The 134,980-nt window shown below is 40.1% G+C and overlaps 7 protein-coding genes across 8 annotated transcripts; 6 read left to right on the forward strand and 1 right to left on the reverse strand.

Annotated features, from left to right (window-relative positions):
* The first annotated feature begins 3,323 nt into the window (after positions 1-3,323).
* On the forward strand, positions 3,324-5,490 carry LOC131690901 (serine protease 33-like). 2 transcript variants are annotated; one of them, XM_058976976.1, is made up of 5 exons: positions 3,324-3,880; positions 4,132-4,335; positions 4,388-4,549; positions 4,605-4,719; positions 4,776-5,490. In XM_058976976.1, the coding sequence occupies exons 1-5, from the start codon at positions 3,331-3,333 to the stop codon at positions 5,149-5,151; spliced, it is 1,407 nt and encodes a 468-aa protein (XP_058832959.1). In that variant the 5' UTR covers positions 3,324-3,330; the 3' UTR covers positions 5,152-5,490. The 2 variants fall into 2 exon arrangements, with proteins under 2 accessions (XP_058832959.1, XP_058832960.1); XM_058976977.1 differs by having other exon boundaries at positions 4,605-4,714.
* Positions 5,491-16,023: 10,533 nt separating this feature from the next.
* LOC131689301 (cytochrome b5) lies at positions 16,024-40,204 on the reverse strand. Its single transcript, XM_058974286.1, has 3 exons — positions 39,931-40,204; positions 32,802-32,995; positions 16,024-16,684 (listed from the first exon to the last, which is right to left on the reverse strand). Exons 1-3 carry the CDS (start codon positions 40,042-40,044, stop codon positions 16,606-16,608), a joined length of 387 nt encoding a protein of 128 aa, XP_058830269.1. The 5' UTR covers positions 40,045-40,204; the 3' UTR covers positions 16,024-16,605.
* On the forward strand, positions 23,426-25,184 carry LOC131689298 (uncharacterized). The gene is made up of 2 exons (XM_058974284.1): positions 23,426-24,899; positions 24,955-25,184. The coding sequence occupies exon 1, from the start codon at positions 23,490-23,492 to the stop codon at positions 24,657-24,659; it is 1,170 nt and encodes a 389-aa protein (XP_058830267.1). The 5' UTR covers positions 23,426-23,489; the 3' UTR covers positions 24,660-24,899; positions 24,955-25,184.
* LOC131689300 (uncharacterized) lies at positions 25,195-27,117 on the forward strand. The gene is made up of 4 exons (XM_058974285.1): positions 25,195-25,358; positions 25,414-25,562; positions 25,922-26,065; positions 26,123-27,117. The coding sequence occupies exons 2-4, from the start codon at positions 25,460-25,462 to the stop codon at positions 26,629-26,631; spliced, it is 756 nt and encodes a 251-aa protein (XP_058830268.1). The 5' UTR covers positions 25,195-25,358; positions 25,414-25,459; the 3' UTR covers positions 26,632-27,117.
* Positions 40,205-45,868: 5,664 nt separating the features above from the next.
* LOC131686705 (small RNA 2'-O-methyltransferase) lies at positions 45,869-99,580 on the forward strand. The gene is made up of 4 exons (XM_058970619.1): positions 45,869-46,139; positions 46,206-46,283; positions 76,542-76,711; positions 98,393-99,580. The coding sequence occupies exons 1-4, from the start codon at positions 45,987-45,989 to the stop codon at positions 99,540-99,542; spliced, it is 1,551 nt and encodes a 516-aa protein (XP_058826602.1). The 5' UTR covers positions 45,869-45,986; the 3' UTR covers positions 99,543-99,580.
* On the forward strand, positions 54,658-76,459 carry LOC131686704 (uncharacterized). The gene is made up of 4 exons (XM_058970618.1): positions 54,658-56,683; positions 56,751-56,924; positions 73,352-74,368; positions 74,574-76,459. Exons 1-4 carry the CDS (start codon positions 55,117-55,119, stop codon positions 76,130-76,132), a joined length of 4,317 nt encoding a protein of 1,438 aa, XP_058826601.1. The 5' UTR covers positions 54,658-55,116; the 3' UTR covers positions 76,133-76,459.
* A 9,651-nt stretch (positions 99,581-109,231) lies between the features above and the next one.
* On the forward strand, positions 109,232-110,594 carry LOC131692041 (farnesol dehydrogenase-like). Its single transcript, XM_058978877.1, has 2 exons — positions 109,232-110,316; positions 110,372-110,594. Exons 1-2 carry the CDS (start codon positions 109,753-109,755, stop codon positions 110,540-110,542), a joined length of 735 nt encoding a protein of 244 aa, XP_058834860.1. The 5' UTR covers positions 109,232-109,752; the 3' UTR covers positions 110,543-110,594.
* Positions 110,595-134,980: the final 24,386 nt, after the last annotated feature.

Here is a 134,980-nt window from a genome sequence, read left to right on the forward strand (position 1 = left end):
CCACATGACTGGAGACAGATGAGTGTCATCGCCATCCAAAAACCAGGAAAACCAGCCTCCGACCATAACTCGTATCGTCCGATTGCAATGCTGTCCTGTATCCGGAAGTTATTCGAAAAAATTATCTTGTGTCGCCTCGACAATTGGGTCGAAACAAATGGCTTACTGTCAGATACACAATTTGGCTTCCGCAAAGGCAAAGGGACGAACGATTGCCTTGCGCTGCTCTCAACAGAAATTCAAATGGCCTATGCTAACAAAAAGCAGATGGAATCAGTATTCTTGGATATAAAGGGGGCTTTCGATTCAGTTTCTATCAACATTCACATTTCACCAATTTTAAGTAACTTTTTGCTAAACCTGTTGTCTGAAAAACAAATGCATTTCTCGCATGGTGATTTATCGACATCACGATTTAGCTACATGGGCCTTCCCCAGGGCTCATGTCAAGCCCTCTTCTCCACAATTTTTACGTGAATGACATTGACGAATGTCTGGTCAATTCCTGCACGCTAAGGCAACTTGCAGATAACGGTGTTGTCCCTATTACAGGTCCCAAGGCCGTCGACTTGCAAGTACCACTGCAAAATACCTTGGACAATTTGTCTGCTTGGGCTCTCCAGCTGGGTATCGAGTTCTCTACGGAGAAAACTGAGCTAGTCGTATTTTCTAGGAAACGTGAACCAGCGAAACTACAGCTTCAGTTAATGGATAAAACTATTGCTCAGGTTTCAACATTCAAATATCTCGGGGTCTGGTTTAACTCTAAAGGTACCTGGGGATGTTTAATTAGGTATCTGAAACAGAAGTGCCAACAAAGGATCAACTTTCTCCGTACAAGAACCGGAACATGGTGGGGTGCCCACCCAGGAGACCTAATCAGGCTGTACCAAACAACTATATTATCAGTGATGGAGTACGGATGTTTCTGCTTTCGCTCCGTTGCGAACATACATTTCATCAAACTAGAGAGAATCCAGTATCGCTGTTTGCGTATTGCCTTGGGTTGCATGCACTCGACCCATACGATGAGTTTAGAAGTGCTGGCGGGCGTCCTTCCACCAAAAATCGATTTTGGGACCTCTCGTATCGATTGCTCATTCGATGCGATATTTTGAACCCATTGGTGATTGCAAACTGCGAAAGGCTTGTCGGGCTTAATTTTCAGACCCGATTCATGTCCTTGTACTTCGATTACATGGCACAGAACATCAATTCATCTTCGTATAACGTTAACCGTGCTCATCTCTTAGATACTTCTGATTCAACTGTAATTTTCGACACATCCATGAAGGAAGAGATTTGTGGAATCCCGGATCACATTCGCCCACAAGTGGTCCCAAATATTTTCTATAATAAATACCATCAAGTCGACTACGGCAAAATGTTCTACACTGACGAATCAATTCTCGACGCGTCCACAGGCTTCGGTATCTTCAACGAAAATCTTGCTGCCTCATTCAAACTCAATGATCCTGCTTCAATTTACGGCGCATAATTAGCTGCCATTCAGTATACTCTCGGGACCATTGACACCCTGCCCGCAGACCATTACTTCATCGTTTCGGACAGTCTCAGATCTATTGAGGCCATCTGTGCGGCGAAGCCTGGAAAGCATTTACCGTATTTCCCGGGAAAAACACGAGAATATCTGAGCGCTTTATCTGAAAAATCTTACCAGATTACCTTGGTTTGGGTCCCGCCACTTTGTTCTATTGCGGGCAATGAGAAGGCGGACTCTTTAGCCAAGGTGGGCACATTAGAAGGTGACACTTACGATAGACCAATTTGCTTCAATGAATTTTTCAGTATCTCTCGTCAGAGGACGCTCGAAAGTTGGCAAACTGCATGGAGCAATGGGCATCTGGGACAGTGGTTACATTCTATTATCCCGAAGGTATCAACAAATGCTTGGTTTAAGGGCTTGGATGTGAACCGGGACTTTATTCGTACGATGTCAAGGCTCATGTCCAACCATTACTCGTTTGATGCGCATCTCCGTCGTATAGGGCTTGCTGACAGTAATCATTGTGTTTGTGAGAACGGCTATCATGACATCGAGCATGTTGTGGCTGTGTGCAGAGTACCGTGTTGCCAGGTCCCAACTAATAGATTCCCTTCGGGCCCGAGGTAGATCACCCTATGTGCCAGTCCGGGACGTCCTGGCAAGCCGTGACCACCCTTATATTTTTCTTATCTATATCTTTTTGAAAACTATTGATGTCCAAGTTTAATACATTTCCCCCTCTCTCATTCACAATAGAACCTCACCGACCTATCCCTGTATCTACAATATGGTATTGCTTCACGAATATTCGATGCATACCCTTCTTGATAACCGTCTATCCAGAACATCATGAATATCTCTTCGGGGGTGTTGTCGTTCTGCTATCTCAATAGTAATGGAGGTTTCGGTAAAGTGCAAACACAGCTACGTTTAAACAACTGTTAAAATCGTATTCCATCAATGATTTTGAATATATATCATTCAATATATGGAAAACTTAGGAAAAATATAAAATATTAGTATTTAAATCATAAACTTTTAAGATTTGGTCCTGCCTTCGGCCACTGTCGGAAGCTATCCAGCAAATAGTACGTAACCAAAAGGGGCCCGATCATCACGGTTTGTTAAGGTTCAAGTTACCTTTTTTAAGCATGTGTTAGAATTGAACGCTTGGTAGTGTGGATAGGAAAATTTGTGTTCAGCTTTGCCTCCGGATTATCCATTTAAACCTTTTTAAAACTCTAAAGGAAGAATATCAGTCGATTTATTAGATCATCACGATTCAATTCATGCAAAATACCTGCTGGAAAAACCATCGGCTTAGCTGGATGGTGCTTTTGAAAAAGTGGCTGTGGTTTTTTCATTGCGCAGTTGTGGTGCGTACCCCAGCTCGGTGTGGTAGTGTGAAAAAAAAATAACAGCCACTTTTTCAAAAGCACCATCCAGCTAAGCCAATGGTTTTTCCAGCAGGTATTTTGCATGAATTGAATCCTGATGATCTAATAAATCGACTGATATTCTTCTTTTAGAGTTTTGAAAAGGTTTAAATGGATAATCTGGTGGCAAAGCTGAACACAATTTTTCTTACGCATACTACCAAGCCTTGAGGTAACTTGAGCCTTAAAGAGCAATAAACAATACCTTTTGCAAATATGTATTGCTAATGACTAGTACACAAGATATGTCGCTTCACAACCACAGTGTACGCCTGAAATTGGATTCGAAAGAATAATCTTTTCTAGAAAGATAGTGTTTACGAGGTTATTCGTGAGTGCGTGCGAATAACACAGTTCAGTCTCAAGTGTCCGGTCTTTTTGATAAGGATGATTCAGTTTCTTTTTTGGGTTTACTCTGTAATAAGCAGTGTTCTTTCAAGTACAGCATCTGCAGAAGATGTTTGTGGCGAACGAAAAGATTCCAGTTGGAGATGGAACGTACGGATAATCGACAGGGTACCAGTCCGTGATTCGATACTCTGCGATGGAACATTATTAAATGAAAGGTTTGTGCTAACTGTAGCGCACTGTTTGTTCGATCTTAATGGTGATCCGCTTGATGTTCGTAAACTATGGATTTTGATTGCGGACGGTGAATCAATGTCCATAGAACGAACCTACTACCCAAAACCGTTCAATGTGGAAGAACTGGATAACGATTTGGTGTTAATCATGATGGATCGGCGAGTGGTGTTCAATGCGCTAGTTGCTCCCGTTTGTATACCTGATCCCACCAGAAAGAAATTGAAAGAGGTTGTTGTTCCTTCGTGGGAGAGTGAAATGTTACCGATAAACGATCCGGTTACATGCCGAACTAACACCGAAAAAATATTCCAAAAGACGTTCGAAGGGGCTCTCTGTCTAGGATTTTTCAAAGGTATTTTTAGGAAAAATAAAGATACACATAGCAACCAAAAGTTGTGAAAATACTTAAAAAGTACACTTTAAAGGCCATGTAAATTTCTCAGCTATTTAAACTCGAATGGAACTTGAAAGCTGCTTAAAACACTAGTAGACCATAATACAAATAAGAAATTTCATTGCTTGAGATAATTAGAAGGATTTTAGGAAATTGAACCAATCGAAATCTTATTAAATGTAGCCCTGGTTTTTTCTTTTATGTTTCAGAAACCCACAAGTTTATTGAAAACGCAGGAAACGGTTTATTCGAATATAAGAACGGTAAATGGTTCCTAGTTGGAGTGCAAATGTACGGTACTGGCCAAACTAAAGCACAAACAAGCTACATTGGAGCCGTTTCACTGCAACCGTATGTCATTTGGCTAAGAGGGATATTAAATTACCATGCAGCGCCTAACCTTAGCGAGAAAAGTTAGATCAGCTCGTTTTTGGAAATGATCTATGTAAATAGTCTTCCTTTCAGAATGCGAAGAGCTCACACTCAATAAGAGCCCACAAGCTATTGACAGAGATGAAGCGGTTAATCTTTTAGAATCTGAGCGAACATCCTCGCGTACTTTATGCCATGGAACACTTATCAGTCCTCGATTTGTGCTGACGACAGCTAAATGTGCTCGAAAAACAAGTAAACATTTTCTAGTAATCTGTACACCATCGAGAAAAAATCTTTGTTTTTACAGAACGCGTGTTTATTTCATATGGCGCCAACAATTCTGAGGGGTTTAACAACTTGAAATTTTATTACGAGGAATGGAACGACAAACTGGCACTTATTGATCTGCAACAGGATGTGAGGTAGCTTAATGTGTATGTACTTCGATACCACATCACAGCATAATTTTATTTTTCAGAAATTCTGAGATTATGCTAAGCTGCTTGGGGATCGGAAGGGATACGGAAAGTTTTGTTTTTGGTACACAAATTATTCACCGAAATTCCTTTACTCATATCGAAGGTCTCCAGGTCCAGTATCGCGCGAACTCTCCGCTTCAGGTGAAGTACTACTGTTCACGGTATCTGTACCCGGGGCAGTTAACCATTGCTGGGGATGCACTGACTATTAAAGAACAAAACGACACTCGTAACCGACTAATTGGTTTCCTAGAGGAAGAGCTGAGCTGTGAATCGTGGGATTATTTCTACGAACGTCCAAAAATGGTAGAAGGCATTAATATTGAGATGTATTTACCTTGGATAGAAGATATCGTATGGCAAAGCAGAAATTAATTATTTGACGGAAATGATCTGCATTACGATGCCTCAAGACTTGGGGTGAATCGCGCAATGAAGCGAGTTTTTTATTTACATGAAAGTGACAATTCGATTCGAGATGAGCATTTTCACCCCTATCGTGACTATCGCCCTTTAAAAATATATCTATACGTTATGCTATTATTCCAAATTTCCTGAATTAAGGGGATGCACCACTGTAGAGCACGAAAAAATAGACATATTTCGGAAATTTTTCTTGACGCAATGAAGGAATGAATCGAGATCCTGTAAGGGATCATTCATAAATTACGTAACGCTTTTAGGGGGGAGGGAGAAGGTATGGCAAGTTGTGACATAGAGGGGAGGGGGTGTTAACTAGATCGTTACGTAACATGTTTTCATCGAAGAAAAAAATTTTTTTCTTGGAATTTGTTACGTAGCAGGGGAGGGGGGGATGGAAAAATTTGTGATAATTTGTTACATAGGGGGAGGGGGAGTTACTTTTGGGCAATTTTTGCGTTACGTAATTTATTAATGGTCCCTAAAATGGGATTTATAATACTAGTTTTGATGTACAAAAAATAAAGTGTTCAAGTAATTTACCCACAAGATTTCGACTGTACTTAATGTAGAAAATCGCCTAACATTTGCACGATTTGGCAAAGAAGATGTGTTAGATGTAACTCTCGGCTCTGACGGTATTACGCAAGATTTGGCGAACCGTTATCTGATCAAAGGTACATCGTCTTTGATAATTTACACGTCTAGATGTATGTATCATCTTGCGGTTCTACTGTGTATTAATTCATTTTTGAATTGTAGTTCAAAATTGAATTTATTTGTGTGAACTTTGCTAGAATGTAAATTCTTACTCTTTTTGCTTAAACCGTTGACGCGTGTAGATCATTCCACTCCTTTTCGGATTTTCGGTAAATCGAAAATTGTGTCACTTCCCCCATACTGACAGTTGCGAGAAGCGTGCTCCTTCTAATTCCCTAAAAATTAGTAAAATTTTGATAAAAATCAAAGAAAAAATCTTCGTCTTCGAAACTCAATACTTATTGAGTGCAAGCATGGTTTGAGAAAGGCCACTTTTCGATTGCGCTGAGGATGATCTGTTAAAAGATCTTCACAGGCGTCTTTTCATTAATCCCTCCTAACTCTATTATCCCCGGAATCAGTGGGTTTGGCTTGAGATATGGTATTATTTGGTTCTCTCCAGATAACGAACAATGCTGTACCTGGATGAAACAGAAATTGAAGGAGTTAAGTGGGGGGGGGGGGGGGGGCAGGGACTTCAGTTTTATTGCCAAACACCTTCACCAAAATAAGAAATGCTGTTACACTTCGTAGAATTCGAAGGAATGTTTGAAAAGCTCTGTTGTTTTGATGATGCTAGATTTTCACAACACTCGTTCGCGGACTGATTGCTGGAAAGTTCTTAGAAAGTGAGAACCAAGTCAATTACAGAGAAAATGCAGCAATATTTGCAGTACCGACGACCAATCCCTGGAGTTTCGTGCGGAAAGGGGTTATAAACTTAACTATGGCCTCCAAAAAGTCACGGCAAAAGTTTATAAACCTAAGTTGGTTTTAAGGGGGTCTTCTACTCGCGAGGCTTAAAATTGAGCACTTTTTTGGGAATAAATTGTAAAGCATCTACGCAAGGAATTTAGAAACTTTTTTTTTATTTTGAAGATATGTACATGTTTTGACTTTTCAATTTCACTTTTGAAGATGAAATGAAAAATCTCACGCGACCTTGAAACTTCATTGATGATATTTACTGAAATCGGACCAGTACTTCTATGAAAAATCTTACTTGACCGCTTAAAAAACACTACTTTCGGGAAAACGTGTTTAAAGATAAAGTACTGTGTATAACTCGATAGTACCAACTTACTACTATATCGGGTCCGCAGAGCTCACCTTCCTCATCACGAAAATGTTCTTGGCTTGGCTCTCTCTGTTGAATTCGGGCCTGTTATACGTTCACTGTCGAGTCGAGTAGCACATCTTTCAGCTTCAGTCCCCAAGGTAATTCCCATCGCCTCTATAGCTTGTAAGAACGATGAAAATCCTTGGTTGAAGATACTGACTGCCAAATAAGTCACAACATTGACCACCTGCCTGCCACAATTTGTGCAAGTGTTTTGGACGCTAAGGCAGAGATTCCACTGTTCAAAGACTCATTGATGTTTTGGGTGTGAGCTCCTAAGAATCTTTCTAAGAAATCATTAGATGATAGACTTTCGTAGATCCTGACATGTTCGAAAGCTTCTAAAGTCTGACCAACTGTCCTCGCCGAGTGAACACTTTGAGTGTTGGGGATTTTCGTTCGAGGGAAGCCCAGATTGCATTTCTCATATGTTCTAAAGAGTTTGAGTCTCTCCGATAAAATTTTGATAGCTCGCCGATTAACTTCTCCGTTAACTTTCCCTTTTCTTTCCCACCGGTACCTCTGTTTTCTTTCTTCAATTTTCGTAATCTCGTTGCCATACGCTTCTCAACATATCCGACACATTCTTTCTTCCGTACGATAATCTCGTCCCAAAAAAACAAGAAGCCATTCACAGACGCTCACATGTGTGTGTGTGTTGTGTGTGTATGTTGTGTGTGTTAACCATCCTATCTCCCACTAGCTGGTAGTGATTTACAGAAAAAAAATGTTTGAATGTATTTAAATATATTCATGCAAATAACTTGGTTCATGGATTTAGGTAGGTGTTAGCTCAATTGACTTTCCGATGACGCATTTCGTGTACAGCGCCAGACATGTTTCGAGGTCATCGTTCCATCAACAAAGCCCGCCTTAATGTAATGTATCAATTGGATGTTAACATTACAGTAAAACTTTCGATTCTTTCCCGGATGAAAGAAATCGACGCGTATTTAGTGTATTTAAATATGTATATATGTAATTTAAAGATAATAAATGAGAAAATTCACTTACCCAAAAGATCTCCAATACTTAACCGTCCGGCGAATGCGCTGTTTTGTATGACATTAATAGTACACATTTGGAAATTTATTTCTCAGCTTTGTTGAATCGAATATTGTGTAGTAACTGTCTCATTCCCTCTTGTAAAACTCGCTTACCGCTTTTCATTTCTTTAGGCATTTCGACGCCCTCGGTCGACCGTCTCATAGAAGAGATTTCTTTCATCGAATCCTCAATTTCCGTCGGAACTCGTATATGAGACGCTCAAGGGATTCTACAAGCTCGAATATAGACTACCTGAAGCAAAAATAATATATATTCTAATTTTATAAAAAAAATCCCTAATTCTATAATCAACTAAGGCTATCTGACGATTCTAATACAGAAGCTAATGATGTGACCATCAAGAATACGCCAGACAACATTAACCCATTATTGCCCAACCTACTATATATTTTTCATACGTTTATTTGACACGGCATTTGCAAAAGCTTTTTACGCCAGTTTCTTTTTTTACATAGCACGTTACAAAAATCCTTAAGACTAATTTTAACTATACTAGTATTTTGTCTAAAACTAACACTGAAATCACTTTATTGTTTGCTTTTTTCCTTACATTGTTGTATTTCATAATGATCTAGTATTTTCGGGTGTATTTATTTACTTTTTTTTCTGTTATTGTCTAAATTTAAAAACTAAATATTCTAGGACACTTTAATTGGTGAATGATTAGCCTTGGATGAGAGTATGAGGAGATGAATTTAATTAAATTTTGACAGACGCTGTTTTTAGAAAATGATAGATAAGTTCCATGTATAGAGGGTCGCGATACGCCAGGATGTCTCTAACAGGAACATGGATTGGTCTTCCTCGGACTTGTAAAGAATCTACTAATTGTGATCTGGCTTCACGATATTCAGTGCAGGACCAAACAACATGCTCAATGTCATGGTAACCTTCTCCACAAGCACAATGATTACCCTCAGCGAGCCCAATACGACGGAGATGCGCATCTAAAGTATAATGATTGGACATGAGCCTAGACATCACACGGATGAAGTCCCGACTTACATCCAATCCTTTGAACCATGCCTTCGTTGATACTTTAGGGATAATTGAGTGTAGCCATCGTCCCATATCTCCGTTGTCCCAAGATGTTTGCCAACTAGCAAGTGTCCTCTGTCGAGAAGCGCTATAAAATTCATTGTAAGCGATGGGTCTTTCATATATTTCACCATCTAGTGCACCAATCTTGGCTAAATTATCAGCTTTCTCATTGCCCGCAATAGAGCAATGGGCGGGGAGCCACACTAGGGTAAATTTATAACATTTTCTTGTTAGGTTACTCAGAGATTCTCGTATCTTCCCCAAAAAGAATGGATCGTGATTATCAATCCTCTTTGAGCGTAGAGCTGCAATTGTGCTGAGACTATCAGTGAGGATAAAGTAATGGTTCGGGGGTAAAGTATTAATTATTTGAAAACTATAGTGAACTGCTGCTAGTTCCGCTATATAAACAGAGGCGGGTTCTGCAAGTTTGAGAGAAATTGAAAAATTATTGTTGAAAATACCGAAACCAGTGGCCTCACTGATTCGTGACCCATCAGTGTAAAACATTTTAAGGCAGTCTATGTGTTGATATTTACTTGTGAATATTTTAGGGATCTCCCGCGAGCGTAGATGATCCGGAATTCCACGAATCTCTGCTTGCATGGACGTGTCGAAGAATAAAGTGGATTCAGGAATATCTAGTATATTGACGTATGTGGGAACATACCTAGCAGGCGTTATTTCTTGTGACATGTGATTGAAATACACTGTCATGAATCTGGTTTGGGGTTGAAGCTCGACAAGTCTTTCAAAATTTTCAATTACCAGTGGGTTCATAACCTCACATCGGATAAGTAAACGAGAAGAGAGATCCCAGAATCGGTCTTTTAAAGGAAGAACTCCCGCTAGTACTTCAAGACTCATCGTATGGGTCGACTGCATGCAACCTAAGGCAATTCGTAAACAACGATACTGTATCCGTTCCAGTTTAATAATGTGAGTGTTCGCAGCTGAACGGAAACAGACGCACCCATATTCCATTACTGAAAGTATTGTTGTTTGATACAATCTTATCATGTCACTTGGATGAGAACCCCACCATGATCCAGTTATTGTTCGCAGAAAATTTATCCTTTGTTGGCATTTCGTTATTAGATACCTAATGTGGCCTCCCCATGTGCCTTTAGAATCGAACCAAATTCCAAGGTATTTAAAAGTCAGGACTTGGGCTATCGTTCTACCAACCAACTGAAGCTGAAGCTGAGCCGAATCACGCTTCCTTGAGAAAACGACCAACTCTGTTTTCTCCGTAGAGAAATCGATGCCCAGTTTTAAAGCCCAAATTGATAAATTATCCAAGCTATCTTGCAATGGTTGTTGTAAATTTATAGCTTTTGGTCCTGTTGCAGAAACCACCCCATCATCTGCAAGTTGTCTTAGAGTGCATGGGCTGACAATACAATTATCAATGTCATTCACGTAAAAATTATAGAGAAGGGGGCTTAGACAAGAGCCTTGTGGGAGGCCCATGTAACTTATTCTGAGTGTCGCCAAATCGCCATATGAAAAATGCATGTGCTTTTCTGACAATAAATTGTATAAATAATTATTTAATATCGGTGAAAGACCACATTGATGTAGCTTCTCCGAGAGAACATCAATGGAGACTGAGTCGAATGCTCCTTTTATGTCTAAGAACACAGACGCCATTTGTTCTTTTTTTGCGTAAGCGAGTTGGATTTCTGACGAAAGTAGCGCCAGACAATCATTCGTTCCCTTTCCCCTCCGAAAACCAAACTGGGTATCTGATAGCAAGCCGTTCGCCTCAACCCAATTGTCGAGACGTCGTAGGATAATTTTTTCCAACAATTTCCTGATGCAGGATAGCATTGCAATCGGTCGATACGAGTTATGATCGGAGGCTGGTTTTCCCGGTTTTGGAATAGCGATAACTCTCACTTGTCTCCAGTCGTGCGGGACAATGTTCTGCTCAAGAAGCTTATTGAATAAATTCAACAAGCGTCTTTTTGCTAGGTCAGGCAGATTCTTCACCAAGTTGAATTTAATTCTGTCTAGTCCCGGAGCATTATTGTTGCATGAGAGGAGTGCAATTGAGAATTCCATCATTGTCAAAGGCGAATCTATGAAATCGTTACTTGTGGGAGCATCGCGAGTGATTTTCTGCGCAGGAGCAGAATCGGGACAAATTTTCTTGGCAAAATTAAATATCCAACGATTCGAAAAATCTTCACTTTCATTAGTCACGTTTCGATTCCTCATTCTTCTGGCTGTGTTCCAAAGAGTACTCATTGATGTTTCTCTTGACAAGCCATTAACGAAGTGTCTCCAATAACTAGATTTTTTGGCACGACGTATACTGTCAAATTTGTTTTGCAAAATGAAATAATTTTCAAAGTTCTCACTTATACCCCCTTTCTGTTTCTTAATTTCTTTGTAGGCAACTTGTTTAGCTTCATATGCATCAGAGCACTCTTTGTCCCACCAAGGATTAGGGGGCCGTCTATTTATTGTCATTCCAGGATTGCATTTCGTTTGGGCTTGTTCTGCTGCTTCAATAATTAAACCCGCTAAGAATTCATATTCTTCGGTAGGGGGTAGCTCTTCTGTCGAAGCAAGAGAAGTGGAAATTAATGTTTCGTATGTTTTCCAATCAATATTTCGTGTTAAGTCATAAGGAGCATTGATTGAATTCCTAAGGCCTAATTCACTGTTAATTGAAACAACGATTGGCAAATGATCGCTACCGTGAGGATCAGGAACAACCTTCCACGTGCAATCTAACCGAAGTGATGTCGAGCACAGAGATAGATCTAATGCACTTGGACGTGCAGGAGGTCTGGGGATGCGTGTTGTTTCGCCAGTATTTAAAACTGTCATATTAAATTCGTCACAAACATTGTATATCAAAGAGGATCGGTTATCATTGTAGAGGGAACCCCACAATACTCCGTGCGAGTTGAAGTCTCCCAGTATCAGACGCGGAGCAGCCATGGATTCCACCACCTCAAAAATTTGACGTTGTCCAATTTGAACTTTGGGAGGTATATATATAGAAGCGATAGACATGTCTTTGCCTTTAATGTTCGTTTGGACAGCTACAGCCTCAATGCTCGCAAACAAGGGGATGTTAATTCTATAGAAAGAATAGCACTTTTTAATTCCTAGAAGCACTCCTCCATACGGGGTGTCTCGGTCTAGGCGAATAATGTTGAAATCATTTAAGTTGAAATTAATGTTTGAGGTAAGCCATGTTTCATATAGAGCAAAAGCATCGCATTTTAAATTATGCAGTAAAATTTTTAAGGAATCAATTTTAGGTATGATACTTCTGCAATTCCACTGTAAAACAGTGATGGAATCTTTCATTGGAGGAGGTGAATTACCCATTGAAAGATACAATCGCTGCAAGGATGGGCCATTGAGCAATCAGCTGCTCTAAAAATGTTCTAATTGTTGGGAGGAAAGCTGAAAGTATACTCTTTAGTGGTTCAGAAATATTGAATGCTTTAAAAATCCAATCAACAATTTCAGAAAATTTCAATAATCCTACCCCCGGCTGAGGCTCATAGGAAGTCGAAATTTTATTATTTCCAGTAATGGTGTTCTGTTTGGATTGTACGTTCCCAAAACCGGGCGGAATTGATTTCGGTTTTGAATCGGAATTTTTCGGTTTTGGGCGCAGTTTATCTATTGGTGCAGAAATTTTAAGGCCCTTTCTTGACAGCTTGGGAAAAGAAGACTGTTTTCTTTTTCTGGAATTTCCGGGTAAAACAAATGATGTACCTTCGCACGCTCCGTCAGAGTCAGACTGTTCCGAAAATAGAGATGTGTAAGTGTTTTCTAAGAAGATGGGTTTGGGGGTAGCATTTTTCAATATTTCTGCATAGGAGCGCTTAGACCTCTCCTTCAAGGATCGTTTAATTTTATCCTCACGCAATTTATAAATGGGGCATGCAGGGAGCTCATGTGAGTTTTCTCCGCACATTAAACATTTTTCTGAATTTTCATTGCATGTATCCTCTTGATGAGAACCCCCACATTTGCCACACCGTGCCTTATTGGAACAGTAAGTGGCTGTGTGGCCAAGCTGTTTGCAATTAAGGCAATTCATTACACGAGGGATAAAAAGGCGAACAGGGAGACGAATCTTATCGATAATGACATAGTTGGGCAGCGCAGACCCAGCGAAAGTCACTCGAAATGAGTCAGACAGTCGATAAACTTTTTTATCTCCTTCGTGTGATACTGAATGCAATTGCTTGCATTCAAGTATTTTTACGTCTTTAAGTATGGTGTCTTTGAAACGACCAACCCCATGCTTAACTAAGTCATCAACAGTCAAACTCGATTCTGTGATGACCCCATCAATTTCAATTTCCTTTGAAGCGTAAAAAGCTCGCAAGAAGCAATTGCATTGGCTTGTTTGAGACTACCAACGACAATGCGTATTTTATCTTTATTAACTTTGACGATCTCTTTTACATCCGAGAATCGCGAAGTCAAATCTTTAGAAATTTGAATGATATTTAGCGCCTTTGCTTTACGCCTAATAAATGCAATCCATGGTCCCATTGACGACTCTGGGTAAATTTTAATTCTAGTCGGATTTACATTTTCAGCATAAGGCTTAGGGGGAGGGTCTGTTACTCGTTCTCCCATCTCTTCATCCATTTTACCTAGCAAGAAAAACTATCACAAAAAGGAATGAAAAATATACCTGTTATACCGGTAGAACACACCTCATGTGTTACGTTGTAAACTCGGTGCCCGTTGTTTGACAATGTGACACTTGCTGTCCTACTTCGTCGCGTTGCTTCTTCAGTAGAGAAATAGTCCTACCTGCAACACTTCAAAACTCTCTCCGATTGAGCTGCTCGTCGGTATCACCACCACAAGCGCGCTCTCTCCGTTTCCACCACCTCGGTAGACAAATGTGGCTACCTGTGGCTTGCTGCGAAAATCCCACTGTCGATGCGGCACTTTTCGGTGCCACTTGTTTTCCTTATTCGTCGTACCACTTCTGCGGTAGACAAATAGAGCAAATGGGTCTACCTGTGACGCTTCCCTCTCGTCGATTAGAATTGCCCGACGACACCAATACACTATATTTTTTTCTGTATGTACAGGCACGATCACTGTCGATTTCTGCCACCGCGGTAGGCAAATTCGTCTACCCGCGTTTTGCTGTCAAAACACCACTTGTCGAGGATGCCGTTGACCACGCCTCCGACGTATCAACTGTCGACTCACACTTAACAAACTCGTCTCTCTCTCTCTCTCTCTCTCTCTCTCTCTCCCACAATAACGCATACAGCGTCTCGCACTCCGTCACTCTCTCGAGAACAAAACCTTCCACCTGGAGGCACAACCGTCTCGGTCGGTTGCAAAAACTGTTATGGACCTACTATATATAGTAGGTGCTAAGAATAACTCCTATTACTTAAGGAATAACGCAGAACAGGCATTATCAATGAGTTAATATTGTTCATATACTCTTACAGAATACATTTAGAAAAGTTAGAGTGGTTAAACCGGTGTTTATGTTTTGTTTTTATTCATTTTTCCCTTAAGGGGTTACACATTTTTGTCATGATAAAAAAATCGAATTTTTGTAAATTAGATATTCTCAAACTACATACGCTGAGGAAAATTTTCTCAAAATTTCATTAAGATCGGAATACTAAAACTTGAGTTACAGCGATTCATAGACCGCTACCCATTGACCACTCGTAGGCGGTGCGTAGTGTTGGATACGCTAGACCGTTGACTCGCGGTAGCGACAGTAAAACTCGATTATCTCGGAATTGTATTTTGTTGAAAAGTTCATTCGCGGCGATCACGATATCTCTGGAATTAATAAATGAAATTTTCACTGGTTGTTCCTTATTATATCAGCTACTCTTAGTAGGAAATTAATTTCACTGGAATGACCACATCATTTTTTCCAATCGGAAAACTCAATTTGTGCTGCGTGTGAAAAATAAGATGGGCAATAATGGGTTAATTGACCCCCCTCGACACCATTTTGGCATAACCAAGCCGTAACATGGGTGGCTTTGTGAGAGTCGAATAGGAGTTGAGAATAGTTTGAAACAACATCTGATGCTGTTTCAAATGTATATAATCAAGACACTATGTCTTAGATCCACTATCGAGCCTAGTTTACATACCGTACATAACTAGACTCACTGTTCTCTGTTCACCCACAACCATTTACAGACGCTCACATATAATTCAACCGTCAAGAATGGACCGTTGAATTCATAAAACAATGATTTTTTTTCCATAGACAAGCGTCATCGTGATGCGCCGCGCTTAGTATCTCAGAAACGGCCGGAGATGGGTTCCATTCGGTTCCCAGAAACATGCCAAGGAATATGATGTTCACCAAATCATATCTGTGGTGTATTCTCAGATACATATAGATTGAAATTAAACAAAAAATCGATTTTTTGAAACCATGAGAATAGAAGACCCCCTTTAGCCGTATTTGTAGACAATATCTCTTCGGAGGTATTGTCATTGTGTCATCTTAACTGTTGATAAATCCGCTCATCGAGAAGTGTTTTTATTCCCTTTGGCGTGAAGAATACTTCCGTATTGTCTATGTTCTCTTTGTCGTTATTTTCCTTATACATAAGCTAGCCACTTCCCCAATCTTTCCCATCAGGAAAACTATGAAAAGACAAATCACGGCAAGGCACAAATCCCCGATCAACATGGGGAACGTGCCATTCAAGCCAGTCACAACTTATTCATTTTTTGACATAACGTATTAGGTCTGTAAAAATCATTAAACACTTTCTAGAAAAAACGAAATCACGCTTCAAAATAACAGTATGTGATATCTAACGTAAAGAACATTTGAACCGAACTACAAATATAGATTGAGTTTATTCCCGAATAAGACGTCCATAGCATGTTGAAGTAAGAAGATAATGCAAAAAAACTAATTTCATTTTAACAAAATAATGCATCGGTGCTAACATAACCCTATCTATACCATCTTTTATCCAACAATCTTAAAGAGTAATTAAAAAAATCTTTCGCGCTCAAATGCTGCTTCCCTGTCTATTACTCATGGAAAAATGTAGTACCTTGAATCTTAAGACAAAACGTGGCGATAGGCTTGAACTGTTCTTTTTCATAGCACTTCCTTGAATTATAAACTATGTTTTAATTTCACATTCAATAGCTTTGTTTTGCTTTTTGAAACTTCCCGACCTCACATATGTTGGCGCTGGTTTTTAATCGTAAGTGTTTTGTGTTTCGTCATAAAATGCTAAAATAGTACCAAGCGCAGTCGTTTTGTTATGCTAACAAAGTATCAGTAGAAGTATTCTTGTGTTGTCTGTAATGTGTTGTAAAGGTTTCACAATTCGTTCGACGCTGCTGTTGCGCATTATGGAATGAAGCGGCACGGTTTGATTTTGTTAACGTCAGAATCAACGAACACGTTACTGACTGAAGTAGAACCGGTAAATGATGGTCGCTAGCAGGCCAAGAATCAGTGGTACGACCCAGGATTTAAGTGAGCTGAAAGAAAAGGAACGCAAAACAAGATTAGTTGAAAAAAGCTCAATTGTAGGAATTGACAAAGCGTGCATAAATTTAATACATATCATAGATATTTAAAAAAAAATTGAATTCTGAATTTGTAAATGCTGAATCAAAAGCACATTGATCTGAAACAATCTATAAATTGGACAAAAAATTTCATTTTTTCACATGCGTCGATGGCGGGTGTCCTTGGATAGTTTTTATATCTTTCAAAACTTTTTTCTGACTTTGTCCAGACTTCCCATAAACATCGACAAGTTTGTACCTGTGCACAAAATTTTGTGCACGCGTTAAACCTCAAACATGCTTCGTCTCAATGTACAAGTTCGCCTCAAACATCGAACCCAAGCGAACGATGTGCAAACTCTAGTTCAAACATCCGTGTACGTACACCGGGTGCGCACACGAAAACGATTCCCACAAGGCAAGAAGAGTCAACGCTAGTGATGGTGAGAGTGAGACAGAAAACTGGTGCCACGAACCTATGTGTACGCACACTGTGTACGTACGTTCGGTTGTGCAGGCGAACATGTGCACGTGTTTTGGTACGAAATAACGTGTTTGAGTTCGTACACGAAGTGTGGGTTTAATATGAGCGCTGAACCAGAGCGAACATTGTGTACGATATTCATTTGGGAAGAATGGTACTCAGCAAGGAAATGGGTGCGAGTTGCACCTGAACCCGAAAAATTTGCACTCGGTTAAACTGAGTGCGGGTTTATGCCAGCACTGTGTATAGGTGCTAAGACGTTCACCTTATCACCGGGGTGTTATTATTTGTCTTTGGTGTTATCATGTTTGCGAGATCGCGGGGTATCTTGGCTGATCGCGAGGGGCTCAAATGTTTCTATGCTGACGTGATTTTGTAACCGTGGGGCGATTCACATATTTGCATGTGTTCTTGAATGGTCTCGGGAACCATGAGTCTGATATATAATTTTCGGTGTGCGGTTTAGATACTATCCGAGAGTGGGCTCCCCCATATCACTAGGGTTTCCGGTCATGTCACCATGAGACGTGTTGTCTAATAGGTAAGAGCGTATTTTCTTAATTGGTCCAGCTGCAGATATGATGCTAGGCTTCTAGGATCGAGGATAGACTTTCGGACGTGAGGGTCCCGCTTGAGACATTCCTGTCAGGCCATGGCTGCTTCCGACAGTACCTCCACAGGTTCGGGCACGCGGAGGTCCCCGCCTGCCCTGACTGCCCAGGTGTAGACGAAACTGCCGAACACATACTGTTAGTATGTCCTCGTTTCAACCTCTAAAGAAGAGCAATGCTCGACGTCTGCGGCTGGGACACAACCCCTGATACCCTTATTCAGCGGATGTGTCAATCGGTGGAGAAGTGGAACGCAGTCTCGACTGCAACCACCTAGATTGCCTGTAGGCTACAGGGAATTTGGCGCATCGAGCAACAGACGACGGGCACGACTAACTAGTGATTGGTTAGTTGGAGCGAAAAAGGCCGAACGCAGAAAAGTGAGTGAATGGTCTGTTCATGCTGAGGCAGGTTTGGTGCAGCGACTGGCAACCGCGTAAGGGTAAACCCAGCCACCCCGAAGCAAGGCAGAAGAGCGAGTGTATAGGCGTATATGTGGACTGCCTCATGCCAAGATGGGAGGGTCGTAGCGAAGTATGTTGGGACTTAGGTATCGATGCCTCGTGGCGTGGCAGAGGAGCGAACGGGTGAGCATGCAAGTCAGTCTCACACGGTATGTTAAGGGTGAGTACAAAAGTCAGCCTCACAAGGTATGAAAATGGTGAGCACCCAAGTAAGCCTCACATGGTATGTCAGAAGTGGGGCCTATGAAAAATGTCCCACATGGGATGCCAGAGGGAGCGACAGGGGTGTAATAGAGTGGTACGATTGAGAGTGAACCAGGTGATAGGGTGATCATTAGAGTGCCCAGAAAAAAAAACAAATTTTTGAAAACTCAATCGGCCCACCCCTGAACCGATTCCTAGTCTTACCAGGAGTGTCTGCTCCAAATTTGAGCCAAATCGAACAAATCTAGTTACCGGACCAACGTGCTTGAAGTTTGTATGGGATTTTTCGACAATTTACATGGAGAAAACCCACTTGTTCACATTTTCGCCGCTAGGTGGCACTGTCTACACCGGATTGTCACCAAAAGTTAAACTTAAGAAGATAATTCTATAATTTGCAACTTTGTTGAAGACTACAAAGCGATCCGACACAAACAGGAAAAGTTATTAAACTTTTAACGAAGTGATGTCTGAGTTAGTTTTACACGGGGCCTAACAGCGTTTGATGAACATAATAGTGGTGATTCAAAAGGCGATATTAACGAACTTATTTGTTTTGCAAAATAATGGTTGGATTTAGCTGGATGGTATGTTCGGAACAATGGTAATATATGAGATGAGCAAAATTTTAGCTGGAAACAGTTAGCTCCACATTTCACCGCATAGAGGGCGCTTGCACTAACGTTTTAATGGAGGCAGATAGAACATGGGTGTCTTCTAGAAAGTTGTAGAATAGGCTTTTTGCAACAATTCTTCCGAATACGACAACTCTCTATCTTGTATTACAATCGGTTTATTCTATAAATAGCCCTCGAAACTCAGCTTCTAGGCAAATTTCAATGTAATCATTTGGATCATGTCAATGTTTGCTCATCGTAACTGTTTTGTGGCATCGCAGTAGGTTGAGATTGGAAATGATAGATTTACAACTTGTCGCACTGTGTTTTCTCTCGGTACTAGTCATTTCATTTTGATTTTTCACATTTTATGAATATTGCGCTGTTCTACGCTATTTATTTTTTTAATTTATTTTTCTATTTAAAATATAACTAAACAAACAATAATATGTTTTAGTGTATTGACGATTCACGATGGCACCTCTAGTACGGGTACCCCATGCGGATATGGTAAGATTGGTTCCACCAATCAAGGAGCTGTTGGGTGCTAAATTGCCCTCTCGAGGTCAAATACTGGGACGCATACAGTACGAAACCAGAACGAAGAAAAAAAATTAATAGCATTTGCAGGTATTTATTACAGTAGTAGAAGCAGTAAAATTTTATAATTAGCACAATATTCCTACAAAATCGCCTAGAGCCATCTGTAATCAGATGCAGAAACTCTATCAAAGGTGGAAAATGATTAAAAAAAACTTGAACCGCCGTGCAAGAACTACAAAAAAGCAGAAGTTTATAACCGAATTGGTCGGCCCCGTGGTGGTGGAGGAACGCTACGTGGGAAGCTGAGCTGCAAGCAACCGGGCGGGTCATAGGTGGTGGATAATGCTTAATCGCGATAGCAACTAGTTGTGATTCGCGACCCGAACCAGCAGCGGGGGCTGACTGCGGGTGTGGTAGGACGAGGTAGTGGGCCCTATACGTTCTAGGCCTAAATACCACATGCCCTAAAGCAGCCCTGACAAGGCGAGCCAGCGCCGCCTTTAAATAAGCGCTTAGCCCAAATCCCTCTCCTCCCGTTATCCTTCCTTCCTTCCTTCCTTCTGCGGCTGTTCGCCCATCTAAATATGGAAGCTGTTCTTCAATGTCAGCTTCTTTCATCGAACAGCCTAGATAAGCCGTGTAGTGTCGGTAGTGGCTGTTTCAACCGGCTAAGAATTACACTACGGACTACCTGTTTCAGTGGTAAAAATCTACCAAACAGGGAACCCCAATTCCACAGTGTCATGCGACCCGTGCTATGGGTAAAATTGTTGAGGGGGTTTAAAACATTCTCAATGGCGAACGGAGCCTGGGAAGAGTCGGGCGAACTCCCCAGTATGCTGCATTACGCAGCGGAACGTTCACTCTACACAACGATTTTTTCACCGATGATCCACTTAATTTTGCCGAATTTTTGTTGGCTGGGGGTTTGCTGAGACTCTCGGCTGATGGTAGTTCGGTGAAGTTTTGTTGAGTATCGATTATCAAATTTCGATGTGTACAGATGAACCTGCCCAGAGGCCGTGTGGTATCCGGCCTAGAATTGAGCCACTGGAGTCCTGCTGCCATGTCGTAAGAGGCGACTGAAAGTAGGAGACCCTAAGTCAAGGTGTAGTTCCGTGCCGAGGACTTAATGACTGGAGGGTCTAAAATATGCCAGTCGCGCACGGAGCATTTTGGGTTTTGCCCTTACTGTTTTATGCGAATCTCTGACACAGTGGACCATTATTTTCTTCGCAAATCGTGGGAATCAAATGATCATGTCCCATTTAAACCTGATATGGCTCGCTAAATGCGTTAACATCCCAACTCGCTTGGTGTTCTCTAGTTGTTGTGCAATTTGTGTTGGAGATGAAATGTACAGTTCTCTAATCAACAATGGTTAGAATAGCACAAGTCAATCTCCAACATAAACGTACAGCAACTATGAATTTATCTCGACTCATGCAGGAAGGTAAAGCTTCCATAGCATTGGTTCAAGAACCGTATTTCCATAAAGGAAACTTCTATTTTGGAAAGTTACTTAACGCTGCCTTCATTGGTTACAACAAGACAGGCATGACTAACCCACGTGAAATGCCTCGTGCTTGCATTCTTGCAAATAAGGCTATTGACGCGTGTCTCATATCGGAGCTCACAACTCGCGATATCTGTGTTGTCACAGTTACACTGACTGTCGGAAACGTAGACAAAAAATATATATATTGTTCAGCATACCTACCGCATAACGAATCATCTCCTTCTGATGATTTCAAAAGCGTTGTATCATATTGTAGCAGAAATGGGCTTCCGCTCATTATCGGCAGTGATGCGAATGCTCATCACATCATTTGGGGCAGCTCAGACATCAATCTGAGAGGCTCTGAACTGATGGAGTACATAAGTAGTACAAATCTTCATATTCTGAATGTGGGAAACCGACCAACTTTTGCGAGGTCTGGGAGGGAGGAGGTGTTAGACATAACACTTTGCTCTGATAGAATTGTGCATGAACTGGGAAATTGGCAGGTTCCAAATGAAACTGAACCGTCTCTATTCGATCATAAATATATATTTTTCGATCATTTTGATGTCATCTTCAATGTGGTGACATATCGTAATCCTAAATCTACAAACTGGGACCTCTTTTTGGAAAACTTGGCGACTAAATTTCATGGATATTTTCCAACAATTAGTCAACTAGACGACTTAGATGACGTCGTGGATACGACAAACTCATTCATATTAGCATCCTACGAAGAAGCTTGTCCACTTCGTACTGTTAAATCGACTAGGGGAACCCCTTGGTGGAGGGCTGAGCTTGAAAGAATGAAGAAAGTTATGAGAAGAGCTTGGAACCGGCGTCAGCGTGATGACTCCAGGGCTTTCAGGTCAGCTCGTAGTGCATATAAGAAATGTCTTAGATCTGCAGAACGGGTTGGCTGGCAAAGCCTATGCACTAATGTCTCTAGTCTGAACGAGGCTAGCAGATTAAATAAAATTCTCTCCAAATCGAATGATTTTCAGATGAACTCCTTGAAAACCAGAGATGGTGTTTATGTGACGGACGAAAAAGATGTTCTTAATTGTCTCTTCGACACACACTTTCCAGGTTGTATCGATCCGGAGTTGAACAATGTTCACAGATCTCATTCTGGTGATTCGGACTCGTGGGCGTTAGCACGCACATTGGTTTCCACTGAATCGGTCAAGTGGGCAGTTGACAGCTTTGCTCCATACAAATCACTCGGAAAAGATGGAATACTTCCCGTGCTACTGCAAAAGGGATTTGATATTCTTAAACATGTCTTGAAAAAGATTTTGCTTTCCAGTCTTGCTACCGGGTATATCCCGAAAGCATGGCGAGAAATAACTGTTAGATTTATTCCCAAAGGGGGGCGCTCAAGCTATGAAGAAGCCAAGAGTTTTAGGCCTATCAGCTTAAGTTCTTTTCTTCTGAAAGCTTTGGAACGGATAATCGATCATCACATCAGGAACGTTAGTTTAGTTGAATATCCACTGCACAAAATGCAACATGCATATCAGTGTGGGAAATCTACGATCACTCTGCTTCACGATGTTGTTTACAACATTGAGAAAGCCTTCTCGCTCAAGCAATCTAGCTTGGGTGTATTCCTAAATATTGAGGGTGCTTTTGACAATGTGTCCTTCCAGTCTATTCTGGAAGCGACGCGCGGTCATGGGATACCTGCATGTATCTCAGGTTGGATAAACGCAATGCTTAGTAACCGCATACTTTGCTCGTCACTGCGACAGGCTGAGATACGGAAGTTGAGTATTTGCGGTTGTCCTCAGGGCGGCGTTCTGTCACCTTTGTTATGGAACTTAGTAGCTGACGGCTTGTTGAAGAAACTCAATGAGCTTGGATTTCCAACCTACGGGTTTGCTGACGATTACCAAATACTAATTACTGGATTTTGCATCGGAACAATCTTTGACTTAATGCAACAGGCATTAAGAGCTGTCGAACAGTGGTGTCGACAAGTTAAATTATCAGTTAACCCAAGCAAAACTTCAATGGTTCTTTTCACGAAGAAGCGAATAACAACCGGGGTTCGTCCCTTGCAGTTCTTTGATTCTGAGCTACTGTGTGCAGATCAAGTCAAATACGTTGGAGTCATATTGGATTCCAAACTGAATTGGTCTGCTCACATTGAGTTCAGAGTCAAGAAAGCGTGCATGGCCTTCGGGCAGTGCAGACGAACTTTTGGAAAGACCTGGGGTCTCAAACCTAAATACATCTATTGGATTTACACGACAATTGTACGTCCAATACTGTCACACGGATGCCTTGTGTGGTGGCAGAGGGGAGAGGTGGTGACAGTCCAGTCAAAGCTAAACCATCTGCAAAGAATGGCGCTCATGGCGTTGACTGGTGCTTTCACCACGACTCCGACTGCTGCTCTTGAGGCACTTCTAAATATCAAACCATTACACATACACTTAAAACAAGAAGCACTATCATGTGCATACAGACTGCAGGTTACTGGGCTTTGGAACAGTAATCATGTTGATCTTGCTACCAGTCATACACGATTGTGGTCACAAATGGTTACATGGGGTGAAGATATTCTTGCTCCCAGCGATATTACACTCACTTGTAGTTTTCCTTACAGGACATTCCATGTGAAGATTCCCTCTCGAGAGGAGTGGTTGTCTGGCTTTATGGAAAGACAACAACAAACGCAAGTGGTTTGTTATACTGACGGTTCTCTGATGGAGGGACGTGCCGGTGCTGGTGTCTACTGTCGTGAAATGAGATTGGAACAATCTCACTCACTAGGTAGATACTGTACTGTATTCCAAGCAGAAATCTTTGCGATTATGTGCGGGGTGCAATCGGCCCTTCAACTGAGTTTGTCCGGCAGAGTTATAAACTTCTGCTCCGATAGTCAGGCTGCAATCAAGGCCCTTAGCTCAGACAAATCCCGGTCCAAGCTAGTGATCGCGTGCCGAACCCAAATCGAAGAACTAAGCATTGTCAATACTATCTACCTTGTCTGGGTGCCCGGACATTGCGGTATTACTGGAAATGAATGGGCTGACGAACTGGCCAGGGCAGGTTCAGCGATTGACTTCGTTGGTCCTGAGCCCGCGCTGCCAATTTCGACAAGTTGGATAAGGGAAAAAATACGGTCCTGGGCTTCGTCCGAGCACCGAAATTATTGGAGAAATCTACAAACGTGTCGCCAAACAAAGGCGTTTCTAGAACAACCATGCCCAGTGGTTTCGAAAAATCTCTTACATTTTTCGAAGCTCCACTGCGGCATGCTGACCAGGGCTTTAACCGGCCACTGCAAACTCAATTATCACATGGCAACTATTCAGCGCGCTGAGCCTTTTTCATGTGATCTTTGTGAATCCGACTACGGAACCTCATATCATCTGATATGCAACTGTCCAGCGGTAGCGCAATTGCGATTTCGAGTCTTCAGCCGTCCTTATATAGACGAAACCATGTTTGGTCGACTGAAACTCAGAGACATACTAAAGTTTCTTATCCAATGTGGTAAAGAGCTTTAGGCTTATTCGCAGGCAAGTTGAACTACTTGTGAGTTTAACTTACCTGTTGTTTATTTTTGTTTTGTGCTGTTATTTTTCCCTCGCTTCCAATTCTACTTCCCCACACCTCCTTGTCCTTTCCTTCCGCTCAGGAAATGATGAAAACACACGGCAAGGCACAAATCCCCGACTACGTCCGGGGAACGTGCCATTTGAGCCAATATATTCTGATTCCTGATTTGTGCGTATCGCGGCAGTATAGTACATAAATAATAAAACATGGTTTATAGAGGAGTTTACAAGAACTTTTTTGCAGCGAAATCGGAGCCGAAGCAGTAAAATTTTATAATTAGCACAATATTCCTACAAAATCGCCTAGAGCCATCTGTAATCAGATGCAGAAACTCTATCAAAGGTGGAAAATGATTAAAAAAAACTTGAACCGCCGTGCAAGAACTACAAAAAAGCAGAAGTTTATAACCGAATTGGTCGATTTATTCGACATTTCTGATGTCTACGCATTAAGGTTAACGCAGAATAAGAGTGATAAACAATTTCTAATTTCGCAACAGCAGCCAGATCGAGAGCCATTTCTTAAAAGCCATAAGCGGAGATCTGCTCAGTCAGCCCAGCTTCACCAATAAACTCGCGAACTTGCTGATACGTTGGCGACTTGTTCAGAGACAAGTCTAGCGTCAACCATGTTATGTTCAGAACAAAGTCAGTAACAATAAGCATTATTTTGAACATTTATTGATCATTATTATCTCCCCAGGCCCATTATCGATTAGCGAAACTGTCGTCTTACAAAAAAGAAGATAATGACGACAAAGCTCGCAGCAACTCTCTATCGCATTGGGTTAAGTGACCGAAATGCTATGCACGTGATCTCCGCGGTGTTGGAAATTGCGGGATTAAATTTGAGTAAGTTTGTAGAGCTTCAACACGAGGAGTTTATACATAATACTAAAATATAATTTCAAACTTTGGTTATACAGAAACACTAAAACCGTAGAAAAAACCATTAAAATATTTTTCGTGGAGTTAAAAATCCGTTAAATGAAAATTAGGTTGAATAAAAACTGCAAAAAAAGGACTGTGGGTAATTGGGTATATATCAAAATAAGTTTGCTTCGTTCAATGTATTTATCTTCAATTACCACCTTATCATTATCACATTACATTGTTACGATTCGTAAAAATAATGTGTTATTTTCATTTTCGAAAACTACTTAGGATCATTATTCTGAAGAAAAAGTGATACTTATTATTATTTGTTTTAGACGATTATGTTTTGAGTCGAGAAAGCATCCGAGTTTCAAGGCAGACGGCTCGTAAATCACACGCAGCTGAGTTGAAGTCAAACTTTGAAACTACTGGCATCATTGTGGGGCATTGGGATGGAAAAATTTTGGAGGATATCGTTGGTAATATCAATCATTTATACGGATTTCTTGCTTCTATTCGATAGTTTTATTCAACAGGAATGGAATATGTCGATCGTTTACCGGTGATGGTATCCACCAAAGAAATTATTCAGCTATTGGGCGTTCCGAAATTTGTGAGTGGAACGAGGGAAAACCAGGCGAACGCGGCATTTCAACAGTTGCAGGAGTGGGGATTGGCCGAAAGGGTATGCGCTATGGGTTTTGACACAACTGCCACTAATACTGGTATGAACAAAGGTGCGTGTATCAGGCTTGAGCGGATGCTTGGTAGAGAACTTCTCTGGCTTGCCTGCAGGCATCATGTTCTAGAACTACTCGTGAGTGCAGCATGGGATACGCTTCTTGCCGCATCATCCAGCCCGAATGTTACAACATTTACAAAATTTCAAAACGCTTGGACTAATTTGGATCACACTTTCAAAAGCCAAATGGTCGATAAAAGGCTAATAGCGCAGCTTGGAAGCGAAAAGCAGGAATTGATTTCAATGATCGAACAACATCTCAATCAAAACCACCATTATGGCATGATTATGGCGAATTACTAGATTTGGCCATGATGTTCCTAGGTGCTGGTAATGGTCATTTTAGACAGCCAGGTGCACACAGCAGGGCGCGTTGGATGGCGAAGGCAATTTATTGTCTTAAGATTTGGTTTTTCCGAAACAGTTTCAAGCTGAGCAAAGAGGAAGAAAATGGAATATCTGTTATGTGTCTATTTATTATAAGAGTATATATAAGGGCCTGGTTTTCCGCTCCATCAGCTATCGAAGCTGCCTGCAACGATCTTAATCTTATAAAAAAATTGTTACGGTATAGTGATGAAAAAAATCAGGCACTACTTATCTAGCTGCTGCCCGTAAGCTACATTCGCATTTGTGGTATCTGGGAGATCACAACATGGGGTTGGCCCCGTACGACCCGAACGTGTCATTTGACGCAAAAAAGCGAATGGTGGCGGCAATTCGGAACAAAGATCCAAGTGATAACTCCCGTATTCGTAATCAGCATTTTGATTTGCAGTCGTTCAGAAACCTCTCACTGTCAGATTTTTTCTCCAAGAGAACAATGGAATTCTTCGGAATAACAGGACTGTCCGATAGTTTCCTCAAGCAAAGTCCAGATGAATGGGATAATTCGGAAAATTATTCGGAAGGTAGAGAAGCAATTAAAAATCTACAAATAGTGAATTATTGTGCTGAGCTAGGCGTTGCTCTTATACAAAATTATACCAAAAAATAACCAAAAACGAAGAACAGTTGCAGTATTTACTGCAAGTTGTCGAACAACATCGAAAATCGTATACCAATGTTAATCGGTGCACTTTAAGAATTTAAACCACATGAGCTGCGTACAAAGTGTTTTCAACGCCCTGTGGTGTTTCTCAAACACAATAATGAATAATGAATTTTCCAAATTAATAAAGCATTATGTATCATAATCCATAAAAACTGTACTTCTCTTAATTATTAATTGAGTTCAAGTTGTACAAATAGAACATTGACATGATCCAAATGATTACATTGAAATTTGCCTAGAAGCTGAGTTTCGAGGGCTATTTATAGAATACACCTTATAAACCGATTGTAATACAAGATAGAGAGTTGTCGTATTCGGAAGAATTGTTGCAAAAAGCCTATTCTACAACTTTCTAGAAGACACCCATGTTCTATCTCCCTCCATTAAAAAGTTAGTGTAGGCGCCCTCTATGCGGTGAAATGTGGAGCTAACTGTTTCCAGCTAAAATTTTGCTCATCTCATATATTACCATTGTTCCGAACATACCATCCAGCTAAATCCAACCATTATTTCGCAAAACAAATAAGTTCGTTTATATCGCCTTTTGAATCACCACTATTATGTTCATCAAACGCTGTTAGGCCCCGTGTAAAACTAACTCAGACATCACTTCGTTAAAAGTTTAATAACTTTTCCTGTTTGTGTCGGATCGCCTTGTAGTCTTCGACAAAGTTGCAAATAATAGAATTATCTTCTTAAGTTTAACTTTTGTTGACAATCCGGTGTAGACAGTGCCACCTAGCGGCGAAAATGTGAACAAGTGGGTTTTCTCCATGTAAATTGTCGAAAAATCCCATACAAACTTCAAGCACGTTAGTCCGGTAGCTGGACTTGTTCGATTTGGCTCAAATTTGGAGCAGACACTCCTGGTGGGACTAGGAATCGGCTCAGGGGTGGGCCGATGGGGGTCATTTTTTTCTGTCACTCTAGTGATCATCTAAGTCAGCCTCACATAGTATGTTAGAGGCTAGCACAAAAGTAAGCCTAGCAAGGAATGAAAAAGGCGAGCACACAAGTCAGCCTCGCAAGGAACGAAAAAGGTGAGCACAAAAGTGAGCCTCATGTGGAGTGTTAGAGAATGAATCAAGGTGTGACAGAGAGAGCACCCAAGTGAGCCTCATACAGGACGTATGAACGCGTGAGCGAGTGTGAATGAGTACATCAAGTACAGCCATCCTTCCAGAAGTAATACCGAGAGGTAATCCCTGGGGAGAACAATGGCGGAGCCCAATGGAGCTTAGTCGGTATTAATGGCTGCGTCACCATTAGAGCCCGACACACCCCCACTACCCCCCGTGTGGTAGCTTGGTATCTACTAATAGCACGTGTAATGGGCTAGTACGTAAACGTATTCTCCATTGTAAAAAAAGACAGGTACAAGGTACAGCTAAAATTACGATCATCACATGACAAATATACACCAGTACTTCAAACACTACTAATACTTGAATCAGCACACAACCAGCACAAACACTACTAATACTTGGACCAGCACACATAGTATATACTTTCGTATTTATCTATTTATTTATTGGTTGATTGTTTGTTGTGAGCTGGTAAAGAGAGGAAAAGTATAGAATAGAAAAACCAAACCAAAATGTTTGTAAATTAATGCTAAAATATAATCAAACGCACGATTGATTGCGCTTTTCAACATTCAATTACTTTTTATACGTCAAAAACAAGACGGAATATTGAGCTTAACATAAATGTGGTTGGCGCTGGGTCAAAAAGGTTAAAATTGGTTAAAAATTTCACTATGAAACTATTGTAAATTTTATTCTTCTCTTTTCGCCAAAATGACGGCATCAGCTTAGAGTGTCAAAACATAAATAAAACGAATTTTGAAAAATTGGCGGTTATACGACTTTGAATATCCACCCTTCAAATAATGTTGAGGATATGGGTTGTGTTGCCTTTCTGAAAGTCGAAAGCACCTGACTAAACTGAAGCCATAATACACAAAGTGATCGGAATGAACTGAAAACAAGTATTGGGACCAGTCAAATGTGTTCAAGAAACGTACTTGATTGCAGAACGACGATCGACCAGATAGACCAGAAGTAACAATCCGTTATTTATCAACAAAGGGACTGATCATCTACATGTGACTCTTGATAATGGAAAATATGATGGATTTCCGGAAGGTGGATGCCGATAGTGCTGTAGATTGTAATAGGAAACTTAAGTGTATTCGGCCTCGAAGAGATCCAGGCCTGTGTTCAGTGCTCGGAAAGCGGTTGAGCCGGTTGATTCTTGTTTTCGTGTTTGGAGGTCTAGACGTGCGATGGAGCGTTGGATGGCCAGAGTGTGTTATTGCGGAGATGGAGCGTGGTGGGAGCATCCGGAAGTGGCTCTTGAATTTTTGACGGTAGGTAGGGAGCATAATTATCTATCTTGGAGCAAAATTTCATCCAAATCAAAAATGGTTTTTTTTGCAAATCGACTTTAAATTTTTAAAATCGATTTTTTTCAGTGTAGGAGTCAATGAAGAATTTTTTCAATATTTTTTTCGAAAATTTGACTAATTTTGTGAAAACCACTCCTACAACATTTTTTGCAGGATTTGTCATATTTAGACTATAGTTACTTGAAAAAAATTGGGAAAAAAGTTTGGCCCTTTTCAAAAGACAGTCTAGACCATTTTTGGAAAAACAAGATATGCAAAGTGGCTTTTTGTGACAAAGTCTTCATGTACAGAAAGTTTCATTAGATTTGACGCGAAATTCGTCATACGCAAGTTATTTAAAGGACGATATGTGGCCAATGTAAAATCAACAAGACGCATAATTTTATACTATTGGTCGCGTTCCATTTATGTGCAGTATATTTAGCATAATTTTACATGAAATTTTTTATCTGTGTATGTGAATTCTTTGTTTTTGTTTTTTGCTAAATTTTCTAAAAGGCGTATTTTGGCATGTTGGTTTGAGTTGCGTTTAGGTATTTTATTTTACATGCGTCGATAGAAGAGGTACTTCAGTTATTTGTGTTTTCCGTCAACGCTCAACGAACGCGGAAGGTTTCTGTGTTCATTATCCTGTACTGCCTATTAGGACATGGAAGTCCTGTATGGATTTTTGTCGAAGGTGAGTTGTCTGTTGGTTTGTATTTTCATGCGTTTTTGTTTATATTACTAGTAATTAACCGATTTCGTCAATTTTCTCTATTGTTTCAGAGAGCGAGTAAGGGCGATATAACCCTAGCTCATTAGCCAGGGCAGGACTAAATACTTCTGTCCCATCCCAGGAACCTAGGACCAAAGGAGTAACATTAAGCCTCTGAGCAAAGTCACTCCCAACGATTTATCAAACCCCCATCAAATTGAAACGGTTGTGTACGGCTGTCCACGTTTCTTCCTTATTCAAGGTTCAAAATAATCCATTGATTAATTTATTCATTGAATGAATAATTTGATTCTCGTATAATTTTGAATCATCTTTATTTTGTACGCTGCACAGTTGGCCTGGTCGCTTTAATGCTTGTATCATATTGAATATGTGCCACAAACATTAATAATGACAAGAAAAATTGTAGACGAACGTCGGCAATTTTCCAGGATCCCTACATGTATTTCCTGTGTATGTGTAGACTAGACTAGACATAGGGACTGATCATCTATATGTGTATTCCAACAACGCGCACGATTCCGTGGAACAACACAAATCACGGTAGATTGCTAGAACAGAAGTATTTATTGTGTATTTCTACAATCGAGCTGTGATGGGGTGCTGTACGTTCATACTGGAAATTAATTCATCGTTCATAGAACTCGAAATGTTGCGGTACCCAGTGGGTCTATTCTTCGCTCAAATACTTCGGGAGATTTCAGTTCATCGGATACAACACGGCTTCCACGTTACCGTCGCCGCCGCTAATGGTAAACAGGGCGTGACGCCGCCCATCAAAATTGACCCCTATGCCACCACTGTTTTTGGTCACGAAGTGTCGATTTTCTTAAGCATACCGCAAGGTACAGCACGTCATTTGGAAAGCTTGACTATTGTGCATAGGGTCGACAGCAGATCGATTACACGACGAATTTGGACGTTAACAAACCGATTCTGGACTTAAGGGGAGGGTGGTATTATGAAAATGCCAGATCTCACTGAACTTATTTTCAATGTGAGATAAGATAACTCAAAAGCGTGTTCCAATAAATGGCATAGAAATCTAAAACGAATACCGCTATTGAAAGAAAATTTCACAATATTTATTCAAGCGTGGTTTCTAAGCTTGATTTTAGAATTTCATAGATATCAAAAATATACATAACTGGCACGCACTTGACCCCCGTACCATGTTGAAATCGTGGGAAAACCAGTGCCGTCCGTTATGAGTATTTTCTCGAAGATATTTCAATATTTTAATGTCTTCATGCAATCGCCCGATGTGCTTGATAACGTGCTTGTATCTATTTATGGGAAGTCTAACCTTGGTGATATGAATCAGCCTATGATATTTATTCTCAAGTCGGTTGATGATAGTAAAATTAGCTGACTAATGCAACATGATTTTATCTCGGATTTGTGCTCTCCGTAATTTCGTACAAGCAAGACGCAGAATGAACGGATTTGCCGCTTATCATGCTATCCAGTACTTTATCAATTCATTAGTTTTTGTGGTTAATGTTGAAGACGAAGCTATGATGTTAAGCACGAATGGTAAACTGCCTGTTATCGGAAGTCAGTCCCGTGTAGATAGGGAATTCCATAGAACGAGGGGCTGACTTACGATTATAGATGATGTGCAAATCTCGCAACATTTGGTATATCAATATGAAGTGTCAAAATGAATAAATATGTTGTAAATTTGATAACAACCTTATAATTCATATTCGTAAAATTCAATGTGCCGAGAATATAAGTGAAAAGGGTTGAATTCAACAATTTTATCAACGACAGTTTTATCTGCTTCGCGAAGCGGTAGCCTATATGCTTCGCAGCTTTTTGTTACCTTTTATTGCGAAGTGACTTAAACCGTCAATACCGTTACATTGTGCACAAAACATTTGAATAATTAAACTAATTCCAAGAAGTGAACCCGGAATATTGCCATATTCACGAGATTCACAAAAAAGTATTAGAGCAGGTCACGGTACAATGAGACACAATACCGTGACCGTCATGCGAGGGACTCGTGTCACCTCACGTGACTTTGTTGATCACGCTACTCAAAGCAAATATGACCCCATAACTGCTTGGAATAATCCTCATCATCTGTTAATTCACGCGAGCAAAACCTACAACATAAATTAAGCAGAAAATACATAATTTTGATTACGACAGTAATTATAACCCATGAACCTAGATGTAACAGAACAGACTGTGATCCGTAAATTCAGAGATTTACTTATTTCTTTTTTCTCTACCGCCCCCTAATCTAAATCGAACCATTCGCCCCCCAAAAATATACCTACTTTTCATCTTTTTGATCCGTATTCCAGTCCGGTTCCTTCTTGACCGGAACCTGCTTCCGCTCGGATTCGATCAATTCGCCGACCTTGAACTTTTTCATCATCTCGCGAGCATCTGTGCTATGACCGACATCTTCGAAAGCTTCCGTAGCTTCCTTGCCGGCCTGCTCCAGCAGTACTTCCTCGCCACCGGGGTGCTACAAATAAAAAAGTAAAGAAAATGTGATAACGATTTTTTTTCGTCTTGTCATTGGTGTGTTGTCAGCATGTGTGCGATTTGCTAAGTAGATCCCATATATGGTGCTGATAATCATTCACGGCGAAAAAAAAATACTTCACCGTGATTTTACAGCTCAGTTATGCAGCGTCATCTATGGAAAAAAAATCTGCGTTGACAAAATAGCATGAGTCGCTGTTTTATAGCATACAAGAGTAATGATGACTCTCGCACAGTTGCTGAATGCTGAATCGCGTTGTAATTATTTGGCGTGATGATTGTAGGAAGACGGGGTAAAATGCTCTTTTGTAAGGAATATTATACAGCTTCAAAATATCAAACGAAAAAAAAACATATTTTTTGCGAAATATACAAAAACATGGAAAATGTGTATTTTTAAACTTGATCCAATTTTCGTTGAAATATAGCTGGGGAAATATGTACCACTATGCAATTTGAATCCATCAACGTAAGGTGTATTCTGCCCCATTACAACAAAAACATATTATTATTGGTACAATGAATATTTCACACATCCATTGAACAAAAGTAAAAGGCACCACGATTACTGTAGTTAAAAAATCCATTTACATCCGACAGAATTACACGAGTCACTACAATTACATAAGCCTGATACTTTATTGATTGTTGTTATAAATGTCGGGGTGTGTTTAAATACAGCTGTCAACCATTTATCACTTTTGCAGTGAAAGCTTACTATAAAAGACCTCCGACAAACATTCTTATTTCAGTAATTTCTATTTTTGAGAAAAAGAGAAGATGCATTTTACCCCGTTGCCCTTACATGATGTTGGATAGTAATAGCTTTGTTCTAGTACTTGCTTATTGTTCCCAGTTTTGACAGAGCAAACAAGAGCAACCGAGCAAAACACTCCAGTTCGCTACCAGAAAAATACAAAGGGAAAGAAACGAATACAGGAATAGTATTCTCCCAAGGGGTGAGTCGCTTAGCACAAATCGAATTATGTTCACAAATAAACAGCGTGGTAACCTGTACCGCAATGTGCCATGGTGTTCAAACAAAAGCAATGGTTGCTATGACTATTTGACTACACTTTGTTGACAGTTTTTTGAGTTGTCAGAAGTGTGCCTCATTGTGCCACACATTGTGGTAACGAGTGAAATGAGCGTGTCTTACTGTGAATCGTAATCTTATATCGTGTTATCGTAGGTGATACACTGTGTATGGCACATTGTTCTAAGCGACTCGCCCCTTGCATTCTTCCCGCTTGCTTCGGAGTACTTCCAGTTTCTTCTGGAACAACTCTAACAATTATTCTGTCTGTCGAAATTGTTAGGACGCTGTTTCGAGTAGCTTCAAGAAACTAAACAAAACAAAACTATACAGAAAGTGAGATTTCATTTTAAAATAACATAGTATAAACTAGAAGAACTTTGTAAAACTGTAGAGCTGTAGAACTCTAGAGTTTTTCTAGTATAAACAAGATGCTTTAAGTACGATTCACACGATACATCAGGCTTCAGTCACCAGTACGGAACGTCAAGGTTAGTTACATGCAGTTAAATGAAGGCATTCATACACATCAACGGCACGGAACGTTTTGACGTACGGCACGTGTGAACGGGTACACGAGAAACGCATTTAACTTAACCGAGTTTGAATAATACATCGGTGATTGTCTTGTTCCAGATCATACCAGCTTGTTTGAGACCATACAAACTCCTCTTAAACTGCATACTTCGTTAGAGTTTCCGCTTTCGTAGCCGGGGGGTTGTGGCATAAAAATAGTTTCACTGAATTCGCCATACAGGTAAGCTGTTTTAATATCAACATGCTTTACCTGTAAGGTCCATCGACCCGCTACTGCCAGAAGTGCTCGAAACGTGGAATGTTTAGCCACTGGTGCGTATACTTCGTCATAATTAGTACCATACTTCTGACTGAAGCCTTGATCCACCAGATGCGCTTTATACCTTGAGATGTTTCCTTGCTCAATGAGTTTCTTCTTGAAAATCCACCGACAGCCCACAGGTTTACAATTTAGTGGTAGATTTACGATATCCCAGGTGTGGTGTTCTTGGACTGAGGCGAATTTTTCGTCCATTGCGCGCTTCTAATGAACACGTTCAGAACCAGCCAGCGCCTCTTCAGCAGTCCATGGTTCGTAGGTTTCCTGATTAACCATCTTGATAGTTTCTGAATATTTAAGCGGTGGTACACCTTTAGTTGTTCGTTTTGAAATTCGCATCGGGGTCACAGATGCTTCAATCGTTGCGTTGCGGGGACATTCATTGTTGTTCTCTTCAGTGAGATTCTCATCATTAGGATCCTCATTCGTTTCAGTGTCGGATTTAATTTCTTCCTCAAACTGGAACGTCCCTTGCAACGAAAGGCAAAATACTATTTTGTGGTTTATCCAAATCATAAGAATCATCCTCGATACTACCATTGCCATCTAGCTTAGCCTTATTGTTTTTTGTTATAAACCGTGCATCTCTGCTGTTTACAATGCGATCAGTCGTTCTATCCAGGACACGGTATGCCTTCTGATGTAGTGAATACCCCACGAAAATCATTTTCTCTGCCGTTGAATCAAGCTTAGATCGTTTTTGCTTCGAGATCCATACGTATGCTTCAGTTCCAAAGATCTGTAGATGACTTACATCAGGTTTTTTTTCATTCCACCAAGCTTCGTACGGTGTGACCATAAGCACTCTGGTAGGTGCTCTGTTTTGAAGGTAATTTGATGTACTAATTGCTTCGGCCTAATACTTTTTTGGAAATCCTGCGTCCAACAGCATGCATTTCGCCATCTCGTTCAAGGAGCGATTTTTTTCGTTCTGCAACGCCGTTCTATTGCGGTGTATATGGGGTTGTGAATTGCTGACGGATGCCTTCCTTTCTGCAAAAATCTGCGTTTTATTTTTGAACTCACCGCCATTATCCGATCGAATAATTTTCGGCGTGGACCAAGTCAAGGGGTTGCGTACTTTTCTTCTTTGCCTGTTTCGGGAATGGAAGTCATGCGAATTTCCCTTCTTGGCAGCATTCGCACACTACTCGTCTTCAATGTTCATCCCGGTTACAAGTTCTTCTTTCAGCAGCTTTTGCATGGTATCATTGTCACGATGACCCATCCTTCTATGCCACTGGTGTTGACAGTTCTCTGTGTGCTGTGTAGCTTCTGCGATATTTAAAGCATTATGAGCATTCTTCACCACATATAATCCTCCGGAAACGACTGCAACTGCTGCAACCTGTTGACCCTTCATGATTCTGCAGACCGCCGAATCGAAGATGACCATTCCTGTTTTCGACACTAATTTTCGCACCGAGATCAGGTTTGTCTCGAGATCCGGTACGTAAAGTGTATCTGAAAGTGTAATAGTGTGTTTTTTATCTTCAAATCGCAACAGAATACGCGGCAGGTTCCTTTCCCTATCGCGGTTGTCATTTTTCCACCAGCGAGGGTAACGTTTTCGATGAAGGCTTCATCCAGTTCCAGAAAGAAATTATTGTCTGCGCACATGTGTGATGTCGCCCGGAATCAATAATCCAGTTTGCCACTTTTTTCGCTTCCGTTGCTATGAAAACGCATTCGTTATTCAAATTTTCACGAATCGTCTTCGCCTTAGGGATCATCCATAAATGACGTAGCATTATATGGGGGAGGGGGGAGTTTTGTATTTTGTGATGATGTGTGACGACAGGGGGGTAGGGGGTCATGTCATGCTACGTAGCTTTTTTAAAGAGGAATAGAATAGATTTTTTTAAAAAAATTACGGGGACAAGGGGGGGCAGAGTTACCGTCAAGCTACGTAATTACCAGGGGGTATTTAGAGGTTTGTGACGAAATGCTACGATGGGGGAGTTGAAAATCACTCGAAAAATGCTACGTCATTTATGGATCATTCCTTAGATACGGTTTTCCGACTTTTTTGTTCAATTTTATTTTCACATTCTCGTTCGTTTGCTAGTTTCCGGCACTCCCTTTGTTTGTGATCTGGCTTCTGGCAGTAATGACAAACAATTATTTTCTTACTAGAGCCAGCTTTCAAAACAGATTCCGGATTGAAGTTTCCTTGTTTCATCACTTCGTCGATTAACATGGTTTTTACAAGTCCCAGTGTTAGCTCGCCGTCGGCCCTGCTTTCCAGTGCCGTGGTGAGTGTATTGAACGATTTCGGTAAGCTGCTTAATACTAGTGCTACCTGCAGTTTCTCGTCCAATTTAAGCCCTGCCACAGAGAGACGCTCGAAGACTTCTCCCATATCGTGTAGGTGTCTCTCCATGTCCTCGCCTTCACTGTACCTCTTCGCTACCAGGTTTCGTAGGTAGGACACTTTGGATGTTAAGGTTGGCTTCTCAAAATGGTCCTTTAGCTTGTCCCACGCTTCACGAGCTGTTTTCGTGTGCTTGATGAGCCCGTGCTGATTAACTTCCATCAAAAGCCCGATTGTGGCTCGTGCCCGCTGGACGCCAGATTCCCAGATTTCAATTGCCGCTGCATTCTTCGTTGCTAGGCTATTTGGTGCATTCCTGGGCCCATAACCACTTGGAATAAAAAGTATTTTCCGACCAACCTAGTCAACGTATAAACTATGAATGTGTTTCTCTACATATATTGCAATCATGGCATACTAAATCGTGCTGGTATAAGGCCAATGACGTACCGCCGCGGAAAGTGATGCGTTTGCGGTAAGCTAAGCGAATGCGACCGAACTGTCTCCATGAAGTGTGCGTGTAGAAAGCGCGATTTTGTCATAGCAAAAGCGAACGCGGCAAATCACAGGGATAGTGCTCTGTCGCCTTCGCAGACGGTTCATGATCCGCGTCAGATTTTCATCGGCCTAAACCGCCTAAACGTTGTGCTCATTAGCACAGTTCATCGCGCATCTTTATACACCTTAGTAGCCATGATCCCAAATTTTCATCGTTCAAGAAATTTTGAAAAACTGCTGGCGATGCAGTCAGTGGTGCAAATTTTCATTTTCAAATGCCAACTTTCAGCTCAATCAAACCCAACCATGATTCAAATTCAAAGCCTCCCTTAATCATTCACTTTCAAGTTGGCGGGATTTTCATACCCAAAGCGTACGTCTTCATTTCAAATTGATGCTTTTTCAATCACCAACCAAAGTTGTCATCTGCTCTGTAGAGGCCAGTTTAGGTTAAATGTTGACATATTTTGCGTTTTCAAGTTTACATGAACAGCAAGAAATATGTTCAGAGTAGTTTTGCTTGAAAAACCTATGCTGATTTCGGTTTTAGATCAGAGTCGCCCTAGGTTCGCTCTAATATTTACAAAACCCATACAAAAGTGACAGCTCAGAGCGAACCTAGAGCGACTCGATTCCAAAAACGAAATCAGCACTAGTCAATATTCCAGTATAGTAATATTCACAAGGTAAATGAAATCGAAAATGAATGTAAAATGATTGAACAGCTCGGCTGTTTGGATGAATCATGTAAACGAATAACTGCGAATTGAACCTAGTAAGGCATGATTTGAGATTTGTTCTTCCTTCAAGTTCAAAACAACTTGGTGAAAATTTGCAGCTCTGGATGCATTAATATAAAAGGAATGCGGGGATAAATTTGTGTATTCTATCATAGCAATTGGTTTTGGCGCGAAAATGTCATTAAATAGTATATGATAATGACGAATTGTATCTCTCAAAGGTCCCAAAAACTTATATTGCATTGCTTGTTTTTTGCTGGTCACAGTTAGTCATAGATGTCATGTTCACTCTGACACCACAACCAGATAGGCAAGGTTTGAAGAAATTACCGTACACATAAATAAGTAAACTTTGTCCTACATTTAGTGATCGGTAGATTCAGTATTTATCAATAATACGTCTAACACATTTAGCACTGGAGCGGCATGTCAATCAAAATATCTGCTGATTCAGCATGATTGCCTAATCTGTTTCTTCATAACAGACGTTCATCGTTCTGTGTTAATCTGGGTACTAAATTCAATTCAAGTATTGTTCAAAATATTTAGTTTTCAACCTAGTCTGCTTTGATTTGCATACTACTACCGCCTACATAGGAGTATCACAACAAATAAAACCGCCATCCGTAGTTTAACATAGCCGCGAAACACGATGCCATGTGCAGTAATTTCCAATGAAGGTTGGACGGTTTTGCGAATAACAGTAGTATAATGTACGCATAAAGGTCATAAACCGTTAAAGTCGTCTTTAACAACACCAGACAAATGAATTCGATGCAATTAGCGCAAAGCGTAAAATGTATTATTGCATATGGTTGAAAACAGCAACCCCGTTCCGTTGGTTGAACAAACAGCAAACTCCACTACGATCAACTAATCTGTTTTAGTTTTTTTTTGTTCTGACTAGCAAGAGAAGTAAGATTGCTCTCGTCAAAGAAAAGTTTGAAATTAATGTTTTTCTTATTAATACTGGATTCCCAACATTCTTGAACGCAATTTTTAGCGGTCACACCTAACGCATTCGAAATTTAGCAATCAGATGCTATTGATGGTATAATATAAATACCTACATAATGGCCTTGAACTCTATAGTTCACGAAAACGACAAGTTAAGTGGTACCCCACATAAACGCGTCATCGGAAAGGTTTGTGTGAGCTCGATTCAGTTATTGTGACTTGCAGAAAATATGAAGTGTGATGAAAGTTAGACTTAGTGCGTAAATATTTAACAAATACAACCAATCAACACTTTCTTCCATTACATAATCTTTGGATTCCAAGGCTCCAGATAGCTTGTTTTTATGGTGCACATTGCACTACCACACTTATCTACCAGATAACCACCTACTTATCAGATATTGGAAAAAGTTGCTAAATTTTGTCCCCGTACCGTAATGAGCTGTGACGGTCGGAATGAAATGTACACGTAGGCCCCCTCCTTCACTTCGCGGACTACGCAAAATATGCTTACCTCATTTAGGAACTCCGTCACATCGTAGATGTTGTTGTGAATCACAATCCAGGAAGATTTGTTCGTGTTGTGCGCTTTGATATCCGCCAGAGAATAGGTTTTCACTTCCGACATTGTAAAATATGTATTGAAACCAAAGCACTGAGGAAAAGTTGATTTGCACTGCAACTCTTTCTTGTTATTTAATAAAATGAAGAGAAAAAAAACTATGCTGTCGCTAAATACGAACACCTGCTAGTCTTCTTTGGGCAATCGATGCAGAACTGACGGATGAGTGGCGAAAAGGCGTTCAGTTTTGTTCCGCCGCTGCCTTCAGTGTTGCCAGTTTGAGAAAAGAGCGACAGTTTTTAACGTCAGTTTTAGCTAACAAGATGTAGAAATATATAGGTGGAAACATTTCGACAAAGATCTTTCATTTGCACGTGCAATGAATTCAATTAAAAAATTCAATAGTCGAACGTGCAGATTCCGACAGGCACGAAAGTGCAATGAAGATGTTTTTATTTCCATCTGTCAAAACGCATCTGAAAGTAAATTTTGAATTTTATAAGTTCAATCAATATTATAATTAAATGTTATTTCTTCTAATGAAAAGTAATATCAAATACAAATTTGTATTTGTATTTGGTAATATTGATGAAGAAAATATGTATCTTACCTCTGAAAAATACAGTCGCGATTCGTTGGTTGGGTCAACTAACGAATTTAATTCGCTAGTTGGACCGACTGACAAATGTCAAAAACTCTCCAAAGAAGACATTAGCAGTGTAAAAGATTGTTAGATAGATTGTTAAAGTCAATTTGATATGAGAATTTGACATTCAGATGATTTTTAGTTAGACAATTAGACGGTTCAGTTAAAAAGTGTCCAACCAGCAAATCTCGAATGTATCTAGATGGTAATTTCTTGTTCTAATCTTGTTACATCACTAAGAATTCTTCCGGTTTCAGTTTATACAAAAATGAAATTCAGGGATTCAAATCTCGTTAAAAAAAAGATGGGTGGGTAATGTCTGCGACATAACCGGAGAGATGTAGAATACATAAGGAACCCGTTCTTCAAATATGTTGATACTCATTAGGATTTTCGGACAAAAGCTGATTTGGGCGAGGAATATTTCAAATTATTCTTTACAAAAATGATGGTGGTCCTGAAAAGAACCGGTTTTGTTGGCGTTGTTGGCCTTGGTGAGGGAGATGGCTAACGATGAAATTAATTGTTAGCATGAGGAAGTCGCGTAGTACTGGCCAATGGAAGAACAGATAATAATTGATTCCTGAAAATCAATTTTTCTTTATTCATGTAAATTATACATACTTACAAATCTAACAGAAGATTCCTGATCATATTTCTGAATCATTAGTGCGAACATTGTGTAATTTGGTTAAGTACAATGAAAGTTACAAACTTTCCAAACTCGACCTTCTGTTCATTCAGAAATATTGAAATGGGGTGTCGTGGTCACAATAAAAAAAGATGGGTGGGTAATGTCTGTCACATAACCGGAGCGTCGTGATTTCAATTCGAGACGTTAATTTAAATCTAATAATATTCAACAGAATCACGTTTGAATGGGAAATTTTCAAATAATTCTCTATGGTAATAATGGTGGTTCTGAAAAGAACCTTTGGTATCGGCGTTGGTGTTGATGGTGATGCGCTGGATCGTTGGATATTTTTGGCATGATAGTTACGTGCCTGGCGAACTGTTTTGTAGCCTCGAACAAAACGACAAGACTGGCTTCTTCGGGTACCATTACGGCTGAACTTTATAAGCTTAGCTCGACTTTGAAATCCTGCACAATCTCACGAATCAGACACTGGTAGGGCCATTTTGTTTGCTACTAGCACGGAGCTGCACAAAAAATCATTTAATGCAGTTAGTTCACGGGGGCTGCCAAAAAGCTTGAATAGAAGCATGCGACTTCAACGTTTCTCTTAAACACATGCAACAACACATTCGTTTTGGTAATACTGATAATAACAGTAGAAAGGAATGGAAAAGCAGTGCACGAAACGAGCGAGAGGATAATTTAAATTTTTGTTCCGTGTGCAAGCTACTTCTTTCCACCCAACGTATTATGTTGCTTGTTGAAAATTTGCTACACACCTTAAAATAAAAGTTTCAGTTTAACTCTCACTAGAACACAATTGATTGGTCCTGAAAAGAACCGTTGCTTTTATTGTAATTTACGCCCACTCCCACAAACCGACCAAGTAGGCATCAGTGGCTTCATTACGGCTGAGTTTTGTAAGCGTAGCTCGACTTTGAAGTAATACACAACCTTACGAACCAGACGCTGGAATGTTAGCCAGCGGATTAGTTGCTCCGTTGCCCTTTAGTTGGGGCGAAATACTAGCATGGCGACAGTTCCTGATCGGTAGTTGGTTGCGATGGGCCACCAGTAGCTGGGGCACTTTTGCGGACCGTCATCATCGCCAACTGCTTTCCTCCGGTGGACTGGCTGAATACGAATGATGAGAAAAACCGACCGACCAATATTCATATATGAAAACACGAGAAAGCACTACTATCGCTCTCCCGCTCGTTTTCGTGTCATTCCTGTGCCTTTCCTTTCCGTTCGGCTACCAATACTAGCATAACCAAAACGAATATTCTGTCTTTCCATCGCCTTCAATCTAGTGGCCAGTGCTAGCAAACTTGCATGTTCAGTTTTTCAATAACAACATTCCAACAATATTTTCAAAGAATGTTGCAGATTTGAAAAGAAGGAAGGAGAAGATTTTCACAAATTTAAATTCTTTTGTTTTATTTGTTAGCGCTGATAAAGGCTATTTAGTTTGCTACTAGCAAGGAGCTGCACAAACAAATCGATTTATGCAGTTAATCAACGGAGGCTGCCAAAAAGTTCGAATAAAAGCATGCGACTAGTGTACTTTGCATGTTCTATATTTTATCAATACTAGAGAGGATCAATAAAATAATTCAAATTGTTATAGCGACATGCAATTGTGGCAACACTGGCCATGAGATGGTGGGGGAACACGCACATTCGTTTTAGTTATGATGGTAGTAGCAGCAGAAAGGAACGGAAAAGCAGTGCACGAAAACGAGCGAGAGAAGATAATTTAAATTCTCTTTCTTTCTTTCCACACATCCTATTTCTTATATTGCTTTCTGAAAATTATTTGTTGTACACCATAAAATGTAAATTTCAGTTTAACTCTTATTAGAACACAATTAATTGGTCCTGTAAAGAACCGTTTATTGTTTTATTGCGGGAGCATAATTCAGACGCACTCCCCGCGGACACGGTGAGCTAGAAAGCACTATTTTGCATTCTCGAACAAACCGACCAAGTAGGCATCGTTGGCTTCTCGGGGCATCATTACGACTGAGCTTTGTAAGCGTAGCTCGACTTTGCAGTCCTGCACAATCTCACGACCCAGACGCTGGAACGATAGCCTACTCTATTGCCCTTTAGTTGGGGCGAAATTCTTGCAGGGCGACAGTTCCGATGAGTCACCAGTAGCTGGGGCACTTTTTCCGTCCGTCGCTATTGCCAACTGCTTTCCTTCGGTGGACTGGCTGCTTGCTAGTGCTTGAACGAATACGAATGATGAGAAAAACCGAACGACCAATATTCATATACGAGAAAGCACTACTATCGCTCTCTCGCTCGTTTTCGTGCCATTCCTGCGCCTTTTTTCTTTCCGTTCGGCTACCAATACTAGCATAACCAAAACGAATATTCTGTCTTTCCATCGCCTTCAATCTAGTGGCCAGTGCTAGCAAACTTGCATGTTCAGTTTTTCAATAACAACATTCAAACAATATTTTCAAAGAATGTTGCAGATTTGAAAAGAAGGAAGGAAAAGATTTTCACAAATTTAAATTCTTTCGTGTTATTTGTTAGCGCTGATAAAGGCTATTTAGTTTGCTACTAGCAAGGAGCTGCACAAACAAATCGATTTATGCAGTTAATCAACGGAGGCTGCCAAAAAGTTCGAATAAAAGCATGCGACTAGTGTACTTTGCACGTTCTATGTTTTATTTTTTTTTTGAATAATTCAAATTGTTATAGCGACATGCAATTGTGGCAACACTGGTCATGAGATGGTGGGGGAACACGCACATTCGTTTTAGTTATGATGGTAGTAGCAGCAGAAAGGAATGGAAAATCAGTGCACGAAAACGAGCGAGAGGATAATTTAAATTCTCTTTCTTTCTTTCCACACATCGTATTTCTTATATTGCTTTCTGAAAATTATTTGTTATACACCATAAAATGTAAATTTCAGTTTAACTCTTATTAGAACACAATTAATTGGTCCTGTAAAGAACCGTTTATTGTTTTATTGCGGGAGCATAATTCAGACGCACTCCCCGCGGACACGGTGAGCTAGAAAGCACTATTTTGCATTCTCGAACAAACCGACCAAGTAGGCATCGTTGGCTTCTCGGGGCATCATTACGACTGAGCTTTGTAAGCGTAGATCGACTTTGCAGTCCTGCACAATCTCACGACCCAGACGCTGGAACGATAGCCTACTCTGTTGCCCTTTAGTTGGGGCGAAATTCTTGCAGGGCGACAGTTCCTGATCGGGTTGCGATGAGTCACCAGTAGCTGGGGCACTTTTTCCGCCGTCGTCATCGCCGACTGCTTTTCTTCGGTGGACTGGCTGCTTGCTAGTGCTTGAACGAATACGAATGATGAGAAAAACCGACCGACAGATATTTATATAATCGCGCTAATATGCACTACTATCGCTTTCTCTCTCGTTCTCGTGCCGTGCATGAGCCTTTCCTTTCCGTCCGGCTTCTAATGGCCTAACCAAAGGAATATGCCGTCTTTCCCCCACCAAGTGCTCTCGTCAAGCAACCCAATGCGAATAACCATACGAACAAACATATAGTGGACCTATATATAAACTTTTCATTATTTTATTGTTCGGTTGGTCTACCATAACGACGGCTCTGTGCGGGATGGGCTGAAAATTTTCACTTTTCCGAGTCGTTTTCGAAAGATTTTTCAAAACATTTTTTTTGTTATTAGTACATGTTATACATACTTCAAATTTTAATACAGCATAGAGGAACATATTTGCAACAAATTGGCCTAAAAATCAAATCATTCTGTTAAGTATGATAAAAGTTATTAACGTTCAAAATCTGACGCGGCGCCGCAGCCGATATTTTGAAACGGGACCCCTATATTGAAACCTTAAATGTATTCTACATTAAAAACACGATGATGGGCGTAAATCACTGGAATAAAGAATGCATGCATTGACAGTTGAGGTTGTTCACTGATAAATCCAATGTCTAGGTAAACATTTTACGTATCTAAAACAACCAACCTAACCTCAACATTACAAACATAATGCCGGATCTCAAAAATTCACAATAAAATATCGAGCTCGACTGAACGTTTTGGTGGCAAACGAAAGAACGAGTGATTTCTAATCACTTGTAATTAAACTTTTTATGAAACTATGTAATGTTTATCTTAAAATAATTCAAGTAGAACAACCATCCAAAGATAAACTCAAAATTATACCAACCATTAATACAAGATGGTTCAGTAACCGTGAACCGGTGAACTCAACAATAGTATGCCTTCGCTGCCCACTCGTTAATAGGCGTCGATAATATTTATTTATTTCGTTGCTTAAACGCACCTAAATTTAAGTTAAAAGAATTTAATCTTGTGGGTTATTTTATTTTTCCGTGTCCACTCATCGAATTCTTACTGGAAGCATATGCTACAAAATGCATAAAAATCGCGGCAGAATAAAAGAGACGGGAATAGAAAGTATGCTAACAATGCATATTTTTGTTTCTCAGTGTAGGATAGAACTCCCAACAAAATCTGTCGATTTGGCTACACTGACCGTGATTGTGAGCCTTTTCGAATGAAGACAACCGCGCTGTCATTTAGGGAAACGTTACATACCGTGACTCCCGGGATTTTTGTTTACATTTACTGTTGGTTATTTACATCTCCTATAATAATATCAAACTTTGAATATCGTCGTACCGGTCATACCATATTGGAAGTGTTTATAACAGTAGCCCTGTGAATTCGGAAACAATGGATCAAATAAAGCTAAAATATAATTACGACAATAGCTGTTACTATGACGAAAATAATAAAATACGTTTTGACCCACCGGTTTACGAGCAGCGCTATTTGGTCGTACTGCGTTTATTGGAGTTGGATATTTGGAAGGATTATTTCAAAAAGGTATTATTGTAACAATATTATTGTTTATTTATGCTTCATTGAGCAGTTTTATGTTGGCTATTGTAGGTAGTAGAGTTCGGTTGTGCGGAAATGAGATTCTTCACTTTGCTGAAAACTTTGCCAGGAGTGGAGCAAATTCTACAGGTATTTTGTTGTATTTGTTTATTTACTAACATAACGACAATCTGTTAGCATGATTGTAACTCATTTAACATAACATGTTTAGTATACAGTCCTTTGCAACAATAACCGCACGAAGATCGTTTGGCATAATTGAACGACTGCAAGAGCGGAACTTGCTTCGAAGAACTTCGAACTTCAAATATAAGCGATTCTTATGCTGAAGGATCTCATTCCAATTTTTACTCTTTAAGTTTATGTACGGTTTTAACATTATAATAAATTTAAAGTTTTTGTAGGAGACGACTGCGATTAGTATTTAGATCTTTTGGGGTACGCTCGTTACTAAATATAATAGAAAAATACTATTTTAATTTTAAATATAATAGAAATTTACTATTTTTACCTGTTACTACACCGGTATAGTACGAAAAAGAGATAGACTGATTACATCCAGAACCTTTCTGGATATTCGACAATAATTCATCATCATCTTCGTTATTCTTCAAATTTCTTAAAAAAATACGAACTTCTATAAAATTCTATAAATTGTTTCAAATTCAAGCAACACAGATATAATAGGCGTGTGTTCAACGATCTGCTGAACGTTTTGAAACATTGGTTTCGTAAGGGACATAAGCGCTACACAAAAGCAATGCGTCAAGAGAAATAAATACTTTGGTAAAAAGAAAGAAATTTCGATATTGTTGTGTTTACAAACAATCTAAATGTGATTAGGCCCAATTAAATACAAAACTGTGCTGAAACGGACTATGAACTTTTAGATTTATATTATTTAAATTGCATAATGTATATCCAGTGGCGTAGCCAGGGGGGTTTTGGGGGTTAAAACCCCCCCCCCCCCCCAAACCAAAATTAATTGGATTGAAAAAAAAAATTGATGCTGACGAATTTAATTTAATATTCCACAAAATATTTTTGGAAAAATATTCTCTGATCACTACATTGAGAACTGTGTTTAAAGCGTCATGAGAACTTTTGGAAAATTATGGGAAGGGGATCTTGTAACTTATCTCTTAGCCAAAATCCCATAGTTGTCAAATTACTTCAATGTAAAATAAAATAACTGTCTGAATTATTATGAGCTCATTTTTGGAAAGATGCTTCAAAATATGGATTAGAGACAATTTTTCGAATGGGAATCTAAATTTGAATAGGTTGATTGCATATAAAACATAAGCTTGTTTACCGAAAACTTACATACATTTCAACATTTGCTGAAAATGTATTTTTTTAGATTGTGTAGAGTTTAGACAACAATTCAATATGGTTAACAACAAGAATAACATTTCAGAAACTAGTTGAAAGCTGATGTAATTTTGTCTCTAGCAGGTCAGGATCGGTTTTATGAGCATTGGATTTTTGTTGTATTATCAACTATATGAATAGCCTCTTAGCAGGATGCAATGAATGGCGTACTAAAATTTTGTGTGCTACGTACTAGTACTGCAAGTTGTGAGGTTGACTATTGAAGAAAAGTAAAATTAATGCTCGATAAATTTTTAACGGTCACGATCACATTCATTCGAAACTGCCAAATTTCGATGTTAAGTAACATTGAAGAATTTCAAAACGTAAAACTGTTCATCTGCTGATAGAATAATTTTGACGGTTAATCCTCCTAGAAGTAATTATAGACAAGAATTACTCTTCAACCAAATTTGGGTCGAGACTTAATGTCTCCAGCAAAGTTTTCGAAAGTGCTATTTCAAACAACTTTGTCAACGACATAAATATCCCACATATTCAGAGTATCGAAATATAGTAGTAGAAAACCTTTACATCAAGCTATTCTGAAATTACTGTATTTGATAAATCTCTCCTGCGGTAATTAAATAAGGTGCCTTTGAAGCTTACAAAAAAAATAAGGGAAATGGATTTAAAACAAATAATTCCCAGATATTAAAAGGACTCAAAAACACAAAGAGTGATTCCATTTTCAGGAGCTAGCATCAATTCGGCGCAAGCCTAGTCCGCCCACCAAGTTAGTGTCGGATTCTGATGAGATGAAGTCGAAACGCAAATTTCAGTTCCATCCATCCATAATTTAGTTATAGGTTTTGTGTTCTCAACTCGCAATGATTGTTTCAAACAATTTTATCCGTAGCGCAGAAAAAAATAGTTTTCACCTAAATTTTTCTTCAGTAAGAAAAAATATAGCAGGCCCAGTCCATTTAAATCCCTATATGTTGAATTCATGTAGCTTTCATATTTTCAACAAAATTGTTTGAAATGACATTATCAAAAACTTTGCTGAAGGCACCATGTCTCTTAATATTTTTGAAAAATTAATTCACCATTCTATGAGAGTTAATCACTAAAATTTCTATATCAAAGCAGGCGCTGTTTTATGTTGATAACTTCCCGAAGTTGTCAAACCTTCAAAGTCAAGGATTTTTATATTAGGTGATCTTGAACGTTGAAATTTTTTTAGATCATTTATCCCACTTTAAAAGATCGCAATTTTTGACTTCATTGACATATTATACAAGAAAATAATCTATAGAGGTTTGAAAACTGTTCCATGTTGATCCTTCTTGTTTGTAGACTGGAATGACATCTGTTAGACTACTTATGTTTTTGAGTTTTCAATAATTTATCAAACACATATTAAATTTTGGCATTTTTTCAAAAAAATTGCGATTTTCATCAAAACCCCCTCGAAACCAAATTTCTGGCTACGCCACTGTGTATATCTAATAGTTTCATTCAGAGGATGGTACCTATCTAAATATCCGTAAATAAAATGGCTCACACAATTAAAAAAAATCACATATTTCCATTTCGCAAAAGTATATTGTTACAGATACTAATACTTTAAGCAAATACAAATATGTTAATACGGAATGCTCTGACGATTTTTCAAGGACACGTTTTATAACTATCGAGACATCACTCGGTATAAGCCAGTTGTTTAGTGTTCACGCAAGACGTGTGACTTTTTGGATTTTAGTGTCTAACTAGTGCTAATTTGGGTACTAGCTTAGATACATCGTCTAACTAGACACCCAGTTGGTGCTAGTTACTGACGAGGAGAATCCGAAACACTAAAACAAAAACCGTACGTTATGTAAGGTATGTGTCCTTATGCACAAAAAAAATTTGGTATCGTCCAAAATTTTCCCATTTGGGAATTTGCATAATTTCAGGCGTTTGGGTCTTCAAACCATAAGACAGTTTCGGTTCATATTCTTCGTCGGCAAACAGAACTTCTGTGCTTACTATCGAGACATCACTCGGTATAAGCCAGTTGTTTAGTGTTCACGCAAGACGTGTGACTTTTTGGATTTTAGTGTCTAACTAGTGCTAATTTGGGTACTAGCTTAGATACATCGTCTAACTAGACACCCAGTTGGTGCTAGTTACTGACGAGGAGAATCCGAAACACTAAAACAAAAACCGTACGTTATGTAAGGTATGTGTCCTTACGCACAAAAAAAATTTGGTATCGTCCAAAATTTTCCCATTTGGGAATTTGCATAATTTCAGGCGTTTGGGTCTTCAAACCATAAGACAGTTTCGGTTCATATTCTTCGTCGGCAAACAGAACTTCTGTGCTTACTATCGAGACATCACTCGGTATAAGCCAGTTGTTTAGTGTTCACGCAAGACGTGTGACTTTTTGGATTTTAGTGTCTAACTAGTGCTAATTTGGATACTAGCTTAGATACATCGTCTAACTAGACACCCAGTTGGTGCTAGTTACTGACGAGGAGAATCCGAAACACTAAAACAAAAACCGTACGTCTTTTTTATATAATGCTTGTTATTTTTGGGTATAATGAGCCCTGGTTTTTGGTATTCGTTAGCTATGTTGTAATCACATGCTGTGCTGCAAATAACTGAGTTTGTTTACATTTGTCACTATGCACCATTTGAATCCAGCACTCTTAATATAATAATCTTAATTAATCTTTATTAATCTTGGACCTTTTTTCAAAGAGTTTAATGTTTGCGATTTTAACTGATTTGTGGAGTAGAAAAAATCTAATCACAGAGGTGAAACTCATTTAAAAAATGTGAACAATATGTTTTACTCACTATTAGTAAAAGCAAAACCTTTGTACTATATCCCGTTTTGTTTTATCAGATTTCATAGCTATTTATGAGTGTACACATCATGTGTAGAGCTAGTGCTAGTTTCTTATTTGGTCACGAAGAATCTCTTCTAGGTGGTCTCTCGTAAAAATTGAAACATCTTCGAAACAGAATACAATAATTGTTCATTGTAATGGTGGCTTTTTGCAGGAATACCAAACAGGAACACAACAATTTACAAGTTGTATAGTCAGTACTAATACAAAACATAGTCAGTTGAAAAACCTATACGCAAAAGGTACTTTCGAGAAGGATAAATATACATAAACAGTGTTATTTTAACACTATGCCATATTTGCCCCTAAGGAGAAAAAATTGGGTAAACACCAAAATTTCTCCCCAAGGTGAAATTTTTTTGTGAAACCACGCTTTGTACATGAAGGGCACAAATCCTAACCTAACAAAGTCATGGGTGCGTTTCGACTTCGTCTCATCAAAAACTAACTTATTAATAAATAAGCTCCCTAAAACGGAAAAACACACTTTGTGGTTCAATCGTACAACTGGTCAAACGTGATGTCCCGTCCGAGCAGAAGTTCTGTTTATGTCGATGAGACACAGTGAAGCCGAAGCTAGGGAGAAATTTTGGTGCTTACCCAATTTTTTCTCCTTATGGGGAAATATATTTCAAAGTGCGAATGATCAAACTCCTACCTAAAACTGCGCGCTGTCAAAATACATGTATTTAAAGTGATACATATGCATGGTACTTTCATAGACAGACCAGTCGAACTAACCAATCTATTATAAGAATTTAATAGAAAAATAGTAAGTACGTAGTAGAATTCAGTTTTTAGTGTCACAAGCAATGATTTACAAACTAATAAGTGGAAATCTCTGTGATATGTATTTGCATTTACCAAATTTAGGTAGAGTGAACATCCCCACTTTTAAATTTACGCACTTTACTGTATTCCTAAGTTAATAGTTGTTCTGTAAAAGTCACAAAACTGCACATCCTTAGCAGAATGTAACATGCATCCCAAATTTAGGTAATTGTTAAATCGCAGCAAATGTTACTCTGGAATATATAAAAAGCATCCAGCTTTTTTCGTGCCATAATGGCGGTCTAAATTGTTCAGTTCGTAATACGTTTAATTACCCTTATTTGATAATAATTGTTTACGTCAACCGCCCAGTAAGCGAAAGTCATCCCACATTAGTCCAATGCGTTGGATGTTTATTCAATTCACACCTGACATCCTCAACTGGTCGTTGCTGTCAAGCTGGTGTGAACGATTATTGTCAAAAAAGGGCAATTAAGCGTATTACGAACTAAACAATTCAGACCGTCATTATGGCATGCAAAAAGCTGGATAGGGGTTCGAAACGATCACTAGGTAATTGATTCTACCGATTTTATGGGTACACAGAAAATTTGCATTACCTAGCAGTAGGTAATTTTAAATCTGTGCATCCTACTTCCTCCAACGAAAAACGAAAGAGAAAAATAACGAGATAATATCTCGACAAACATATGATTACGGCCTAAAAGCCAACTGTCAAAATCCACTTTGAATGGAAATTCTGGACAAACCGTTACTAGCCGAACACAGTTCACAACAGTTTATGAAAGAAAAAACTTTTTTAGGTTACTATAAACTTCTGTGATTGGCGCGTAACGGTTTGTCCGGAATTTCCATTCAAAGTGAATTGTACGTAATGTTTCAAAGGTTTTCTTCCATTTAATTCCTGTTTTTATAGTTAAATTCACTTGAACTTCACTATTTAACAGATACCGGTATTTCGATTACTACTTGTAATCTTCTTCAGTGTTTGTATCAGTCAATACAAACACTGAAGAAGATTGCAAGTAGTAATCGAAATACCGGCATCTGTTAAATAGTGAAGTGCAAGTGCATTTAACCAAATACAAATTAAATACGCCAAGGTCTCATACAAAAGGGTCATAATTTTTTGGCTCACCAAGGAGGCGAATTAAATAACCCAATTCGTCTTAACAGGTAAAAGGCGCCGGAAAAAATGAAACTGGCATCGCTACCTGATCAAAGTGTGCTTTTAGTTTACAATTTTTTTTCAGTTTGTTTATTATGTGGCTAGTAAAGGATTTCCCTACTTCAATACGAAAATTACCTCAATTAAAACAAAATTATAAAATATTTGATTGCGGCATGCAATTATTGTTCAAAAAATCGATCGACAGTCATTTAACCCATGACTAATGCAGTCATTTGCGGATTTTTTTATAATGCATCTGTGGAAAATGATGTGCAACCCAAACGTTTCCACTCCGATGAGACCGGCTGCGGTTAACTACATTGCTAGCATGCGGACGCGTGCGTAATTGATTCCAATAGGGAACATATACTATAGTTCACAAAAATGACATGTCCCAATCCGATATTATTATTCCTTTCCTGTAATTCCAACCTAAATCCACGTCAAAGCAGTTTTGTACCAGGGTTAACCAATACATCCTGGAAATAGAGGCGATGATTGGATGCTCACTCGTGGCGTTCCTGCGCAAGCATCCAACGGCAAGCGCAAATATCTCTATATATGTGTTTATATAATTTTCATATGATTCACCTTGACCATACATTGAGATCTTGGAACGATTGTTTCACGAAAAATGGCTCTAAGACTCATGTACTAAGTTGACTAGGGCGACCTCTGGACGGTTAACCTTTGAAATTGGTGGGTTCGTTTGGTTATGTGTGTTGGCAAGTACGACTGCAGTACGTCTTGGTAGAACTTAGGATAACGTGTTACAAAACTCACCTGTGTAGCTTTAATTATGCCGCAAGAGATCAACTGGCTTTTTGGAAATCCTGTCACAACCCCTCAACGAGTCTAGAGAACATGTCTTGTTTGGTTTTGTTCTATACTTTCGATTTTCATAAATCACGAGATGGAGAAATACAGCATAATTTCGACCATATCAACTTCTTTCATAGGAGTTGCGTCATGTTTACGTGCTGATAGAGGGTATCATCGTCTGTTTCGAAGTTCTATGGTAACGTTCAAGATTTGTTTTTGTTCGACTCCAGCGATGCTAGTTTTTACAATATTTCATCGAAGTACGCTGTCAATCTGACAGTGTACCTTTATCGGTGTACCAGGGTTATAAAATGTGTCCACGAAAAATCGCCAGAGCATGCCGTATTAACATATTTGTATTTGATTTAACTATAAAAACATAGTGGAATTAAATGGAAGAAATCCTTTGAAACATTAATGAGATAATCCCCAAAGCCAAATAAACTTCATCCCATTAATTTTGAGTAAAAAAATCATTCCCTCTCCCTTGTTTTCCGGCAGTGAAATAAGGACAACAAATTAAAATTACCTACTGGTAGGTAATGGATTTTAAGTGTGTAGTACACCAGTACTAATTTTCTAGGTATATCCAGTTTACCGTGTATATGGTATGAAAGTTCCCGCAAGGGTATTTTATCTTAAAAGCCTTTTCGCCTTCTTTCTCTGACTGCTACAGTGATGCCATAGATTTTGGTGTTAGAAGTTTATTTCAACCCGGATAGAATAATAATTCAATTATTGTACAATAGAATTTACCATACAAAAATAATCATAAAATAATAAATATTATAGTTATTACTGTTTCCACACTGTTTGACGCAGCCCAGTAAAGTTCAGCCGGAAATGAGCCGGAGTTTTGGCTCAATGCCGACTGAACTTTACTGGGAGATTTCGCGCAGTAGATTTACAGTAAAATTTCATGTAACAATCAATTTTACTGTTCAGCAAAAAACTGATACAGTAAATTCACACTATTTTGCTGTTTTCGATGAAAAAATGTATGTAGAAAAATCGATTTTTTTAATGTTAAGATACATAACCAACCTTCCTTTTTACTGTAAACGTCGTATTTACATAGAAATTTAATGTAAAAACGACTAAGCTTATTGTTTTTGTATGGTAGCGTAACAGCATAACTTACTGTAAATTATTGTAAAATTGCTGTACTGTCACAATGAAATTCATGGTTTTGTTACTGTACATTTCTATTCGGGAAATGTGTGCGAAATTCTACACAGAGCTTGCATTACCCAGCAGCAGGTAATTTCAAATATGTGCATACTTCTTCCTCCAGTGAAAAACAAAAGAGAAATAGTCAAATGTTACCCAAAATGATGTAATATTATCCAAAGCAGGCTAAGCCGCATCCCTTTAATTTTAGATTTAATAATCATTTCCCTCCAATCACAGACGTTGATAGTAAACAAAGTAGAAAAGTTGGCGCTTTCTATTTGTACGGAATTTCATAGATTATTTTGATGGTTGTAAAATAAGGTATAAATAATAACCTGTAATATATAAAGTCTATAAATCTGGCATCACTGGCTTACTGTCATCGGCATCGCGCTCGTGCTGTCTCTCAAAAGGAACTGTCAAAAAGTGTTCGCGTTTAAGTTTTCTTTACCCAGCGACTTTCGTTTCGTGACCAAAAAAGTGTCCAACTTGGGAAAGCAGAGTAGAATATTACGGTCTACCACTATTTGGTTATCGAAACCCCAATACTCGTAGTTTTATTCTAAGATCTTGCTTGCATTTGAGTTGTTATCAAAAGTGGAAGTTTTGTGAAGAATGGAGTGTTTACCGGAAACGTTTAACTAGCGCACACACGCACGGCAGAAGGAGAGCTGGGGCAGAAAACAGAAAAAAGGCATAATCTTCCCATTACCGTCTGTCAAAGTTGGTATTTTTTCCCAATGGTTTTCGGGGTTTTCGGAAAGAACGTACAAGAGAAGCAAGGATGAGTGCCGAGGAGTTTATTTATAGTGTGGTCAACAGTGATAACGTTGCTCAACTTGATTTAAATGTAATTGCCAACACGCTGGCCAGTGTAGATTCGCTGATTCGACAGATCAAGTCCCAGCAGGTGGAGAATGAAAACCTAAAGGAAAAAATCTCGTCACTTCGGTCTTCCGCTCTGCAGATCAAGCAGTTGTACGAAGCGGAGGTTGGCAAGAATCAAGGAACAGTGAACCGCGAAGAAGATTACATAAGGCAGCTGAGGGTGCTGGAAGGTAGAGCATCCGCAGCTGAGAATGCGCGAGTTAATGCGGAACTACGCGAGAAGGAAACGGTGGCGGAACTGGAAAGAAAACTGGAAAGTAGTAAAGAACGTTACGATGCTCTTGCCGTGGATATGGTTAAAAGTTGCTCGCTGCTAGCTGATAATGGTTTGCTACCCACGGAACAGCAGCTGAGATTTCGGGATGTCAAAAGCCATGTCCAAGGAATAATTCAAAATGGCCAAGAGGTGCCGGAGGACATAGTAGCATATTTGAGCAGGAAGAAACCTTCCAGGAAAAAACGTAAATCTGAGTGTGAGCTACGTGATCAAGCCGCTATTACAATCGGTCAGTCGTCTTGCTCGGTTGGTGTTAATACAATTTCTGAATTGCCATCACAAACGACTTCTTCCACTTCGACACATGATTTGGTGACAGTTTTCCCTAATTGTTTGATGTCGGATGAACCGAAGCCTCTTCCAGCGCTGCCGAAGCGAACTGTTGTCGACAAAAGCACCATGTATTCGAGCTCAACTATTACTCGATCGACATGTACTTCCGCCTTTATTAAAAAGGTTGACGTGGGCATAAATTTTCCGGAAGTTATTCCAAAGTCCATCGACGACATTTTACGAGAATGTGTCATTGAGCTCCCATCGTTGCTTTCTCCAATACTAGATGATATCCCTATTCGCAAGGAATCGGTACATACTCAAACGGAATCGTGGCAGGATCAAATACCAACGAAAACTCAAATGGCTTCTTGTGGCACAAACACAAATTTGCGTAACATTCGTCGAAAGATTGACTATGTTCGAAAGTTCGAACAGCTTCCTGCCAACCAGCTGTTATCTAGCATAAAAAAGGAAGAAATGATTTCACCAGCCGGATCGATTCAAAATATACCAGCCGTTTTCCACCAATCAGATGAGCTTACCGGTGTAAATCCTCAGCTGACGCAGATTTGGGGTTTGCTAGGTGACACGATGTTCCGCTTGCTGGGCAGTGGTCGCATGTTCGATAGCCAGTGTTACAATACCATCAACGAGCGGATGGCTATGATTAACAACCTGATCGATCCCGAAACGAGACGGGGGACGGAAATGATGAGTGAAGTGTTCGCTGCGGCAGCAGCATCCGCTGCGATGGCCTCCTCCGAATGCGAAGAGGACAGTGGGAAACCCGTCGCTGGTCGACGGGCAGACTCGTCGGTAGTACGTTTGTCTATGGGTCGGGGGAAATGCATGGATGACTATGAGGCAGATGCCGCCGGGATGGACGATGCGGAGGAAAGAGACGAGCCAGGTGCGCTGTTATTTATAGTGCATGTGTGGGCGGAACTTTAGTCATGAATTCGTTTGTTTACTTTCAGAATTATGTGAAACTTTATCGTTGGAAACAATAGCTTTTCCCTGCGCGGGTATGGCAGAGAGCCAATCGAATGGACCGCCAGATGTAGATTCTTGCCGTTTAGAGCGTGAAGCTGTCACTGGATCGACGGACGAAATTTCTTCTGCCTGTGAAGTAGCTCCATCTGGTGGTGCAGGTAAGTACACACTTTTATCGAAAATTATATTATTTTTCGGGATATGAAACTGAACTCAATTTAGTGCGACAAGTGGTATGATAGGTTCCAGTTTGCAATTCAAATAAATCTTTTTCAACTTCAGCATTGTACTAGTCCGTTTTTAAAATAAACTGTCTAACGATAATTGATTATAAATCAAATGTACTACTGTATCGCCGAACAGTGGAAAATATTTCGGGAAAAAAATTTTACTCACGGGCTAAAAGCTTCTAAAAGTCAGGAGTGACCCAATGTACGAAGCAATCCACCGCGTGATCTCAATGATCTGGGAGGTAGAAGAACTGTTTTCAGATTAGCGGAAAATGCCCTTGCTACAATAATAATAATTATTATTATTATTAACTTTTTAAGGCGATCCGTCGCACAACTAGCGAAGAATTTTGTCGGAAAATCTGAGACATTCACACGAACACCACTGGCCAGGACCAGATCCCGATTTCATTCATTAAACTACTCTGTCCGGTTATCCTGCTACCACTTTCACACCTGTTCAATTCAATAATTGAAACCAAATCCTTCCCCCTGAAAGCCGACTAATCCCTCTCAACCTAAAGATTTCCGGCCAATCAGTGTTCTACCAGTCATTTCAAAAGTTCTGCTTTCTGCTGCTCAAATCACAGAACATCTAGATAATCCAAATGCGCCCCTGCTAGCAAGGCACCAATCCGGATACAGAAAAAGACATAGTACAACAACCGCTCTCACTAAGGTAGTACATGATGTGTACACGAATCTTGACAACATCTTCTGTACTGTTATGGTCCTTGTGGACTTCTCTCTCGCCTTCAACTGCGTAAAACATCAAACTCTGAGAGCCAAGCTTCGGAACGATTTCCATTTTTCTCAGCCGGCATGCGACCTGGTATCATCATTCCTGGATCGCAGAAAGCAGTCAGTTCGCCTAGGAAATGCACTGTCCAGTGAGCAAGATGTCCCCGACGGTACACCTCAAGGATCGTGCCTCAGTGCACTGCTATTCAGTCTGTACATAAATAGTCTACCTTCGTATTTAAAGTGCAACTACCACCTGTATGCTGATGATCTACAAATCTAGGCTCGGTTTCCGATGTGGATAGACTTGTACATGCTATCAACACTGACCTCTAAACGATAGTTCACTTGGCAGATGCAAACTGGCCCAAGCGATCATCTTCAGCAAATCCGGAGTCATTGTACCACAAACCAACATTATTTTTTGTGGTGAAATAGTGCCAGTGTCAAACGAGGTCACAAATCTTGGTCTGAAACTCGACCTTAACTTATCCTGGTCTCAGTAAGTAAACGATATTACGCTGAAAACTTACAACATTTTACGAACGTTTCGACGATTCGCCCCAGTCCTTTCCTTACCGACTTGACGAAAGCTGATGCAAGCAGTAGTAATGCCCATCTTCACGTATGTCGATGTGGTATACTACCCCGGACTTTTTGCAGCTCTCAAAAATCAACTGCGTCGCTGCTTCAAATCAGCTGTCCGCTTTGTCTACAACCTCCGACGACGAGACACAACCGCAGACGTCCGGAACTTCATTCTTGGAGTCGATCTACATTCTAACTACTGGCTGAGAATATGCTGCTTCATGAGGCAGGCATACCATGGATATCTGCCAAACTTCATCCAACGGCACTTACAACATGGACAGCAACTGAGGACACGATCCTTCATCATACCCAGGCACACAAACACCACTGGCAAAAGTGTACTGGTGTATGGAGCAGCCTGCTGGAATGGCCTATCAATCGACGCCAAGTTGAAATCAACAATAGCTTCTTTCATGAGCTACACAAGAAGTTTGATCTAAATCAATTACCTACCTTCCATATTTTAGTTAGTATCAGTTTTGTTTGATTTGTTTTACATCCTAAATGTATCTCTCTAGAAGTAACATTTCCTTAACCTGATATGAAGCTTACGCTAACAGGTTGTCGTTACAAATAAACATAGAACATACAAAATACAATTTTCATCCGGTGGCTGGTTCATCCTCGTATATGTGGAGAGGGCAGTCCAAAGAAAGTTTTCCTGAGTGAGAAATTACAGAGTTTAGTGCATTGTGCATAATATATCGGTTGTGTTGTACATTCTTCGGTTGGTGTCTTATTTTGTCGTACAGTCCGTTGTCCTTCAGTACGTTGTAGAAAATGAAATGTTGGAACTAAAACGAATGCTACCCGGTAGAGCATGAAAGATCCGTGCTTCGGTCTCAGATCTTTCGAAAAGGTCCTGTGCCAACCATGTTGTGTGACTCGTCCGGAGGCTAGTAAAAACTTTTGGTTTCGGTAATTTATTGGTTGATTTCTGCTTTCACATTTCTAAATAAAGATGTGTCATCATTCCGCCAGCTCTCTGCCCAGGAGGCATGACGGCTATCCACTCTTTTAGGTCTTGACTCGGAACTTTTCGTGTATATGGCGAGTCTCTACGACCCAAAGAGGCATTATCACACACATTGACTATTTCTCAATTGATTTTAACACAAGAGATTAAGCGATGAAGGAGTTAAGATGAATTAGGAAGCAGTAGAGAGAGGGTAACAGTGGATCAGCAGGAACTATGAAACATTCACAATAAAATCATAATGCATGATCAGAATCGTCTCATTTCCTCATATTTCACGATTTCTAATTCTTTACACGTGTTGCTTTATTTTGGAAGAGATCTGATAACTGTATCTCTTTTAATGGATATTTGTTTGTTTTGTGATAGCCAGAGTAAATTTGCAATGAAAAACATTATTCCATTTTTATGAGCTACCATTCATTGAATAAATGTTTAGTCTATTGCTATTTATAGCAAATTTTATGCGCAACATTTGCTGCGAACAAAGTTTTTTGGTAACTTCTCATGGTTCTGTGTAATTTCACAATTTTCATGAATAGACCCATTGGGTAACTGTGGAACGATGGCGTATTGGGAACAGTGATTTTTTTTTGTTTTTGTGGTCTGTCTCAAAATTTGAATGGGTTCCGATTTTCCACAGTAAATACTACTCATATAGAAAATATATGTATTAGTTAACAACAGAGTGGCACTATGTATCACTCTTGGTTACACAAATAACAAGTATTATCATCAAAATTAAATTGTTGAAAAAATGTGTTTCATTGTTACCCTCTCTCCCTAACCCTAGCTAAATTTTATTTATCTAAAAAGTTGATACTTTGAACGCCCTAACCACAAGGACCACCCTAATTCAACTGATATAAAAAAATCGGCAAAAAAGTTCTAAGAAAGTTTGTCGAAGATACTATATATCCACAGACAAACAGACGTAACAGCTCGAGGAAAATTCTAAAAAAATCATCGCCCCCGTTATACTAGCGTTGATCACAGGGTGTACCCCATATGGTATAACGGACGTTTGGCATAACAGGTTTGGCATAAAGACGTTTGGAATAATGGACGTTTGGCATAATGGAAGTTTGGCATGATGGACATTTGGCATAATACCTATTGGCGGTTAAGGGACATTTGGCATAACGAACGTTTGGCATAATGGACATTTGGCATAATACCTATTGGGGGTAAAGGGACATTTGACATAATGGACATTTGGCATAAAATGGGGAGTGAATCCAAAATTATCATAATCAACTTTTGTCATATATACGATGTATTATTTCGTAATTTAGAATCAACTCAAAAAAATATTTTTCATTTTGTATGAATTACGCAATCTACAAGTATTTAGATGGATCATCGCAAAAAACGACTAAATATAGGCACATTTACACACATTATTCTTCATGGGTTAGAAGGGTCCTTTGGATTACGTGGTGTAAATTCAGCAAGTAAGACTTCCGTTTTTGGATAACTTGAATAAAGATTAACAAGTACAGCAGAATACAGATGTATAATTGTGTTCTTTGTAAAGAAGGTTGCATCGCTGTGTTTTCCATATAATATTTAATTACTATTATGCTCAGAATTGTGATGCACCCTACTTTACATTATATATGGAGGATTCCACATAAAATTTACCACCCCAAATTTTTTTTACCATTTTTTTTCGATTTGGCTGTCTAAAATACTTGACACGTATTTTTTTCTTTCAAATAGTAGTAATTTGCTTAATTTTTTTAAATACTTTTATTCAATCGCCAATACTGCAATAACTGAAGAAGATATTAAAAATTGTTGAAAACATGAAATGTGTGCTTTTCTCAGTTTTCGAATGAAGTTTATTAAAAATAATCATACTGCTTATTTAATGTAAAACATTGAAAAGTTGGATATGACTTTTTTCTCTTAAAACATTTTTCTTAACGCCATTAACATTTTGGAAAGAACATTTGAGTATTTTCGGCGTTATGAATTTTTCAACCGAAACCTGCGCACGCGAAGCATACCACCACACTCTTCGCTCACACACGGGTTTGGCTGTAAGAGTTTTTACACGCTAGCGCGTGCGAACCGCGTGGAGAAACCTTTCGTGCGTGCAATATGTATACTATTCTGTGCATATTAATAAATAAATAGTATATGAAAAGTATAGTGATTCGCTCTTCTTTACAAAGAACGCAATTATACTTCTGTATTCTACTGTAGTACTGTACAATGTACAGTTTACATGTTACTCATTATTCAAGCTATTGAATTACGGAAATTTCACTTGCTAAATTTACAACATGTAATCCAAAGGACCCTTTTAACCTATTAAAAATATGTTCAAATGTGCCTATCTCTAATCATTTTTTCTTTGCGATCCATCTAACTACTTACAGATTGCGTGATTCATATAATATGAATTTTTTTTCTATTTTTATGCCAAATGTCCATTATGCCAAACGTCCCTTTACCCCCAATAGGTATTATGCCAAATGTCCATTATGCCAAACGTCCGTTATGCCAAATGTCCCTTAACCCCCAATAAGTATTATGCCAAACGTCCATTATGCCAAATGTCCCTACCTCTCAATAAGCATTATGCCAAATGTCCATTATGCCAAACGTCCATTGTGCCATATGGGGTACACCCGACACTTCGACAGGAATACATTTCACATTTCTGTCATTTTCTTCGATAAACGAATATGAAGTAGAAAAACATAAACAAATAACGTGGTGGGCTTTTCTGTGGCCAGAGGTTTTGATTCGGTTCAGTTATAATTTTTTTATCGGTAGTTTTGAGATAAAAAAGTGTCACTAAGTGTTCGAATCGGAGGATCCGTGGTGAAGTTCGGCCTTTTCTCTCTTTTCATCGTGCGCAAAAGAATCAGGATGCTCGTTCGGATCTTTATGTTTATTTATTTTATGAGTCGCGGACGTCATGTTCAATTTGACGTGTATAAAACTAATACATTCAAAAGTGACGAATGCTCACACCTTTCTTTCCCTTCATCTTTCGGGTGTTTGCGGTAACGAAATGACTATGGCTATGTGTCAAAATCGTTTCACAAGCGCCACGCTCGGTAAGGTGGCGCATTTTTCATAATTCAAATCGACCGTTTTTTCTGTGGGCGATGAAAATTCAACTCGTGTTACGTCTGCTTGTCTGTGATATATCTAAAACCAACGGTTCAGGCGCAAACAGTTTTGTCATCCTAAATACAGCTTTGGGACCATAGTGCAGTGTGTGGAAATCAATCGATAATAAACAATGCTAGCTTTATATTCTTTGACAAACTAGAATCGAAATCTTACCTACAAAAATTACTACTTAAAGTTTTCTTGCGGTATTCTAACAGGCCATGGAAGCAGTAGTCAACTGAACTATGGTAAAATAGTCGTTTCGATGAATTAGCGTTTCAGCGTAGAAACTGCGAGCACCATCATTCCGGATAGCAGCGGCATCCGACGACGACCAGCGTTTTGAGCAAAAACGGCATCCGACGACAACGAGTGACATCCGGCGACAACCAACGAACAAGCGGAGGATGGCAACCCGGTAGCAAGGCGGAAGATCTGCCGAGAGGGATACTCTCGAGGACAAAATAGGTGGTCACTACGAGAGGGGAACTCTCGAGTACACCGTGTCGACGGCCGCATCCTTCCGTAGCGTTAACCGCGAAGGGGTATTCGGCGGTTCAAAGTTGGAAATGGCGTATGGAACATCGTCTGGCGAAGATGAGACTCCACCACGCGTTGCTTTGACGCCCGAAAACGAAGATTTCTGCAAACCTGTGGAAGGCTTAGAAAAACAGCTGGATGAGGACGTCGACGCATTGGAGGAGATTGTCATGCCTGTAAATGATGATGTCCTCAATAAGCTGATTGATACAGGGTCGTTGAGACAAACTATGAACACGCTGAACATGAAAAGTACGATCTTTTCATCCGCGAGCTAGATCGTAATCGGAATCGGAAATGACCGCTTCGGAAGAAGTCCAAGCTCCACTGATCTCCATGCCAAACAAGTATCAACACGTTAAAGTCGCTTTGACGGTTTTGCCGAATGAAAAACTCTACAAAACCGATCATGAAGATCAAAAGAATGTTTATCGATGCTGAAGCTGGGGCATAGACGAAGTATGCCAATAAAAGATGTAACTTCGGTTACAACGAGAATGGTCCTTTTTGGGAACAAATGCGAAGTTCAAAAATTGGAGAGCCCGACTACCGTCTTTACGACGAAAGCAGGTAAAAATCTTCGGTCTACGAAGATTAAGAAAATGAGATTGAAAAGTGTTGTGGGCAACAATGCAGTAAAATACTTGGAATTGTACAATGTTCTTTTACTCCGGGTCTTGAAGATAATTTGCTTTCGACTAGAAGGGTTAGTAAACACGGTAAAAGTGTTACTTTTACAGGTGAAGAGGTTATCTTAAAGTATGAAAATGAGATAATTGCTTCAGGAGTCCTTGTTGATGGTTTATTCCACCTTGATTCATTTTGGGAAGAAAAGTCGGCGGAAAATAAAACAAGCCCACTATTGTTCGGAAACAAAGTGAGTTTGGAAACATGGCATAAATGATTGGGCCTTACCAGTAATATAGATTTAGAGAAAGAGAATAGTTGCGTATATCAATATAATATGGCAGGGAAGCAGGCAGCATCCAAATTTAAACAAGCGAAGCTGCCAAGATCAAAACGACCACTGGAGCTCATATATTCGGACGATTGTAGTAGCATGAAGCAGGAAACTTATGATGAGTATCATTGCTATGTAAGTTTTATTAAAGATTATACGCGTTTTCTCGTGGTTTACTTCGTGAAACACAAATCTGAGGCTTTCGAGATTTTTTTTAAAATATTAAACTATGTATAACGAATTACAAGCCCATTGCAAGAGAACAGAATTTTAAGCGACGTTCACAGTTCCATACGCACCATAAGAAAGCGGAAAAAGTAAACGTATGAAAAGATCGCCAAACAAAAAGATCAAAGCACGCTTTACGATAAAAAATTAGGAACAGATCAGTGCGAAGAAGGATGCTAACCTGTTTGGTATGAAGTCATTTGGCATAACGGCGTTTGGCATAATGCCCGTTTAGCATAAGAAATAATTTTATAGGTCATTTGACCTACTACTTGGTCTTTTGGCATAAAAGACGTTTGGCATAAAGTAAGAAAATATTCGTTCAAATTTTTATGGCGTTTTGATTCACTGAAATAAGCATACAATTCCAAGAACTGCTCATGTTTGAAAGAAGGAATAAACTTCGGTGAGACAATATTTCTGTATCAGATTGATTACATAGAAAACTAAATTAATCATGGAATTTGTGCATTGTGAACATTTGCATTTAGAACTATGTTAGTCATCTAGTATTATAGTTACCACTTTTGTGTAATGTCATACAATAAAAAATTGTAATTGGAATCTGCTAATGATGTGATAGCCTGCTAGTTTCAAACTACAGGACTACAAACTCATGAAAATTGGATGAAATCAGCGAAAAAAAATATTTTTCTGCTTGTATTAACCATTCCATTTACGAATATTTGGATTGCTGAAATTTTTAACCCAAACTATTTGTTCCGACTGGAGGAACGTTAGTGGAACGTGGAGGGCTGAGTCACTACAAAGAAATTCTCTGGATTCTTCGCGGACTTCAGCTGGGGTTCTTTTTCCTTCCGGGTGGACTGTATGGTTGAGAGCAATCGCAATGGCCACTTGAGGACCGTTCCGGCGATGCTCAAACGAATGACGCTGACTGGTGGCGTATAAAAACTAAATGAAAAACCTTGTTTCGATGACACTAATTTTACTCCTTTATTAGGTTGCTGCTGCTTCGTGGTTGAAACTGAACTGAAACTGTTGCTGCTTTGCAGCGCAAATTTATATGCTAGAAGGAAGGAAATAAGTCACATCATTAATAATACATCAATACATTAATACAGCTACGCTGATACACGAACAGTGCAGTGCGACACCGCTCAATTATCGTTGCGCAAAGGGGAAACAGTATATGCTGTGACGGATGGAACATACTCCCGCCGGTTGGAACTACGTGACAACAGATTCGTCGTCTGATGGCGCTGCGATGGAGTTGTCTTCGATGGGAAGAACGGAAAGCTTGTTGATCGGACGGCGAAAAGTAGAGCCATCGACAAAAATATCCACTACTCGAACTAGGCCTTCAGCATCAGGGTGGACAGCGGTGATATGTCCCAGCTTCCAGTTTAAAGGTGGCTGTGTCTTGTCGTGGAGAAGAACAACCATTCCGGAGCGTAGATTCGGCATCATTCTTAGATTCTTTTTCCGTGGCTGCAACGTGTTGAGATAATCCCGTCTCCAAGCACGCCAAAAGTGCTCACGCATGAGCTGCAAATGCTGCCATCGACTCAAACGGTTGGCTTTGATGTCTTCCAGAGACGGCTCGGCTGGTGTGATGAGCGGACGCCATATCAGGTAATGTGCTGGTGTAATCACTTGTGGATCAGCTGGATCGGTGGAGATGCTGAATAGAGGGCGAGAATTCAACACTTGCCAATTCTTCAAACGTTAACCGCGCGTTACCGACGACTCGCTTCAGGTGAGTTTTTGCCGACTTCACTGCCGCTTCCCACAGTCCGCCAAATTCAGGGGCGTCAGGAGGGATGAAATGCCACTCGATTTCACGTGCTGCGCAAAACTGTCGAACTTGATCGAGCATCTGTTGATCTCGAAAAAGATGATACAGCTGGTTCAACTCAGAATCATCTGCTGTACCAATCCTCTACGACTGATGAAGCGTCTGAGTGATGCTAGGAACGCATCCGTTGTCAGATCAGAAACCGCTTCGAGGTGTACGGCCTTGGTGGTCATGTAAACATACACTGCTACATACGCCTTGACGAGTTTGGGACGATAGGTTCCTTGCTTTACCAACAAAGGACCAGCGTAGTCCACACCAGTCACTGCGAATGGTGGAGATGGCACGATTCGTGATTGCGGAAGATTCCCCATCAGCTGCGTTGTGGCTCCCGGTCTCACACGAAAGCATTTTACGCATTTGCGAGTAATCTGCCTCACAGTAGAACGAGCCTTGAGCGGCCAGTACCGCTGTCGAATTGCGTTGATGAGCGCTGATTGGCCCGGATGAAGCAGCTCGATGTGCATCGTCCTGATTAGCATCGTCGTGATGGGATCCTTGTCGGGCAATATGATTGGATGCTTTGATGCATATGGCAACTTGGAGTGAATGAGTCGGCCTCCAACTCGGAGCAAGCCATCTTGGATGAATGGACGAAGATTTCCGACTCGCTTGCAATTTTTATTGGACTGAAGGCGTTCAATTTCGTCTGCCAATTGAACGTGCTGGGAAATCTTAATGAGCACCTCCGTCGAGCGCTGCAATTCTCGGATGGTCAAATAAGGAGTGAGAATACGATCGAGGAAATGCTTCTGCTGGCAATTGTTGACGAACCTCAAAACATATGCCATGATGCGTTGTACCTTGCGAAAGTTGCTGAATTTAGTTACAAACGGAAAGAGTTCGACCTTCACAGCTGGCGTAGCGATGACCAATTTCATCTCTGGAAGCAGCTGATCAGGAACTTCTTCTGGATCTTCTAATTCGTAGTAGGTTGATCTAAGTAACACGGGGCCGTTCCACCATAGTTCGTTGTTGAGTAATTGTTCCGGTAACTGACCTCGCGATACCACGTCAGCTGGATTGCTTCCCGAACGAACGTAACACCACTTGAAGTTTCCGGTGGTTCTCTGGATCTCTGCCACGCGATTTCGCACAAAAACTTGCAGACGATCGGCAGGCTTCTTCAGCCAGGCCAGGACGATTGTGCTATCGGACCAGAGAACAATTTCTCGGAACGTCATCTGTATGGCTTGTAGTACCTTTTCCAGCAGGCGAGTTAGCAGTAGAGCAGCACACAATTCCTTCTTCGGGATGGTTACTTCATGCAGTGGTGCAACCTTTGGTTTGCTGCTGAGTAGTTTCAATTGTGCCGAACCATCGGCGGAAATACTGCGCACGTAAATGGAGGCACCATACGCAACGGCAGAAGCATCAGCAAACCCATGAAGTTCGTAGGCCACGGCATTTGGAAAAGTCACACATCGTGGCACCTGAATAAAATTTAGATGAGGCAGAGATTCTTGCAACAGTCGCCATTGTTGTTGGAATCGTTCATCCAGGATGTCATCCCATCCTGCGTTGGTCTTCCATAGCTGCTGCATCAGAATCTTGGCGACCACGATCACCGGTGAGAACAATCCCAATGGATCAAAAAACCTTGCAATCTCGGAATAGATGATCCGTTTGGTCGCTGGTTGAGCCGACGTTGACAATTGTTGATTTTGATGAGCGATGAGAAGCTGATCGTTATTCGGATCCCACAGTAAGCCAAGAACCCTTATTGCTTCGTTGGCACCATATTCCTGCAAGGTGAACTGCTTTTCACGTTCTTCGACTGGAATACACTGCATAAACTCATCCGAGTTGGAGCACCATTTGTGCACGGGAAAACAACCTCGGGCGAGCATCTGCTTTAATTGGCGATGGCATTCAATGGCTTCCTCGATGGTATCCGCACCAGATAACACGTCGTCGATGTAACAATCCTCCTTTACGATACGAGCACCAATGGGAAAGTCTGCTGACTCATCTTCGGCGAGTTGGAGCAAACATCGGGTGGCTTGATATGGAGCGGATGCTGTACCGTACGTAACAGTATCCAATTCTAAAACACGTAGCGGTTGAGTTGGCTGCTCTCTCCAAAATATTCTCTGGTAGACGGGTCTTCCGGGGCCACAAGTATTTGCTGATACATTTTTGTTATGTCCGCCGAAAAGACAACAGCATGCTTCCGGAAACTCAGCATGATGGAAAACAGATCCCTCTGAACAATGGGACCAACCTTGAGTACTTCGTTGAGCGATAGCTTTGGTGACGATGACTTGGCGCTTGCGTCGAACACCACACGACACTTGGTGCTGGAGCTATGTGTTCGAAGAACGGCGTGGTGTGGCATATAGTACATTGCCCGATTAGATTGATCATTGGACTCCTTCACTTCGTGACAATGTCCAAGAGCCTCGTACTCGCGAATGAAATCAACATACTGGGATCGAAGTTCGGCGCTGCAGCCGTTTTTCAAGCATCAGGAATCGCTTCAAAGCTAAGGCACGACAATCATCAATCTGGTTAACATTTTCCTTCAGAGGTAGGCTAACGACAAATCGTCCATTTGGATTGCGATTGTGAGTGGAAAGGAAATGTGTTTCACATGACTGCTCTTCTACAGACAGCGGCGTAACATCGGGAACTTCTTCAACGCTCCAGAACTGGTGCATCAACCTTTCCACACGGGCGATGGATGCGACATTGGATTGTTGAATGGCTACGTTGGATACGATGGCATCGTTTATCACTCCGGCGACCACCCATCCAAGGTGAGTGTCTCGCAGTTGTGGCAGGTTGTCGGCGAGAGTAAGACAACCTGGCTTCAGTAAGTCGAAGAACAGCTCAGCTCCGACTAGCATGTCGATCTTCTCAGGCTTATGGAACTCAGGATCGGCCAAATGAATCCCTTGGGGGATGTTCCATTCGGTGACGTCAATCTTGACAGATGGAATTGTGCCCGTCACCTTTGGTGTAACCAAACATTCGATGTTGGCATGGAAATCTTCATAACGGGAACAGAATTTTACGAAAACCTTGTCTCGAGCAAACGTTTTCAAGGCGTTTATGCCGGTAATTGCAACATTGGCTCGTTTCTTCGGGAACCCAAGGATGTCTGCCATTTTCTCGGACACGAAATTTACCTGAGAACCGCTGTCGAGCAACACACGGCACTCATGTGGCTGATTATGTCGATCAATGGCGTGTACTATTGCAGTTAGTAGCAGCACTATCTTTGATGACTGCCCATAGTTGCATGAACAGGCTGTCCAAAACTGGTGGATCTTCTTTAGGAGCAGTGCTCGAATTCAAAACAGGAACTGGAGTCGCAACGTTAGCCGATTCTGGTACCTGCTGGGATGCATTCAAGTTCTTCAAAGTGGCACACTGGTAGTTGAAATGCGCACCACCACAAAGCTCACACATTTCTGCCTGATTCGTGTTGACCGTCGTAGTAGCGTAACTCTTCTGGATTGGTGCCTTTGGTACTACTGTGACGAACTTCGATTTGGGGACTGGCGTCGGTGCAACTGGTGTAGAAGTCTCGCAGTTTTCCAAAATTTGGCATCTGGTTTTCAGGAAAGCGATGGTCGACTCATACTTAGGCAATTCACCTCGTTTAAGAGTTGATTCCCAAGCCTTGCGCGTCGCTTTGTCCAAAGCATTCGTAATGGTGTAAACAACCATGTGCTCCGAAATGCCGATGAGCTGCTGATTCAAATACCGGAGGCTTTCTACGTGACGTGTAGACTCATCTAAAAGGGCTCGCAAATCCTTATACGACTCACCTGACATCCTTTTGAGTTGGAGCAATCCTCTTATGTGTGACTCGACGATGACACGTTGATTTTCGTATCGCTCTGTCAGCACAGCCCATGCTTGCTGATAGTTACCAGCGTTTTCATCCAAAACTCCAGCCGCCGCACCCACAAGAGCCTTGTCCAGGTGGTACAATTTTATTGCATCGGTGTCTGCTGAGTTGGCCATTAGGTCCTGGAAAACCGCTTTGAATTTGGCCAATTTGCATACATCCCATCGAAGGTAGGAATCGGTGCCTTCAATGGTTGATGTTGAATTACAACTTGCGGTGCGGTGGGTGGCAGAATAGCATCATTTTTCATCTGGATTATTCTTCCTTCAATTGCCGTGGAGAGGTAATCATGTAGATCTTCAAAAGCGTCGCAGGCTCTCCTGTTCTGCCACTTTTTCATCCGGAACGAGCGCCATTATGCGGTTTTGTATGCTGTTAAACTCGGCATAAGCATTGGCAAGTTTGCTGCTCATAACGTTAAGCTGGGCCAATTCGAAATGCCGGACGTCTCGGAAAGTCGAATGTAACCGCACCAATTTGCGGTGTACCTGGCTTCGCTGTCGGAAAAGTCCGGTCAGTTCCTTCGTGGTGGCGGCATCAGCTGCTATTTCCGAATCCTGAAAACCACGAAAAGATTCACTTTCACTTCGTGTGGGTGATGGTAACGGTGGAATCACATTTTCATCTTCAGGATTCACTAAAGGTATGGGCGGTGAGTGTCCGACTGGCATTGTTCTTAAAACACGTGCGGCTAACAAATTTGAACATGCACGGACACGCGTTGGCTCACACCGAACGAATGAAATGCAGCAACACAGGTGGAAAAAATTTAATCCTTACGATTTCGTTTGGCGTCGAAGCGGCTACTTGATGGCTCGATCCGGCGGCTTGATCTTCATCCGGCTCGAAGGACCATAGATGTTCCGACTGGAGGAACGTTAGTGGAACGTGGAGGGCTGAGTCACTACAAAGAAATTCTCTGGATTCTTCGCGGACTTCAGCTGGGGTTCTTTTTCCTTCCGGGTGGACTGTATGGTTGAGAGCAATCGCAATGGCCACTTGAGGACCGTTCCGGCGATGCTCAAACGAATGACGCTGACTGGTGGCGTATAAAAACTAAATGAAAAACCTTGTTTCGATGACACTAATTTTACTCCTTTATTAGGTTGCTGCTGCTTCGTGGTTGAAACTGAACTGAAACTGTTGCTGCTTTGCAGCGCAAATTTATATGCTAGAAGGAAGGAAATAAGTCACATCATTAATAATACATCAATACATTAATACAGCTACGCTGATACACGAACAGTGCAGTGCGACACCGCTCAATTATCGTTGCGCAAAGGGGAAACAGTATATGCTGTGACGGATGGAACACTATTGTTTATACAATAATAAGCGCCATTCCTAATATATAGTATCTTGCTTTCCAAATGTTTGTTCTTTTGACGCCTTACTTTTGTTTGCTGTCTAAATTAAAAAAGAAGGAGAAATCTAAAGAATAGTTAATATTCAAAAGAAGAAAAAAACTCAGCAATAAATATGTATAAAAGAAGGCAAAATCTCGAATACTTTAAGTTACTACCAATTTCAAAAATATTCCAAAAATATTTTAGAAGAATTGATAATATTTAGAAGAATTTTTAGTTGAATTTAAAATCAAAACCTAAACAATTTTTTATGCCGGTTCGCTGGCGTTCCAGTTGATGTCCACTGCTAGCTATTCGACGCAGACTACTCGGTCTAATCCCCGGCGGTGGACCTAGCCTACTCACGAGCCACCGGTAGGGTGTCGAAGTCAGTCCAGCGATTACGGTGAAGCCTGACATCCGGTTCACCAGCGTCCTGACGACCAAAACCCGGTGCTATGTCGCGTACTACTCAACTGGTCTCCGGTGGTGGACCTAGTCTACACTGTCGGAGAGTTCCTCGGCGGCGGAATTTCTCTCGAAACCCGATTCGTGGGTTCACAGCGACTTTCTAGCCAATAGAGCCATTTTGTTGGTCCCTTCGCCACTTCCTCTGCAGCTCGGAGCGTATACTTGTAACCACTCTGTTGACAGCGTCCCAGGTATGCTCGGTCGCGGCGCATCTCTTCGACGATATTGTCAACTGTCACAACAAGCATACCCATACGAACTTGTTTGAACTTAGGGCATTCGAAGACCACGTGTTCCGGTACCTTGCACGTTCGGGCAAAGGGGTGACGAAGCATGCCCAAGTACTTTCGGAAGCATCCGTGCGCGGACAAAACTGCGTCAAATGGAAGTTGACCTCTCCATGCTTCCTATGCACCCAGACCGATACATTTGGGATGAGTCGGTGGGTCCAACTTCCTTTCTTCGCGTTGTCCCAATTGCTTCAGTGCACGCATGCAATCACGTGCCTTCTGACGTCGATCTGCATCCGCTAAACCGCTTTACAGTTGCTGACCAACAACACCTCCGAGTTGTAGTGAGCTATTTGTAGCTTGACCTCGTTCATCCAGTTCTCGATCGCGTCTATTGTCTCCGTCACGAACACCTCCACTTCTTCAAGTGTCTCACCCATCACTGTTAGTGACACGTCGTCACATTTTCACTTTACTGGGCAGCCGCAGTGCTTAGACCCCATCGTACATACCGTTCCAAAGAGTTGGTCTGAGAATTAAGCCTCAAGGAACCCCGCTGTGACTCGCATTGGCTTCTTCCCTTCGCTCGTCTCATACAACAGCACTTCCAATCCATGTTCGCCGTCAATGAAGGACTACAGAATGTGACGTCGATGATGGACTCCCTCCCGTCTCTCTGAAATGTGCTAACAGAATCTTCATTGCACAATCGTACGTCTAACTTCGCTAGAGCTTCTTGCATGATACACCTTCTTGTGTTCGTTACTCTATTGTCCCCCTCCACAGCCCAGGCGTTGAAGTCATTAGCAATGACTACCGGCTTTCGACCGATGAACTACTCGGTTAAGTGCTCCAGCATTAGGATGAACTGCTCTACTGTCCACCTTGGAGGAGCGTAACAACTACACACGAAGACGCCGTTGATTTTGGCGATCTTGAAGCCCTCGTATGAGCGTTCTATCACTTCTTGAATGCGGAATCTGCCCATAATTTGTATCACAGCCGTTCCCGATCTATCCACCATCCAGTAGCCGTTATCAGGGGGGACTTGATACGGTTCTGCAATCAAAGCGACATAAAACATTGTTTTTGTCGTAGACTGCCGCAACAGTTGCTGTGCATTGTCACAATGATTCAGATTCATCTGGTTTATCTCCATTACTGTTGGTCTGCAGTCGCCTTGGCGCCAGAAACTTTTCTGGTTGATCACAAAATCCCTCTAAACAAGGTCACAACATGCGTCAAAATTGTTAGTGGCAATAAACAGATATAGCAATAATACGTAGTAATGATGACGTAGACCTAAACTGTCACACGTATCAGCACAAAAGTAATTTTCGTCTTGACGCATGCTAGGACCTTCCTATAACAGGACCCACAAATTTTGCACAAAATTCGCTTTCCCTCGATATATTTACCATAGTTTAGAGATGTTGAATTGATAATAAGTTTTTTTTGTAGATAAATCAACAACTCTACCAACCGTTCCTGAAAACAGTGGCGCCGTTACAGCAACCGAAGCCAAAGAAACATTAGTCGTGACAAGTGAATCGACCGAGGTGATCACCGACCCTGACTGCCCTTTGGCAGACGAGTTGCCTTCTTCATCGCAAGAAGATCCTCACATTTTCAGCTTAATCCAACACACGGAGGAGTCCAATGATTTTGCAGCATTAATTGCGTCAAGTGACGAATTGCCTACACCAGTTGAATATAACGAATCAGGCAATCCTACGCTAGAGGAGCATGATGAAATTGCGCAGGAGTTGCGTCTAATGGAAGAAGGAAATACGCACCGAGGTGAAACACTACCGGCAACGTTTTCATTCGGCGCTCTGGACAAAACCAGTGAAAAATACTACATGCAGGTAGTTGGTGATGAAGATGTAGCTTCTGGTACTGACGATGAGAGCGACCAAATGTTGATCGCAGACAATTCACCTAGCCGTTCGCTGCAGAGCTCAAGTTGTACCTCAATTGGTAGCAATGGTACGTTAATATCACCCATCAAGGTGAAGGAAACCAACGACCTGGTTAAGGATCAGTTCAAAACGCCAACCAGCCCAGCCATCAGCAAGAGGAAGCTGAGAGAAAGGTTGGAAGGTGGGAGTCCGGTGAAACGAGGTCGGTTATCTCCCACGACTGAAACGCTGCTTGAAGATGACTGGGATAGGAAACTGCTGCACATAAAAGATTATTTCATGCTTCCGCTAAGTTTGAATCCAATCGAAGACGCTGAACGTCATATTGATGCAAGGGATGATGAAGATAATGAAGATTGTGATACTGATGATAACGAAGAGGATGATCCTGTGCAAAATTTACCGGATTGTTTGGCTACAGAACGATTCGACGTCACTTACAAGGATGACCAGGAGTCTAAACGACCAAACGAGGAGTTGACGAAACCAATCAGAGTTGATGTTGGCGTTGTTTCTAGTAATGAGATCATAGATTCGCCCCAATCACCAGTCCCAGGTTTGTTTGATTCGATTCTATCTCCTTTTTTGTTATCAGTTTCCCATCTAACTCCGCATCATTGTTTCTACTAAATTTCTACAGTAGCATGTATTTTGTATTTGCTATGATCTGTTCTCAAAACACTTTCATTTCCGATTTTTTCTTATAAATTTTAAAACTAGCTGAAAAAATTCATATTATTTCTATCACGTTCTACTTTCAGCCTCACCGGTATCCTCTCCACGGTACGACAGCTTTAAGGAACCGCTTCGAATAGATACGGTGAACACTACTACAAGTACTGCCACGGATTCACCGGAATCGCCTATTCCAGGAGATTCTCCCATGTCGCCAGTTCCTGACACACAAAGCTCCAGTTCCTGGAGCTGCGAAGATTCGCCAATGTCTCCGCCTCTCGAAAGTCGCATTTCCATGTACAACGAAACGGTCGAGCCGAAGATAATTCCTTTGGAGCACCCAATCGCTAACCGATTGGAGGATGACTGTAGTAACACTCCTATAGGAAAAACTATTGCCAGGTATAGCACCAGTAGGCGAGCGGAAGTTTTACGCAGAATGGCTCCTGATGCCAGTAAGAAGGAAGCTGCTTTGATTCGAAAGGTTGTTCAGTTGATCAAAGCATACGTTCAAGGTGAATGGACGATGGATGGTGTGACACATCGATGTACAGAACTGATGCAGGTGACAAAAGACACCCGAATAATTTCACAGGCATTTATTGACAGTGTTGTCTCCTATGGAGATATGCCGGTGGATGTTCAATGCTCTCCTCCGGCACCTCCGTTACCAAGGATAGTCCAACAATTGGTACTGTTGTTAAAGACGATGAACGAATCGTTATTAAGCTTGGATAGAGTGATTTTGCAGGAGATTGATCGGAAAGTTTTCACGCTCAAATCTGACAAAGTGAACTTAGTTAGTATTACAGCGATGACCCACTTGTACATTGGGATAACCGACTGTAACCGATTCCTCGGTGGTACGGGTAGATTGTACATTTACAAGTGTTTGTACTACTTCAATTTCAAAGGTTTACCTTTGATTTACTACATTTTGAAAGCTTTTCCACACGCTCTTCCGAAGAAAGGCAGTCTCCATTATGACAACTCAGATGCAGTGGTAAGCACTATCCGGACCGTTCTCATGAATACAAACTTTTTGGAGCGTCCCAATAGCGCTGGTGCACATTTGTATAAGAAAAGCGAACTACTCAAGCTTCTCAAGTACTTCTACGGCTATCAGCAGGGGTCGCCAACGTACGAAGAACTGATCATCAATCTGGTAGAAAAGATCAAGGCCAATAAGCTTCGAAACGTCGACTACTGTCTTATTCTTGTAGCCAAACGAAAAGGCTATGCATGGGCTAATACTCACATTGTTCAGAAACACCTTTATCCGCTTCTCAACGACTACCTCAAACAACTGAATGCAGAAGGAACGGTGGATGATCAGATTTGTTGTTTAATTTTCACCCTTTCAGCTATCCTCAAAACTCAGCCAAACGGTCAAAATGTATCCGGTATAATGCAGATTCTCGGAAGCATCGTGCAAATGTCCGACAGCAATCGGAGGGTGCAGGAGGCGGCCGTAGCTGCTCTGATGCGTATGACTCGCTTCGGTTTTGCCGACATCTATGAATGGTTGTGCAAATGGTGCCCGACGTACGAAGTGAGCGGCCGAATAAAACTTATGATGGCCACGTTTGTTCACCGGAAGGATGGTCGCTTCTGGCAACAGCTTAATCAGCGAGAAATAGTGTAGTCTGTGATCAAAAAGAAATCGGTTGAATTATTTATTGCACGATCGTTTGGAACGTCTGCAGCAACGCGTACACTTGCTGTGTAGCGAGCCTTCCAAAATCTCTAATTCTAAAAGAGCTGGGTCGATCTTTCGTTCCGAGTGAGGTTAATATAAGAATCGAAAAGAACAACGGCAACAGAGCACTGATTGCGCATGTGTATTTTTATAATGTTTGATAATATATGAAAGTAATCAGACCGTTAGATATTTAATTTTCCTGAAAGTAAATTGTAAATATTTGTGGAAGTAGGCAATAAATATCTAATGGAAAGGAATCCATTTGTGAAACTATTTGTGTTTTATTTTCACTGTTTTTCGCTTGTAATCATGAAATGGCATTGAATAAAGATTGTCTTGTTCTTCTCTGCAGGTTGATATCGATGAGGAACTACTGATTAAATCGACCTACTGTGTTCGGCCACTGTTCGTAGATTATATTCAACGAAGAACGTCAAAATTTTCAGTTGAAGTGTGGCGAGGAAGCATAGCAGCTCCCCACGAGTGCCTCCGGGATACCGACGTTGTGATTGGAATTGAAATGTGAGTATAGTTTTGCATAAGGCCACCGTGCTGGCAAATAGCTATGAACAACCAACACTATTCTTTTGCTTACCCCATCAAACCAAAGTTCTTGCTCTTGTGCAGTTAATTATAGTTTGTAACTTATTGTCAACTATTGTACACGGTAGCCTGTTGTTATGTTAACATTGGTTCAAGTCAAGGAAAAATAAAGGATAATATGACAGTGGAAAACAAGTTGTACAACAAACGTAGAAGTTGAAAAAGGTATAGATTAGTTGCTTATTCTCTTAACCGCTTTCTTGAAGCTCGTCGCTGAAGGCATCGATTTAACTGCAAGCGGTAGACGATTCCACAGAGAAGCACCTTCTATTAGCACGCTTCTCCTAGTGTTCGATGAATGTTGTGGAATTACGAAGGTTTTGGCTCGTCCCATTCTTTCCCGCTGCAGATCTGCCAGTACCCGCGTAACAGTCCCATATGCATTTTCATCAGTTTTGAGTTAACCTCGGGGTTAGGTCTCATTTTTATTGTACTTTCAAAAAACGCACTGAAAATTATTGATTTATTCAAAAAATGTACAAAAAACGCCAATGTCAGTCCTATATGAAAAGTGCCTAGGTACCAGTCCCATACGCATTTTGAATGAAAGCTGCAGACAATATTTATCTGTTAAATTTGTACTGTGAATTTTTTTTCGGTTTGCCGGATCAAATGCTCCTCACTGAAACTGATTGGGGCGGTGGTAGGAAATAGTGTAGTTCTAAATCGTAGGCAGTTCACCTGGGTACAAAATAATACAAAAATCTTATGCGCGCATTATCTCGACATGACGATTTTGCATATGGGACGTCGTTATAAAAAAATCTGTATTTCTCTGTATTCAGTAAAGAAAACGAATTTTGATAATCTAAGCGCATTTAAAAGTTTTGACATAGGACTACGTCTTTATTTTCGATATGGGGGTACACGTTGCAAATTCAACAAAAATGGCATGTAACGAAAAGTGGTCAGGTTTTAAACGCTTATATTTCAGCCATTTCACGATAAATTTTCGGAATTTTTGCACATACCGCTCAGAAAGGTTTCTAAGAACAGATTCCAATGGATACACGCATACATTTTTGATATCATGGCATTAAAAAATGAAATAATGTATAACATAGTCAAAATACCACGCATTTGTACACAGAAAGTAGCGTTTCCCAAGTCTGGCATGACAGATTTAGGTATCTAGCGCACTACGCTTCTATGAATGACGTCATCATCGACTATTTAAGGAACAGATTTGGTTGTTGCGTGCTTTCTGGAGGTACACCGCGCGGTGCCGTTCAACAGGCGATAGAGTTTGTCCGATCAAACACCATGCTTTCCCTTGTGCTGTGTTCACTTCAAGCTCACATTTTATATACAATCACGAACGCATAAAATTCGTATAAAACACGTGCCCAAAATCTCTTGTACAGAGCTACATATGCAAACACTGTTAACATAGCGTCGTGGTACTAGTTGACTCTTTCACTCCCCCCCCCCCCTTCGTCACTAGCGTTGACTAATTTTGCTTGGTACGTATCTTCCATTCATGTACGGATACGATGCACTTACACAGCTGTATGATTCAAGCGTTATACAACTGTACAATGAATATACGCGGTTGCATGCGTCGATGATAACAATGTGCTTTCGTTGCGTACAGATGAAAACTTTTTTAGCAACAAATTTACGCGAATCGGCGGAAAGCGCAACGAAGCGAACGTCTACTTTACTAAAGTTACAATAATGGCAAAATATAACTAGAAAGCTTGTTCCATACATGAAATAATTTTAAACGCATTCGTTCATCTACTGCAAATAAAATGGTTTGATAAGCGAGAAAATTTGGTTCAATATATAACATATTGAATGTTGATTGATTATCTTTGAACGGTATGAGTGAAATATACTTGATTTATTATCCAAATGCACTAAGGGCCGATTTCTTCACCCTCGCTTAACTTTAAAACCAGATTCACCAGTACGTTTAAGCCGATTTCTTCACCCTCGCTTAACTTTAAAACCAGATTCACCAGTACGTTTAAGCCCGGCTTAATGGTTAAGCGAGGGTGAAGAAATCGGCCTAAAGAAATTAAATATTTCACACTAAGTAGTGTAGTCCTACGTCCACAGTTCATGCAACCCCATATGGCTGTCCCTTGTAGTTTTAAGTATTGTCTACTATAAATTCAAACATTAAAAAGGGGTTTAAAATGAGTACTTTAAAGTAATTTGTACATTTTCCGGCATAGGAGATTTTGATTTTTTTTAATATAAAAAGTTTTATGGATCATTTAACAATAAATTGTTGAATAAATGGCTATTCCTAATGAAAACGGATGTAGGAAGGGTCCGCCAATAACGTTGTCAATTGAAATTTCGAAAAATCTGTATAAGTGTGTATTGAAAATATGTATTAAACCTGATGCTAGATGCATTCAATTGGGGTCCTCCTTCAACTCGAGTATATGTATGTAATTGTGTATATGTGTGTATGGATGTATACATGTATTACGATGCGTATATGTATGTATTTGTATATGTATGTGTGTATGAATGTATGTGTATATTTTTTATGTATACATGTGTGTATCTATATATGCACAGAAATTTTTTTTGTTATTTTAAATTTATTTTCGTGCACATATTTGGTCGATGTTGGGTCAGACGCGTTTAAATTTTGAATCGCAGCATCCTTTACATTATAGTTGGAAAATAATTTTTGCCATAATTCTTGTTTATTGTTTCATATTTCAAATCAGGTAAAAGTGGAATCACAGAGAACAGACGTCCATCTTCAGCATTCAACTTGTGTAAAATCTCTAACGGTTTCGAAGGTAGTTTGAATATCTAAACCAGGTGCGCTACTGTCGTCATGTTTTTTTGTGGCTGAGTGCGACAGAATTGACAGCGGTTATTCCTCTACCCAGTCAAACTAGTCCGGAACCGGTTTGGACTTCCAGCATGAATTTTAGCTCAAATGCATCAACCGATAGAGTCGGAATCGGTTGTTTTGTTTGAGCAAGATTTCATACTGAATCCATTTAGAATTTCGAACCGGTTCCGGAATGGATTTGACGGATAGTTGGGATGGGTTGGTGTGGCGGCGCTAGTGTTTATCGTATATTAATTCAAATGCTTACACACGTTTTTTAAATATTTTTGTTCGATCATGGATGTCTGTTCTCTGTGGTGGAATGTAGCTGAAGAAATTCTTTATCCAGTGCTATCATTAACTCATTGTTTGATGTTTTGCGACTTAGTCCGGTCTGACTTGGCACCGACCAATGCACTTTAATGTATTTTTAATCCAATATTGCTGTAAAATAAATGACATGTAATATTGCACGAACGAAAGTGTAAAATCATATGCTTTTTGATGCTCCCATTGAGTGCATCGAGTTCAACTTAATTGTCAATCAGATTTTTGTTTCAAGCTTTGTACATTCGTATTGATTTACATGTCGTTTAAATTTCATTATTTTTTGGTGTGTGTATGTGGGCATATGTACATATAAATGTTCAAAAAATGGTTGCATTATACACGGGATTGTTTTGTAGTGCACACATATAATATATTAATGTGAAAAACTGATACTTCAGGATAGAAGTCAGATCTTCCTCCAATTACAGCCCCTTGGAGATCTCCAATGGAACAACTTACACAAGTTCAACAGGCAGTGACACCAGACTAAGAGAAACGAAAGCGTTGAGGAAAACACGGAGTCTATCGGTTTTTTTTATTATTTACCTTTTCTTTCTTAAATAAGCAGGAATTCAAGAAATGTGGATGAGAGTCAAAGGAGACATAAATGGGAGATAGAAATAAAGGTAGAAAACTGCAAAAATGGTAAGTTTTCTAGTACACATGATATATATATATATATATATATATATATATATATATATATATATATATATATATATATATATATATATATATATATATATATATATATATATATATATATATATATATATATATATATATATATATATATATATATATATATATATATATATATATATATATATATATATATATATATATATATATATATATATATATATATATATATATATATATATATATATATATATATATATATATATATATATATATATATATATATATATATATATATATATATATATATATATATATATATATATATATATATATATATATATATATATATATATATATATATATATATATATATATATATATATATATATATATATATATATATATATATATATATATATATATATATATATATATATATATATATATATATATATATATATATATATATATATATATATATATATATATATATATATATATATATATATATATATATATATATATATATATATATATATATATACAAATTGAACCAATATACTAAATACGCGTCGATTTCCTGCTTAAATGGAATCGAAAGTCTTACTGTAATGTTACAATCCAATTGATACAAACATTACAGTAAGGCGGGGCTAGTTGATGGAACGATGACCTCGGAACATGTCTGGCACTGTACACGAAATGGGTCATCGGAAAGTCAATTGAGCTAACACCTTCCTAAATCCGTGAACCAAGTTATTTGCATGAATGTTTATATACATGCAAACATCTTTTTTCTGTAAATCACTACCAGCTAGTGGGAGATAGGATGGTTAACACACACACACACACACACACATGACGATTTTGCATATGGGACGATTATGCGAGTAGCGGCAGAGATGTTGTAGATATTCGGGGAGCTGTCTATGATAACCCAGCCACATGAAACAACAGACTCGGAGTTTCAAGTATTGATGAAGATCGCATCCCATAATTGTGTCTGAAGTTTTGCGTGGAGTCTCTGCATCGTAAGCTGTGGATGAAACGGACGGCCGCTTTAGAACAGCGATGTAGCTGATTTTCTTGCGCGGTCGATATTCCAGGGTAAAAATTGACATCACCGTAGGCAAGGACTGGCATCACTACTGCTTGGATCAATTTGCTTCTTGTTTCCACAGCAAAAACTGGTGAGAAGCGCCGAAAAACACGCACAGTGTTGAAAACTTTTGTAGTGAGGGCGTGTACTTGTTTTGTCCAGTTGAGTTTGGTGTCTAATTGCGGACCTAGGTTAGTTACCGCTTCTGAGAGTTGAAACGCTTCGCCACAAAACACTATGTCCGAATTGGGAGATAGTTCTTCTCTACTGAAAATTATAGCTTGCGTTTTTTGGAGTTGGGGAATAGTCCACTGCTCAATCGCTAAGAGATCCCTGTTGATTGCCTGAATAAGTAGATGAGTATTCTCAATGCGACCTGTAGCGTAGATTTGCAGATCATCTGCGTAAAGCTGGTATTGACATCGAAGAACAGCAGGGAGATTGTTCACGTATAGGCTGAAAAGCAAGGAACTGAGGCACGAGCCTTGTGGGGTTCCGTCAAGAAGAGTTCGTTCGCTGGAGAGGCTGCCACCTATTTTTACCATCTGGCTCCGATCACTAAGAAACGATTTTAGTAGGCCGCTTGCGCCTACCGAAAACTTCAATTTACTGTGCAGCTTGTTATGGAGTACGGGATGTATCACTAAATTGAAAGCTAGTGAGAAATCCATAACCGACCATAACCGTACACATATGACCATCGAGCCCAACGAGGATATCGTGTGTAACTTTGGCGAGGGCAGTGGTTGTACTATGTTGCTTGCGATAGCCACTCCGCTTTAAGCTAGCATGGGCGGTTCTGAAGAGTTGAGGTACTCGGTAATTTGAGCAAGATTTTTTCTAAAATTTTAGATCGCTGGTAGGACACCACTGGGTCTGAAATCCTTCGGCTCCAGTGGATGTGAGTTCTTAGGGATCGGATGTACAATAGCCTTCTTCCAGGTCTTGGGGAAAACTTGAGCAGCGATGGTTTTATTAAAGAGCTCTACTAGCACATGCAATAAGAAAGGAGAGAGCATTTTCAGGAATTCAGGAATATGGGAATTCCATTGCTGCCTACAGCGTTAGATATTTTTTTCATGCATAGGTACGCAGATTAACTTCACTTGCATCCACGTCACGAAAGTGGAACTGCATGTTGTTAGGTTCTGCGGCTGAGTTTGGATGGATGATGTTCTGTATGGTTTGTGTCGGTTGAGCACTTGTTTCCAAGTTGGCAATGTCTTACGGCAAAAAACTTATTGAGTTCGCTGGCGTTCAGATCGCAGTTGATGTTGGTTTTGCTGTTATTGTGGATTCCCTCCCTACGAAGGTTGTTCCACAACTGCTGTGCGGGTAGATCAGGGTTAAAAATACCGTTTTCCATATCTCCTTTTAGCCGAAGAAATGAGGGTTGCTACACTGCTGGGTTTCTGTTGATAGTCGTTCCACTGTGGATCACCCTTTAGCCTGTTGGGATTTCGAGCATACAGTGCGTAGGCTAGGTCGCGGGTTTTGATGGCTTGCCCAATTTCGTTTGTGATCCACGGTATGCACTTGTCTCGAACAGTTATAGTTTTTTTTTCCGGCGCATGGTTGTCGAGGAACGTTCGCAGTTCTGTGGTTAACATTTCAGTCTTTGCATCTACGTTACTACAGTGACAAAAGTCCGTTCTGTCTCTGCTGATGAAATCAGCTTGAAGCCGTAGAGGATCGATGCGGCGTAGATTACGTATTTTGACTTTTTGTGGTTCAGGTTTAGGGACTCTCACGTTCGAGATCAGCTAGAACGCTTCATGGTCGGAGATTGTGCTGGCACAAGAAGTTCGACAGGTCGTGATTGTATCAGGGGCGTTTATTATAATTAATGGTCCGTTGCGCTGCGTTCAGTAATTCGAGTTGCTGATGTGGGGAGCACTGCTTAGTCAAAAGCCTGATGACTTTGATTGAGAGCCACCAAGTTTGGACTCTGCTGTGTTGCTGCCACAGTGCCACATTGATGTTGAAATCACCGACGATAAACAGACGGTCAGCTGTGAAGGTCAAGCAGAAGGCGTTCGCAGCATTGAGCGAATTGTTGATTGCTGGCTGTTGGATTGTAGGGCACAAATATGCAGATGTTCAGATCGTTAAGTTTCGCTCGTACTCCCAAATACTCAACACGATTGGCGATAGGAAGTTTGGGATCAAATGCAGATTTCAGGATGGTGTCGTAGCTTTGATTCCTTTCCGAATATATAGTCTAACGCCTCCGCAGGTTTTTGTACTGTGTCCGCGTTTAGATGGAAGCAAATGTCGGACAAAGTTGTATCCGGGAATGCGAATTGTTCCTACGGGAGATGATCTTTTCAATTTTGTTTCTGATGCTTCGAAGAAGTGATAAGAGGTCTGATCCAGTATGATTTTCACAGCATCTATGTGACGTTCCAATCCTCGAACATTTAAGTGTCCAATGCGGAGTTTGATTAGATAGCTGCTTGTCATATTTGGATAGTTACGTCAGCGGCATAGTGGCAGGATTGATTATTGAGAGGAGGCGAAACCCGAAGATTCGGCGTCGAAAAATATTAAAGACTCGTTTCCAGCGGGCTCGGGTCCAACCAAAGCGAGAAGATCGTGTAGGTCCTTCACGGAGGTGTAGCGTATATGTCCTGGAAGTTTGACTGACACGCGATCATTATTGACGTATACAGATATTTGGTGTTTGATTTTCAGTCGAAGTGAGATGTTTCGGAACCTGAAGGCTTCAATGGACAGGACTTTGTTCACTCTGTAGCAGTACTCTAATGAAAAACTGGATTTCAGTGCACAAAGAGTCGCTACTTTATGTTTTTCGAAGTAACGCTGAAGCACTGCCTCTTGTTTTGACGGAGTCCAAGATCAGTATTATGGCAGGAGTAAGCGTTAGCTCCATCCACTTTGATTTTCTACCGTCGAGGTTGTAAGTAGGGGTTTGCCCACTACTCGGGTTCTTGTTTGCCCGGCGTACCCTTCTTTTCAGGGCGGCCTAAGTGCTTCTACAGAATTTCGGATTTTCGTTTCACAAGAAAAAGTGTAAACAAACAAAATAAATTATTAAATTTACCGATTTTTATTCTCCGCTACTCTCTCAACTGCTGCTGCTGCTGGTGATCTGCTACTGCTGTTGGCGGGAAAGACGGGCGGTTTCTTCCGACCGACCGGGACTACAACGGCCGAGTTCTCCCGGAATGGCGTTGGCTGCTCCGGCAGCGGTCCTTGGCGTTTAGCTAGGGAGGTGAGCTTGGCTCCTTTGTTGGAACCTCCCTAGCGACGTTGGCGACGAATCGCCGGATCGTCTACTCGCCGTAAACGATCCCGGAAGTTACCGCAGTAAACTTCCCAGGGGGAACCTTTGTCCGCCCTGCTTCGTTCTCCTTGGCTATTAGCTATAGAGGAGAGCTAGGCTCGTTCGACTTATCCTCTATAGCGAGAACGGTCGATGTCGTGGTTCCTTATTATTTAGCCGGGGAAGCGAAAGCACTCCTTTACACTTAGCTTACCCCTATTGGCGAACCGACACCGTACACTTCACTAATGCCCGAACCACGGCCGGCACTTTTGACGGTTTTAGCTTGCCGTCGCACGCGCGCACTGAAATACTTTCCTAGTGGCGGGGAACTGTCCCGAAAAAGACAAAAATTATCTGGACGTCTGTTTGATGCCGTGGTCCGTCACTTTCTAACTCGATGGCCGCCTTCCGCACTCGACTATCACAAACCGCCAACCGCCTTGTCGCACAGCTGTCAACGATGAGCAGCATAACCAGTACACACAAATGTTTGCAAGAGGAGAGCGGTAGCCTACCTAAGCCCTATGTTACTAATTCACAAACATAAAACAAAAATTATCTAACCTATCTGTACGAATAAAACCGTTCACAAACGCGAAAATGAACAAAAATTTACAACTAAATGTGAACGGTACCGAACAGCGGTGAGCATAATTTTACGTAAACAATACACTCTACGGAGTGTATACACAAAAAAGGGTATATTTCCACCCAGTGCTAAATTGTTACCCTGACGGGTTACAATCTCGCCCACACCGGGTGGAAAAAAATTGGCAACAATTTTTTTTCTAAACTAACACCTAACACCGATACATGATAATGAACGAAATGAATAAATAAATAAATAAACAAAGAAAAACTAACTACACCTAATTATTTCTTCCGCAATTTATCAAAATTCATCAAAAAATTAATCGACCGGATGTCCTCATTGGTGAAAAGTTTGCCTGTGTTTGGCCTGATAATACTGACAGCATACGCGAAGCGAGAGGCTATCAGCCATCGTCATTATTCGGTTATGGGTTGAACCCTAAGTCCAATCCGAATACAAAATCGGAAACAACCGATATTCCCAAAATTCTGCAAGTGACATTGACAATTTTCAATGTTTCAACTTGCAGGGGAACGGTTGTCGGCATTATATTGTTCTTTTCATCGACTGTCCAGAAATGTCTTACGTGTCCTTACGGTACCAGTACTACACACTTGTGTTGGGGTTTCTATCCAAATACATTCATACAATTATCTCATTCATTCATCCTCAATCAGTGGCCTACTCGATCATTCACATTCCGATAAGCACTTCGAATTAACCCCAAAACAATTTTATCTTATCATTCACACATACTTTCATTCACTGTTCGATTCTGCACACATACATTCACACATACCATACCGCTTAACACGTCATCGTTTCTCCCACTCACAGACATTCCGGACAAAAGTTTGTATATTCGTCCCTTTTCGCCTCAAAACGCTTCGTACATTGGAAAAGAAACGTTTGAGAGGGACCAAAGAATGTCTTTCGCATAAGTTAAAAATCTCGAAATGATTCCCGCTGGAATCAAACGAACCATCCCAGGTTTAACCACAAACCCAAAATTATGCGAAATAAAATTTTATTATTTGATTCGAAATCGAAGACGCGGTATCGTTTTACCCCATTCGCTCTTCCACTCACACTACTCTGATCCAAATCGGGCTACACCTGCATGATGCAGAGCATTGATGCGAACATTGGGGAAACTGTCAAAATTGATGATGATATTTTCATCCATCTGAATGGATGAATGAATCATCCTCAAAATATAAATAAAAACAAAACAGTTCGCGAAATCGGTTCGCAAACTGTTTTTATTATTCCGTTTACGGTCGGTCCCGGAGTAGTGGAACCACTCACGCGAACGAAGTGTCCCCGGCGAAGAGGGGAAAGGTGGTTTTTTTTTTTATATAGTGACCCAAATAAGGAGAAATTTTATATAATTTAGTGCACCCGTAGGTGCGAGTGTTCCCCACAGAAAGGGGTTTTTGAAAAAATTTATGTTGCCGAACACGGCAGACGAATGATGTGTATGCATCCGGCGGTGAAAAGACGGTACGATAGGTTCGTTTTGTTTCTTCCAAACACTGGTACTGGTTTGGTAAGAAAGTTTTGTTTACCGTAACCGTCTCGACCGCCGGAGCAAAGCAAATTAGTGGATAATTTGGTTACCTCACTGCGCGAGTGGGGCGCAAAAGAATTTTTAGTATTTGTTTGCCGAACACGGCAGGTAGTGTATTTAGATGCGTCCGATGCCCGGGAGAACGGCACGGTATAAGATTAGTGTTTTTTTAGTAGAGTATTCCACCATACCGTAGTCGTCACCGGGGCCAGAGCATATATTTCGTGCGAGTGTTTATTTACCACACTGCGTGAGTGTGGCTCTGAAAAATTGCCAGAAGGTGTTGAAGAACCTTCTCGCAGCAGAGTTGGTCTTCCACAATAAAAATAGAGAAGACGGAGAAATGTTTATTGTTTTTTTATTCGGACCAAAGTCCGTGTTGTTGCCGTCGGGAAATGACGGCTGCTTTTGGAAAACTCCCAAGTGAGTAATCCATATAAAAGCATACCGTCAGTCCACAAACGGCACGGAAAAGTTTTTTTTATGCTGGTTTAAGGAGATTTGCTGGCCAAACTCCGAGATTTTTACCTGCTAAATCCTCCAGCTCGTAGGAGGATACACCCTTTTTTGAGACAATTTTTGCCGGTAAGTATTGTGGTCCAAGTTTAGCATTGTAAGACTCGAGTGCATTCGACAACTTCATGTTTCGACGGTACACCATTTGTCCCGTTTCAAAAGGTTTGGAGAACTTTCGATGACGCAAGTTGTACTGATGTCGAATGCCCTCGCTTGCCTTTTCCAAATTTTTGACCACAATCTCCCGGATTTTGTCAATCTGTTGGTGTCTTGTTTCTAGGTCACCCTCACCGGAAATCCTGCTGAAGTCATCGGCAGATGCCATTTCACACCCGTGTATAATGAAATGAGGACTAAACCCAGTGGAGGAATGAACGGTAGTATTTAGGATGCGCTCCACATCGGTGATGTGGACATCCCAGTTGCGCTGCTCGGTTCGAGCATATGCCCGGATTGCGGTGTTTATCGAGCGATTTGTTCGCTCCACTGGGTTAGCCTGCGAATGATAGCGGGAATTTAGCCAATGTTTGACGTTGGTTTCTTTTATGAATTGACTGAACTCCTTCGAGGTGAAAGTGGAGGCATTGTCGCTTAGCAGAATTTCCGGGCTACCATGGCGATTGAACCACTGTTCGCGTAGTATCGTACAGAGTGATGTACTAGCGATTTTTCGAACGGGGTTTAACATGACGTACTTGCTGAAGACGTCGAGGACGACAAGCAAGTGTTGATTGCCACGTTTGCTTTTTGGAAGAGGACCAATATAGTCCACAGAAACCATTCGCCATGGTGCATTAGTCGCACGCGACTGACCCATTTCGGGCTGGACTGGGACGAAAGGAGCTTTGATTTCCTTGCACGTCCCGCATTCTCGAATAAACTTTCGTACTTCCGATCCCATACGAGGCCAGTAATATCGCAACTGCACTTCGTGGATCGTTTTATCGTATCCCACGTGAAGCAAATTTTCGTGGGTACGTTGGATCAAATCTTGACGGAACTCGGGTGCTGGGACGAGTTTCCAACTGAACCGCGAGTCGCACGGAACAACTTTTGAGTTGACATACTTGAAAAGTTGATCATTTTCTACTTTGAAGTCGGCATAGTCGTCAGGATTTTGGATAACTTTTGACTTCATGGAACAGTACCAGTCTGAGGTGGACAAAGCTGAAACGGCTGCTACGGCCCGGGATAACGCATCAGGAACGACATTGTCCTTGCCTTTCCGGTGCTCAATAGACATGTCGTAGAGTTGTAATTCTAAACTCCAACGACTCAAACGTGAACTGGTTTTCCATTTAGTCTTCAGTATCCATGTAATCGCTGACGAATCAGTGACCAGTCGAAAATGATAACCTTCCAAGTAACCTCGAAAGTGTTCAACCGCCATTATCACCGCCAGACCTTCCTTCTCAGTTGCATGGTAGTTCCTTTGGGGAGTGGTCAGTTTGTGCGAAAAGTAAGCAACTACTTTCTCGCCCTCGGGATACTCCTGCACCAGAACAGCAGCGACTGCTACGTCACTAGCGTCTGTCTGAAGGATGAACTCTTTGGAGAAGTCTGGTGGGACTAAAACTGGAGGAGTGACTAGAAGTTCCTTAATTTTAAGGAACGCGAGTTCTGCCTCGGAGTTCCAAACAAAGCTCTTGGTTTTTGTTTTGAGCAGATCGCTCAAGGGAGCAGTGACCTCACTGAACCGATCAATGAAGCGGCGGTAATAACCGCACATACCGAGGAAACGACGAAGTTTCGTCACGGTAACCGGTCTCTCGTAGTCGAGAATCGGCTGAATTTTGTCGGGATTGACCTTGAGTCCGTCCCGATTCAACAAATAACCAAGAAACTTTAGTTCGGGTACTCCAAAACGGGATTTTTCCAAATTGATGGTTAGGTTGGCTCTTGCTAGACAATCGGCCACTGCTTTGAGCAACTGTATGTGATGCTCGAACGTTTCGCTTACCACGATGATGTCATCTAGGTAGACGAAAACGTAAGGTTCCCATTTACCTCGTCCTAGAACCTGGTCCATCAGTCGCGCCAGAGTAGCGGGGCTGTTGACGAGACCAAATGGTAGACGGGTAAATTGGAACATACCCCTGCCGGGAACACTGAAAGCGGTATATTTGCGACTATCCTTAGCCAGGGGTACCTGGAGAAAGGCCTCCTTCAAATCTATGGTAGACAGGTACTTCGCTTTGGGTAAGCCGCCCAATATTCGCCCAGGGTGGGGCAGAGGGTATGCATCCCGTACAGTACGCTCATTGAGAGGCCTAGCGTCTAGACAAAGGCGGATTGAGTCGTCTGGTTTCGTGACCGCCACAATATTAAGCGACCAATCCGAATCAGACTCCTCGATAATTCCCATAGACCGCCATCGGTCAACCTCTTCCCAGACCTTTGACAGTTTCTTTGGGTTCATGTGATAAGGATATCGGCAAACGGGTGCCGCACCTTGGAATTCATCTTTGATGACAATCCTGTGCTCTGTGAATGAGGTTGGGCTTAGCTTTCCGGGCTCTACTGCCTGGAAACACTTCTTTACTTCTTCTACGCGCGCTAACTGTTCCGAAGTGAGTATCGACTCACGCGGTACTTCATCTTCTTCATCGTCTTCTGATTCCTGACCTGAGTTCAACAGAGCACAGTTTTGTATCTCAGGAGAAATCCCAAAGGCGCGCCAAAAGTCCATACCTAGAATGGAGTTGACGGTCAGATGCTCTACTACAAGAGTGCATAGGACCTTTGTCAAATTTTGAAAAGTATACGGGATATACGCTTTTCCAATGATTGGTAAGGTTTGACCATTTGCAGAATGTAGTTCGAATGGTCGTTCCAAACTTTTCAAGGGACTTTTTGAAAACTTTTGGTATAGCTTTTTAGTCATAATCGTGGCGTTACTACCACTGTCGAGCAAGGCTTTGAAGGATTTGCCGTACACAGCGACAATTGCAAATGGACGGTTATCGAAGGGGTCGTCAAGGACGATGGTTTCGACAGACAACGAATTATCATAGTCCTCATCACGAGCCGGTCGAAAACTGTCGTAAATCTGGGGGTTAATAATGAGTTGTTGTTTGGAGCGCTGTTTTACTGCCAACTGCGACTTCAGTTGGTTCTGATCCCGTTTTTTAGGCAGTAAGGGCAACGAGAAACATCAAAACCTTTAAATCCGCACACTATGCAGAAGACCCGTCTTGGTTTCCGGCATTCCTCATATTCGTGTCCTTTGTCGCCACAATTGTAGCAGACGCCGAGCACTGGAGGACGATGCTTTTCCACCAAGTATTCTAGGCACATCATAGGTTTCTGCGGTGGTTCGATCGGTTTTTGATTGCTTCCCTCGAGATTCTTGCCATCCTGATTCCCTTGCTGTTTCTTTTTCTGGTTGTCAGGAGGCTTGTTTGAATCAAGACCTGCCGGTTTGGCATTCTTGCTCCAAAACGTTTTGGATTTTGCGTTGCCGTTATTCTGTCCACTTCTCTTTTGGTTTTGATTGTTTTGTTTTTGTTTGTTTTGTGGTGGATTATCAGAATAAGCAGCAACTTCCCGAGAAGAACCGAAAACTTTCTGATAAATCGGCGTCTTGGAGGCGTCGATCGATTTACCAAGACTCATCAATTCTGAGAGCGTGTTCACTGGCCTGAGGATAAGCATTTGTTTATAGTCGGCTTTCAGGTTCCGCTTGAGCACGTCGAGTTTTTCGCTCGGTGCCATTGGAACCGTCATAGCACGAAATATTTTCTCCATTTCCAGGAAATATTCCTGGAAAGATTCGTTACGCATCTGCCGGCGCTGGAGAGCCTTCATTTTGAGCGTAGCATCAAGTTCAGGATGAACAAAATTTACCTTGAGCTCGCAAACAAGATGGTTCCAGTTAAACAACCGGTTTTGCGCACGCATAGCCTGATACCAGGTCAAAGCATTGCCAGTGAACAAATGCATCGCAGAATTGAAAAGTTCGTCTTCGCACATTTGCTCACACGCAGCGTAACTCGCTACGGTGTCCAAGAATTCATTTAGTCCCGTTCCTTCATCAGTTCCAGCATACTTCCGAATTTTCCAGTCAGCGACGCGTTGCGGGTTACGCGAGTAATTCCTTGGGGCTGCCATCGATCCGTTTCCCGCGTTGGTAGATATTGAAAAGTTCGGATATGATGGTCCCGTCCGCTGTTCGGTCCATTCAGGAACGTGAGGCTGGTTCTGAGTTTGGTACGGGGCTGTGAATTCGGTATTCTGTTTCGGTTTCTCAATTGGAAGTGATGGGCGTATATTTTGTTGACCCGAGAATCCTCGCTTCAACACAAATTGATCGGGACTGGGCGCCAGTGTTGGGCGAGGAATCTCTGGTTCATCAAATGAATCGGGTACGTCCATCAAACGCAAATCTTCCAGATCGGTCTGCAGATCCATCTCGGGTGCACTTTCCTTCTTATGTACTAGTGCCCGAAGTTCACTGACGGATTCACGAAGTGAGACAACTTCTTGAACCGTCTTTCTCAAAACTGACGAAATTGTTGTCAGTGAAGCAATCCCGCCCATTAGCGTTTCGGTAGTTTTTGAAAAAGCATCAGACCCCTGAGACGCTAGGGCTCTATTATCGTCGGATTGCTGTCGCAATTGTCGAATCTCGTCCCTCATCTCGCACAAGACACGCAACAGGTCGTCCCCTACGAGCTGTTTAGAAAGAGATCCTTGGTTATCGGAAGGATTGGATCCCTGTGGAATCGCAGGTACGTCTGTACTCAGCAAATCTCCCAAAATCTCTCCATCCTCCCCTTCTTGGTTGTCGGGAGGAAGTGCTGCCTGTTCGTCGTTATAATGACTGGCATAAACTGCTAGAACTTCCTCCAGCAACCCCGAAATTTCCTGGTTGACCTCCCCTGCCGCATAATTTCGGATAACCTGGAGCCTAGAGCCCAAATGAAGCAACCGTGTTCGGTAAATCTCCTTGTTTGGGCACCGGTACTGGAGATCTTCCTTGATTGTTAGTAATTTACCAAGGCAGATCTCCTTTTCTTCACCCACGTCACCCCGGAAATTGCGAACTAATTCCCTCCGAGACGACCGCTCATGCGACAAAATTCCCCGAAGACGCCGCTGCCGCTGGACACCCGAAAGATCCGAATCAGGAGAGATAAAAATGCTTCGAGATAGCAACTCAAAATCCAGCTCATCGAAATGTAAATGATCGACGCGCATGAACACACACGCTTGGTTGAATTTCTCCAACGCCATCATAACTTGCGCTATATTGGAAGAAATCACCAAGACACAAAGCATGTAAGTACTGGTACGGTAAAATTTCTGATTTTTCGCCCACTAACGATTCCCTTAAAATTTCAGGAAATCAAGCTGCTCCAAAAATGTCTCAAACCGGGTTGAGAATTCAAGGCGATTGGCCACCGCAACCGAATAAATGACAACAACCTTCAAACTACTCGTCCGGCAGACCAAACACAAACAACGCAATCCACAAATTCGGACAAAAAAAGGAAAATGCAAAAATCAAAAAATAATACCAAAAATGTAAATAAATAATAAATATACGACCGCGGAACAATATTGCGGAAGAAACCTCACCACTGTTCTACGAAAATCCTTGATTTAGTAGAAGCACCCCACACTCCGGAAGAAAAAAATATTTTCCAAAATAGGAAAATATTTTTTTCAGTGTGTTTTGCGCTGTGCGCCAAATGTAAGTAGGGGTTTGCCCACTACTCGGGTTCTTGTTTGCCCGGCGTACCCTTCTTTTCAGGGCGGCCTAAGTGCTTCTACAGAATTTCGGATTTTCGTTTCACAAGAAAAAGTGTAAACAAACAAAATAAATTATTAAATTTACCGATTTTTATTCTCCGCTACTCTCTCAACTGCTGCTGCTGCTGGTGATCTGCTACTGCTGTTGGCGGGAAAGACGGGCGGTTTCTTCCGACCGACCGGGACTACAACGGCCGAGTTCTCCCGGAATGGCGTTGGCTGCTCCGGCAGCGGTCCTTGGCGTTTAGCTAGGGAGGTGAGCTTGGCTCCTTTGTTGGAACCTCCCTAGCGACGTTGGCGACGAATCGCCGGATCGTCTACTCGCCGTAAACGATCCCGGAAGTTACCGCAGTAAACTTCCCAGGGGGAACCTTTGTCCGCCCTGCTTCGTTCTCCTTGGCTATTAGCTATAGAGGAGAGCTAGGCTCGTTCGACTTATCCTCTATAGCGAGAACGGTCGATGTCGTGGTTCCTTATTATTTAGCCGGGGAAGCGAAAGCACTCCTTTACACTTAGCTTACCCCTATTGGCGAACCGACACCGTACACTTCACTAATGCCCGAACCACGGCCGGCACTTTTGACGGTTTTAGCTTGCCGTCGCACGCGCGCACTGAAATACTTTCCTAGTGGCGGGGAACTGTCCCGAAAAAGACAAAAATTATCTGGACGTCTGTTTGATGCCGTGGTCCGTCACTTTCTAACTCGATGGCCGCCTTCCGCACTCGACTATCACAAACCGCCAACCGCCTTGTCGCACAGCTGTCAACGATGAGCAGCATAACCAGTACACACAAATGTTTGCAAGAGGAGAGCGGTAGCCTACCTAAGCCCTATGTTACTAATTCACAAACATAAAACAAAAATTATCTAACCTATCTGTACGAATAAAACCGTTCACAAACGCGAAAATGAACAAAAATTTACAACTAAATGTGAACGGTACCGAACAGCGGTGAGCATAATTTTACGTAAACAATACACTCTACGGAGTGTATACACAAAAAAGGGTATATTTCCACCCAGTGCTAAATTGTTACCCTGACGGGTTACAAGGTGAAAATATTTTCTTACCTGCATCGCATCAGGAGCATCAAAGAAATTGAAAAAGTTTCGCACGTTCCCATACATTCTTCCCTTGGCGAAAAGTAACTTTGTTAATTGAAATACGAAATCCGTTTACAGTCTGTTAACAGATGTTTGCCAGCTTAGATCCGGATTAAATGGTTTCGATTTTTTCCTCAATTTGTATCAACGCCTGCAAGTGCGATGCGCACTTTTCGTCTTGTTATTGAGCTTCGCTGAGTTTGTTCTGGAGACGGCCGATAGACTTCTTGTGTTGGGATCTGAGCGTGTCCAACTCCACATCAGAACACACCCATCCAACTGCTGATTTGGATTGTGGATTTTCTTTCCCACAGGCAGAACAAATGACCTTGGACATGTTATGATAATGTTACTATGCCTGACGTTTTCCAAAAAAATTACAGTTCGGCTAGCGCTCTGCCTGTACCCGAAAAGTGTAACGATTAAAGAAAGATCTTCGCGACCGATCGGAAGCTTGGCTCGAAAACTTGAGTACAGCGGGCGCAGACAATTTTATTATCGAGAAGGTACGAAAGCTAGGTGGAACCGACGGTTTTCCACCGGAAAAGTGCCCGGAAACCGGAGCGAAATAATAAACGCGACTTTCAGCTTCAGTGATGCCAGCCTGTTGGTTTTACCATTACTCAGGTCAAGGACAGTGAATTCATTTACTTTTGTTGCCTCTGCAAGAACAAAACCAACATTCATCAATCAATTCGATTCACCCCTCCGCCCACTTGCCATGTGAAAAACACGCATGCCACGCCAAAAGGAAACAAAAGGTTTGCTCCAGTACCAGGAGAAAGTGGAAGTGCCCGGAGCAAACAGGGAGAAAATCGTTCCTGCATTCTTTTCTTCTCTTTTTTTCTTCTGGTAGAAAACCGGAGTAAAATGAGCAAGAATGTTTGCTGCGGAACAGGGAGTAGCTTCCGTATACTGGAACAATCCTTAAATAACATTTCCAATTCCCGTGAACCATAGCCAGGGATACCACGTATATTTTTCAAGTGTCTTCACATTTCATAAACAAATGACAACATTTGTATTCAACGGCCAGGTTTTTTAATCGATTATTGATTTTGAGCCAGAATTCTGTCAGAAATCAGCCAGACATCCATAAAAATTTGACTTCAAAATGAAAAACACGTCTTCACAACATTTCAAATATCAAATGAAGACAAATCTTCAATTCTGGCATCGCTGGCCATAGCGCTGCTGACCGAGCGAATGAGAGAGAGAGCGAAAGATTACGAGACAGCGAGAATAAACAAGCGCACCATTGCTACCGATGAGCACCATTACCATTATCAACATCATCACACGCACTAAATCCCACTGAGACGTCCAAAAAATTGTTTCAAAATCGTTCAACACGGGTCCAACGATGGACGTTCGTTGAACGGTTATTTGGACGTTGTCAAAATTGGTCCTACAAACGTCCTTCATTGGACGATTTTGAAACCAACCGTTCTTAGAGGGATGCTAAACCACGTGAATTACAGTGGCGCCAGTTTTGTGGAATATTTAGGAATAATCGCAACCGAAGCTCGTCAGCCAACGAGCACATACCGCAAAGTCAAATCAACAGACGAATGAAAAAAGCGATTTTTGTGGTGTTCCACACCTGAACTATCACTGCGACACGTTAAGCAGCGAAAGGAAGGAAAGAGTGAGAGCAGCTGAAGTTTGCTTTAACTGCTTCAGGAAGGGTCATCGTTCGAACAATTGTACGTCATCTAAAAGCTGTCGTAAATGCCAGAAGCGGCACCATACTCAGTTGCACGAAGGCGGAGGCCACACCGAAACACGACTCCCGAATGAAAACAGAACTGACGATAGAGAAGGAGGAATTCCCATCCTTACTTCAATCGAATGAGCAATCTGTGTCAACTACGTGTTCGTTCCACCCAAGGTGCTTAGAGTTCTAAGGTGATTCGTCTTTGGCAGTAACTAGGTGAGGAGTGAGGTAAGCGTGCAGCAAGCTGCGGGGAAGAAAAATGACAGCGAACAACTTTGTTTACATACTGAAATCCAAGCATACATGCATGGGGATGTAGTAAACAATGTTGTTAGATGTCTTTTCTAGAACCAACATGGCTGATCGGCGATTTCGAGGATCGTATCACCTGAGAATAAAAGCTCCTTGGTTCCACCATATCCAAAAGCCGACAGTGTTATTTTTGCAAACCGCAGTGGTTTGGTGAAAGACAGAAACGACCAAACACATCATTGACGCGTTCTTTTGGATAGTGGTTCTCAGGTGAACTTCATCAGCGAAACAATGGCCACCTCTGTAGGGATTCAGAAGCAGAGAGTTTTGTTACTATAGCTGGCATAAACAATTTAAGAACAACCGCACGTGACAAGATCGAGGTGACCCTGATTTCCCGTTCCAGCGACTTCCGAGCTAAACTGGAATCCTGATCGCAGCAGAACTTTAGGCTAAGGTCACCTCACTCTAGTCGACGGTCTCCCGGAGCTGCGTGAGTCACACCTTGGATGGTTAGTTGCAGGGACTATCCAACTAGACCAGCAGCTCGAACCTGTACAATATACGCAATCGACATCGATTAATTCTAGCGAAGGTTCGATGCATAGATTCTGGAAGCTTGAAGAAGTTCCAAATGCTGCACCCAGTACATCCAAAGAACAACGATGGGAGAAACATTTTGGATATACGTACTGTCGAGATTCGACCGGCTGATTTGTAATTCGACTGGTTCTCCAACCAAAAAAAATCGACTTGCCCTCTAAGAAAACCTAGACGAGCTGGACAGCTGTCGTTCTTTAGCTCTAAAACGATTTTACATGCTGGAGAACCGACTGAACCGAAACCCCGATTTGAAAATTCAATACGTCGATTTCGTTCGGGAGTATCAAACACCCAGTCACTGCAAGGAAGTGGACGAGGGAACTGACAAGCCCAGTCAAAAAAACTTGTTATATGCTGTATCACGCAGTGCTTCGTCCTGGTAGCTCAACCACCAAATCCAGAGTAGTGTTTGATGCCAGCGCGAAATCATCCGAGACAAATTTAGCCCTTAACGACGTACTGGCTGAGGGACCAGTTGTGCAGAGTGAGATGTTCGATATCGAGTGCATCGATATATTTTTTCATCCGACATCTCCAAAACGTACCGACAAATTGTCATGCATCCTAAGTACACCCGTTTCTAGAGAATAATCTAGAGAGAATATCCGACTGAACATCTGAAGATTCTAGGGTTGACCACGGTCACTTATGGAACTGCATATGAATCCAAGCGACTAGTAAATCGGAGGTTGCTCCACTTCACGCCGTATTTATTGCCGCACTTCAGCGTTAAGTCAGCCGCCCAGAAATGGTATCGGAATTGCATTTCGATTACGCGACCGATTTTCATGGTGCCAAACACGAACTCCTTCGACTATATAAGACATCGCATCGACCAGTTTTGTCAGTCCAACGAAATGGAATGGCATTTCCTCCCGCTAGATGCACCTGAGCTTGGTGGCCTCTGGGAGGCTGCCGTGAAAAGCACGAAAAGTCATCCGAAGCGAGCGATTGGTGCTACCACCACACATTTCCATTTCCTTTCGATCATATCCATATGAAGCTGCCTAGTCCTAGTTTTCCGTTCTAAGTTTATAACTGATTTGCTCTAGAATACCTACCCTTCTTTCAATTTCATTGCTCTTATAGCGTTTTCGTTTTTACCCTGCGCTACTAACACCGGTGTAGTGCAAAAAAGAGAAAGAGTGATTAAACCCAAGTTTGAATGAGTGTAGCACCGACTACACCGGTGTAGTGCACTGTCCGAAACGAAAACGACATTAGTCTTAAATTTGCCGGAAATAGCTAACAAAATCGATACAGTAGAACCTTGTGGCAATTAAAACATAGTAATAATTGTTGGTTTTGTTTTTTTTTCCAGAATCGAGCACCTCTTCCCGGAGGTCCTGGAGGCAGTCCCCCAAAACGTATTCGGTTTCATCCGTCCGAAGGTGGCCATGTTCAGTACGCCAAACTCTGAATATAACATACATTTCGACGGACTGCTGGATAATGGCTTTCGGCACGAAGATCACAAGTTTGAGTGGACTCGAGCACAGTTCCAAGAGTGGTGTGAAAACATTTGCGAACGATATCCAGACTATGTTGTTAAGTATTTTGGTATTGGGCCGCCTCCGAAGGATTCCAGCGATGTTGGATACGTCAGTCAGTTGGGTTTATTCGTGAGAAAGGACTTTTTCGAACAGTTGCAGGTGTTAACTGAAGAACCAAACGTCAATAATGCGGAGGTTGAAACGGTTCCTATTCCCACTCGAACTGTCGAACCATCTAACAGCAATGAAGTGGAAGCACAAACTTCGGAACCAAAAATTTACTTCAATGACGAAGTTGGGGAAATTGTTGTGGCTAGAGAAGATGGGGATGAACCGGCTGATGTGCCTGTCGAAGGTCAAGGGCTAGATGTTTTTCGGGACGACTTTGAGGACGCGGAAACTTACGATGAAGAACTAGAGGTTAGCGATCACGATGAACCACATTTCAGAGAGATAGATTTTTATGTTCCGGTCGAACGGGCACGAAATGATAGTGGAAATTACGATGATGAACTTTTGGATCCCACGAGTGATGAGTACAAACTGTTGTACAGTGTGGACTATCCAGTTCAGGAACCGGATAGGCGGGATCGGTCGCAACAACTGCTCGATGAGGCTGAATATCAAATCCGAAGGTTAAAGTTCCACGATGAAGAATTTTACAACTACGAAGATAATGTGTATTCGATTCCTCTTCAACTAGTCGCGGATTGCATACATCAAGTGACGACCACAATAGTTGAATTAAGACCAATTTTAACAGAAGCGTCCTATCGGATTACTGAAAACGACATAATAGTTCTGAATGGAGATGATGAATCCGTGGTTGGAAGTGAGGAAGATTTTGAGTATGACTTCAAAGACGAAGGTTCGCCTAAAAATGATGAAGATGATCAGCCTCGAGAAGGAGCAGAAGCAAGAAACAGTGAATCTAATGAGGGGAGTGGCTTCAAAGATGATGAAGAGTTATGGGACTAAATTTAATGTTTTAATAAAACCGACTATTACTACTATAAGATCAGTTTATAATATCGATTTGCATTTAATTTTGGAGTTATCGTAAGTCTATTCCATTAATCATGGGACTTATTTGGGATTGTGGATAGTGTAGGTGTATATACCCCAGATCACAGACCTTTAGGCTCGAATCGAAAAGAGTGTTAATGCCCGTTACTGAAAATCCAAATTATCAGACTGACAACAATCACCTTTCTAAGTTATTTGCAAATACATTCACTATCTCCATTTTTTCAACAGACTCCGCGGACCTTACCGCTCTCGTGTTAAGAAAAGCACTCCCTAACCCATACCAGTTACGACCGGGCGATTACTAATGACGGACTGTGCTTAACTCAACTTCACTAACTCGTACCGGTCCCGGCCGGGCGATTACTGATCACGAACTGGCTCTTACAATTCCCCACAAAAGACTTCGCTTCTTGTGTAGACTTTTTTGCGCATCTCCGAGAGAAGCTCGAAGATCGCTGTGCAATCATAAATAAACCCTAATTCTAGCTTAAAGCTAACTATACAAAACATTGAGTTTGCTGTTGAGAGTTGGTGCAACCTATTCCCACAATCGCTAAACCTAAAGACCAAAACATTTCTATTTTCTCTCGAACGGTCGGTCACTAGTTAACTCGACCGCCGCTGACCTAATTCAAAATAATAAACCGTTGCGTAAGGCAATAGCGTGTCCCTAGGACGCTATATCTATGATCGGCATAATTTTCACAATTTAGTTGTTTCAGCCTTTCAACGGAGCAGATCGTTATACTTCACAGTGGTGTTCGGTGTGTAAGTTTCAGTGAGTGAAGGTCAGCCTTTGTTCGTTTGTTGGCTGCCGTTCTGCTGGTGCCGGTGGCAAGTCCAGTGTATTGTTTTCGCGCTTTTCCCCCTCTCTCTTGCTTTCTTTCCTTTTCTCTTTTTTTATTTTTCCTTGTAATCTAATAATAAGACACATTCCCGTATATACAACGCTCTGCCCTCGTGCTTAAATGGCCGAGGACGAAATACCATCTGATATTCTCATGATTCCCCTAACACGCGCATTGCCCCCGTATAAAACAGTACCCTGTAGATTCCACTGGGCCATGGGTGGTGTACTTCCGGACCGGGGACAAACCGGTTAACGTATTGAAACTCGGGATCTGACTGCTAACTACCCGGCCGTAGCTCAGATAACACCTGTTCGGGCAAACAAGATACGTGTTCTAGTGAATGATCTCGGCCAGGCAAACGTGATTGCTAGCTGTGAGCGATTTACGCGGGAATTTAACGCGTACGTGCCTTGTGTGGCCGTAGAAATCGATTGGGTTGTGTCCGAACCGGGCCTGAAATGCGAAGAACTGTTGGAGCATGGGGTTGGCTGCTTTAAGGACCTTTCACTCCAACAGATTAAGATCTTAGAATGCAAACAATTGTATACCACAAACACCGAGGGAGGTAAGACTACCTACTCTCAATCAAGCTCGCTTCGGGTGACTTTCGCCGGGTCTTCTCTTCCCAACTACATCCTCCTTGACAAAGTACGACTACCTGTTCGCCTGTTTGTACCGCGGGTCATGAGCTGCAGTAATTGCAAGCAGTTGGGCCACACTGCCACCTATTGTGGAAATAAAAAAAACGATGCGGCAAATGTGAGGGAGAGCATGAGGATGACTCTTGCGACAAAGAAACTGAAAAGTGTATTTACTGCGGGGGCCCTTCGCATGCTCTTCAGTCATGCCCTGCGTACAAACAGCGCGGGGATAAAATTAAACGCTTTTATGCAGAAATGCTAAAGAATGCTTCGCCATCTGTCCTGTCTGAAAATCCCTTTGCTGGTTTGGCTCGCGTTGAGCACGAATCTGACGACCCTCAAGAGGGAACATCGCTCGTTAACCCGGAGGAGTCCAGGAAGAGGAGAACTCCAGCCTACCCTAGACTACCTCGTAAGGGTCCCAAGATGCCCTCCTCTGAGAGTGCGCCAGCAACATCTCATAAATCCAACGGAAGTGCTGCCTTAAACCCGAAACAATCTGCTCCCGAATGTGAATATTTTAATTCAAACAAGGAGTACCCACCACTTCCAGGGACACTAGAAACCCCAAGTGTCCCTCTTTTTCAAACAGACACTCAGTCCAGTAATGGACTAATGAAATTTTGTGATATCGTGGACTTAATTTTCACAGCTTTCAAAGTTACTGATACGTTTTCTCCCTATGGTGCAAACATTTTTGAAGCAGTTGACTACTAAATGGCACCTCCTTGCAGCGATCGTATCCTTCGATGACTAAGTCATCGAACGAGGTCACCGATTCGATCACTGTTCTACAGTGGAACAGCAGAAGTATCCTCCCGAAAATCGATTCCTTTAAATTTTTACTAAATAGTTTAAAATGTGATGCTTTTGGGGATTAAAAAGTGCTATTCTTTCAACGAATTAACCTTCCTTCGACACCAGGCATTGAAATTGTCGCTTGTCAAGTTCTAATCAAAGGTAAATACCTTTGCATTGCTTCCATCTACATTCCTCCTAGAGTTTCGGTAGGGCACCGAACGCTTTGTAATATCACGGAATTCTTACCGACACCGCGGCTAGTTCTAGGAGACTTTAACGGTATGGGGTTGTCTTCACGATGATAATAGATCAACATTAATCCAAGATCTTTGCGATAATTTCAACATGACCATCCTAAACACGGGATAAATGACGCGGATTCCTACACCACCAGCACGCGCAAGCGCGTTGGACTTATCACTATGCTCGACATCGCTACAGTTAGATTGCATGTGGAATGTGATCCCCGATCCCCACGGTAGCGATCATTTGCCTATCGTGATTTCAATTGCTAACGATTCAAGACCATCAGAAACTATCAATGTCTCGTATGACATCACACGGAATATTGATTGGAAGAGTTACGCGACCGCGATATCCGTTAAAATCGAATTCACTCAAGAGCTTCCTCCGGAGGAAGAGTACAGGTTTTTGGCTGGCTTGATTCTCGACAGTGCGAATCAAGTTCAGACTAAACCAGTACCCAGCGCGAATACCCATGGACGGTCTCCCACCCTGTTGTGGGACAAAGAATGCTCAGAGCTGTACGCGGAGAAGTCCACTGCATATAAGGCCTTCCGGGAAGACGGGTTGCCCGCTAGCTATCAACAGTACGCGTCGTTAGAAAGGCAAATGAAGAGTCTAATGAAAGCCAAACACGCAGTTATTGGCGCCGGTTCGTCGACGGGTTAACGAGAGAAACAGCACCATGAGCACTCTTTGGGGTACGGCTCGACGTATGCGTAACCGAAACAGTATCAACGAGAACGTGGAATATTCAAACCGCTGGATATTCGCTTTCGCCAAGAAGATCTGTCCGGACTCTGTCCCAGTATAGAAAACGTACCGCGCCGCGTCTTCTTACGATACCGCGAACGAAACACCGTTTTCGATGGTGGAGTTCTCACTTGCTCTCTTGTCATGCAACAGTAACACCCCAGGGTTAGACAGAATCAAATTCAACTTGTTGAAGAATCTGCCTCACACTGCAAAAAGGCGCTTGTTGAACTTATTTAACAAGTTTCTTGAGGGTAACATTGTCCCTCATGACTGGAGGCAAGTGAAGGTCATCGCCATCCAAAAACCGGGAAAACCAGCCTCCGACCACAACTCGTATCGACCGATTGCAATGCTATCCTGTATCCGGAAGTTATTCGAGAAAATGATCTTGTTTCGCCTCGACAATTGGGTGGAAGCAAATGGCTTACTGTCAGATACACAATTTGGCTTCCGCAAAGGCAGAGGGACAAACGATTGCCTTGCGTTGCTTTCTACAGAAATCCAAATGGCCTATGCTAGCATAGAGCAGATGGCATCAGTCTTCTTGGATATTAAGGGGGCTTTTGACTCAGTTTCTAGCAATATTCTTTCAGAGAAGCTGTACCAGCATGGTCTTTCACCGATTTTAAATAACTTTTTGCTAAACCTGTTGTCTGAAAAGCACATGCACTTTTCGCATGGCGATTTAACAACATCGCGATTTAGCTACATAGGTCTTCCCCAGGGCTCATTGTCTTGCCAATTCATGCACGCTAAGGCAACTTGCAGACGACGGGGTGGTCTCTGTTACGGGGTGGTCTCTGATACAGGGTATCGAGTTCTCCACGGAGAAAACTGAATTGGTTGTTTTTTCTAGGAAGCGTGAGCCGGCGCAACTCCAGCTTCTATTAATGGGTGCAACGATCAACCAGGTTTTCACATTTAAATATCTCGGGGTCTGGTTCGACTCTAAAGGAACCTGGGGATGTCACATAAGGTATCTGAAACAGAAGTGCCAACGAAGGATCAATTTTCTCCGGACAATAACTGGAACTTGGTGGAATGCCCACCCAGGAGACCTGATCAGGTTATACCAAACAACGATATTGTCGGTAATGGAGTACGGGTGTTTCTGTTTCCGCTCCGCTGCGAACATACACTTCATCAAACTGGAGAGAATCCAGTATCGTTGTTTGCGCATTGCCTTGGGTTGCATGCACTCGACCCATACGATGAGTCTCGAAGTGCTGGCGGGCGTTCTACCGCTAACAAATCGATTTTGGGAACTCTCATATCGATTACTCATCCGATGCGACATCTTGAAGCGGTTGGTGATTGAAAGCTTCGAGAGGCTAGTCGAGCTTAATTCGATTTATGACCTTGTACTTCGACTACATGGCACAGAGCATCAATCCTTCTTCGTATAATCCCAACCACGTCCGTCTCCTAGATACTTCCGACTCTACTGTATTCTTGGACACATTCATGAAGGAAGAGATTCGTGGAATCCCGAACCATATACGCCCGCAAGTGATCCCCAATGTATTTTATAATAAATTCCGAGAAGTCGACTGCGACAAAATGTTTTACACCGACGGATCAAATCTCGATGGGTCCCCTGGCTTCGGTATCTTCAACAATACTATCACCGCTTCATTCAAGCTCGATGATTCTGCTTCAGTTTACGTCGCCGAATTAGCTGCTATTCAGTATGCCCTTGGGATAACTACTTCATCATTTCGGACACTCTCAGCTCTATCGAGGCTCTTCGTGCGGTGAAGCCTAAAAAGCTATTCCCGTATTTTCTGGGGAAGATACGGGAATCTCTGCGCAAATTATCTGAAAAAATCTTACCAGATTACCTTTGTTTGGGTCCCTCTCATTGCTCTATCCCGGGCAATAAAAAGGCGGACTCTTTAGCAAAAGTGGGCGCATTAGATGGTGACATATACGAAAGACCAATCTGCTTCGACGATTTTTTTAGTATATGTCGTCAGAGGACACTCAACAGTTGGCAAACCTCGTGGAGCAATGGGGAGCTTGGACGATGGCTACATTCGATTATCCCAAAGGTATCAACGAAGCCTTTGTTTAGAGGGATGGATGTGGGTCGAGATTTCATACGTGTAATGCCCCGGCTTATGTCCAACCACTACACATTGGATGCGCATTTGTGGCGTATTGGGCTTGTAGAGAGTAGTCTGTGCGCTTGTGACGAGGGCTATCACGACATCGAGCACGTTGTCTGGGTGTGCGCCGGGTATTGTGACGCCAGGTCACAGTTAAAGGATTCCCTCCGGGCTCGAGGTAGACCACTCGATTTTCCTTTTCGGTATATCCTGGCAAGTCGCGATTTTCCCTATATGTCTCTCATCTACCTTTTTTTAAATCGACAAATATCCTAATCTAGCCCATATCCTTTATTTCTCGTTTTTAGAAGTTCCCTGTCCTTCCTTTCGGAACACCAGAGTGCCACTATGTGCCACCTTTATCACGCCTGCAAAAATGAAGTCAAAGCGAGAGCAGGTCGATGGTCTGATCACTCTTGAAGGATTCTCTATCGTTAATCCGATCCTAGGCATCTACTATCTACCAGCCTGAGGCTCTAACTCATGTCACTGTTCTTCTCTTTGCCTGAAAGTTGCAAGATTTGTTCTTCTTTCTCCGTTATCGTGCTCGCCTATTCTCCCTGTTCCTGATACAACTCCTGCTGCTGTTACAAAAACCAATTTGTATTATATTCCTAGTTTTAAGATAGTCTCAAACCTTTTCAAACTATCTTGTATATCTAATTGTATTCTTAGTTTTGAGATAGCTGTGAAATTTCTCATAAAAAATTGTTCCCCTTCTTTTATATTAATCTACATTCCTAGTCTTAAGATAGCTGTAAAATTTTTTTTTGTAAAATATAATTAATGTTCAATCTTGTATATCGAATCGTATTTTTAGTTTAAGATAGTTGTAAAAAATGTTCCTCTCAATATTAAAAAAATATTTGTGCACTGTAACCTTTTAGTTTTAAGATATTCAAAATGTAAAAAAAAAATAATTTGGCACCGCCAAGCTAACGCATTTGTGCCTATTAAATGAACTGAATAAAAAAAATAATTTTAAAAATTGTTAGCACTGAAGGTTATTTGGCATAACGGCCATTTGGCATAATTTCGAACTTTGCGTAAAGTGAGGGTCATTTGACATAACGGACATTGGGCATAATCGGCATTTGACATAATTTTGGGAAGTGATCACACTGGATCATTATCAAGTAATGGAAAACTAACTACCAGTGTTGGGAAATTATCAAAAAATCAAAAATCGGTAACGCATAAAATTACTACTGATTCTCTTACTCGATATTTATTATCAGCAAAATCACGGATGAGTTTAGCAATATAATGAAAATGTGAAATCCATTACGCCTTCTTCGATCTCATCATCGTGATAAGTTTTTCTTTCACACGTACTCATAAAATCATCTAAAGAGAAAATCAATCTCACCAATTATCAATGATGTGTGATATTGATTATTTTATTATGCGCATAAACTGCTATATCAGTTTCGTCTGCCATTTTGCCGTAGCAGCGATTGAACAACTAGAGCTGCATATAACGGGAGATGCGGGAAGTTAATTAGGGCCCAACGTATTTGTTTAGGGCGAAAATGTTCTCGTATGCAGCGAGCTAAAATTTTAATTTAACGTTATAGTACAAATAGTACATGTCCCTATACTATTAAACATGTTTGAGTGTTAGGATTTTAGTTGACAAACAGCCCAACAGGGCTTACATCGTGATCACCTATGCCGCCAAAACACTAGAAACCCTGAAACTTCACACGGTTTCTCTGCTTTAGGGAGTTTGAGTGAGTGTAACACCGACTACACCAGTATAGTACATTGTCAAAAACGAAAATGCCATTGGCTGTGTCTTCTACTAATAGAGCCGAGCCTACAAAATATGATGAGAGCGTTTAGCCAGAGACAGATCATCCAACGCTGAGAAAAATTGTTCACGATTTTTCAATAAAATTTCTTCTACTCAAATGTGTAGCAATCACGTGATGATTTTATTTTGGTTACCGTTGCGTGGACAGTAATGGGTGACAACGGACACATAAAATTGAAAACGAGAATACTAGATCAACATCACTCTCTGTATATCAAGTTATAAGGTTTGTGATGTCAGGTGGTAATAATGAAAACGATTATCATCGATGATTTTTATCGACGGTGATCATTGATTTTTAATTTTTTGATTATGATTATGACAACACTGCTAACTACACATTTGTCTATTATGCCAAATGCCTTCAGTAAGATCACTTAGCAAAATTATAACAAAAGGTCTGTTATGCCAAATATTCTTTATGCCATATGACCCGTTTCAGGAAATTAAAAGTAATGGCAAATGTCGGTTATTCCAAATAACCTGCAGAATGATCACTTCTCTAAATTATGCCAAATGTCTGTTACGCGTTGACCTGTTGGATGCTGAGGTCGATCCAGCCCTTCCCGTTGGAGGTTGGCTACCGGTTCACTGGTGCCTGAAACCTCTAAACTGGTAGTTTGTCGTGATCGATGCTTCTCGGCGTAGTTACCGTCTTAAGCCGGTGATTCGCTACCGACGATGGTTTTTTCCTACTCGGAAGAAGAGTTCCCCGGCAGTGAAAGATCTTCCGAAACCGATGCTACCCGGGTAGATGCCGACTATTTGACGGTGCAACTTCACGATCTATTCGAATTAGTCCATGCTGGTGGATCTAGCCTTCTCCGTCGAAGAAGCTACCCGACGTCGAAAGTTCTCTCGAAACCGTTATCCCGATGGCGGTCGGTCAGGTGCTGAAGTCAGTGCTGTGATTCCAGATGGAAGATGACTTCCGGTTCTCAGGCCTCGAAGATCCATCGCCGACGATACGTGACGCTCAGTTTAATCCCGAGCGGTGGATTTAGCCTACTGTCGAATGCCAAGGTCTGACTTCTGGTTCATTGATGCCTTGATGATCCAAAGCCCGTACTGCAACGTTGCTCTTCTTCGTCATCTGCGCCACAACGCAGGCATGATCTTAACGACAATTCTGTTCACCTCGTCCTATTTTTCTTCGTTCGGGTACATTCTTGAATAATATTGTTGCTGTTGACGTCATCACCGACGATAGACCTTATTTCGCTTCGTTCGTCTTCGACTACCGGGCATTCGAAGACAACGTGCTCATGCGTTTCCTCTGTATCACGACACGCGGTGCAGAACGGCAATTTTGCCTGGCCAAACCTATTCAGATACTTGTTGAAACAGCCTCATCTCACACAACAAATTATCAAATTGTGATGGTTCGGAAAAGAACATTAGATGTTTGTGTTGGTGTTGATCGGTTATTCCTTGAATTCAAAGATCGTTGGATGATGCTGACTTCTGTCAGAATGACACGTGGAAGTAGTCAAATGCAAACCCATCAGTTGCTACATGATACGAAGAGAAGTCAGCAATTCCAACTTCGCTATAATCGAACCCAACGACGGAATGCTGGACAAGAAGTCCCAGCTCAGCGGAAAATGTGCCCTCCCGAGCATTGTCAGCGAGCAAGCACTACCCAGCAACGATTCGAGCGCATTGTCGGTGAAAAATGCGCACTCAACAATTTGAACCTGATCCCAGAGTCTACTTCGATCGTACCGCAACAATGCGGTGCCATTCATAGCAACAATGTGGCCATTCGAGGCGAGCTCCGATATCACCGTGGAGAACGAGATATCCACACACGAAGCAGCAGGATACACCATAGACGGCCTGCTGTTGCTGGCAGTTATTATTGCCATCATCATTTGGAGATTGTGGCGAAACGCCAGAAGAATCCAGAGACTGGAGGACGCGACGATGCGAGTTCGCCTAAATCAAAACATTGTGTAGCGGTCTAAACGGTGAGCGGCGTCATCCGACGCCCGTCTAGTCAGCATCCTGGTGCACCCGACACCAAGAAGAACTAGCCATGAAGCGGTGCACACGGCACCAACCATAAACGCAATAACTCTAAGATTATTTGAATAAAATAAAGATCAGTTCTTGTTCTGTTGTCAATCGGAGAAGTCGATTTTATATCACGTTCGGTTAGTGGAATAGGGTGCGGGCCTATTCCTCAGTTTAGTTTTAATTTCAACCCAATGCTCAACGGTCCCTCCGGAGCGGGACCGAAGCTAATTGATAACTTTCAACATGGTTGGTGTAGGTGTAAATCGTCAACCGGTTATAATTATGATTTGTTGTATATGTCAGATCCAGTGGTTTGATTTTGAAATAGAATACTTCTAACATTTTCAAATGGGGGCCACGCTTCAAAATTTTCGGCCAGAATTTCACCCGATTTTTTTTAACGTGAATATCTTATCTTTCATTCGTTGTTCTTGTTTATTGCACGATTGCATGAAATATCTGTTTTTCGGATTATTAGGGTTTTTAACGGCATGATGCGAATACAAAACCTGACTTCTCGGCTACACCGTTTTTATTGAAAATAAAAGTAATTACATATTCTATTCTGGCCAATAATTGCCATGTATGTAAGTTCTGTTAAACCGTGACAATCACTACCGAGAAGTTCGTATTTTTGGAGAGTTTTAGCGCTCAGTCTTTCACACAATTTCTTCAGTACTCTCTCATCAATGGGTTCAAACCTTTTCCAGCAAATTCACGAGATACAAGTTTGCTAAGAGAATTTTTCTAAAAAAAAATCCCCTCTCTCTGGCTACGTGCCTGTGTCCAACAAAAGCCTGTATTTCGATAATCAAATGCAGAGGTAACAATGAATAGTAAGAAAATCATAGTTCCGCGTTAATGTAATCAACATGCTCGCTACCTACAAATGATCATGTGCGAATACTTACTCCATCAGTCGATATGAATCGTTGGAAGGGAAAAGTAGCAGTAGTGACCGGAGCCAGCTCTGGAATCGGTGCTGCCACGGCAAAGGCCCTTGTGAAAGCCGGATTGGTCGTCGTAGGCCTTGCCCGTCGGGTAGAACGAGTGGATGCGTTGAAGGGCGAACTGGATAAAGAAATCCGGCATCGTTTGAATGCGATTAAATGTGACATTTCAAAAGAAGACGATATTTTAAATACCTTCAAATTAATTGAAGTGAAATTCGGAGGAGTGGATGTTTTGATCAACAACGCAGGTGTTTTGCGACGATCCCTACTCCTTGAGACAGGAAACATAGCACAGCTACGAGAGGTGATTGATACCAACGTAATGGGTTTGGTTATGTGCAGTCAGCAAGCATACACATCGATGAAAAATCGAGCGGTCGACGGACATATTGTACACATAAACAGTATTCTTGGTCATCACCTCATCGATTATCCGGGGTTGAGTATTTATCCTGCGTCGAAGTTCGCGGTAACTGCCATCACGGAAACCATGCGCCAGGAGCTTCGAAAGGAAGGTACGAAAATTAAGGTTACGGTAAGATTACTCAAAATATATTTGAAATGAAATACCCCTGCAAGTTACATTTCAGAGCATTAGCCCAGGCGTCGTGAGGACTGAAATGACTCCAGAGGACATCGCCAAAATAGCACCAGCTCTAGAAGCAGAAGACATTGCGAATGCTATTGTGTACGTGCTTGGTACGCCACCACGTGTGCAAATTCACGAACTTATTATCAAACCAGTGGGAGAAAATTTTTAATTTTTTCGGAATCACATTTGATTAAATATAGCTGGAGATATTGTTACGCCCACGACACATGTATGTTCCTGGTATGACTTTCACATTTTTCGTTGAATCTATCATTTCTAATGCCCCGCAACAGAAACTCGAACGTTTCGGGACAGTTGACTATAATTATCTTCAATTGTAAAGCATATCAAACCTGAACGTTAAAGTGAGATGCACTATTATTAAAGCTTTACTTTGCAAACAAGACATCGTTAAATGAAATTTAGTTTCTCATTATGCTATATTTCTCCTCAGTGGAGAAAAGTTAGGTAAAACTATTTTTTCTGCATTGAAGAGAAAAAAATGTTTGAAACGATCTTTTCGCGCGAAGAGCACAAAACCTACAACTAAATTAGTTAGGGTGGATGTACCAATAGTCGCATACTTAAGGGAAACTTTTGTTAAAAAATCGACGAACAGACCTTTGGACATTGTTAATACATGAAACGAAAGCTTTCATAGGAACAATATAAAGGTGGTTTAATAACCAATTTATGTATTCAAAACCACTTGTACCACTATCCAGCTTTTTACGTGCCATAATGGCGGGTAAAATTGTTCAGTTCGTAATCAGTGTTGTCATAATCATAATCAAAAAATTAAAAATCAATGATCACCGTCGATAAAAATCATCGATGATAATCGTTTTCATTATTACCACCTGACATCACAAACCTTATAACTTGATATACAGAGAGTGATGTTGATCTAGTATTCTCGTTTTCAATTTTATGTGTCCGTTGTCACCCATTACTGTCCACGCAACGGTAACCAAAATAAAATCATCACGTGATTGCTACACATTTGAGTAGAAGAAATTTTATTGAAAAATCGTGAACAATTTTTCTCAGCGTTGGATGATCTGTCTCTGGCTAAACGCTCTCATCATATTTTGTAGGCTCGGCTCTATTAGTAGAAGACACAGCCAATGGCATTTTCGTTTTTGACAATGTACTATACTGGTGTAGTCGGTGTTACACTCACTCAAACTCCCTAAAGCAGAGAAACCGTGTGAAGTTTCAGGGTTTCTAGTGTTTTGGCGGCATAGGTGATCACGATGTAAGCCCTGTTGGGCTGTTTGTCAACTAAAATCCTAACACTCAAACATGTTTAATAGTATAGGGACATGTACTATTTGTACTATAACGTTAAATTAAAATTTTAGCTCGCTGCATACGAGAACATTTTCGCCCTAAACAAATACGTTGGGCCCTAATTAACTTCCCGCATCTCCCGTTATATGCAGCTCTAGTTGTTCAATCGCTGCTACGGCAAAATGGCAGACGAAACTGATATAGCAGTTTATGCGCATAATAAAATAATCAATATCACACATCATTGATAATTGGTGAGATTGATTTTCTCTTTAGATGATTTTATGAGTACGTGTGAAAGAAAAACTTATCACGATGATGAGATCGAAGAAGGCGTAATGGATTTCACATTTTCATTATATTGCTAAACTCATCCGTGATTTTGCTGATAATAAATATCGAGTAAGAGAATCAGTAGTAATTTTATGCGTTACCGATTTTTGATTTTTTGATAATTTCCCAACACTGTTCGTAATACGTTAAATTGCCCTTTTTGACAATAATCGTTTACGTCAGGTTGATTATTGGCAACGCTCAGTTGAAGATGTCGGGCGTTCATTGAAAAAACATCCAACGCATTGGACTAACGTAGGATAACTTAATCTCACTGGGCGGTTGACGTAAACGATTATTGTCAAAAAACGACCATTAAACGTATTACGAACTAAACAATTTAGACCGCCATTATGGCACGTAAAAAGCTGGATCAATAGAGGTGCAATCGCTAATTTCGGTTCCTATTGTTGCAAATCTCATTGATTTCGTATGGGACTTGCAACTGTAGGTACATTTGATCAACTATAAGTGCAAGGGAGCTCAAAATTCGAAGAAAATCAATTTTTTCAATAGTTTTTTGAGCAAATTTCAAGGATAACAGTTTTTTGTCGCATAATTTTAGTGCGATGAATCGATAAAAAAATATTTGTTGATGTTGACTACTGCAACTATTGGTGCACCTCAACTATAGGAGCACCCACCCTATGGAATTTACGTTTCGACTTTTTCTCATCAGAATTCGAAACTAATTTGGTGACAGGAATAAGCCAGCGCTGGATTGACGGTTTGAATTCTTATTGAAATTGCTATCGTAAAAGAGGTGAATGCCTATGAGGGATTCCATGAGAAACCGGCCGACCGCAAAATATGACCATCGTCGATTCGAACGAAACTTTGCAGTTCTGTTCGGTTTATGAATCTCCATGATTCTTTGGCAATTGCATACAAGAGCAATTTTTCAAAGGGGCGTAGACGTTTCTACATGCATAAATTCCCAAAAATTTTGAATCGATTGCTCTATTTTATGTAGAAAAACTACCTGAGAGCGAGTTACAGGGAATGGATTCTTCAATGCGAAAAAAATATACACTGAACAAAATGTCGTGCCATTTTTCACAAAAACAAAAACAAACATTTTGAATGTGATGGCATGGTGGAGAGCATATCGGTAAAAAGATTTTCTAACAATAACTTTATACATGTTTTTAAATTTCATACTAATTGACATACAAAACTGTAATTTATTACAGAATATAATCTCAAAATGCGATAGTTTTCAATATATTTGGAATTTTGCTCCAACAAAACCATTAATTCGTGTAATTAAGCCCTTTTTAAAAATTATTCGAATTTTCCCATCATAAAATTTCAACAATCTAATGTTTATCGTTTTAAAGATCATTGGGAAGCTTTCAATAAAAAAGTTTCCCTAACACCAACGTTTGACATATTTTTATAATTCATACTAATTGCAGTAAAAAATACAATTTAATTTTTGAATATGATTCTAAACGCCCTTTAGAAAATTTATACCTGAGATCAACTTATTGACTGTGGAAAATGTTTAGTCTTCCATGCCGGTGAAACCTGTAAAGTTTCATCGGAATATAAGATGGTCGGTCACGATTTTGAAGATTTTCGAATGGATCTTCGTGGAATTCTTCCTATATAACATGAAACTATCCCTTTAAAATTTTATAGGAGCGAGCGCATATTTTTCTGTGTTTGGATGAACGTGGTTAATTTCAGACCACACGGTTTCCGAATTAGTAGTAAACAGTTTGTATATCCTATAAATAATCATGTTTCCCTAACTGAACTTACTTACGATAATTTAAGCCTTCGGTTGGCTCCCAGAAAGCAATATCCAGCACAAATAAAGGCTCTGTTCACGCCGAAGTGAACATAGTATTGGAAAATTATTTTGACTGCCAAAATCGATACTTGCAAATAGAGTGGCAAATCAAATATTTTCATCCCTGTGGAAGAGATAAAATTTCGATCAGCTGGCGCACACACAAACCGAAGGCAAGCTAACATCACCGTTACCTGATTGCTGCCAATTGCCACTGGAGATGAACAACTATGCTTTTTGTAATCCGACGATTTCCATGCAAATTCGCCAGTACCGAGAGCAGATAATCGCACGCAGTTGGATTATCTTCCCCTTCAGCCGTCTCATGTCCTGTGGGAGCAGCAGGACAGTACGGCAATACAAAGTTTATCGCCGAACAACACAGTCCAGTGCAACTGACTGTGCGTCGCGCTCGCCGTGCACGGTGTCCCCACAGACCGGGACTTAGAGAAATTTGAAGCAGTGAAATTTAAATATAACAATGTTGTAAATAGTGTAAATAAATTTTATTATGTTGTAGAAAACAGACTTTTAGTGTTGCGCGAACTAATAGTGGTTGAAGAAGGCGGAAAAGAATGCCGTTTTGCTGGCCTGTGCGGGGCCAGCCGAGTTTGTTTCGTTTTCTTGTTTGGGTACTGTTCGTCCGCCTTTTGTATCGTGTTTCACTGTTTCCCGGGCTTGAATATCGGCCAGATCCCGGCGTAATCAGGCTCTCCAATGGTTTTCATTGAGTCTGGCTTCAAAATTAATGTGAATTTTTATTTATTTAATGTAAGGGTTTCAGCGTGAAAAAAACACTTTTTTGCGAATTTTTTTAGAACTTTGCGTGAAGCAAATTTAAATTTTTGTACATTATAGTGTATCAATTCAATAACATATTGGAATTTTTCTATACAAAAATATCGACAAACGACTCGGTGACGAAGCTTTTTGTACAGCATCTCTGGAAAAACATGAATTTCGGTGTTACCCGTCATTCAAAAACTACTTAACAGATTTCTTTCAAATTTTGCATACACATTCTATATAAAATACTTAACCCCAGCGTTAAGTTTTTAAGATAAATTTTCAATTAAGGGTTTTTTTTACTCATTTTAAATAAAAATTACTATTTTTCACGAAAAAATCCGCCTTTTTATGAGTAAGGACGCTCTTAAATGAAAAATTATCTCAGAAACTCAACGTAGGCATTAGGTATTTTTTATATAGAATGCAAAGTTTGAAAGAAGTCGGTTAAGTAGTTTTTGAATGACAGGTAACACTGCAAATCATGTTTTTTACATTTCTTATAAAAGAAATGTATAGAATTCTCTCAAACTTTCAAGATTTTTTCCGAGGCCCGGAGGGCTGAGTCTTATATACCAATCGACTCAGCTCGACGATTTGGGACAATGTCTGTGTGTGTGTGTCTGTGTGTGTATGTAACGGACAAATTCTCATTCGTGTTTCTCAGCAATGGCTGAACCGATCTTATACAAACCAAATTTAAATGAAAGAACTAAAAAACAGTATGAACGCTATTAATTTGTTTTTGATTCTGATGTTTAGTTTCCAAGATATGAATGCTTGAATGCGTAAAAATGGCGTTTTTTGCAGTTTTTTTGAATTATCTGCCGAAATTGATAATGTAGATCAACAATTTATATGTTTTAGACAGCTTTACCTTTCGAACAAGCTATAAATTGTTGAAATCGGACTATTATCAAAAGAGATATTTAACATTAAATGCGGACGAAAGATTTTTATCATTTCCCATTGCCAGAAATATGTATATGACCAAAACATGTAATCTATTATTAACGCCAAAACGGCTTATTTTAGGTCAATAGTATGTTCGGAAAATATAGTGGAGGCAATATGCCCTTTCTTTTGGTATTGTGCTTTCGCTGATTAATCCCCCTATGAGTGAGATATTTTCACAAATTTTCTTGGAAGTGATTATATCGAAATGATGCCTTCAGCAAATTTGTAGCTCTTACTGTTGCGAATAACTTTACTGAAGACTTCAAATATTTATTTTGAATACTTTAAAAGTTATGGATTGTTGTTTATGGATTACCATTTGTCGCCTATTTATTGTTTAATATAGTAATAATCCATTGAAATAAGCCAAACATTATTACGATAAAACGAATTTTGTATTTCATTTTTCTGTCTACAACCGCTAGAAATAATCACCGAACACTTCCAAGTTGTCTGGAAGGAACTTGATAACTTATCAGTGCAAAAATGTTCATTTGTGCGCACCTTCTGACTGCAATTTTTCTAACTTATGACCATCGGATCGATCTGAAACATATCGGAAAATGAAAAGCGAAATAAATAACTACAAGCAACGGCGTAGCCAAGAGAAGATTTTGGGGTTTAACACCATACAACCCCCCCCCCCTCCACCACACCCAAAAAAAATATTGGATTGAAGTTGAAAATTTATTGATGCAGACTGATTTAATTTAATTTTACAATAACAATTATCTGATCCGTAGATTGATAACCTGTTGTTGTAAACATCATGAGGACTTTTGATAAATTGTCGGAATGTGATCCTGATATGTAACTGATCTATTGGTCTTGATTTCACAGTTGTCTAATTGCATCAATATCAAATTCCTGCCTGAAAACATTCCAATAGAAAATTCCAGAGTTCTGTAATCAATTATAATCCTCAGATTTATTTTCAATTTGAGCTCGTTTTCGTAGAAATGTACTGTAAGCGTCTTTATTTAATAGAAAGCGAAGTTAAAATTGATTTAATGTCTATGAAACATAGAACTGCTCACCAAAAAAATGCATAACTTTCAACATTTGCTAAAAATGTTTTGCCTTTCTCATTCACTCTAAAATTCGTCAATCTAATCCCGACCCGGAGGGTCGAGTGTTATATGCCAATTGACTGAGTTCGTCGAGATCGGAAAATGTCTGTGTGTATGTATGTGTGTATGTGGAAAAAAATGTGGTTTAGTATCTTCGATGAGTTTTACAACCGTTAAACAGCGCATCATTTGATAAAATAATTTTGACGGCATATTGTCCAAGAAGTATTTATGGTGAATTTTCTCAGATTAATATTCATGACTACAATAAAGTCTCAACAAATTCGCTAAAGACACGAACTCTGTTGCTTTTTTCTGAAAAATTAATTCTGCATAATTTTAAAACTTCGAAAATTACGGTTTCGGAATTATGCCGTTTGGACAGTAAGATCGATTTTCACCAAACCCCTACCAAACCGAATTTCTGGCTACGCCGCTGACTTCAAGTAAGTAGAAACAAAGTCGTTCTACACTCGTTCACAAGAAACTTCTTCGAATGCTGAATATCTATTATAACACATTGAAACCCCGATTTTATCAGCCAAATATGAACATATGTTTGATGGACTCTAGCAGACGAACAAGACTGAATTCGAGTAAATCCTTTCTTGAGCATGTTTTCCTTATCATGAAGATGGAAATATGCAAAAAAGTTCATCATAATCAGAAATAGTTGTCAGACTACATCAAGGGACGGGAAAAATATTTTAACAGCTTCAGTTTATTATAAAGAAAAAAATTGCCCGATTTAGTCAATGTCCCCATTTTGTCAGCCTAAAATACACCATGAGATTGATAAAAATGGGTCTTTATTGTATGTTTTATTCACTGTGTTTCACATTAATAGGTACATTTCATTTTTGGGGATATTTTTTATTGAATCGAACTACAACAATTTTGAGGTAGCTTTCAAGAGGTTATTTTATAGACTTCTTCCAAAATTTGGCGAACCTATTCCATTTCGTATACCAATTAATTGGTGTTCTTAAGGGTTTATATGTTGCAGATAGAGAAAATACTGAAATTTTTGCTTTTTTCCTACACAATATTACGAAAGCTAGTTTTTTTCCTACGCAATTTTTCCTAATAAGTTTGTGAAAATTATAAACTATTTGAAATTTTTTTAATAGTTTAATTTTTTATTCAACCGTGATTTTTTAATAAATAGTGGCCATCGCTTCACAACGTAGTCTATTTTTCATGGCTTGCGGTGAGCACGATCTCTCGAATTGCTGAACTGAAAATTATGGAATAGAAATTAATTTCTAGTATTCTTTACAGATTTAACTGAATTAGATCCGCTGGTGCCCTAAGACGATTTTGCTAGATTTTCAGAGCACTGTGCACCCAGTGCATTAACGCAAGTGACGGAAGGTTATCGAAAAGTTTCGTGAAAATGAAAATTCCAGTAATGATGATGATTTTCCCAAACGGTTCGTTTTCGAGAGGTTTTTATTTGTTCTTTGGCATTAGGATTAGCAATAATAATTCAAATCAAGGATACTACTGGGAAGTCACCTTTAGAAAAAGTCGATGTCGAAGTAAAATTTGGAACTATGCACGCATACACTTCAGAGATAGCGTGATATCAGGAGCTGCGATTTCATTTCATCGCTTTTTTTGTGAAAAGGGCGATACTTACAAATGTAAACATAAGGCTTTTTTCATACATGCAAATGAGGGCTTTGAAACGCAACAAATTCACATAAAAATTTGGATTTTACGATATTGCTTTCTTAAACTACAGCAAAAAATACAACGGGCGAAACTGTATTTTTGTTTGTTTATTCAAAGTTTCGCCCTGCACGCTCCATGCAAACAAACAGGGCGATCACTGATAACTGAATCATGCAATCTAGGATGTAAAAAACACAATAGCTCCTAAATAGGAAATAAAACCAAGTCTGGAAATATTCACTGTTGATTTTCTTTGAATGGTATAACTGCTAGTATCGCCCTTTTCAAGAAAAAGCGTTGATTTCTTAGTTCTCAGTCGCGTTGGAAATTTGAGTAAAGTATAAACTTCAAATCGATTCAAAAAAAAAATTCGTATTTTTTGGCTCAGTACAATATAACCCCTTTAGGAAAATTCAGTTTTCCCACCACAATTTAGATATTTTATTAACAGAGTATTAACAATAATTCGCTGGTATGTCTATTTTATGGGCCATTTTTTCGCTTTCCCATTGATTTGGTTTGAGATTTCTAGCACTGATGTTGTCCTATGCTGATTTGAGCGATTCTCTGAGTCCTGCCACTATCCCATGTAGTATGTGTTATCAAAAACATCGCGAAGCATCAAGTTCTAAATGTTCTGAGTTATAAGTTATAATGAGTTATAAGAAATGTCTCATCGCACTGTTAGGTGGATTAAAAGCGTTTTTTTCCAGAGACGCTCTACAAAAAGCTTCGTCACCGAGTCGTTGGTCGATATTTTTCCATAAAAAAAAGTTATTGAAAAGATACACTATAATGTACAAAAGTTTTAATAAATTTGTTTCACGCAAATTTCTAAAAAAAATTCACGAAAAAAAATTTCATTTTTTGAAAATTAATTTTCGGATATATACTTTATATATTCGTAAATGTTGAGTTTTAGAACCACCCTAAGTGCCAACAATTTGATGTAATAAAAAAACAAAAAAAAAAAATGGCATCAAATATGAATTCAGTGTCACAAAATTACCTTAATGTGAAGTTTTCATCAAATTCGGGACACTTGTGAGGTTTTTTCCGATTTTTGTATGGAAGGTGATCACTATGTGAGTCGTGGTGTTGCAACCGCAGCAGACTAATCAGTGGTTCTGATTTTGCCTGTGGACTCCAAAAAACTGATCCATATTGGCGAGCGTGAGTGAAGATCTATATCCGAAATAAATACCTTATGCACTTGTTCCTCTGCTACCACTAACTGGACGGGGACTTGCAAAAGCACAAAAAACTCCAAGCCTTCCTCTGAATTTTTTTTTTCATTATAACTTACAAAATAGAACAATTTCCAATTTTGTTTTCAAAAAATTCTCGATTAGGAAAAATTACCACAAAACCTTATGTGGACCTGATTATACAACACTTTTCGCAGCTGCCAAAAATGTCATGCACATGCCAAAAATGTCATTTTGAAAATGTAGCAAAAAATAAGAAAATAAAGAATCAACATACGGATTGAACCAGAATGACAAAAATAATATTGTCCATCTGAATGGCTGGCGTCCAAAAGGGGCTAACCCACATTTTGCATTTTTACATGAAATGGAAAAAACTTCTACATTCATTTCCAAATTGTTTTTATTGTTAAAATACACAATTGACCCATCTTGTCTAGAAAAAATAAGATCATTACATGAACTACCTTTCAATTCACGAGCATTTTTATAGTTCGTGGGGGTAACTCCGGGGGTATCGAGTGTGCAGAAGGTGATAACCCACAATTCACACGTCCTTTCATTATGTTTCGTTTTAGAATTATAGTGTCTTTTACAAAGTTGTTACATGGCATCTTGCGTTTTCTTTGATCATTTCATATTAGTTCGGGACTCAGCCCCTAGGGCGGCACTGTTATCAACTTTTTAATGGAACGAGGTAGAAAAATGGTGTCTATGACAAAGTTGTATGTCAGGTAATTATAAGTATGTCTTATGAATATCTTTTGAAAATATAATCTGTAAGCAAAATTTGTAACTAAGACATGCTCTATCTCAAAACTTACAGGACATACAAAGTTTGCATCTTCAGAAGATATATTTGAAATGATGGGACCTACAACTTTCTCGAAGACACCACATTTCTATCTAGCTTTATTGAAAATTTGATAACAGCGACTGAATTCCGAACTAGTATGCTTTAACCAAATAAAGTGCTAGGTGCCAGACAGAAACTTTCCCGAAGACACCATAACTCTATAACGAAAGATAATAATTGATTCCACGCTGTTGAGACATGACACTTTCACGGGAATTTTCGCAAAATGGCGCTCTACAATATATATACACTCACCTCCAGGAACGACTTCGGCCGAAACGTCAACGTCAACGTACAATGCAATCCAACTAAAAACGGTACTATATTGTGTTCACCGATATGTGAGCTACAACATAACATTTACTGATAGCGAATCGATTGACTACTTTTTCTTGAAATCTTGGAAAACGAACGAGAAAATTCGAATTTCCATAAGACACAATGCGGGGAAAATCGTTGTAAAGCTCTCTAAATAAATAACACGCGTTACATCGTTTCGTCAGAACAAAATGTATAGTAACCGCAAGAATAAAATATCACGAACGTACAGAGAAAATACGAAAATCGGGACTGAAATCATAATCATCGTTAAATTCTTGGCTAAACCAAATAGTCCATATAGTAATATGAGTGTATTTCCAAATAATGAAGTATTATTAAAAAAAATAAATGAAAACATGTCAGGAAAATTTTACCAAGCTTCACGAAACATAAGCCTCCTAACTAATTTCTTGAAGTATAATTATATTTAAAACGATAGCAACCAACCAACCATTCGAATTTGAGTAGCACACAGAGGAGTAAATTAATTCAAAACCTGACAAAAACCAAAAATCTCAAATTAAAGGGCGAACACGAAATTATTGCGACACATTCAACAGGGCATAACTTTTTTACCATTGGGTAAAAATCATCCAAATGTTGCACACTTTCTCATTGATGTGTATTGTTTACATGCTGTCAAACTCGAAGTCGTGTTTTTCAATTCAACGAAAATGGAGGTGAACCAATGCGAGTCGAGAGAACAAATTCTTTCCAAACACCTGGAATTTCCTGACCTGTCGCACCGGCAGTTGGGAAAAATGTTGAACATTCACCATTCAACCGAGAGTGTTGCAGCGGTTACAGGAGCGGTTGACGTTGGACCACGGCAAAGGACCTGGAAGAAAACCGGGACCGGAGAACAAAAAGACGGAGGGAAAGGTGAAGCGGACGATTAAAGCAAATCCCAACGTCTCAAGCCGTAATTTGGCTAAAAGATCGGCATGTCGCAGAGCTACGTCCAGAATGCAAAGAAGAGAGCTGGACTACATACATACAAGGTACAGAACTTCCCAAACCGCGATGAGCGGCAACAATCGACGGCTAAAACTCGGGCACGGAAGCTCTACGAGAAGATGCTGACAAAATATGGCTGCTGTGTGATGGACGACGAAACGTATATAAAAGCCGATTTTAAGCAAATTCCGGGGTTGGAGTTTTTCACCGGCAAGAGCAAGTTCTTTGTGGACGACAAATTTAAGAAGAAGAAAATGTTGAAGTTCGCCTCCAAATATCTCATTTGGCAGGCCATCTGCTCTTGCGGACTGAGGAGTGAGCCTTTCGTGACCAAGGGCACAGTAAATGGCGAGGTCTACAAATCTGAGTGCCTCGAGAAGCGCCTTTTGCCGTTTTTGCAGCAGCACGACGAAGCTCCGCTATTTTGGTCAGATTTGGCATCATGCCACTATTCTAAAAGTGTCCTGGAGAGGTATGAGGCCAATTCTGTCCATTTTGTTCCAAAGGACATGAATTCGCCAAACTGTCCGGAGCTGCGCCCGGTGGAGCAGTACTGGGCAATGATGAAGCGGGAACTTCGGAAGAGCAAGAAAACAGTCAAAGACGAGAAGGACATGTTAAGTAAATGGATAAAAACTGAGAGACTGGTAGCGGATGACACTGTAATGACTTTGATGGAGGGCATCAAGCGAAAATGCGTTCAATTTTACACTCAAGGCTCCATCGATTAACTTTTCTTTTGATTTTTGAAGTAAATATATGTATAAAACTACACTGAGCAAAAAACTATAGTATCCGTGACTCGACTATTGTGGTTGTTTTAACTATTCGCCAAATAGAAAAAATGACCATGAGATCGGTAGTATTGAACTTCTGTATCATGAAAAATAACAGACATTTCGACTACCCCTCAACTATACTGTTGGTATGTATGACTTTTTGAACATGCTTACTCCAACAATATTTATCATTTTAAAACTGACAATGAAATAGTCTGTATCACTATAAAAAATAAAGTTAAAATGAAAATACAACCATGGTACACATCTTGCAAAGAACCAATGTCATTGTTATAACTACAATTCTTTTAATTGTTTTGCGCACAATATAATAATCAGTGACGAAGACTAAGAATATCATTGTTATAAGAATGTAAAGGTTAAAATAACTAAATACTCTGTTCGTGTGAACGTGATCCTTCTTGAAAACACCTTTTGCGTATAGTGATTTTCAACTGACTATGCTTTGTATTACTATTGACTATACAACTTGTCAATTTTTGCGTTCCTGTTTGGTATTCCTGCAAGCCGCCGCCATTACAGTGAACAATTGTATTCGTAACATACGGATATGCTTCGAAGATATTGCATTTTTTTATGATTAAAAAAAATTTTCGAGGACCAGGCAGGAGCGATTCTTAGTGACCAAATAGGTTTATAGCATTAGCTCTATAAATGTGTATACTAAGAAATTGCTATGAAATCTCATAAAACAGAACGGAATATAGTATCAAAGTTTTGCTTAGCTTCATTATATTACTTCAGGTGAGAAAATACCTCAATGGTATACAATTTATGTAATAGAAGGAGCTGGACGTTTAAAATTCATATTTTTTAATTTTTAGCCTGAAGCCCGAAAACGAGGAGACTTTGATGAAATACAAGTATTTGCTTTGATATCGTTGCCTACATGAATTACTATTTTATTTAAAAAGTATATAAAGATAATACAATGAGGAATGAATAATGAAGATAATACAATAAGGAATGGATAAGAAATTTGTATATGGAAGAGAAAATTTTAAGTTGGCCAAATCTAGGTTTAATTCGCCTTGTTGAATTAGCCGGCGTCATCTTCAAACCAACAATTATATTACTTTTCAAAATAAGAATTTAAATGTCAATATCCCAATGTTTTAGTTATTACAAACAGATCCAGGTTGGGGTGACTATGTTTATTGTTAACAGACTGTTTAATTTTACTATTATGGTAAACATTTCTACTCTCTTGGTTTAGTTATAACAAGCAGATTCAGGTCAAGATAACTATGTATATTGTTACACTGAGCACCCCATTTACAATGGTCATACGTACAAGAGAATTGTCAATATTACTATTATAGACAAAGTTCATGTATAGTAAACATGAACATGCGTATAGTTAACATTACTTAATGCTATAGTCGGTTGAAAAGCACTATACTCGCAAAGTCGAATTTACCTCCTCATATGGTAAATGTTACCATATAATTTTTCTTAGTGTACCCTAAAATTTTGGTTTGATTTTAAACATGATAAGAAAATTGGCATGACATTTTCGGTGTCGCAATAATTTCGTGTTCGCCCTTTAAGTTATCATTGGTATGTGATGTTTTATTGTGTAGTGTGTTACTTTTCACATCGTTTGATAGATTACTGGTTTTTAAATGTTGTGTTTACCCACGTTAGAAGAGGTCCCAATCGACTAATTTTAGCTTCTTTTTGCGTTACATTTTATCCTTAAATATTGAGAGTTTAATTCAAAGGTTCAGGAAAGTCTGAAGCAATTTTTTATTTAAAAACTTGTAGAATCATATTGTGTATTTCCAATAAAAAAATTACCTTAATATGTACCGAGCATCATAAGTACATAACGTAATAAACATATTAAATATAAGAATAAAAAAAGTTCACTTAAAATTGAAAAAGCTGATGTTCCGGTAGTTTCCGATTGAATGAAGTATATCATATGAAGGATCAGTTCTTCCTTGCAATGATGCAATTATTTCATTACATAAAACTTATAGTATTTTGGTAGGACATTTTTCAATGAAATAATCAAATGTAAGTTTATAAATATATATTGATCTTTGGCGGAGTTATTGCTTTTTCTCCAAAACCCTTTTTTGTTTATGAGGTTTGCGATTATCACGATTGAAGACAAGTAGATCTACTAAAATCCCAAAACTCAAGAAAAATTCCATTAGTATATGAGTAACAATTAGTTGAATAAATATTATTTTCTTCCTACATTCGAGAACGTTTTTACTAAAAATTCGCTGTTTTAAACTCTAAAAATTTTATTAAAAACCATTTTAAGATAAGTTTAAGATTGCAAATTGCCATTGCTATTGGTAGACGAAGCGCGCTTGGAAGCGCTGTAACTTTCGATTTATTTCTCGGATCTCTATAAACAATTGTAAAAACATTCTCAAGGAGTTGTACTTTCAGATAAAGTAATAAAAATTTCGATTTTTGCAACAATAAAAAGGTATGTGACCCTTAACACAAGAACATATCGAAAACTTCTACCTTAATAGTCTTACTATTTTTGTAGAAACTAATCTAAAGTGACGAGACATCCCGGATTAGGCGGGACAATCCCGGATTTCAAGATCTTGTCCAGCATGGTAAAACGTTCCGGAAGGTGTCCCGCATTTGCTAAAATGCTGATTTTATTTCAAAATAATCACATTGTATCAAACACCCATAAAAGTTTTGATACGTGCTGCTTAATCTCTGAATTACGTGGGGAATGTGTAAGTAGTGCCAATTTATTCGAGTTGTCTTGGAGCCATTTTCGGCTACTTATATGAACTAGTTCATGACTCCTTACGAAAAGATCCATACAGATTTCATTTCAGGACCATCCATATAATTTTAATTATTCATATATTTTATCTAAAAATATGAATTCAACAACCAGAATAGTAAAATATCACTTCAGAGTGGATTGATTCGAACAATTTTTCTTCCAGAACCGTGCAATACACTTTTTATTAAGTTATAAGTGTTTTGCTAAGCAAACATAATTTTCATCAAGTATTGAATGTTCACTATGTAGCGGGTCGATTTATTTCAAATTTAATTCTTCAAAGTTTATAATTGTGCATTTCGCGGCTTTAAATGGTGATTTTTATTTGTTATCGCTTTTGTAGAATTTTAATTCTGCTTGTCTAATAATACATTTGTAATATGCACATCTCTTTACGTATTATTGTGAATTCGAATAATCATCGAAAGCAATTAAGTGTACCATAAATTGTCTCTGTTGTTGATAAACTAAGCGAACTGATACTTTTCCGAAAACGCTATGTCATGGCAACGATGTAACTCGCCTTATTTCTCTGCAAACACAATGACAAATTTGTACATAGAGTAGAAGGGGGTAATGTCGAGCACTTCTTGACGTGATCGTTTAAACACATTTCTAGAGCTTTTATTCAAAACGACATATCTACAACGAGTTACTCTTTTTGTTTACTTTCTCTTTCGATTTTTACGGCGTCACCATAACACTTTTCACTTATTTTACAGTACAGATTGAAAGACGGTGGTTTTAACTAGCATATTATGCAAAGTGTTGAGGGATAAATGTTAAAGCGACCGAATTATTAACAGAAGAGAAAGTAAACTCATTGCAGATATGTCTTTTTGAAAAAACGCTCAAGATTTTTTAACAGCATCTTTCGTTCGAAATATGTATGCTTTAACAATGACACATTTACGCAGAGGCTTTTCCAACCACTTCGCTCATATTTTCTGATGCTAAAATATTGTATTTTATGCATGTATACATTTTCTTCTCTTCAGATTCGAAAACTTTACCCACGAATTCAAGAGAATGACTATCATCGGTCACAAGGCATCTACAGATAGCTAGTAAATTATTTTTTTTCCTTCAGTTAAAAAAGCCAGTTCACGACATTACCCCCTTCTACTCTAATCAGCTCTTTTGTGACTTGCATGAATTGGTACAGGCCGCAGGTGGAGATCGTATGCTTTGACTTGATTAGATATGGAATGGGTTACTTATACCGTCAGCATTAAAACTGGTTGACCATTTTATGCGAATCATGCTGATGATGCGCAAGTTACTTTACTGGGTACGGTAAATTCATATGTAAGCATGCTTTCAAATTATTTAAGACGCGATTAAAAAAAAGCACCTACGAAAATTCTAATTCTGTCACCACAACAGTTACGGTGAGAGCTGGGTTTCTTGTGAGACTGGCTCGTTGAGTATAACGTATGGAAGCGCTGAAATGCAGGTTGGAAGTTGCAATCCAACATTGTTTGCATACTATTTTACTTTACTACTTTTATTACAATGGTGGCAGTTGAAGTTGATCAAATTCTACAATTTCGCGAACTTGGCGTGCGAGTCGTTCGGATTTTCGCGATTTTTGCTCCGCTCTCCCCAATTGGGGCGATTACTCAACTGAAAAGCAAGTGTCAAAATACAGCAGTAGGTAGGAATAATGTAACATGCATACATTGTTGAGGGGTGTATTAGATCTTCATAAAAGCCAATCAGCAGTACTGTAACCATATTCTACATAAGCTGATAGATTTTCATGAAGATCTAACATACGGTGTGGAAAAAAGCTGCTTTTTTCGTTTTCAATTTTCGTATCATTGTCCGTTCCTCCATAAAGCACGATATGAAAAATGCATCAAGTTGAAGTAGTTCAATTTTTGATCGCAGCACCCTTTAGTAGATTCCCACGCTGATATGCATGTTGCATTGCATGAAGCTGGTGCTCGCTCAAGCTAACATCCCGAATGTATTGGTCGATTAAAATTTCCACTCCTCATAAGTAACGCGTCCGTAGCCAGGATTTTGCTGCGGGAGGTGGTTAAAAATTATTGCATAAATGTATTAATTCTGATGACTTTATATAGTCACTGAAAACTATATGTAGTTGTGACAAGTTCTTAGTGAAAACAGTTCCAAAACTAAGACAATAGACACTGAAAGTCCAAATAATATGGTATCTATTATAAGAAAGTCTATAGTGCAACGACGCATTGAATTTGATTATTACAGTGGTGACCCGATTTTATCAGCAACCGATTTTATCAGCAACGGATTTTATCAGCTTCATATGAAAATTGATTGTTGGTAGTTTGATGGGCTCTAGCAGACGAACCAAGTTGAATTCGAGTAAATTCTTTCTTGGGCATATATTTCTTATCTTAGAGATCCGAAATTTTTTTTATTAATATTTTAATTTTTTTGAATTTTACGCTGTCAGACCCCCTTAAGGGAAATTTAAAGTAAATAATCAGAAAAGGTTGCAAGGCTATATCTAAGAATCAAAGAAGAATATTTTAAGAGCTTCGTTTTATTGAAAATACAGAAAAATATATGTCCCGACTTTATCAATATCCCTGTTTTATTAGCATAAAATTCGCTAAGGGACTGATAAAAACGAGTCTTTACTGTATTAATTTACAGGTTACAATTTTCTCTAGTTACAAAAATGAATATTCAATTGTTCATTGTATTTTGGGGTGCTTCAAAATGCAACGTATTCTAGACTACACGTTTTCAAGGTGTAGAAAACGCTAAATTGGAATGAGTAGAAAATATCTAAAAAGCCCGTCTCACGAAACTTTACACGCATTTGCTAATCAAATCGTGTTCCGCCGTGGTGGAGGACGAAGCCATCGTCAAGGTTATCTTCATGGATAGAAATGTTTGAAAATCAAGTTTACTGTTGCAAAGAATGTCCGCACAAAGTGAATGTCGAAATTTGCTTTAAATCTTCTGATCAGACGATTTGCAGATGCGAAAAATAGATTCAACTCCTTTTTTTGATCAGGCGTCTTGCTACTATTACTAGCTCTGTGATTTCACCCGAAATTTGCGTTCACTCAACTTTATGAAATTTTCAATTTGAATGATACTGATCATGTCGTAATTATAAAAATCCGGAGAAAAACACATGTTTTTTTGATTTGACTCCCCTGGGGAATGGGTTAAAGACTATCTTCGACAATATTATCAGACAACTGAGAATAACTATTTATTTATCTATTTAAGTAGATTCTTTCAGAAATCCTAATTTTTTATGAAATTGATATCATTGGACTTACGAATTAAAAATATCGCAGACTGATTTTTCTAGTTTGGAAGAATTCCTAGATCCCTCAAACTAAATATAAAGCATGTACAAAAAAACTACTGATTTCACTACAAAGCGAGAATAAAACCTTTAGCTCTATTGACTTTTAACAATCTTGCAAAACCGTTGGGACTTGATAAGATTACCGAGATTAAGTAAATATCATATGTGAACATTTGACGGTTTTATTTCGGAATTCATGGGTTTTTGGACAATGCAAAATATATATTTCAATGATTTAATCTACCAATGGAAACTACCCAGAATTTCATCTACTGAGGGAAATTGCTCAGAAATTGTACATTAATCGAAAGAAGCACTGATTACTGAAAACTTCTAATTTACGAAGAGTTTGCTTTTGTGCAGAAATGATTTACGATTTCCAATTTTTGAGATGGTCTCCCATGGGTCAGTTATCATAAATCTGACTCAAAATTTAGTGTGGTTTCAAGATATACAGGCCTCATCTTGCGCTTTTTTGCGCCGAACTTGCTATAATCTACACAGCCAAAAAATATGAAAATTAACTTAATCGTATTTCATAATATCGCAGAAAAACTATTCGTGTAATTGTTTTTCACGAATAAATGTACGCTATATATCATGCACATAAAATGAACCCTAAAAAATCATGCAAATCTGTATGTTCCTATGACAATTTACATTTATAGAAGCTCAAGACTTGCGCGCTATTCTTTCAACTTTCAGCCAAAATGTCTTATTTTTACACGATTTTATACGAAACGGTGTTGAGCGGAGAGAAAAATTAACTGCGTTATACACATACATGCACGAGTCGTAGCTCAATGCGCTTGGATCGTTCACGCTCAAGCGAAACTTATATACGCCACTTTGCGGTCACGTTGTTATGTGTCGCTTTAGCTCAGTCAGTAAGAGAGTGTTTTTGGCGATTCAGTGATTGTCGGTTCAAGTCTTGGTATTACTTAACGGGATTTTTTTTTATGTTGGTATGGTCACCAACACATACGTAAGTTATTTATAGTACGATTTGTGGCGTATGTAAGATTAATCACATGCATAATTTTACACTATTGGTCGCGTTCCCTTTTTGTGCCGTATAGTTAGCATGATTTTAAATGGAATTTTTCATCTGTGTATGTTTTTGGAAATACCCATATGGGGACGACCTGTAGCTCATAAAACTTCTTACAAATTAGTTGCCCAAACAACGTTATATCACCGAAAAATTAGCGATTTTTACTAATTTTGTCAACCTTTTCTGCTATCCGATGTGATTGGCTACTATTATTAACGTGTATGTTAACCCTTTAAGGAACGACGTCTTCAAATGGGTTTACATAAAAGTAGTCGAAAAAAAGAATTATGGAATTTCAAAACTGATAGCAGAAATGGATTCAGCGGTCAAAAATTAGTTCAAAGCCCAATTTTTAGCCACATAAACCAATTTTTATAATTTTGTCACAACTTTGTATGAACAAGTGCCACTGTGAAACGTATTTGCTTATAGATTCAATCAGTCATAACATTTTAGTCGCTCTTCATGACTGCCTATTGATGTCTGTTCACTGTATTGTCACGTCATTTTCAAACGAATATCTGATTTCTTTCTTCCTTACGAGTGTGAACTTCCTCAATGATGGTACTGGTTATAAATTTTGAGGTACTTGACGCAGCTTTTGCCGTTGTCAATATAACCTGAGCAGCTGCCACAAATTTTGCAATTGTCTATATTCAGTGGTTTCTAAGCTGGGTAGACCGTAATGTGCCGTTTTTCTAAGAACTGGCACGTATTAATTTGGTATGTGCAAATGAATTTGGTATGCGCAAATAATTCTCTGTATAACTGTACTATCGCATTATGTTTTGTACTTCAGGGTCAAGTAGCTAGACATGGATCGGCTCACCGACATTCTCACCAAATAAACACATATTACCGGGAAGTAGTTCCTACACGTGCCCTTCGGAAAGGATTACATTTTTCCCACATGTGACATGAATCTGTAAGTAAGCGGTGTCCGATCTTGTAGCGGAACATTGATTTTTTCATCGTCCATATATAGGAGGATCTTAATTAAATATAGCTTTATCCCTCATAACCATGTGTTGTAAGTTGTTCGAAATGAACGGTTTCGTCTGGGCTAATTTGTTAAGTGCTATGAGCGCTGAATACCAGACATGGTAGAACTCGATAAAGGTGACTTCCGAAAGTCGAACCTCCATTTACACCTTCAGGAAATGTTCCACATTATAAATGCCTGGTCCTATGTCATCAATCATTTTATAATCACCTATTTGACTGGAGCACCACTCCTTACTTTTGCTACTCACTCATCTCGACAGATTCAGACTACAGCAAGGATTATAGTAACAGTTGCTTTTGTTCTTTAGACAAGGCACACAATATAAAAGTAACTATTTTTGTCGTTCGCTTCGCACTGGCTCGAGCAAAAGCATAAAGCACACTGATATTCGTAACCATTATCTTTGGTGGTTGGAAATAACCTTCTTCGACTATTTCTTAATAATTTGTTCAAAGCAAACTAGTTGTGTATAACTCAACCATTTTTGATTGATTTTAAAATTCAAAGCATCAAAATTACATTAAACTAACAAACTAACGGCTGCTCTACTGAATTTTTGTTACTGTTTGTTCACACTGTTATGAACTGGGCAATATTACATCGTTACCCACAAATAGTATGATCTGTTATTTTCGTAATCACAAGTATCATTTAGAAACTTTGGTAGATTTGATGAGGAAACCAATATAGTATAGAGATGCCGCATCAAAATTGCAGGTGAGATGCCGCACTTGATGGCGGAGGATATGTAACTAAAATGTGTTTTATTTTCACCTCGGAATGTCATTAAATGATCATTTGCGTCAGGTATAGGATCTTAATAAGGTATATCCACAAACTAACGGACCTAACAGTGATATATAGGATTATGAGTCTTTTTATCTATATATTTAAACGGGCGATATGCATCTGAGTATTAGTTACTTCGTTTTTTTTCTTTAAAGTTTCAGGTACTAATTTTCGCGAACGCATTGATTTGTAGTGATGTCAATATTGGGATAAAAACGGTAATTTCAACGAATTGATGCTTTTTTAAAATGATTTTTTCAAGAACAAACCTAAGTTATATAAATTCATTGTTGGGAGAAACAGCCAAACACTGCTTTTAACCCATTCATGCCCATGTTGTTTGTGGACAACAACGTTTTTAAACAGCTATAAGTTTTGATTGAGATGAGATTTGCTCACAAAAACTACAAGGGGCAGCCCTATGGGGTTGCACGAGCTGTAGACGTAGGACTATACTACTTAATGTAAAATATTTATTTTCTTAGTACATTTATAGTAATAATAAATCAAACATATATCTTACGTATGGTTTAATCACAACCAATCAACATCGAATACATATTACATATTGAAACAAACCTTCTTGGTTATCAGGTCATTTCATTTGTAGTAGGTGATCGAATCCGAATGAACTTATTTAAGAAGATGAATACAGAAAACTGTGACCGAACTAATATCTGGAGCTAAATCTTTATAGCATAAGATTAGCTTGTAAAAACTTTTCGATTGTGTGTGGTAAAAAACCCGGTCCAGTGTAGAAAAATCAAATTTTAGACAATATAATCACATTTCATGTATAGACCAAGCATTCTAGTTATATTTTGCCATTATTGTAACTTTCCTAAAGTACGCATACAAATATAGCGAATGCAGTGGTCTTAATCAGTGCTGTGCAATCTCACGATGGTCTTTGAATTGTGACGGTAAATATGAAGTGACCGTATCACCACAAAAATGACCGTTATTTCATTTCCATTTTCCTCGGATAGTGTTTCAGTTTACTATCTCTCACAGAAGCCGTGGGAGAGAGAACGCATTGAAATGATAGACAGATTGAGTACCATTTGTTTGTATTGGTATTGTAAACGAAATATTATCAGTGTATTGTATTCAGACAGCATGCGGTGCTTTGTTGATTTTTTCTCCACCTTTCTGTTCCTTTTATGCATAGCTATTTATGTGAAACCGCCTGTTTGTTAATTTTAGCTTGTTGTTTGTAATAAGATGACCGTCATAACCGTATTTATATTGTTAATTAAATGACGGTCGGTTTCCCTTCCTCTCAATAATGATATCAATGAGTGAGAGATTCAGAAGAGAAACGTTTGACTGTTGTCAATTCATTGGAATGAGATCCGTAACTCAATAAGCATCGCTTACTGTTTTAACTGCTAATCGTTTCATTCTCTTTTGTCTGGCAGGTTTGCCATCAGTACCGTGATGGAGCTCAGCACTGGTCTTAATCATATATCGAAACTATAAATATACAAGAATCGAAAACAATTTTATATATGGACAAGATGCGTTTTTACAACGGTTTTTCAAGCGGCAGTGTATTCATTCATAAATAGGCTTTGTAGTATGTACCTATTAGTAGAATCGAAATACTATAGGCTGAGTGGAAATGAATCACGTGATGGGGAAATGAATCAATGAATTGATCGAACGTAAATAATAAACTTTCGTTGTGCAATTTAGTAACAAATTAGATCTACCTACCTACACATTCGCCTCAAACATTAAACCCAAGCGCACAAAGCAAAATGAATGAACGCTGATGGTGATGGGTAGAGCGAAAGAGACAACTAATACCACGACACTATGTTAACCGTGTTTGCAAATGGAGCTCGCATGTACAAACTATTTCGTGTACTATACATAAAAGTGTGCTGGAAACGAGCACAACACAAAAGATAGCATACGGACAAGCTCATTCGCATTCACTGGGTAGCGTACCTCCACAGGCAGTGTAACGGACTTCTAACTCAGCTACACTGGCTGTGAAAACACACAGCACAGTGATCTGCTTCGCCTGCCGCTCAACAGGTTACTGAGCGTGTTCGGCGAAATCCGTCCGTTTAAATAGTCGATGATGACGTCATTCAGAGAAGCGTAGCGCACTAGGTACACAAATCTGTCGTGCTGGACTAGGGAAGCGCTATCTTCTGTGTGTAAATGCGCGATATTTTGACTAGGTTATTCATTATTTAAATTTTTAATGCCATGATATCAAAAAACTTTGGGTTTATCTATTGGAATCTATTCTTAGAAGTATTTCGGGGCGATATGTGCAAAAAATTTGAAAATTTATCGTGAGATGGCTGAATTATATGCGTTTAAAATTGGACCACTTTTCGTTACATACCATTTTTGTAGAATTTGCAACGTGCACCTCTATATCGAAAACAAAGACGTAGTCCTACGTCAAAACAAGTAAAGCTCATTAATGCGATTATTGCCTTTAATTTGAGTATTAACAGTTACGAGGATCAGCCCAAGTATTTTTCCTGAAAGCTCGATCGACTGCGCACACTTTCTTCTCAAACGGTTTTTCACGATCGTATATGGCAAAAGGTCCGAATTGGACCAACCTATATTCCATTATTCACACACCGATTAATCAAAAACAGTTGATAACGTCTGAAAGATATTAAATAAAAGATATTGTTCGGCAGATCCAAAATCATGAAAATTATAACTCTGCCTCTTTTCAACCGATTTTGAGGATAAATCTGTCGTTAGATGCGGAATTAAATGTTCTCTTTAAATTTTTATTGAATCAGATACACTTCCTAAGAAGAATGTTTAGTAATTTTTATAATTTTTATGAACAAATCGCGAAAAAATTGTTGTTTTCATATTGTTACTCCAAAACAGCATAGTATTTTTAACAAACGAACATAAATAGCATACCGTTGGAAACATCATTTCCTTTCATTTCCAAAACACTTCAAAAAGCTAAAAATAAGCGTAGAAAATTTTTTAGTGCCGAAAATCTCGAAAAATAGTTTTTTTCCTTATAAATCAATATTTTGAGAGCATACATTTTTCATACATTATTTTGTGTTCAATTTGATGAGATCTACAACCTATACTAGGTCATTTGTAAAGTTCAAAATCAGTGTAGCACAGTGATATTATTCATGTATTCTACGAACATTATGATAAAACTGCTGATATCATGAACATGAGTCACATTACTCCACGTGTTACAATCCAAAGATCCTGAAATCATGAACATAAATCCTCCTAGTCTGACAGGAAAAAAAAACATAAATTGTTCAGTTAGCGAAATCGTGATCTTTTTTCATGAATTTATGAACGGATTTATGAACGGACATATATTCCTAGTTTCAAGGTAGATGTTAAATTTTTCGTAAAAAACTATCCAACGAAATTAGCACCGTAAAACTAACGCATTCGCGCCTACCAAAAAAAAACAACTGATAAAAAACACTACCACTGTATGCATACTATGGGAATAATCTCTGCTTTTTGAATATCTATTTATCGCAATTTTTGTGCCTAGAGCCGGCACTATGCAGCGGCGCGTTCGACTTCCTATTGCCCACAAAACAAAGCCAAACCAGTTGAAATCCTTCCCTGATCA

Source organism: Topomyia yanbarensis, chromosome 3, assembly GCF_030247195.1.
Source record: "Topomyia yanbarensis strain Yona2022 chromosome 3, ASM3024719v1, whole genome shotgun sequence".
Classification (NCBI taxonomy): domain Eukaryota; kingdom Metazoa; phylum Arthropoda; class Insecta; order Diptera; family Culicidae; genus Topomyia; species Topomyia yanbarensis.

Coding starts and splice junctions, on each gene's coding strand:
- LOC131689300 (XM_058974285.1), top strand. CDS start 25,460: ATGACGACAAAGCTCGCAGCAACTCTCTATCGCATTGGGTTAAGTGAC. Junction 25,563..25,921: donor AATTGCGGGATTAAATTTGA/GTAAGTTTGTAG, acceptor TATTTGTTTTAG/ACGATTATGTTTTGAGTCGA. Junction 26,066..26,122: donor AATTTTGGAGGATATCGTTG/GTAATATCAATC, acceptor TTTATTCAACAG/GAATGGAATATGTCGATCGT.
- LOC131686704 (XM_058970618.1), top strand. CDS start 55,117: ATGAGTGCCGAGGAGTTTATTTATAGTGTGGTCAACAGTGATAACGTT. Junction 56,684..56,750: donor GGAGGAAAGAGACGAGCCAG/GTGCGCTGTTAT, acceptor GTTTACTTTCAG/AATTATGTGAAACTTTATCG. Junction 74,369..74,573: donor GCCCCAATCACCAGTCCCAG/GTTTGTTTGATT, acceptor TTCTACTTTCAG/CCTCACCGGTATCCTCTCCA.
- LOC131686705 (XM_058970619.1), top strand. CDS start 45,987: ATGGATCAAATAAAGCTAAAATATAATTACGACAATAGCTGTTACTAT. Junction 46,284..76,541: donor GAGTGGAGCAAATTCTACAG/GTATTTTGTTGT, acceptor TCTTCTCTGCAG/GTTGATATCGATGAGGAACT. Junction 76,712..98,392: donor GTTGTGATTGGAATTGAAAT/GTGAGTATAGTT, acceptor TTTTTTTTCCAG/AATCGAGCACCTCTTCCCGG.
- LOC131690901 (XM_058976976.1), top strand. CDS start 3,331: ATGATTCAGTTTCTTTTTTGGGTTTACTCTGTAATAAGCAGTGTTCTT. Junction 3,881..4,131: donor CTGTCTAGGATTTTTCAAAG/GTATTTTTAGGA, acceptor TTTATGTTTCAG/AAACCCACAAGTTTATTGAA. Junction 4,336..4,387: donor GCCTAACCTTAGCGAGAAAA/GTTAGATCAGCT, acceptor TCTTCCTTTCAG/AATGCGAAGAGCTCACACTC.
- LOC131692041 (XM_058978877.1), top strand. CDS start 109,753: ATGAATCGTTGGAAGGGAAAAGTAGCAGTAGTGACCGGAGCCAGCTCT. Junction 110,317..110,371: donor GTACGAAAATTAAGGTTACG/GTAAGATTACTC, acceptor GTTACATTTCAG/AGCATTAGCCCAGGCGTCGT.
- LOC131689301 (XM_058974286.1), bottom strand. CDS start 40,044: ATGTCGGAAGTGAAAACCTATTCTCTGGCGGATATCAAAGCGCACAAC. Junction 32,996..39,930: donor TGACGGAGTTCCTAAATGAG/GTAAGCATATTT, acceptor TTTTATTTGTAG/CACCCCGGTGGCGAGGAAGT. Junction 16,685..32,801: donor ACGGATCAAAAAGATGAAAA/GTAGGTATATTT, acceptor CTTTTCTTTCAG/CTCACTTAAATCCTGGGTCG.
- LOC131689298 (XM_058974284.1), top strand. CDS start 23,490: ATGGCGCTCATGGCGTTGACTGGTGCTTTCACCACGACTCCGACTGCT.